At 39.9% G+C, this 113,734-nt stretch overlaps 1 protein-coding gene and 1 long non-coding RNA gene across 4 annotated transcripts; both read left to right on the forward strand.

The window, feature by feature from the left end:
* Nucleotides 1–1,612: 1,612 nt before the first annotated feature.
* LOC100423131 (lymphotactin) lies at nt 1,613–6,359 on the forward strand. 2 transcript variants are annotated; one of them, XM_077999490.1, is made up of 4 exons: nt 1,613–1,721; nt 1,841–1,990; nt 5,070–5,184; nt 6,058–6,359. In XM_077999490.1, the coding sequence occupies exons 2-4, from the start codon at nt 1,930–1,932 to the stop codon at nt 6,224–6,226; spliced, it is 345 nt and encodes a 114-aa protein (XP_077855616.1). In that variant the 5' UTR covers nt 1,613–1,721; nt 1,841–1,929; the 3' UTR covers nt 6,227–6,359. The 2 variants fall into 2 exon arrangements, with proteins under 2 accessions (XP_077855616.1, XP_028705966.1); XM_028850133.2 differs by lacking the exon at nt 1,613–1,721 and having other exon boundaries at nt 1,776–1,990.
* A 32,662-nt stretch (nt 6,360–39,021) lies between these two features.
* Nucleotides 39,022–110,744, forward strand: LOC144340296 (uncharacterized). 2 transcript variants are annotated; one of them, XR_013416235.1, is made up of 3 exons: nt 39,022–39,174; nt 107,882–108,045; nt 109,838–110,744. It is a non-coding gene; the product is annotated as an uncharacterized LOC144340296 (long non-coding RNA). The 2 variants fall into 2 exon arrangements; XR_013416234.1 differs by lacking the exon at nt 39,022–39,174 and adding an exon at nt 92,010–92,298.
* The last annotated feature ends 2,990 nt before the right edge of the window (nt 110,745–113,734 follow it).

Here is a 113,734-nt window from a genome sequence, read left to right on the forward strand (position 1 = left end):
GTTGGCTGCACATGTATGTATTTGTTAAGGTTTGGGAGTGTGTGAGTGAATGGTGGAAAAAAAAGCAGTACTGAAAGGAAAAGCAGTACTAGATCTTGAGCATTCTTATATATGACAATGAAAGATTTGCAATTAATCCTGTAGGCAATGGAAGTTGGCAAAGAGGTTCTCAGTAGGGAAATGGCATGATTAGATTAGATCACTCTGGCAAAGCTGCAGAGAACAGATTGAGAGGAGGCCCTAGACTGGGAAACCACTTAGTCCACTGCAATTGGCCTAACATTTGAGCAGTGTGGGAAGAAAGGAGGAGACATGTCAAAGAACTACTCAAAAGGTATACTTAGTCCAGTTTGGTTGAGAATGAATGACACGTGGGTAGATAGCAATGAATCTAAGATGCTCCCTATATATCAGTATTTGGAAATTAGATGGAAGAGAACACATTGCTCTATGCTAAGGACTAATAGGAGGAGAAGCAGTTTGAAAAGAAGATGTGTCCAGTGTTCAAGGAGTGATTGTGTAGTAAGGTAGAGATCATTAAAGAGCCAATTGGAAGTTTAGAATGAAGTCTGGGTGAAAAATCAAACGTGATTAGTGGAAAGTCTCTTAGAGGTTAACCTATAATTTTTATGAAAACATAGGAATTTATTTTCATATTCCTAATAGCAAATGCAAAACCTTTAACTACACATATATTTAATAAATACATTTTATAGGTATCTATGTAAAATAAAGAGCAACCACCATACAACAAACTCAGTGGCAGAAAAGTTCCAGTGGAATCAGTATATTTAAATTCTACTGGGAGCATTGCAAATTAAAATTACATCTGGGGAGATTATATGGCAATATATAATAAGAGCTATAAAAATGATCATATCATTTTACCCAGTAATCCTACCTCTGGTTATTAAAGGGAAGTAATTCAGTATATATTAATGAAACTGATCTTACAGTTCTGATCTTTATAATAAGTTACAAGAAAATGGTTTAATATGTATGTGTGTATATTTACTTGAAGTTGAAATATGAAGGCTAAAAAAACAGGAAGATATTTAAATTGGTGTTAAAACAGCATTTAAAGTGACTACAATTATGAGAACACATGTATGCCAATACAGATTCACTGGAAAAATATTAAAAATGGAAACTGTCAGATGGTAAGATTATAGATCATTTTATTTCCTTTTTATTTGAAATAAGTTGGTACAGCACAACTTTTCAAAAGCTTCTATAAAAGTGTATGTCAAGTTGTAATAAAGCAAACATATGCATATAGACATGCTTAAACAGTTATTCTTTCTTAGGTACCTGGGGAGATTGGGATGAAGAAAGGAGGGCAACTTGAATGAAGGTGGAGGAGAAAAATGACAGAAAAGAAAGCAAAGGATCGCAAAGCTCAGTGTGGCAGCAGCCTCTCTTCCCCTCCTGAGAGAGTCAAAGGGTGGCACCAGGGACTCATGATCCATGGCTGTGGAAGCCTCATGTCACACTGGATGTCACATGAGGTGGGATGGAACACAGTGACCACTCCACCTCATTTCCTTTACAGTTTCCGCGCTGGACCATGGCAGTGAACAGCCTTCAGGCATGTCTACAGCGGAAGATCTGAATTCAGGCTGGTGGCAAGAGACAACACAACCACATTTTCTTCTATGCATACATTTGGTTTCATTGACACATTAACCACAGACAAAGGGTTAAAGGCCACAAGGCGTTAGGTTAGTATGAACAGGGAAAAGGGACTTTTTTTTTTTTTTTTAAAGAAAATAAAAAGCATCAGTATTGCAAAGACTTTCCATGATCCCACACCCACCTCAAAAGCCCCCTCTCACCACAGGAAGTGCGCTGACCATTGGAGGCATAAAAGAGGTCCTGAAAGAGCCTGATCCTCACTCTCTCCCTGCACAGCTCAGCAGGACCTCAGCCATGAGACTTCTCACCCTGGCCCTCCTTGGCATCTGCTGTCTCACCGCATACATTGTGGAAGGTAAGTCAAGAAGCTGTCTGTGAGATAAAGAACAGGGAGGCAAGGCAGGTGGGCACACATTTTGGGTTTGACTCAGGTTTTAACTGGAGTAAACTGCTTTCCTCAGGGGAGCCTTAAACTTCCCATGTGCAAAAAAGGAATGATGATTTTGATTGTAGGGGGCTTCGTAAACTCCCAGAACAGGGAGAATTTGGTTAGTATCTGGGCTCCTACTTTTCCTAATTGGGTAATTTTGGGCACATTTCTTAACCACTCAGGGCCTATGCTTATTTATGTGTAAACTGAATAGGATAACAGACATGATCACCTGAGATTAAGATTAAATAAATATTATGGTTTATTTATTTAATAACATCAGATTTCCTTGCAAATAGTAATTTTTTGATCAATGTTAGCTATGGATTAGAGGTGATGGTTATAAATGCATTTGTAGCTTTTGCCCATTTAATATATTGTTTGATAAATTATCAAAATCTTTGAGCGTTCAGTTACAATGTGGGGATGCATCAGAGGATATATGCTCTGGAGCAAATCAATGTTTTCAATACAAAACCAAGCCCCAAATGACTGGAAGTTCAGACCTTCATGTCCAGAAAATCAATATTACCTTCAAGTACGTGGGGGACTCTGTTAGTAATGCCATAAATATTACTATTTATGAGAAATTTTCTCTATTTGTAAGAGACTATACAATAATAACTACTAACAAATAGGTCAGCAACTTACACACAGTTCAATAAACCTGCAAGACACATCCAGGTAAGATTCAGCTATACTGAGCCCTTACCTGAGCATTCAGTAGATATTTCTTGAAGGATTACTTTTTCCTATGACTGGAGTGAATTTGTCTACTTATTTGTGTTCTAATTGGTAGACTTATTACTTAGACTATGATATCATAACTTAATAATGGGTCCCGAAGGGGTTCCATGAATAAAGGTTGCTGTCTGGAAGTCCTTGAAATTGTGTACAAAACAAAAAAATATTGATGAAACAAAAAAGTTTGATTACTACATTAGGCCACATGTTGCTACCTGGCTGGCATTTTGCTGAGACAATGGGCATACCATCTGAGGGAGATTCAGATCTGGAGTAGGGGAAAGGAGGTCTGTTAGAGGCTGAGAAGAACTGCAGACACTGGTCTCAAATTCCCGTTTTCTAGCTGAAGGAGCTCTATAAGTCCCACTGGTGCTTAGCTTCTTACTTACAAAAATGAGGCAAACAGTCTCTGCTTTGATTCAACTCTGCAACCTGAGTGAAGGTGATATTTTAAAGAATAACACAGACACACAAACATTGCTGAGAATAAGGAAAAGGCTTTGTGGTTTCAAGTATAACAGGATTCCCTGAGTCTTGGGAGTCCATTTCAGATACTTCACAGAGAGAAATCTTGTTTCTTAAATATGAGAGAAACAGAGAAAAAGTCCAGATTTTTCCTCTTTCATTGGTTGCAGAAACAATTCAGCATTAAAAATATATTGGCAAAGGTAGAGGGTAGGAATGTGCAGACTGGCACTGAGAGTGGAGGAGAGGAGAAGGAATGATGAAGAAAAGCACACTGTGAACACTCTTTGTTTAGTTCCATGCTTTAAAAAATGCCTTCTGATATTAGCAACACTACAGACCAAACTTGATCATTATCAGTGGTTACTTTAGATGTTTTTAGCTGCCTATTTCTCTGGGAAGCAAAGACCAGTGTCTACAGTTAAGGAGAAAATCAGCACTTAGAAACTTTGATTAGATTTTACCCAACCCTTAACAGTATTAATTCTCCCAAGTTATTTTTCCTTTTGCAATGTTAGATGTTCTCTAAACTCAATAGTTTAATTCCCTTGGGCCATTACTATTGGGGATGAATATTTTAAGGCTGACTTCCACGTACATATATCTTACCTTTTACCATTTATTAATTTTTTTGAAGTGTTTATTATTTTTATGTACAGAAAATAATTTTTATGTACAGAAAACTCAACAGTGTACATTTAACCCAGTTTAGTGGCAAGTTCCTCAGCCTTTCCTATTTCCAGCTTGGCAATGCAAGCCACAGATTTTGGACTCAGGACATTGCAGATCTCATCATATCCATCATTGTAATTGGTCCTGATAGCTTCCACCAGCTTAGCCAAAGCTCCTTTGTTTTCCTGGTTAACCTGTGTGAAGGCGACAGTGTGCTTCCTGTGGACTGGATGTCCCAGTCTTGCCTTACTTCCCCTTGATAATGCAGTAAGGGACCCCTTTTAGGACACAGGACAGGCAGAAAGATAACCAGCTTGATGGGGTCCACACCAGGTGCAATCACTACCAGCTGAGCCTTCTTGTTTTCCAGCAAGGTGGTGATGGTGTTAACCCCTGCTCTAAGAACAGGTGATTTCCTAGTGGGGACACCCCCTTTGCCAGCAGCTTTCTTCTCAGCCTGGGCCAACAGTATCTGCTTCTTCTCTTGCTTTGTCTCTTGCTTTGTCTCTGTTTGGGGGTCTAAGGACTGGGTGAACTGGTTAATGGCAGAAGGTACTTTCAGCAGCTTGTGGAGGATAGCCTTCCCCCACTGAATGTTACCTTGCCTACAGTACTCTTCACACATTACTCTGTAATCTCACTTATAGTACTGTAACATGTTGCACTATTTGAAATGATCTTTTCTGTTTACCTGTCTGTTGCCTGGCTCCCTCATTAGAAGAAATGCTCTATGAAAACAGGGACAAAACGTCTGTCTTAATAAAACATGTGGGACACAACAGGCACTGTTGTATAAATGAATGAATGAGTGTCACTGGGACATTTACTAGCCGTCCCAAATGTCTAAGTGAAAATATACATAGAGATGGGAAAACATCTTGTTTTTGTCTCAGCATGAAATTCCTGAAACAATTCTATTGATTGAGGTTTTAAATTAGTCAAATATTTACTAAGAATCTATGATGGGCAAGAGATTCAGGATGCCTGTCAGTCATCTCTTCCCCCAAAAAGCAAATGGTCTTATATTCTCACAACATTCTTAGAGTAATTTAACAGGTGATTGTTCCTATGATTTTGATAATAGCTTAATTTTTCATTGTATGTTTTTTTTTTTTCTCACCAGGTGTAGGGAGTGAAGTCTCAGATAAGAGTACCTGTGTGAGCCTCACTACCCAGCGACTGCCAGTTAACAGAATCAAGACCTACACCATCAAGGAAGGCTCCTTGAAAGCAGTAATGTGAGTTTGTCTCCACAGAAGCTGGGCTGGGTGGATATCTAGAGGTATAGAAGTAGAGTATACAGAATTGCTGCCTTCCTCAGGAAAAGTAGGTCAACATGGAGGAACAGCTCAGCTTAACTGACGAGCTCTTTATTTTTCCTTGTCAATCACGTCTTTATGCAGCCCAACTGAATGGGGATTATTGCAAAAATTTGGCTGCCAAATAAAGAATAGAAGTCCTCCTCTATTTAGCTTAGTGGAAGAGTCTGTTGAATACTGTGCATAGCTCTGAGGTCTGGGTTTAAAGATGGCTGACCCATGTCAGGGTTTCCCTGCAAGCCTCACTGGAGTTGGGGGTTCTTAGGGTTGAGTTAGGCAGAGTCCCTTGATTATCAGTTGCCATATTTCAACGAAATGAGTCAATGCACAAACTACATGGTCCCCTTCTTCTACCAGAATCTCATTTTTAGAAGTAATAACTCTTCCCAACACATAATTGCAAGCTTTACTCTAAAAAATGAAAACGTAAATATCAGCTTTTATTAAAAATATAAGATGAGTACTTTTAAATTTGAAAAGGAAGAGTGTATGTAATAATGGAACTAGATGGCCTCAGATGTCTTTTTGTTACAACATTTGGTGACATGGATGAGAAAAGGAACCTGTGAATTGTGGTGAACAAAGGGGCTGGATACTACTTGCAGATATTTCTCCTTTATGTTAAAATAGATGACAGAAGACGGGTGCCCATTTTTGATCTCATGGCTCTGAAAGACTATTTCTTGCAGTAATTTCTGCACAAGATCTCTTCAAGTCTGCTCTGATCTTAACTCTTGACCCCAGGGCTTTGAGAATGTGGCTAAATTCGTCTGTGTTTTCCTTGCATTACAGTTTTATTACCAAACGTGGCCTAAAAGTCTGTGCTGATCCACAAGCCAGGTGGGTGAAAGACGTGGTCAAGAGCATGGACAGGAAATCCAACACCAGAAATAACATGATCCAGACCAAGCCAACAGGAACCCAGCAATCGACCAATACAGCTGTGACCCTGACTGGGTAGTAGCCTCTGGCACCCTGTCCCTCTCCAGCCAGCAAGCTCATTTCACTTCACACACGCATGGACTGAGTTTATACTCACCTTTTATGAAAGTATTGCATGAATAAAATTATTCCTTTGTATTTTTACTTTTAAATGTCTTCTGTATTCACTTATATGTTCTAATTAATAAATTATTTATTATTAAGAATAGTTCCCTAGTCTATTCATTGTATGTAGGGAAAGGTAGTATATCATTTGTGTTTGATTTCTGTCCTACTTGTACCTCTCTTTGATGGTAACCGTAATGGAAGAGATTCTGGCTAGTGTTTATCAGAGGTGAAAGCTATATTGATCACTCTTAGAGTCCAGCTTATAATGGTTCTTTACACATGAGTCACAAGTTACAGCTGTGACAATGGCAACAATTCGAGATTATTGTAACTTGTCTCTATAATAGAATTCTATTTATAGAATATGGGAGAAAATAATCCAGTCTTCACTGGGTTCCCATTCTGAAGGTTCACTACTCAAAAATTTGCTTCACTCAATTGTTTTTTCACCTCTTTGTGTTTTATTTTGGTTTCCTATTAAAGGAATAAAATGACACAACTTGTCCCTTTTTTTGTCCTATTAGCAAAAATTAGAATTTTGGTATAAAGAAACTTTATTCAAGTAAAAATAAACACCTTTTGAATTGGAGAATAATCTCCCTACCTTATTAGGATTTCTGTACTTGCCATTACTGTAGTTATCATACATGTTATACTTTACTGTGAATAAGCTTTTAATGCTCCAAATGCTGACCTATGCAACATTTCTTCATGTGATCACAATTTGCACTAAACTTTTAATTAAATGTTCATCTGGTCACTCAACACCCCAGATTCATGCTCTCTTGTATGCTAATTAAATTGCTGATTTGTTTCATGCTTAGGGTTTTACTAACCAAGTAGGTGATGATGTATACATTCTGTTCTGTCAGACTCTAAATAGGAAGACCTGACCTTGTCTTGATAGTTTTAAGTGAAAAGTATTGGCTGTTGTTTAGTCCTATGGGGACATTTAGCAATATCAAGAATTCCCAGAGGGTAGACAAAGGCAAGTTGCTCAAATTTTCTTACTTGTAGTCATACAACTAGTGAATCAGAGTGGAAACTACTAAAAAGTTGCCTCCTAGCAAATGATGTGGTCACCTATCCATATTCATTGCTGTTTGTCTAAAATAAACTTCAGACACGGTCTTAGAGAAAGCAATCCCTTAATAAGAACAGATAACCTGCTTTATGAGGGCTGAAAAATAACAAAGTCACAAAAGATGAATGGAATGGTTTGTCTCCCAAATGTCTCCCAGGCCCTAAGGATTTATTTGGGATAATAATAATAGGATGTGTGGAAGAATATGGGCAGTGCTTGACTTTTCATTTTATAAGACTGTTCTTTTTTTAAAAAATAATAAATAGTTGTTAAAATATATAACCATAGCTATTTTCTTGATTACAAATATTAGCTCACTTAATCACACAACAGACCTCGATTAAAGACAAAACAACTGAGGCATAAAAAGGTTAGTTAACTTTCTGAAGGTCCTTTGGTCTGTGAGGGGTAGAGTTTAGATCTGAACTCATGGAAGCTTCCGGGTGTTGACAACTGTGTCATGCTGTCTTCTTCACTTCAGAAGACAATTCCCTTAGGATGAAACCATATGTAAAGAGATGATTCAGGGGTTATCCTTATTTAATCTACAGATTTCATTCATTCAATAAATGTTTACTGAGGGTTTATTATATGCCGGAAACTGAAGACACAGCAGAGTGAACAGGACAAAGTCCCTGCTTTCTCAGACCTCACATTCTGGGAAAATCTTTCTTGTTTCCCTTCCTCAGGAACTCACTCCACCAATACATGCCTAGTGCATTGCATGCCTAATGCATTCCAGATGCTTGATTGGGCACTGGAATGCAATGGGGAAACCTTCAGGTGTTTACCCTCTGGGAGTTTACATTGGGGGGACACACAAGTAAGCAAACAATTTCAATGCAGTGTAATATGTGGGATGATGGAGAAAGCAGAGGGTGTGAGTTTTGAACACACAGGAGCAAACCTATCCAGATCTTAGCATGAAGGGAGGGTAGGGATGAGCTTCCCTTTGAAAATAGCCTCTATCTTGAGACCAGAAGGATGATTTAGAGTTATGCTGAAGGTTTCAGTGAATTCTAGGCAAAAAAAACAAGCAGCTCAGGCAAAGGCCTGCAGGTAAGAGAAATCCTGATGAATTAAGGAAATGTGAGTAGTTTAATATGACCAACGGACTGTGCGGGGGTTAGGAAGTGGGTACAAAAGGTGATATCAGGGAGGCAGAGCAGATATTATGAAGGGCCTTGTCTGCCAGACCAAAGAGCATGTACTTCATTTTAAAGGCTGTGGGAAATGACATGAGCTACCAGGTGGAAGATGGAACGTAGAGAACAAGATAGGAGTCAGGAAGCCAATTGAGAGGGGTCTCTGGAACTTGTGACTTCTGAACTTGGCCTGGCATGGTGCAACACCTTTTACCTTTACTTCATGAGCCTTTACTGCTTAGCCAGGGAGCACATTAGTTGTGCATGACTGTGTGACTCACAGTGTGGGTCAGCTGTGCATGCCAAACACCTTGGGCCAGTGACTCCTTTCACCAGTTTCCTTGGCTGTAGAGAGCCAGGACTTGGATAGGAGAAAATAGCATTCTTGGAAATCACTTTGTTACTTTCATTATTCATTGGCTAAGCTAAGGTTGGATCTGTGAGAACACAATTGGAGCCAACCATCCAGAGGAAGAACGAGGCTGGGTTGTATCACTGGAGTTTCAGAGATCCACAGACCAAACCTTTTCTAATGTGTTCAATGTCCTGAATATCTGTTGAGCACCCGCAGAGCACATGGGCACAGGATCTAGCCTGCTGTCCTGAAACTTGTGACAGTCATCAAAGCCATTCCCATTTGGATGTTCCAAATGGCCCAGCTCACGGTGTGACTTCTCTTGGAGACCTTCCTGATGTCACCAGCCTAGATGAGCTCCGTCACCCCTATGTGCCTGCTCAGCCCATGGGCTCATCTCTATTACTACCTATATCACCCTGAAATACCATTTTATTTGACTTTATTTTCTGTCTTACTTAGAAGTAGGTTAAGGACTATGAATTTGATGTCTGTGTACTTGTGCCTGGGACATCATAGCCTTCCAATACATTTTTGTGATCCATACTATCTTATACATATCTCTTCTCTAACAGTTATCATAAAAAGCTATAGGAATACAGTCTTCTGTGTATTTAAGTCCACTCTGGGGAAGTTAGGAAAAGCTTTGCCAAAGAGGTGTCTTTGAACCTGAGAAAGAGCTTGCCAGGAAAAGGCAAGGGTAGGCACTCCTGCCAGAAAGGCTAAATGAACGAAAGCACAGAGGCATGGAAATTGAGGCATGTGTGGGGAAGCTGCTTGTTTCCAAGATGGGTGAGTTACAGAGCTCAGGTTTATAGAGGTTTATAGAGGAAAGGTAGTTTGAAGCCAGACTAAGAAGTCCTGAGTTCCATGACAAAGGATAGGATCTAGACAGAGGGACCCAGGTTGCAGCATGCTCATATGAGGGACAGAGAATAATAATTTGGAGGAAAATGGTTGAGGGCAGTGGGGGCCATTAGGCAATCACTGCCTTGGTGCAGGTTGGAGGAGATGCTGGCCTGAGTCAGGTCGTGGCAGTGGAAATAGAGGTGAGGATCCCAAGATAGTGCTGGACCCCCTGGTTACCCACTGGTCAATGGGCATGAACCTAATAGAGGCCTGGAACCAGCTCTGAGGGTTCTAGCATGGGTGACTGGTTCAGAAACAGCACAACTACTTGGCAAGACTAAAGTCTAACTTCTGGTGAGGCTACTAATAAATCCTGAAGGAAATAACAAGCACAAGGGAGAGGGAAGTGAGGAGAAGAAAAAACCTGGAAAAGTGAAAACCTGGTTATCAGCCTTAATAGTCATGTTATTCCGACAAAAGCCCAAACTATATTTTCATTCCTTTCTGACAGACAATTCTTCTACAAGACCTAGGTAAAAATAAGCCTGAATTTCTGTGAAACTCTTTATGCCCCTTGGGGAATAGAAAAGGTACATATAAATGGAATACAGTATCCGCCGGGTGAGTCACCAGAGCTATTTTAAAAGGGATTTGTCACATGGCAGTGGGAGGCAGAGAGCAGCAGAGATGAATCTGTAATGAGAGAAAAAGAGAAATGAGGTGAAAGAGGTTTAGAGTGGAGATCAGGGGCACCTAAGCATGACTGAAAGGTGGAGTTTGATGAGGGAGGGTGAGGAAGAAGCCAAAGGGACATTTTTTTTTTTTTCCTATTTAGGGGAAGAAGTAGTGAAAATTTGGACAGACTGCTGAGGGTGGAAGAAGGCTAGAGGAATAACCTGGAGATATTATTCTGGAGGCTAGGAAGGAAATTTAGAGGAATCTCAGCTAAGAGAAAGTTCTTCCTCATCAAAATAAATTTCAAACAAATACAAGAGATGTATGTTGACTTTCTGTCACACTGTGCTGCCTAGGGTAATTGTTAAAAGACTGAATTTGTAATCTGCTTCTTTCCAAAACTTGTGATTTCTTTCATCAAGGTGGAATTACTGAACGAGATATTTGGAAAGAAGTTTCACCATCTAGAATAAGGAAACAAAAGACCACATGGCCAGACAGAGGTTATCTTAATTGGAGTCACCAGGTGTTGTGTGAAGGAAGAGTCACTTCCCTTCCTCTGAAGACTGGATGGAAGGTTGAAGGTTGGGTGGATGGGGAGGTAGATGAGAGAGTAGGGTACTGGAGAACTAAACCTATCATAGGCAGTGGATGAAAGAGAGAGGGGCATCATCTAATCTCTCTCTCTTTCTCTCTCTGGGAAAGAAACTTGTGTGGTTGCTAGGAGCCTTAGCTCTGCCTAGATTGTACACTGGCTCCACCACATACCATGCAGGTGACTGTGGGGAAATTCCTTAATTTCTCAGTGCCTCAGGTTGCCTCATTTATATAATTTGAATAGTAATAATACTGTGAGGGTTACAGCACTTAAAATAGCCTGGCATATAGTACAGGCTCAGTAAATATCAACTTTTGTTAATCTTAGTCAATGGAGTAGGATGCGGTAAAATGGAAGGTGGATGGAAAAGGCAATAGATATATCAAGCATCTTCAAGAGTTTCTGGTAGCTGACAATTTACTGGTTGAGATCTCTCTTCATCATTTAGGCAAAGCTTTTTAAAAATATTTTCTATAATTGCATATAACACATAAATGATAGAGTGGTCTTGTAATATTTATTCCATGAGAGCCTCCATTAAAAAAAAAGACTCTATGGTCAAATGTGTTTAGTAAATGTTCAAAACATCCCACTCCTCTTTGACATAGCATGTCAAAATCTTTAAGAAGTACTGTGAAATATATACCCATTAAATCTCACCTATCTCAGTGTTTCCTAAAGTTAATCTGAGCACAGAACCCCTTTCCATGTACTATTTATTAATATCCTGGGATCACCTTTTGAATGTACATTTTTAAAGCATTGTTAGAGACCAAAAATGTGCTTAGATCCATTATACTGAAAGAGTAATGCTACAATTCATCAAGAGCATCAACACAATCAAAGAAAGGAATTTCCTAGGTCCCCTCACTTCTGGTGTCTCTGTAAGCTGCTAGAGACTGGAGTCCCATTTTTGGAAATGTCTGTTGTTCTGGAGTTTGCATGTGTGCCTGTGTGTGTGAATATGGGGTGCTCACAGACTCTTTGGTCCCTGTAGATTGTTAATTAACCAGTGCCGCCTAAAGTATCTACCTACCAGCACTCATTGAGTACTGTATTAGTCCATTCTCATGCTGCTAATAAAGACATACCCGAGAATGGGTAATTTATAAAGGAAAGAGGTTTAATTGACTCACAGTTCAGCATGGCTGGGGAAGCCTCAGGACATTTACAATCATGGCAGAAGAGGAAGCAAACACGTCCTTCTTCACATGGCTGCAGCAAGGAGAAGTGCTGAGCAAAAGGGGGAAAAGCCCTTTATAAAATCATCAGATCTCGTGAGAACTCACTCACTATCACAAGAACAGCACTAGAGTAACCTCCCCCATGATTACGTTACCTCCCACTGGGTCTCTCCTCTGACATGTGGGGATTATGGGAACTACAATTCAAGATGAGATTTGGGTGAGGACACAGCCAAACCATATCAAGTACCTACTCTGAATAAGATGCCATACTAAGTATTCTTGGGACCAAACCAGAATACTTGATGGATCCTAACTTTCCTCTTCCAGTGGCTTTGCTTAGGCTCTTCTTTGCACCTGGAAGCAACACTCTGCCTCCTCTTTCGTCCTTCTGCCATCATCAGCATCCATTTCAGACGCTACCTTCTCCAAGAAACCTTCCTTGTCCTTTGAACCAGATCTAATTTTGTGGCTTTTCTAAACCTTGAGCCCTTTCTTCTGGCATTCATTTTATTCTTCCCTGAATTGTAGATACTTGTAAACTTATCATACCTCAAAAAAAAAAAAAAAAAAAAAAAAGATCAGGAGTTCTTGGCAGCAGGAACTGTGTCTTATTAATATCTATACTTCCTGTAGCATCTACAAGAGTGCTTTCCCATGGTCTGTGCTCAACACACAGTTGCTGAATTAGAACTAGTGAAAGGAACATAAGACCCAGTCCCTGCAACTTATGTATTACATTGTAGTTGTGGAGATAACAGCTATGCATGAGGATATGATGACAGTGAAATTCAGAGGTCACTGGTAACTGCCTAGTAAATGGAATGGACTGAGGATGACAGTACATTTCTTTCATAATATCAGCTCTAATTGATTGGTAGTGGCTGTGGACTTTCTGTGTTGAGTGAGACCTTGACGTTACTTCCTGGCTTGACAGGGAGTGCTGTGATCAGTTATTGATGTCCGCATTGTGCTGTAAGCTGGCTCATGCAGGCCTTCCCTTAGATCGTTCAGTGACTCTGGTATGGTCCATAGCATATGGGACTCAGAGAAGGGGAAGTGACCTGTGGGCTGACTGGGTTGGTCAGTGAAGGTTTGTGTCATGGATAAAGAGATTTTGACTGGGTCATGGAGGGTGAATAGAATTTAAAAGCCAAAGCAAATGGGAGAGGTAACGCAGGCAAAAAAGTGTGAAGGTGGAAAAGACCGAAGTATTTTTGTTAATTATTTGATCAATTAGCCATTTCTATTAGACTGTAAGCTCCGTGAAAGCAAGGTTCACTTTTGCTCTATTCATGGCTGTATGCTGACACCGGGAATAAGGCAAACACTCAGCAAATATGCACCAAATGAGCAGGGAGTATGACCAGGAGAGTTAAGATGACAACCAGGTCCAAACAAGAATGGAGGAGTGGCGAAAGATGAATGAAAAGGTGACTTAGGAAAGGGTGTTTGAGGCTGAGGAATTAACTTTCTCTTGTAGGCATTTTGAAGAGTTAAATTTTTTTAGGAGAAAACTTGAGTTCCATTGAGGTGTAAGTAGTATTTGAGTAATTTGTCTCATAGCTGAATTAATCTAGTTCATTTAGAATCATTTTCTGTGGTTGGCCTCATCACAGAATCACATACCTGTGCCCACACCAGTAGGAAAAGCAAATCACGACAAATCATGGACATCCAGACAAATTGCTGGAGCTGCTCAGCTGAGGTTGAGCATCCTGGGTGCCTCAGGGGATCCATGTCACAGACAAGCAGGCCTTTTGCCAGTGAGCTGCAGGCCCAAGACACATAGTCATGAGCGGAGGAACCCAGAGCAAATGGTCTTCCTTATCCTTAATGACACCACCAGGGCAGCTTATACTTTGGGAAGAAGGTTCATTTTGTACCTCACGGCACCTTTAGGAAAGAGCTGTACTGTCAGGCCTTGAAACACGTCCACATTAAATGAGTTGAGAGGGAAAAGTGGTTATTTATAAATCCACACCATTAACTTTAACCTGGGCTGAATGAATACAGGCCCTAGTGTATATTTTTTATTAGCAACAGAATAGGCAAACTGATTATTAGTGTAGTGTAAAGATTGTTTTCATCATTTTTGTAATTATTTTTCTCCCTTGACTGGAATTCCGTGACTTATTCATTCATTACGTCATTCAGATGTTGTGGCATGTTTGTAAGAAGTTGTCTTGGGTCTTGAGGAATGAGAATTATTTGAGTATTTCAGTTGACAACAGCAGAGGAATCTAATGATTAGATGGGCTACACCTCGTTGAGATCAACAGTCCTTTGATATGTGTCAAAGGAACTGTGCTTTGTGTGCTTGAATTAGAACTTATATTTCCATAATTGAATGTGAATATACTAAGAAGTTTACATTCCATCTACTAGATTTGTAACATTTAGTAAAAAAGACATTGGAGAGGAACATTAAATTCACAAGTGAGTTGCTTACTGCAGTTGAGATTTTGTTTCTTGATCTGGGTGCTGCTTATATAGGCCTGTTCAGTTCATGAAAATTCATCTATTTGTTAAATTATAATATGCGTACTTTTTTGATTTATGTGTTATATGTCAATAAAAAGTTGAAAGGAATTCATTGCTTAGTTTCCTCTCTTAATCATGATGGATCATGTTTAAGACTGGAATTCATTAAGAACACAGGAGAGTTAAATTTGACAAAATTGAGAGAGCTGAATTTTAAAGGTAGAAGATTTAGGTTGGCTAGAAATGGAGGAAGATGGCCAATTTCTAGCCACATTCATTTTGAAAAATTAATTTTGTGGAGTGGATATAATATTAATCATGATCACCTGTGTGATTCCAAGAATAAAAAGCATTATGGCTGATGATGAAAGATTAAGTGCTTGAAAGTTCTTTTTCCTTCTAACCAATGAAATGTTCCTCCATCTATCTTGTCAAATGCTAAGAAGCAACGTCAACAAACATAGAAATGTTGCATGAGTACATGTGCATAAGGTGCAGGTTTGTTACATATGTATACTTGTGCCATGTTGGTGTACTGCACCCATCAACTCGTCATTTACATCAGGTATAACTCCCAATGCAATCCCTCCCCCCTCCCCCCTCCCCCCTCCCCGTGATAGGACCCGGTGTGTGATGTTCCCCTTCCTGAGTCCAAGTGATCTCATTGTTCAGTTCCCACCTATGAGTGAGAACATGCAGTGTTTGGTTTTCTGTTCTCGTGATAGTTTGCTAAGAATGATGGTTTCCAGCTGCATCCATGTCCCTACAAAGGACACAAACTCATCCTTTTTTATGGCTGCATAGTATTCCATGGTGTATATGTGCCACATTTTCTTAATCCAATGTGTCACTGATGGACATTTGGGTTGATTCCAAGTCTTTGCTATTGTGAATAGTGCTGCAATAAACATACGTGTGCATGTGTCTTTATAGCAGCATAATTTATAATCCTTTGGGTATATACCCAGTAATGGGATGGCTGGGTCATATGGTACATCTAGTTCTAGATCCTTGAGGAATCGCCATACTGTTTTCCATAATGGTTGAACTAGTTTACAATCCCACCAACAGTGTAAAAGCGTTCCTTTCCAGCACCTGTTTGCTGATTTTTTAATGATTGCCATTCTAACTGGTGTGAGGTGGTATCTCATTGTGGTTTTGATTTGCATTTGTCTGATGGCCAGTGATGATGAGCATTTTTTCATGTGTCTGTTGGCTGTATGAATGTCTTCTTTTGAGAAGTGTCTGTTCATATCCTTTGCCCACTTTTTGATGGGGTTGTTTGGTTTTTTCTTGTAAATTTGATTGAGTTCTTTGTAGGTTCTGGATATTAGCCCTTTGTCAGATGAGTAGATTGCAAAAATTTTCTCCCATTCTGTAGGTTGCCTGTTCACTCTGATGGTAGTTTCTTTTGCTGTGCAGAAGCTCTTTAGTTTAATTAGATCCCATTTATCAGTTTTGGCTTTTGTTGCTATTGCTTTTGGTGTTTTAGACATGAAGTCTTTGCCCATGCCTATGTCCTGAATGGTATTACCTAGGTTTTCTTCTAGGGTTTTTATGGTTTTATGTCTAACATTTAAGTCTCTAATCCATCTTGAATTAATTTTCATATAAGGAGTAAGGAAAGGATCCAGTTTCAGTTTTCTACTTATGGCTAGCCAATTTTCTCAGCACCATTTATTAAATAGGGAATCCTTTCCCCATTTCTTGTTTTTGCCAGGGTTGTCAAAGATCAGATGGCTATAGATGTGTGGTATTATTTCTGAGGGCTCTGTTCTGTTCCATTGGTCTATCACTCTGTTTTGGTACCAGTACCATGCTGTTTTGGTTACTGCAGCCTTGTAGTATAGTTTGAAGTCGGGTAGCATGATGCCTCCAGCTTTGTTCTTTTGGCTTAGGATTGTCTTGGCAATGCGGGGTCTTTTTGGTTCCATATGAATTTTAAAGTAATTTTTTTCTAATTCTGTGAAGAAAGTCATTGGTAGCTTAATGGGGATGGCATTGAATCTATAAATTACCTTGGGCAGTATGGCCATTTTTACGATATTGATTCTTTCTATTCATGAGCAAGGTATGTTCTTCCATTTATTTGTGTCCTCTTTTATTTCACTGAGCAGTGGTTTGTAGTTCTCCTTGAAGAGGTCCTTTACAGCCCTTGTAAGTTGGATTCCTAGGTATTTTATTCTGTTTGAAGCTCTTGTGAATGGGAGTTCATTCATGATTTGGCTCTCTGTTTGTCTGTTACTGGTGTATAAGAATGCTTGTGATTTTTGCACATTAATTTTGTATCCTGAGACTTTGCTGAAGTTGTTTATCAGCTTAAGGAGATTTTGGGCTGAGACAATGGGGTTTTCTAAATATACAATCATGTCATCTGCAAACAGGGACAATTTGACTTCTTCTTTTCCTAACTGAATACCTTTATTTCTTTCTCTTGCCTGATTGCCCTAGCCAGAACTTCCGACACTATGTTGAATAGGAGTGGTGAGAGAGGGCATCCCTGTCTTGTGCCAGTTTTCAAAGGGGATGCTTCCAGTTTTTGCCCATTCAGTATGATATTGGCTGTGGGTTTGTCATAAATAGCTCTTATTAATTTGAGACACGTTCCATCAATACCGAATTTATTGAGAGTTTTTAGCATGAAGGGATGTTGAATTTTGTCAAAGGTCTTTTCTGCATCTATTGAGATAATCATGTGGTTTTTGTCTTTGGTTCTTTTTATATGCTGGATTACGTTTATTGATTTGCATATGTTGAACCAGCCTTGCATCCCAGGGATGAAGCCCACTTGGTCATGGTGGATGAGCTTTTTGATGTGCTGCTGGATTCGGTTTACCAGTATTTTATTGAGGATTTTTGCATCGATGTTCATCAGGGATATTGGTCTAAAATTCTCTTTTTTTGTTGTATCTCTGCCAGGCTTTGGTATCAGGATGATGTTGGCCTCATAAAATGAGTTAGGGAAGATTCCCTCTTTTTCTATTGATTGGAATAGTTTCAGAAGGAATAGTACCAACTCCTCCTTGCACCTCTGGTAGAATTCGGCTGTGAATCTGTCTGGTCCTGGACTTTTTTTGGTTGGTAGGCTATTAATTATTGCCTCAATTTCAGAGCCTGCTATTGGTCTATTCAGGGATTCAACTTCTTCCTCATTTGGTCTTGGGAGAGTGTAAGTGTCCAGGAAATTATCCATTTCTTCTAGATTTTCTAGTTTATTCGTTTAGAGGTGTTTATAGTATTCTCTGATGGTAGTTTGCATTTCTGTGGGGTCGGTGGTGATATACCCTTTATCGTTTGTTATGGTGTCTATTTGATTCTTCTCTCTTTTCTTTTTTATTAGTCTTGCTAGCAGTCTATCGATTTTGTTGATCTTTTCAAAAAACCAGCTCCTGGATTCATTGATTTTTTGGAGGGTTTTTTGTGTCTCTATCTCCTTCAGTTCTGCTCTGATCTTAGTTATTTCTTGCCTTCTGCTAGCTTTTGAATGTGTTTGCTCTTGCTTCTCTAGTTCTTTTAATTGTGATGTTAGGGTGTTAATTTTAGATCTTTCCTGCTTTCTCTTGTGGGCATTTAATGCTATAAATTTCCCTCCACACACTGCTTTAAATGTATCCCAGAGATTCTGGTATGTTGTATCTTTGTTCTCATTGGTTTCAAAGAACAATTTTATTTCTACCTTCATTTTGTTATGTACCCAGTAGTCATTCACGAGCAGGTTGTTCAGTTTCCATGTAGTTGAGCAATTTTGATTGAGTTTCTCAGTCCTGAGTTCTAGTTTGATTGCACTGTGGTCTGAGAGACAGTTTGTTATAATTTCTGTTCTTTTACATTTGCTGAGGAGTGCTTTATTTCCAACTATGTGGTCAATTTTGGAATAAGTGTGATGTGGTGCTGAGAAGAGTGTATATTCTGTTGCTTTGGGGTGGAGAGTTCTGTAGATGTCTATTAGGTCCACTTGGTGCAGAGTTGAGTTCAATTTCTGGATATCCTTGTTAACTTTCTGTCTCGTTGATCTGTCTAATGTTGACAGTGGGGTGTTAAAGTCTCCCATTATTATTGTATGGGAGTCTAAGTCTCTTTGTAAGTCTCTAAGGACATGCTTTATGAATCTGGGTGCTCCTGTATTGGGTGCATATATATTTAGGATAGTTAGCTCTTTCTGATGAATTGATCCCTTTACCATTACATAATGGCCTTCTTTGTCTCTTTTGATCTTTGATGGTTTAAAGTCTGCTTTATCAGAGACTAGGATTGCAACCCTTGCTTTTTTTTTTTTTTTTTTTTTTCCATTTGCTTGTTAGATCTTCCTCCATCCCTTTATTTTGAGCCTATGTGTGTCTCTGCATGTGAGATGGGTCTCCTGAATACAGCACACTGATGGGTCTTGACTCTTTATCCATTTTGCCAATCCGTGTCTTTTAATTGGACCACTTAGTCCATTTACATTTAAGATTAATATTGTTATGTGTGAACTTAATCCTGTCATTATGATATTAACTGGTTATTTTGCTCATTAGTTGATGCAGTTTCTTCCTAGCATCGATGGACTTTACATTTTGGCATGTTTTTGCAATGGCTGGTACCTGTTTTTCCTTTTTATGTTTAGTGCTTCCTTCAGGATCTCTTGTAGGGCAGGCCTGGTGGTGACAAAATCTCTAAGCATTTGCTTGTCTGTAAAGGATTTTATTTCTCCTTCGCTTATGAAACTTAGTTTGGCTGGATATGAAATTCTGGGTTTAAAATTCTTTTCTTTAAGAATGTTGAATATTGGCCCCCACTCTCTTCTGGCTTGTAGAGTTTCTGCCGAGAGATCTGCTGTTAGTCTGATGGGCTTCCCTTTGTGGGTAACCCGACCTTTCTCTCTGGCTGCCCTTAAGATTTTTTCCTTCATTTCAACTTTGGTGAATCTGACAATTATGTGTCTTGGAGTTCTTCTTCTCAAGGAGTATCTTTGTGGTATTCTCTGTATTTCCTGAATTTCAATGTTGGCCTGCCTTACTAGGTTGGGGAAGTTCTCCTAGATGATATCCTGCAGAGTGTTTTCCAATTTGGTTCCATTTTCCCCATCACTTTCAGGCACACCAATCAGACATAGATTTGGTCTTTTCACATAATCCCATATTTCTTGGAGGCTTTGTTCATTTCTTTTTACTCTTTTTTCTCTACACTTCTCTTCTCGCTTCATTTCATTCATTTGATCTTCAATCGCTGATACTCTTTCTTCCAGTTGATCGTTACTGAAGCTTGTGCATTTGTCACGTAGTTCTAATGTTACGGCTTTCATTTCTGTCAGTTCTTTTAAGGACTTCTCTACATTGGTTATTCTAGTTAGCCATTCATCAAATCTTTTTTCAAGGTTTTTAGTTTCTTTACACTGGTTACATAGTTCCACCTTTAGCTCTGAGAAGTTTGATCGACCAAAGTCTTCTTCTCTCAACTTGTCAAAGTCATTCTCTGTCCATCTTTGTTCCCTTGCTGGCGATGAGCTGCGTTCCTTTGGAGGGGGAGATGCACTCTGATTTTTTGAATTTCCAGTTTTTCTGCACTGCTTTTTCCCCATCTTTATGGTTTTATCTGCCTTTGGTCTTTGATGATGGTAACGTACTGATGGGTGTTTTGGTGTGGGTGTCCTTTCTGTTTGTTAGTTTTCCTTCTAACAGTCAGGAACCTCACCTGCCGGTCTGTTGGAGTTTGCTTGAGGTCCACTCCAGACCCTGTTTGCCTGGGTATCAGCAGCAGAGGCTGCAGAAGATAGAACATTGCTGAACAGCGAGTGTTGCTGTCTGATTCTGGCTCTGGAAGCTTCGTCTCAAGGGCATAACCAGCCGTGTGAGGTGTGAGGTGTTGGTCTTCACCTAGTGGGGGATGTCTCCCAGTTAGGCTACTCAGGGGTCAGGGACCCACTTGAGCAGGCAGTCTGGCCGTTCTCAGATCTCAACCTCTGTGCTGGGAGATCCACTGCTCTCTTCAAAGCTGTCAGACAGAGACGTTGACCTCTGCCGAGGTTCCTGCTGCTTTTTGTTTAGCTATGCCCTTTGTTTAGGTGGAGTCCACAGAGGCAGGCAGGCCTCCTTGAGCTGTGGTGAGCTCCACCCAATTTGAGCTTCCCAGCAGCTTTGTTTACCTACTTAAGCCTCAGCAATGGCATATGCCCCTCCCCCAGCCTCACTGCCACCTTGCAGTTAGATCTCAGACTGCTGTGCTAGCAATGAGGGAGGCTTCATGGGCATGGGACCCTCTGGGCCAGGTGTGGGATATAATCTCCTGGTGTGCTGTTTGCTAAGAACTTGGTAAAGTGCAGTATTAGGGTGGGAGTTACCTGATTTTCCAGGTGTTGTGTGTCTCAATATCCTTTGGCTAGGAAAAGGAATTCCCTTCCCCCTTGCGATTCCCAGGTGATGCCTTGCCCTGCTTCAGCTCTCACTGGTCGGCGTGCACCTGCAGACCAGCATCAACTGTCCAACATGCCCCAGTGAGATGAACCTGGTATCTCAGTTGAAAATGCAGATATCACCCGTCTTCTGTGTTGCTCACGCTGGCAGCTGGAGGCTGGAACTGTTCCTATTCGGCCATCTTGGGTGTGCCCCACCTAACTTTTTAATGATTGTCATTCTAACTGGCATGAGATGGTATTTCATTGTGGTTTTGATTTGCATTTCTCTAATGACCAGTGATGATGAGCTTTTTTAAATATGTTTATTGGCTGCATAAATGTGTTCTTTTGAGAAGTGTCTGTTCACATCCTTTGCCCACTTTTTGATGGAGTTGTTTGTTTTTTTCTTGTAAATTTGTTTATGTTCCTTGTAGATTCTGAATATTAGACCTTTTTCAGATGGATACATTGCAAAAATTTTCTCCCATTCTGTAGGTTGCCTGTTCACTCTGATGAGTTTTCCCAACACCATTTATTAAATAGGAATGCTTTCCCCATTGCTGGTCTGTGCCAGGATTCTTAAAGATCAGATGGTTGTAGATGTGTGGCATTATTTCTGAGGCCTCTGTTGTGTTCCATTGGTCTATATATCTGTTTTGGTACCAGTACCATGCTGTTTTGGTTACTGTAGCCTTGTGGTATAGTTTGAAGTCAGTATGATGTCTCCAGCTTTGTTATTTTTGCTTAGGATTAGTTCCATATGAAATTTAAAGTAGATTTTCTAATTCTGTGAAGAAAGTCAATGCTAGCTTGATGGGAATAGCATTGAATCTATAAATTACCTCAGGCGGTATGGCCATTTTCATGATATTGATTCTTCCTATCCATGAGCATGGAATGTTTTTCCATTTGTTTGTGTCCTCTCTTATTTCCTTGAGCAGTGGTTTGTAGTTCTTCTTGAAGAGGTCCTTTGCAACCCTTGTAAGTTGTATTCCTAGGTATTTTATTCTCTTTGTAGTAATTGTGAATGGGAGTTTACTCATGATTTGGCCCTCTTTGTCTATTATTGGTGTAGAGGAATGCTTGTGATGTTTGCACATTGATTGTGTATCCTGAGACTTTGCTGAAATTACTTATCAGCTTAAGGAGATTTTGGGCTGAGATGATGGGGCTTTCTAAATATACAATCATGTCATCTGCAAACGGAGACAATTTGAATTCTCCATTTTCTGGTGTTATGTTCCCTAGTGTCCCAGATATCATCAGCTTTTAGTTATGATATTGTCCTAGCAGTGTTAATGCTGGGACTGCCAGGAATTAATGCCTCACCTGAACCTCTTGCTAAGCCCCTTTCCCCAGGTATTTCTGCAACTTCTCCAGTGATCTTTTACGCCTACCCTTGAAAGTCCTGCTTATATCTCCCTGTGGCTTCTGTTGCTGTGGGAACCAGCTGCCCCCATTATTAGTGGAACCTCTATTCCTCCATATTCTGTGAGGTATGTGCCAAGCTGAGTGCTGCTTTTCTCCTGCTTGAATCCATCTCATGGCGTAGATCCTTGGCAATTGACGTGGGCTCCTGATGCTCTTTGGATATAAGAAAGAGAAAGTGCATTCCTTCTAGTTGTTAGAAATCGGGAAGGTCCCACAAGAGAATTGCTTGAGCCCTGACATGTTAAAGAGAGGATCATTTTTCAGTAAATTCCACAGTCCCTTTTCTCCTAGCCTCATGTGTGTATATCAGGGCAGCTGAGTTAAGGCAATTTCCGAACAGCTTTGTCATAAAGAATGTAGAAACTGTGACTCCCCTCCTGCTTTGAGACTTTGTTGCTGAGTGTATTCATCATAATGGAGTTACTTTTAAAAATGTCAGATTCTGTCCCATGGCCCTACAGTCTCTCACTGCCACCTGACTTCAGTGACAGTCTTTTCCCCACAGCCCCTAAAGCAAAGGGAGTCCTTTAGCAATTTCTGCATATATCTCGGTGCCAATTGTGGATCCCATATAAGTTTTTTCTTCTTTCTCTCAATTTTTCTAATTTCACCCCACTCTCAGCCTCACTGGCACTGTTGTGGATCAGGGGATGGAAGTAGATGCTTAGTGGGAGGGGTGTTGCCACCTCCACCTCACCATGAGATGAGACCACTGCCGACATCTCATTATAACGTTGTTCCATCAGATCAGATGATAGAATCTCATCTAGGCATAAGCTGAGGCAAAAATTCATATTATGAGCATAGGGACCTTCACGGAGAATGTGTAGAACCTAGACCTACGCACATTCCATTTCCTATCATTTTTGACTCAACTGGGTTAGACCCAAGTTACTCAGTCTGATGAAAACCACAGATTCCTTTCAGTCTTAGTTCTCATTGATCATACTTCCAGTCGGTCCCAGGTATCCCAGTAGGCCACAGTTATTAAAGAGTATACGGTTTTAAAGCATTTTTTCTCACCAGTACTTACAAATTTCTCCTCCTCAAAACATAAAAGGTAAAATTATGATAATAGTAAACCTAGAGAACACACAATGGTAAAAAAAAAAAAAAAAAAAATCAATGGTCTTATCATCGACAGATTTCCTGGAGTTGAAAATAGAAAAAAAATTCTCTTTTGCTTTCCCTTCATGCCTCTGTGATTTCTTAAAAGTTGAATTGGGATCATATGTAATTTCATACTTTCCTCTAAAAATATTAAGGGTTATAAAACCAGAGATTTAAGATTCTATTATTGATTAATTTGACTGAAGAAGTAAAAAGACAAAACAAAATTGTATTATAGCTAATATAAAACATCTCCATTACTGATTTTCTTCGAAGCAATCCTGGAAACTTTTTTCAGAGGCTGACCCCTTCCTCATCTATGACTTCATCTACCACCACAAGAAAAAGAAAAACCAATGAAATAAAAAATGTGAGGTGACATTTTCAATTTTGTCCTGCCTCAATGTAATGGAAACCCTTTACCTTCACTTCCAGTGAGTAAGTGGCCAGTTGCTATGATTGGTAGGTTCCATTGCACCCCTGAGATGCTGGGAAAGGGACAAATCATAAATGCTACTCAATAATTCTGATTTTAGTGAGATTTTTCTCTCCACCCAGGAGATGCCTACAAAATGATTCATGGGTGCTTTGAACAGGATTGGCCAACTCTTATTTCAAGAGAATTGAGAAAAGGAGATTTATGATGACACAGTCTGCCTGTTTTCCAGGCTGATGTTTGCAATATGTTTTAGAGAGCAGGTCAGTTCTGCTGCTATTTCATTCTCCTGGCAGGCCTTTGCCTTCTACACGGCAGGGTCCCCTCATGTGGGAAATTAGCTAACAAACTTGAGATTGGCAAGAAAGACAGGCATGTAAATTCAATGTAATAAAGAATGCATTAAGGCAAACTTTCATAAAAACTAAAAAATATGCACTTATTTTTGACAATGCATGATTATATACCCAGTGACAATGGGTTACATGAATAAAGGGTTCATACGTGCTGATTTCTGGAATGCCTGCCGTCCCACTATCTTTTTTCATTTTACCCGCTCTAACACCTCCTCTTTCATGCTTAGATTGGGAAAAGAAATGTAAAATGAAGCACGACAGGAAAGATCATTCATCGGGTTCAGGAGGAGCTGAGGCAAATTGTAAGTTAACAGTCTGACAGGTAAAGCTGCTGCTCTTCTGAAATTTACTGTCCAATTTTGCAGCCCAAATTGGATTGGGTAAAGTGTATCCAGGGGACTTTTACAAAAGGAAAGTATTCAGGCTGATCTTGCTCTGTGACTTGAAGCCTACTGCCCTGCCCTCTCTTGCAAGGCAAACTACGCAGATAAGTCCCATACATGGCAGTACTGACAATAGACCATGGAGCTAAGGCCCTCTCTTATTCCTTTTGCAAGCCAGCAGTACTCACAGCTGGTGAATTTGCCATTTTCTGAGATCGTCAGAGAGTCATATATAGCAAATATATATTTCAGTCGACAAGCAAAAGTGTGCAAGAAACAACTTTCTTTGTTTTCCAAATCTCTATTTAATGTTATTTTCAAGCCCATTTCACTAGGATTGAACAACATAGTCTCACTCAATTTGGAGTCTCCTCTTCCTCCTGCCATTCTAGCCCTAGACTTGAGTCTAAGTCTCAGATGATGTGAATAAAGCTGACACTTCCTAACAAGAGCTCATTCCGACTTTGGTGCTTACAGGTACCCATTGTTCCACACTGGTCGTCACTGGGACATCCCTAAATCATGTCCACATGACTCTTTCCTCTATTTCTGAACCATGAAGTTATCCTACTGCTTTTATGCCCCATTAGGGGTTCCAGAATTTCCGCTAGGGGCCTAAAACTCTAGCAGAAATTGCTATCCATCTGCATAGTGTGGTCCTGGCCCAGAGAGCAATCCTCTTGCTCATTTCATTATCCAAAACTTATTTCATGACTCACGTACCCATGACTCCTCTCCTTTTAACTCAGAAGACCATTTTCTCTCTTTTCCCTTTAAGATTCTGTAGCACAGGGCCAGGCTCATGCCTGTAATCAAAGCACTTTGGGAGGCCGAGGAGGGTGGATCTCCTGAGGTCAGGAGTTTGAGACCAGCCTGGCCAACATGGTGAAACCCCATCTCTACTAAAAACACAAAAATTAGCCAGGACTGGTGGCACACATCTGTAATCCCAGCTACTCAGGAGGCTGAGGCAAGAGAATCGCTTGAACCTGGGAGGCAGAGGTTGCAGTGAGCCGAGATCGTGCCACTTCACTCTAGCCTGCACAAAAGAGCAAAACTCTGTCTCAATAAATAAATAAATAAATAAACAAACAAACAAACAAATAAATAAGATCCTGTAGCACTCATCTAGCACTTGATAAAAGGAACTGTCTTGTTGTTGAGCTTTCCATGAATGCTTGCAGGACATTTTAGGGATGGGCTCCTTTCCCTTTACAGTCTAACGAGCATCCATATGCCTTCCTCATATAAATTATCTTGAAGCTAAAAAGTCCACATGCTCACGTAGAGAGGCAAAGAAAGGAAGCACAGGTAATGGGAGAAGAATGAAGGTTCATGTTATGGGCTATAAAGATCATGCATCAACAAGTAAAAATCATGCCACACACATATTTTCTCTTCTGCACTGCATTAATAAGCTCAAAGGTAATATCTCTGTGTTAACCATCTTTTGTTTATTTCAGTCCAATGACTCATTTGATGGATGATAGTTGTGCTGTAGGCTGACCTGATTACAAGTGCAATGAAATCACAAGGAGGAAATTAAAAAATAAAACTTCCCACCAGAACATTTATTCTCAAGATAAATCGGGAAACAATATCTGTGAATATGATTAATGGATAAACCCAAAGATGATTCCTCTGTCATCTCTTTTTTGGTAACTCACAGCAAGTTTGGTTCAATTCAGTTCACGTTTGTTGACTTTCTACATATTGCTGCTGTATGAGTCTCTGGTGATACAGAGAAGAGACAGACATGATTGTGGAGTTACAGTGCTTGGAATTTCTTAGCAGGCAGGCATGCTACATAGATATAAATATGAATACAGATATTCAAGAAACTATTATTTTCTTAAATAAAATACTCATTTTTGAGGACAGTACCCCAAGAGGTATTTTAGTTGGAGAAAAAAATATATATATGTACACACACACACATATATATATATATAAAATGTATGGTGCTTTCAGGTGGGCTGGAAGTGGGCTGCAACTTCACAAGCCAGGAAACTCATCCAAAAACGAAATAGATGCTGTTTAGGGGTAGTTAACTAAGGAGCAATTTTATGCTAAGGAGCAATTTTATGCTAAGGCGCAATTTTATGCTGTATACAGACCTTTATTTAAAATCCAAAGGTTCGCTGTTATTTGGGCAAGTCTTGAATTGGGTACACATACATATGCATAATTATCTAAACCCAGACATTTTCAAAAGCAAAAGGGGGCGCTATTAATAATGATGCTGTGAGAAAAGGAGGCATAAACCTGAAAGTATGGCTTTCCATGTCTTGCGGAACTGACTGTCAGAGTTAATGAAAATAATATAAGGGCTAACTAAAACAAACAATGACACCTCTGAAACAAACTTCTCCTGAATGGAATATCACAGCTGCCACAGAAGTAGTCATTTCGTATTTGTGGTAAGAATGAAGCAGTCTCCCCAGAATAATTCCACAAACATACTTCCTCCCTCCAGAATTCACTGGTTGCAAATTCCCTGACCTGGGGGTTTACTGTTCCCAGATCTGAGGCTACCACAATATTTACTTGGTCTTGGGCTGATAGGAAAAAAACTTTAGAAAGATGATGAGTATTAGATACCAAGGAAACAGTATTATTTGAGTGTGTTTCTTTGCATGAGGCATTGAATTTGTGAGTGATGCTGAGGTTTGAATGTATATTTATGTAACTTCACTGTAGGCTATTTTAGTAGCATTACATATTATTCCTTTTATAAAATAGTATATAATACTTCTTGTAGATCATTTAAAAAATATAAAAAAATACAGAAGAAAATAGAATCATATGTAAACCCTAGAGAGAGAACATTTTGGTATCTTTCCATTGGTATATTTCATGTAGTTGAGATTATACTGTACATGAATTTTTTTTCTTCCCTTTCCATCTACTATTATACTACTTTAATGCAATTATTATGCAATATTCAATAATGGTGATATCTAATATTTATGGGTGCTAATTTATATGATATAATTTAACCCATGTGACAGTCCTACAAGGTAGGCATGTTCATGAACCCATTTTGCAGATGAAGAAACTGGGCAAAGTTTGGTGAGGGAATTTGTTCAAGGTTTCACTACACTTAAAACAGATCTTGGGATTGAACCAAGTCTGAATGATACCAGAGTTCAGGTGCTTAACCAACAGGCTGTGCTGGATCAGTTAAGTTTTGGTTGTGAAAATAGAAGCCACTCTAAGTTTTTTCACTATAAAGGAATTTGACATAGGGAATAAGGCTTATACAACCTTTATATATGCCTCCCATTGGAAGGAAGCAATGGTCAGGAAGGCTCTAGATCTAGAAACACAAATATTGCAGTGATAACACTACTACTGAGCTTAGCTGCTTGCAGAACCTGGGAGCTGCTGGCAAACCCCCACATCAGCCATTCGCTGACACCCAGACACATGCCTAGATCTTCTACTAGAAGCAAAGCAATGGCCTGCTTTTTCTTCTGCTTTGCAAACTTCACAAAGTGCTACGCCAGTGATATTCAAACAGGCCCTTGAGAAACGTGGTTCCCATGCTTTCAGCCTCTGTCGTACAAGGGGAAAGTTTAGAAGGACAGAAAGAATACGGAACATCCACAGATAATATCAGGCTCACAGGTTATAAGACAAACCATAATTTACCTAATTTTTCTATCATTGTGCATCTAGGTTGTTTCCTAGCCTGTGGCTACACATTTCACTGGCTCATATGCCCACCTGCATATATCTTAGCCACACACCCTGTTTCAGTTCTTCCAGGGAGAACTGAATATGCAGGTGGGCATGTGACCCAGGGAGAACTGAAATTGGAGTGTGTGGTTAAGATATACCCCAGGTGAACTCACAAATGTTCTGCTCTTCCACTGCAGGCCACCTGCTGATGCTTACTGTTCAAACAGCCGCTTGAGGGCAGCACCTCCCCACTACCACAGACGCTGGCACCCGACATGGTGATGCTGGCTTGTCTCCCTAGGCTAGGCCTCCCCATCTTCCTAAAGCTGCAGACTCTCAGGTTGCCAAGGCACATCTTCATCCATCTGTGCTGAACCCAACCAAGGTTCTTCGCCAAGTGAAGAACGCTCTGCAATAAGTCTTCTAACTTCTTCCCTGAGTACTAAACAGAGTTTTCAGGCCTCTCTGTCTCATTTATAGAAACAGTTACTTTAGTGTCTGAAGGTGATTCTCTCTCCCTTGTGGCTAGACTGACCTATGGGCCTGGTCGGAGGCACATGTCTCATTGTCTACCATCTGTTCATCTCTATTGCTTGATGTCCAACCTCTGAGAAACTCTTTCCTTGATGAAAATCAACTCATGGAAAAAACAAAAACAAAACCAAAAAAACTCCAGTTAGCTGCCAGCTCTGACACTTCACAACACATGCATTTATTGTTGGAACCCTTAGGTTCAGAAACTTTCTGTATATCTACTGCTACAATGAAAATTTTGGCCATGACTCTTTGTTCACATTCTCTCCTTAGAGAAGGCTGTGATACATATTGGCAAATTTCTTCCAAAAGATCACAGCAATTCATGCTTCCACCATCCAGTGACAGTGCCTATATTTGTACCCTGGTCACTGCACTGCCACTGAATGGTATTTTATCTGTCTATGGAGACATTATATTTATGTGTGAGTGTGTGCATGCATATATATATACACACACACACATATATGTGTGTGTATATGTATATATGGGTGTGTATTTCCCTCAGGATGTTCTGTTCACCATATTAAAATAAATCATGCCTCAATTCTCTCTGCTATCTCCTTGACACTCCAAAACACTGAGCCTTCCAAAAATGTGAGAATGGCAACAGCCCCAACATATCTGTTTACTCCATTGTAAATGTGATAATTGCAGCTGTTGATTGATTGCAAGGTATTCTTCCAGAGGTTGAAGGGGTATATTGCTAAGGAGTAGGTTTAACTGCAAGTGACCAAAAAGCCAAAATAATAGTGGCTTAAACTAGACAGATTTTTTTTTTTTTTATCTGTCATCTAGGGACAAAATCAGTAGTTAACCAGGCCAAGGCTGGTATGAGATTCCTGGAACCCAGGTTCTCTTCATTTTTAATTCTCAAGTTTGCATCCACTTTCCATCCAGCAAGAAGAAGAAAAGGGAAGAAAAAGATGTGTTTCCTCCTTCAAAAGACATTTTCTAGAAGCTGCATGCATAACCCCAAGAATATAGGTAAGTTCAGCTGCAAGAAAGTATGGGAAATTCAGTCTATTCTATGTAATTGTTTTCCAACTAAAAATAAGAGAAGTTAAATAAAGAACAGATATAAAAAGACAAATAGAAGTCTCTCACCTGTAGGTATATAAGGTATGAATATCTGTTCTTAAATTACTCACAATTTACTTATTTCCTGGAAATCCTGGGTTCCTCCTTTACATGGTAAACACAATGTTGTGGATAATGGCCTACTTCTTTCTTTTTTTTAAATTATAGTCTGATTTTCCTTTGACATAGATTATAGTTTCAGAGATGCTTCAAATTCATTTTGGACTTCAAGTGGCTGAAGTTTCTCATACTTTACTTTCTTTCCTAGCCAGTCTCTCTGGACATTGATTGATCTGAGAAGAAACACTCAAATGCAGCTGGTAAGTTGTGAGCCTGGAGGTTTGTTTCATATCTTTTCCTTGACAAAAGAAAGATGAAAGTGTACTAAAACATGAGGAAGCAGAGAAATTGAGAAAGAGGGAAATGAAGACAATGAATATAACCTCGATTATTCAAATTAAAAAACCTAGTTTGGCCATTCCAGGGAACTTTAATGGAGATATACGTAAGTGGGCTCAGGGCAGTTTACACAGGCAGGATTTCACCATGGTATGTATGTCGTACATCTCATAAAATGCACAACAGCAAAAAATTTAGGTAATATAATTTAGTAAGTTATTGGTGAGATGAGTAAAGATGGTGATATAAGCTTTATTGACTAGCAACCATAAATAAATAACAGGTATATCTCAGGCAATGAATCTCAGAAGTGTTTCTTATCACTCATAACCACTTGGCAAGTGGTCTTTCTACTGTCCAATTGGTTGGGAAAAGTTTCCCTATTTAATTTTACATCCATCTTTATTTCCAGCTTTCTCATCTTTTGCTTGAACCATGCATATAAGCAGTGTGCCTTACTCAAGAAGCATTTTCTACATGAAGCAATTTGTGTATAGTTGATACCCAATTCAGATACATACATTGATTGAGGGCTTTTGTCTGAGGATTGTATTACTAGAATGTGCCTTAAAAAAAATCTATATACCACATCTGCTAGGATGACTATAAAAAAACAAAACCAGAAAACAACAAGCATTGGTGGGGATGTGGAAAACTAGAATTCTCATACATTGCTGGTGGGAGTGTAAAATGATGCAGTCCTCATAGAGAATATTATAGTTTGGTGGTTCCTCAAAGAGCTAACCACAGAATTATAGTATGACCAAGAAATTCCACTCTGAAAAAGAATTGAAAACAAGAACTCAAACACATACTTGTATGTCAATATTCATTGCAGCATTATTCTCAATAGCCAGAGGTGGAAACAACCCAATGATCTGGCAACAGATGAATCAATAAACAAATGTGGTACATATGTACAATAAAGTATTAGTCAACCATGAAAAGAATGAAGTTTTGATATATGCTACAATATGGAGGGAACCTAAATACATTATACATAATGAAATAAGTCAGACACAATAGGACAAATATTGTATAATTTCACTTATATAAAATATCTAGAATAGGCAAACTTACAAAAAGAACATAGATTAGAGATTACCAGTGGCCTAGGGGAGGGGGAATAGGGAGTTATAGTTTAATGGGTACAGAGTTTCTGTTAGGTGTGATTAAATAGCTGTGGAGAAAGATTGTGAAGATGATTGCATAATATGATGAATGTAAAATTAATGCCACTAAATTATTCACCAAAAATGGTTAAACTTACAAATTTTATTATATGTATTTTACCATAATAAAAAAAAAAACATTTACTTTAATCTTTCACATTGAAATGCGGCTATGGTTTGAGTTGGTCCCCTTCAAATCTCAATTGAAATTTCACCCCCAAGGTGCCGGTGTTGGCAGTGGGTCCTAGTGGGAGGTGTTTGGGTCATGGGGGAAAATCCCTCATGAATGGCTTGGTGCTGTTCTCATGGTAGTGAGTGACTCTCCCTCTGTCCAGACTGGATTAGTTCTCATGGGCATGTTCCCACAGGAGTGGGTTTTTATAAAGCCAGGATGCCCCTTGAGTTTTGTCTGTTTGCACATGTCTGCTTCCCCTTTGACCTTCTCCATCATGTTATGATGCAGCTCTAAAGCTCTTTCCAGAAGCCGAGCAGATGCTGGCACTATGCTTCTTGAACAGCCTGTAGAACTGTGAGTTAATAAACTTCATTTCCCTATAAATTACTCAAACTCATGTATTCTGTTATAGCAACACTAAATGGACTACGACACATAGTATTCCATTTTATAGTTTACAAAGGTTTGCCACATCTGATTTAATTCTCATATCCCCACAAAGTGGACAGAATATCTAGTATTCCCTGAATGCACTTGACCCCTACTTGCCCTGACCCTGCTTTAATGATGATAAAGCTGAAGTTTAGAGAACTTAGTGAGTTGCAGAGCCACATTGGTACGCAAGTCCTTAGACTCCCTGCTCAGAGTTCAAATGTTGATGCTCTTAGGAATTCAAGCGTTGGAAATTGTTCTGAGGTCACTGATCTGCGGGTGCCCTTATGTAAGCTGTCACTATAGACTTTTAGCCTCTGGTTAAGATTGGCCTCCACCTCACCTCCACTTTAGGCATCTGAATATCTGACTGAATGATTGTTTGGGGTGTCAAAACAGGCCTGGAAAGAGATTTAACTTCAGAGTTCAAGGTGCTCTATTCAATAAGATGAAGATGAACAGGAGAAGATACCCAAAATATTAAGTATTTATCTAGAGTAGATCCAATGACTCCCAATACTGGGGCACAATATGAATCAGCATGGGAAACTAGGACTTAAGACATCCTGGGAATTGTTGTTCAGGGTCTAAGACTTTAAGAGTCATTGGAAGCCCATTCTACCTATTTAATCCTCACAACAATGAGGGGAGGGAGAGGAGCAGGAACTGTTTTCCACATTTTATAGCTTAGGGAAGGTTAGCGCTTGTCTAAGGTCATACAATCAGAGGGTACCAAGATGAAAATAGAACTCAGGTGTCCAGACTTCTAGATCAGGGCTCTTTCCGTTAGGTTGCAGCTGACTACTTCTAGAAGACCAAGTCCAATGCCCAGTAAATGCCATGTAGAAGGCGGCTGTTACTATTCTAAGTTTCAGGCGGGGGATGGGGACGGCCAGGAGTGGAGTGTGGGGATGCCATCCAGGATATGGAGTCATTTTTCATGACTTATGCCACTCTAACTGGCATAAACAAGACATAGCTGAAGATTAAATGTCCTGAACATTATTAGTCCATTAGATTTCTTGACACCTTTTCCCGTAATGCTGTCTTGTTTACATTCCCAATCAGGTTTTGCTTATCAAGTTTCTAAAGTGTCCATGAGGAGTTGTCCTCTTCCTTACCAATACCCAAGGAGCAAATACTGGCTTGTATACTTTGGGAAGAAAAAAGATTTCTTTTTAATTGAAAGCTCAAGTTGCCAAGAAGAAATTGCTTTACCACCTCTACCCTTTCTTTGCGGTACCAACTTGTCCCAGTCTGCCCCACAACTTTCCTGGCTGAAAGTCTGTGTCCTCCCCTTAATCTAGGGAAAATTGGGGTGGTTGATCACCCTACGATGGACCTAATTTTCTTCACTCATTCCCCTCTCTGAATCCATACTCCTTCTGTTCCTATATTTAAGACTAGTTTTTGAGAACTGGATCCTGCTGGGGATGGGAGCATGGTCACAGCAAATAGGAATCTTAGGAGTTAGTCCTGGGCAGAGGGTGATGTGGTTTTTTTGGCTGTCCCAGTCTAGGCATGTTGTGTTGATTGTAAGCAGTTCCTTCTTCCTGCCTCTGCAGGTGATGAACCCTACTCTATAAAATGCTTTGTCCTCACTAGAAAGACATTCTGTGGCTCAATTCCATCTAACAAGGGCAGATGGATTGGTGAACTGGGCTTGATGATCTTTGCTCTGTAAGACGAGGAGAATCCACATGAAGCTGAAGTGCAGATATTTTAGGGCCTGAGCTTCCTGGGGTGAGACTTGAAAGGCTCCCAGGGAAGCAACAGAGTGGCTGTGGCTGGTCAGAGGCAAAACGATGACATCTTGGCGCCGTGCACTCTCGCCAGCAGGAAACTGGGACTAGCCCATGGCCCCAGGGAAAATTCTTAATATTGTCACTGTAGAACATTCTAGTAAAGCCAGACGGGAAACAATTACTGACAAGGTCAGTCTATGAAGTGAGGTAATTGAGAAGATTCAGCACAAACCAGTTTGTCCTTCATTTCTCTTGGCAAGGTAGATTTGATGATTTTGGCCGGCTTTACCCGGCTGGCGATTGTCGCAGCAGGTTGGGTGAGGCGCTGTGCTAGCAGAGAGGTCAAAGCACTGACTCACAGGCCTCCTTCTCAAGTGTCCCTATTTCCTTAGGAAGAAGAGTTCGCTGTCCATGGTTAGATCAGGCTGTCTTTCTGACCTGTCACAGGGTATTTGTTGTGCTGGATTTGTCGTTTCAGGGCGTGACTATTTGACAGTTTCGGAGGGGAGGACCACCTAGTAGCATTTCAGCTTTCACTGTCTCGCCAGGGGTTTTAATGATAGAGATGAATTCACTGCATGTGTGCACGGGGCTTATGTAAGCTGTAAGCAGTAGCGCAGAGTGGAGAATGGGAAGACATGCGGGGGCGGCACCGCAGTGCAGATCAGAGCTTGGAGAGCTGGGCTGAGTTCGCAGCACATGGAGGTGCAGCGACTGCAGGCTGCAATGCAGAGCCAGTCAGAGAGCCTGCAGCAGGGGCGGAGGGGGCAGCTTAGGAGCTTCTAGGGGTGGCACTGGGGCATAAAGCCCTAATTTGGCCCTGTTCAGAGGGGGAGGGCTGGGAATGGTGGGGAAAACTGCCCTACTGGGGCTTGTTTGTGACAATGGGTGGGGTATGAAGTGTGGGAGGTTGCTGAGGAGACAGAGGGGAGAGAGAAAGGCCAGAGACCCTGGAGCTGCGGTGGAGGAGTGCGGTATTAAAGCAGCAGTCCCCTGTAACTGATTAGCTGAACAATTTCACTTTATGGGCTTCTCCTTTTTTGTCTGCTCAATCTACTTCCTCCCCACCGTTCCTGCTGCTCCCCCGCCGCCCTCCGAATTCTTTCTTCTTTATAATCCCTGCCAGACTCCTCCCCATCTTGGACTTTCCTAAACCATGGCATACAGCTGCCCACCCCAGCACCTAGCACATAACACTTTTCCTTGATGTCTCAGTGGGGTGATGGGCAGATATTTCTGCTGGAGTCATCATGTTTGAGGATGCCCAGGATCTCAGCTGAGTGGCCACCTCCATGTAACACCAGTCTACCCCAATCCCACTATCTTTATTTGAGCTTATTCTGCGTAAGGAACTGGGCTAGGTCCTTCAGGGAATGTTGCTGCCCTCTCGGGCTTGCAGGATAATGGTAAGAAATAGGACAAGAGCTCAGATAAATAAAGCATCCAGCCGAACATGGTACCTGAACACCTTGAGAAAGATGCAAAGTACGTGTGTGTGTGTGTGTGTGTGTGTGTTTTCTATAGGTTCAAATACCTAACATCTCTTTCTTTCCAGCTGATTTACTGCTTTGCAGGAACAGTATATGGATTACTTTTTTTTCTAATCTCTAAATCCGATGGGGTTTTCAATAGGGCAAAGGCTGGAGGTATATCTGTTTCTGTCCAACTTCAATATATTTACTCTCTTTTTGATGTAGCAGAGAAAGCTTGCCTTTAAAATCAGACAGACCTGGCTGTAAATCTTGGCACTGCCACTTACATGCTTTGTGATGTGGGGCAAGTAACCCCACTTGCCATCTGTTTTTGCATCTGTAAAACAGGGATTAAATAAAAAGTGGTTAAGGAGCACAGGCTCTGGGGTTAAACTGTCTGGGCTTGCATCCAGAATCCACCAAATACTGTATGATCTTGGACAAGTTGCTTAACTTCCTGGTGCGTCAGTTTCTTCATCTCAAATATGGGAATAATAGTAGCACCTATCTCATAAGGTTACTGTAATAATGCAGTATGTCAATACATGCAGAGAGCTTAAAATAGTGGCTGGTATAGAGTAAGTGTCTTCTAATAATGATGGACTCAATATCAGTTATATCACAAGGATGCTGTGAGATATAAGTTAAATAACATACATAAAAATATCTGGAAAATACATATGAATATCTCTCAATATCTTCTTCCCTTATTTATCATGAGTTGGAAACCACATAAAAACCTCCTGTTCTAACATTCTGTAGCACATAATTTAGTCTAATATGAACAGATTTTTTTCTTTTTTGCCACTTTTCTTTAAAAAAAATGGAAACTTAAGTTGACATAGTGAGTGATTACTAATATGATATAATAACTGTTAACATTAAGTCAGAAAGTTATGCTAAAGTGCAATTTTCCAAAAGGTAAAATCATGACTCACGTGTAAATGTAACGTGAATAAATGTCAAAAATTTTACTTAACCCATTAATTAATTAGGGAATGAGTAAGATGCTAAAATGAGTTCAAGGAGAATTTGAAGAATAACACACACACACACATACACACACACACACACTCAGGAGTGCTGAAATGAATTTGCTAAAAAGATAAATGACGAGTTAATGGGTGCAGCACACCAACATGGCATATGTATATATATGTAACAAACCTGCACGTTGTGCACATGTACCCTAGAACTTAAACTATAATAATAATAAAAAAACCCAAAAATGATAGAAAACTGATTAATAGCCTGCAATGCAATAAAGTCAAATGTTTGGCGTTAACTTGTTTTACAGGATGAAAATCAATCAAATTCTACCAATCTACCTGCATTTCTTTAGATAAGAATAATTTACTTTTCTCTCAATTTTCTAAAACTTAAATTCTATTCCTTCAGGGTTGTAACATTAGCTAGTGAATGAAAACAGTCAAAGGTGCACACCCTGTGGAATCAGATGACCCCCGAGAGTCTGCTAGCCAGTGCTCATCCCCTCACTGAAAGGGCCCCCAGAGCCTCATAATTCAAGGCAAATCAAAGAGAAAATACCTTTGGAGTTAGAGATAGGGGAGTTTAATTTGTGAAAAGTATACTTGTCAGTTGATTCTATAACATAAGGAGAATCTGCATTTGTGTTGTTACCTTGTCACACACCTTGGATTCCTAGGTTCAAGACTACCATCCCTAAGATGTGAGATATCTGTAGAGGCCACTGAAGTGACGGCTGGTGCCAGAGGCTGCTTTTTGCTGACTGACTTATCAGAGAGACTGCATGGCCTGATAACTCCTCTTCCAGTGGCATTGCAGGCTTGAGAGAGAAATCAGGCCACAAGTCTCCAGGGCCTGCAATAGGAAACCCAAGAGGGGTGGGGAGATCCAGACCCCAGGTAGCAGGTTGATGGATGCTAATCTGCTGGGCCACAGTTCAGGGTATCTCTCTCTTCTGACTTCTTTCTGGGGCTCCCAGGAGTGCCCATCACAACTCCTTGAGCCATATTCATATTAACATGTTCAGTCTCTATCATAAAGTAGCAGAAAATCTCTCTGACTTTTTAAACCACTGTGGGTGTAATCATGGGCTAGTGGAGATGCCTAGAATGAGCATGATTAGGACTCCCTGGAAAGTTTTCTCCAAGAACTCAGGCTGAGTGTGTCCTTACTTTCCAGAAGGGAGTCAGCTATGTTCCTCAAAGCACGGCCTGAGAGCCCCCTAACTGTCAATCACTTTGAATGTTACCTCCAAACTCATGCGGATGAGGACACTTAAATAATCAGTGGGCCACATGCTCTCTTTTCTCCTTTTTTTGGAGCTCACATCAGCCAGTTTCTCAGTCACCAATGGGAGGAGGAAGGGTGAGGGAGAGACGGCAGACACAGAGGCTCTTGGTTTGAGATACTGGGTGATATGGTAAACTGACCACAGAGCTCCTCTATTCCTTTTGAGTTTAGGGGAACCAGGGAGAAGTGAGGGAAAACACAGTAGAGTAAATCAAGTATGATTTATTCATGGACTGGCAAGGAGCTCTCTCTTCTTTGCTTGGGCCACATAATTAAGTCTAATTAATGGAAAGTGATTGTAGAGGGAGTTCAGAGCCTATTTCCAGTTGTCATTACCCAAAGACAGCAATCAAAATGTAGATGAGCTTTCTCTATGTTACCCTGGGAGGGAAACACAGCTTCTTGATAATGAAGGGGAAATGGCAAATGGATGCTGCTTGTGGCTTCCCTATCCACAGTGGCTGCCAGGGTGATGGTGTGGGATGGAGGACCAGCAGGCCCACTTTGTGTTCTGAAATGATGCCACCCTGTCTCCTCTGTCTGCTTTCTGCCAGGACAGCCTGAGTGCTGCACTACTGCTCTCTTCTCACACTGCTGGGAGACAGGGAAGAGGCGAAGGAGTCTTGTTTCTTCCTCCCTTCACCCCAGCCTCAACAAAGATGAGCCGCTAAGTAGCTTTCCCCCAAAGTACACCAGACAATCGGGATTTTTAACCAGAAAGGGCACTTTGGAGCATTGCAGTTTGGCAGCATTAGAGATCCACTCTCATTATGACCTTCAATCTCGATAATTAGAGCCTTCTCATCTAACTAAACAAAGAAGATCTGGGGCAGCATGGGACGGAATTAGAAATAACCACCAGGAGATCCGAGCCCAGCCTGAGGAGGACAGCCCGGTGCTATAACCCAAATGGGAGAAAACGGATCGGATGGAGGCAGACATCTTCCCTATCTGCATTTGTTTTTATTATTTTTGAAAAACAGAAAAATGACTCCCAACAAACCCCTCTGAAAACAAATCAGCCTGGGATGAAATTTCCAGTGCACCTCCTCCCCTGACAGGATCATAAATTAACCCTGGGCGGCAGCAGCTGCTGGGGCATCACTCTGGCCGCTTCCAGCCTGTCCCAGGAGAGCCCCCTACAGCCCCTCCCTCCCCACCTATGTCAGCGCCGCTAAATTTAGCTCTTCCAGCATGTGCACAGTTTATATTTAGTGCCTAAAAGTCAGAGTTCAATGTACAATTCATCAAGTCATCAATCATCCCTCTATCCAAGCGACACATTATAGAAAAATCCTTTCAAAAGACTCGCTTGCTCTCCACAAGGGGTAGAAGCCATTCTAAGAAGGAATTCACTGGGCCAGAGGGGTTTTCTCCTCACCGTGGTGTGTGAGGAGTGCCTGAGAATGCCAAGCCTGGAGTGGGGGTGAGTGGATGGGGAAAGAAGAGAGGGAGGGGGAGGACTCAGAGAGTGGACAGCAAGCCCCACTACACTCAGTCTGTCCCTGCTGAAATTCAGGCTGCTGGCTGTGGGTCTTAAGGCCCCTGCTTAGATGTCCCTTCCTGTTGGCAGCTTGCCTTGAGACCCTGCAAACAAATTAGGAGCCACCCGCTGCACACAGTGTTTTCTCTGCCACTCTCAATAGCAGCAAACAAATCTCCGAGGATGTTGCTGAAATGCAGGTTCCCATTTGGTATGTTCCTGCCTGCACTTCTAACAAGCTCCCATGAGATTCCCAGGCTGCAGGCAAAGTCCACAGTTGAGAGGCAAGGGCTCTGCTATAATCGCCTGGCAATGTGCTATCTTCTGTCACAGACCGTAAACTCCCTGAGGACATTGACCTCACATGCCCCTGATACAAAGTCAGTGCTCAATAAATATTTTTCATGTATGAAAACAGGGATCTGACTCCTCAGGAAGGTCTTCTAAAGCCGTCTCCTATTTTGGTTCACTAGCAACAGGAGCAGCTAAAACGTATAGGACTTTATCATTTAGAAAGCATTTTGAAATTTACTTTAATCCTTATGGTCACCTCATGAAATATTATTGTTGTTGTTGTTATCTTAAAGTAATTTTCTAATAGAAAAAAACCTGAGAGAAAGTAAACGATTTAGCAAAAATCACACAGCTTCAAAGCACAGAGTCAAGAATCAAATTCTGGTCTTCCGGCTCAAAAGCCCAGTCAGGGAGCCCAGTGGTGCTGTGGATGTGCCCTTGGCCAGGGATGGGAGAATGTGCCTCCTCCAGAGCATGGCCCGAGAGTGAGGCAGCTTTGAGTCTTCTTTGGGGTCCTCCAGAGACTCTGGAAAGGAGCTTAGGCCTGAAGCAATGTCCATGGAAGGGGGCCAGAGCTCTTGCTGATCTCAAGGAGTAAAAGGCTTGGGTAGGGCAGTGGAGGGGCTGCTCTGGGGCAGAGCTGATGCCAGGCTGACCAGCTGCAGCAAGCTCAGATGTTCCCTCAGGGGCTAAGCGTGTATGTTCATGGCTGAAGGAGGATGTTAGGTAAGGAGAAAGCTGGCAGGTCTTCATTTATACCACGCCCCACAGCTACCACCATGATTGCAGGGCAATGGAACTGTACCCAAGTGAGGGAGAGATCCCAGTACATGGACAAGAAGGCTTGTGTTCATGGATTTCAGTTCAGGCCCTGAGCTGCTCATGCTCTCTCACCCAGAGATCTCCCTTTCAACAGAATCAACAATGAGTACCACAGCTGGGGGTGTGGCATCAAAGCACAACTGGGGCTGGTGTGGAGAGGCTGTATTTTCCTGCTTTTAAGGGGCAACCCAAGAGACAGGTGGTTGACTGAATCCATGTAGGGTTCAGGGTAACAGTGAACTGACAACAGAGAGTGGTGAAAGAAAATGCACCATAAAATTAAGGAGATGTTTTAATTGAGGCTATTGAAATAGGAAGAATGTTCATTAATAAGCAATGTCTCAGAGAAAAGAAAGGAAAACCCAGGGTTTTGTAAAGGCAGATAAATGAAAGCATCATAAGAAAGGGTTTTATCTTGGAATATTCAGGATATCGCAGGGCAGGGGTGTCCTTTGCAGTTAGCTATTTTGGAAACACGAAAGGGTAGAGGTTTCAGAGAATATAAAGAGGGGAATATTCTGAATCTTTGCTGTTTTCCAGGACCACAGGGATCAGATGAGTTTCAACACTATCAGAGTATAAGGCAATCATTGTTAGGTGTGGGGTGGGAATGGCTGTGGGACAGGTGCAGGCCAGGAGTGTATCAAGAACTTAGATAATTGGGAGGCCTCTGTGGACCAGTGTCTCCTGGAAACAGTAGGATGGTGGAGCTGGCATGAGCCCACTCTCAAGAATTGATTGTTAAATATACAACAATATTGTGACAAAGATTATTTGCTTGGCCACACTTTAGTCAGGCTTCTGAAGCTTCTCCTAGGCCTATTCGTGTATTTCCCTTGTAAAATCCAGTCTTGGCAAAGAGCCCTGCTAAGCTAGTTTAGCAACAATCTACCACCCCACATGTCTGATCAAATTCCTCTTTCTTCACCATCCCTGAGGTAATGCCGGATCACCCTAGCCTATCTTCAGGAAACATTTTGTTAGGTAGGCTTAGCCAGAATCCCCCTTACCCCTGATGTTTCCTCTCAATAATTTTTCATTTAATAGCTCTGATCTTGATCGCATTTGCCCAGGCTATATTCCGAGTTAAGCCTCATCTCCCCTCTTCACTGTAAGACCCTGTTGCAGTGGTCCCTACTACCTACAGTGAAGGTCTTGAATAAAATCGTTCTTGCTGTGATAAAGAGTATCATTGAACACTTTTTTCTTTAGCAATTGTGAAGTGGCTGTTAAACCACTGGCAGTTTGAAATTGGATGGTGAGAGTATTTATACCATGAAAATTGGCAAACACTGTAAATCAGGTTTCCTCTATTGTCCACACACCCAAATTGCTGGTCACACATTTATCAGTATACCACCACCCAGAAATCCCGGTGGAGGAGGCAAAATTTGAAATCAACTGGAAAGTTGGATTAAAAAAAAGTATCTTGTATTTCTCCTCCACAAGCCAGTGCCAGGAAACAGAGGGTTAAACTTGCAATTCTTAAACTCCAAAACTAAGTACCCTGAATTGAAATAGAAATAAATTAAAAGTTGCTATAAGTAAGGACAGATAGATATAGTCTGAACAAGGATTTTTATTTTCTTTTTTGAAATAGGACAGAAGAATTGCCCCAGAAAATTTGTAACACATAGATACAGTACCCATGCATCATTCTATCATACAGGGAATTCTGTTTAACATGTTTTCTGAGTATCGACAATCTGGTGATTATGAGATTTATAGTGACTTCTGAATTTTCAAATAAAAAATAAGCTTCTTATTGTTTGACTCTTGTATATTTTGTGGTATTATTATTTTCTAAAAGTGTGTATAGTAACATCTACTTTTTTTAAAAAAAAACAAATTTTGGTTAACTCGTATGTTGAATTACTCAAGCAATCAAGAATGGATAAAAACATAGCTTAGTACAGGCCTGAAGAAAAATCCATGTTATGTTATATTAGAGTAGGATACTCAGTTCTTCTAGTGCATATCCTTCTTTAAGGTGATTCTATAATTTAACCTCTAGCCTTATCATCCTTTTACCCTGACAAATTCTTTGCATCATAGTTCTGTCTTCCAAGATGCATTTAATTGTCTCCCCGCCCCCGCCTCTTTTTCTTTTCCTTTTTTGAGACAGAGTCTCACTCTGTCACCTAGGCTGGAGTACAGTGGCACAATCTCGGCTCACTGCAACCTCTGCCTCCCAGGCTTATGAGATCCTCCTGCCTCAGACTGCTGAGTAGCTGGCATTACAGGCATGTGCCATCACACTCAGCTAATTTTTTTGGTATTTTTGTTAGAGACAGTGTTTCACTATGTTGCCTAGGCTGGCTTCAAACTCTTGAGCTCAAGGAATCCACCCACCCTGGCCTCCCAAAGTGCTGGGATTACAGGTGTGAGCCACTGCACCCAGCCCAGTTCTCCAGTTTTTTCATAAGAACTGTTGAATTGAGGGTGATCAGAGAGAAGAGTAGAATTATATTTGGGCAAACCTACTTCTCCTACTGACACAAAAGTGAAAAGAAACCCCTCAAAGTGTATATCAAATTCAGAATTATGCTTTGCAGAATAAATAGAAGTTAGCTAGACAAGGGAGGAGAAAGGGATTCCAGTAAAGGAAATAGCATTTGGTTATGTCCTTGTACTATAAGGCATTCACTGTTGTCTTGATTGAAATATGAATAGGTTTGAGATGGGACAAAGATGCAGTAAAATGAGGAGGAAGAAGAGCAGTTAGGCAGTGATCACATCATTCAGAGCCTTGTGGGTTAATCTTACTTGTGAACTTGAGCTTTATTCTGAAAGCTCTGGGGAGTTCTCCAAGAACTGGAATCAGGGCAAGGGGAGTGGTATGTTTTCAGATTGTTGGAGGATGACCCAGGAAGCTGTATATTAGGGAGGGATGGCAGAAAGTGCTGAGGACCTGAACTAAGATTAGCAGAGGGTCAGGGATTCTCAAGAGATTCTAAGGAGGAAGTATCTACAGGTCTTGGTGAAATGACTGATTGGTTGACTGGTCATGGGAATTGAGAGAGAATAAGGAATAAAAAGATTCAAAGGTTTCTGCATCTAAAGACTGAATGGGTAGCATAACATTAGCCAAGACCGGGACTACAAGAGGATTTTTGAGTAGATGCATTCAACCTGTATCTGGTGAAGAACATCCTTGGGCAAAACTGCCAACTTCTTATAATTTTTTATTCTCTTTATTAACTTGTTATATTTCAATAGTAACATGGCTTAAGCTGCCTGTCTTCATGATGGCTAATTATGGGCATATGTTAATTAAGGGTATAAAGCAAATATTATATGACTAAGAATGAATCAGGGTAAGTCTGTATAATAGTGAAAGCCTCCATTGCAGCTAGCCTTGTTCAGCTGAGTGATGAACTGACTAAGTCATCAGCCCACTCATCTGATTTTCACTGACTGCTGTATAATCTTTTTGAGAATCACTTAGGCATTCTTAAGCTTCTATTTGTAATTAAATAATTTTAAATAATTATTTTATTGATTAACTTTTTAAAATAGCAATGCAAACAAATGGCATTACTGTTTTTAATAAAATGAACTCACTGGAACTCATTTTTGAGCTCCAAAACATTGATATTCCTTAATATAATAGAGCCCTGATATTAAGTTAGAATATGTGCTCCATAGCCATAATATGGAATATTATTTTTTAGGAAGAAAATCCATTAAGAATTGAATTCTGTTTTAATGTAATAATATTTGTTTACTAAGAATTTGATATTGATTTAAAAATGCATTAACTTAGTCAATGAAAGTGAAAATTTTGAAAGTGGAACTTTCTAATCTGCTGAGTCTGCACATCATCATTGGCTTTTACCCCCACTACCTGCAAGCTTATCTGCATCAGTCTTTTCCTCCTTTTCTGCCTCATTAGAATGCACACACCACCTCCTGTCTGAAGCTGTCCTTTTCAACTGAGCCTCCAAGTTCTTATCTCCTTCTGCTTCCTCTGAGGCCATTCGATATCTCTCTCTACTGTATCTTCAATCTCTCTTTCTAGTAACTACCTTTAACATGAAAGTATGCTCACCTTTGTTCCATCTTATGGGAAAAATCTCTGGCAGGTCTAAGCCACCTTCATCTACTGTCCTGTTTTTCCCTTCTGTTCACAGCCACATTTCTCAAAATAGTAGTTTGTCCTCATTGTCCCCACTTTATCATCTCTAATTAACTCTTCAACCAATAAGATTTTCATTCCCAGTAATGCTCTGAAACTACCCTTATTATCTGGGCAGCCATTGGAGGGTTATAAACATAGAGATGACATGATGTGGCTTATGTTTTGTCAGGACTACCCTGAAAGGTGCAAGTAGGAAAGCATGGAGACCTACTAGATTGTTATTAAAATAGTGCTTATAAGATGCAATGGTGTCTTGGACTAAGATGGTAGCAATGAGGATAATGAGAAGTGGTCAGATATGGGGGATGTTTTGAAGGTAGAGTTGACAGAACTTCAGATGAAGTAGAGATTGAGTTTGAGACAAAGGGACGAGACAAGGGTGATTCCAAGGTTTTTACCTGAACAAAGAAAAATGGGAAAATGCCAGTCAATGCTATTCTGTTATGTTGGGCTGTCATACAGATTATCTTAATGCCCCACTGCAGATGGTAAGGACATTGGATTTTACTCTGAGTGACATAAGAAGTATAGAGATTTTTGAGAAGGAGAGTGACATGATTTGACTAACATTAAAAAAAATTACTTTGGTTTCTGATTACAGAATAGGCTATAAGTGAACAAAGATGGAAGAAAGGTGATTAATGAGGCAGCTTTGCAGTAATGCAGGAAAAAGATGATGGTGGCTGGAGCCAAGGTGGTAGCAGTCCAAGTAGTGAGATGTGGTCATATTCTGGTGATAATTTCAGAGAAGAACTGACATAGTATGTTGTTATGGGGGTTAACAGGAGAAGAAGAATCAAGGATTACTTTAAGGTTTTGGCCTGAGGAACTAAAAGTTTCAGGACAGGAAGGGAAGTTAAAGAGCTCATTTTTTGGAATGATAAATTTGAAATGCTTATTAAAAATCCAAGTGGAGATATTGACTGGCAATTGTATTTATAAGGCTGGTGTTCAGAGGAGGGATTAAGCTAGACATATGAATTAGGGAATCATCATCATAGACATGGTATCTAAATCTACAAGACCGGGGGAAGATCACCAAGAAAGTGAGTATAGACGCTGAGCATCTGAAGAATGTGTGGTCCTGGTCCTGTACACATTTAGATGGCAGGCATATAAGTAGGAACTGATAAAGAAAATTGAGAAGGAGCAGCAAATGAAGTAGGTAGAAGGCCAAGAAAGAATGATATTCCAGGAAAAAAGTACTTCAGGAAGGAAATCATGATCCTCAGAGTCAAATGCTGCAGTTGAGTGCAATGGAATATGGTAATTAAGCCCTGAATTTGACTATCTGTATGTGTCGTAGGTGGTGAGGAGAGAGCATGAAGACTTTTGCAAGAGAAGTTTTAAAGGTGTACTGGGAGGGAAAGTTTGATTGGAATGGGTTCAAGAGAGAATGGAAAGAACAGAAGGGAAGACACCAAGTATAGACAACTTCTGATGATTGTTGAGAAACAGGGCAACAGTCGGAGGCAAAAGTGGGTTTGAGAGATGGGGTTTAAAATGAGATAAACAGCAGTGTGTTTGTATGCAGATAGGATAATTCATTATGTAGTAAAGAGATGAAACATTGGAGGGAACAAAATCCTTGAGAAGGTATGAGGGAATGGAGCTCAGAGCACAAATATCGGAGTTGACTTCAGCTAGGAGCACGGAGTTCATGCATTGTAACAAGAGTTAAGAGAGTGCATGTAGGTAGACTGGTAGATGGGAGCACATGGATGTTCTGTTATCAGCTGTGAATATAAGATGAGGAATTGTATGTTTGAAGTGGGAGGAAAAGGTGTGAAATTCTTGTCTAGAAGAGAGGGAGATTGAATGAATTAGAGATATATAATAGGACGAGAGGGTACCACAAAAGGACTCAGGGAGGTTAGTGGCTGTGCATTGAAAGTGACAACAGTTAGCCTGGCTGTGTGTTTTCTCTAGCTGGGGTGGAAGTTCAGAGAGGAAAGGGTGCACCAACATCTCTCTTCTTTTCCTTATTTTTTCTTGCAGCACACAAAACTCTTGAAACTCTTGGCTGTTTGCTGCAAGCTTTGAGTTCAATCCTGGATGAGAGCTGGGGGTTGAAGACAGACAGCACTTTCTTTGGAATGTCTGCTCTTCCTGCCAGTCAGCATTCATCTGGCAGGCTGGCCTTTGACTGCACTGGTATTTTAAGCATTTGAATGTGTTCTAAGCCAGTCTGGCAGAAATTCTATGCAAGTCAAGCCACTGCCCTTTACACCAGAAGGAACTTAGGGACCCTGGAAATCCTTAGTCAACAGAGTCTGGTTTGAACTGCAATGAAATCCATTTGCCCAGGGACACTAATAGACACAATTCAGAGGTAAACAGATTTGGAGCTTTCATTTAAGAAAAAAAGAATGTCAAGGAAGGAAGCATCTGGGAAAGGAATAAAGTTTGGCTATGACAAACAAAATAGGCTTCAGATAAAATGGTCTCCCCTGACCCAAAAATAAAGCACATAAAGTAGATAGGATAGGTGGTCAACCTATAACCTGTCACCTATATATGTACTGATGTCCTCATCTCTGTGAGCTGGGAGTTATAATAGAAATTACATTATAGGGTAGTTTTCTATTAATACCTGAAAAGTACTTAGAACATTATTTGACAGAATAAAGCTCAGTAAATGCTAAAAAACATAATAGTACTGATAAATAATTGTTATTATTTTATTATTGTGCCTTGGCTAGTGCTGAGCTGCTTCTTGTTTCTGTGCCTTATTTAGGCTGTGAAGAAAATCTTATCTAAATAAACAACAAAAATTAATAGATTCATTAATATGGCTCCTGTACAAGGATGACATCCACATCTGTAGAGGACATCACAAATGTGATGTGGAGATAATGTCAGGTAGTAAGAAGGTTCATGGTTTTGAGCCAAAGACCCCCTCAGTCAGCCCAGGCATTTAGCCAAGTTGCTTAACCTTCAAGAACCTTACTTCTTTGATGGAGAAGATGATATTAATTTTTGAGATTTTTATCAGAGTTAAATAAATCAATATATATAGAATGTACCTTGAACAGTGTCAGGTACATAGGATGCATTCAACAACGTTAGGTATGATTATTAATAATTCTGGTGAATCCTCAGTGGGAAAAATCCTTCCTGTTCTTCTTTAGGTACAGAAATCCTCTCCACCTTTTCAGGACCAGCCTCTGAAAGAATCCTGTCCAGATTCCTCTAGTTTCTTCCGTTGGACTTCTGTTACACTTTGTTCATGCTTTTGTTGCATCATTTTTCCCCTCGGTTAATTTTGAAAGTCTTTTTCCTTGTATGTCTCTTGAGCTAGAGTTAATATTTTTTTTTTAATACACCTATAGGCTTCTTACAACTCAGCAGAGAGGCTAGGATGTAGTAAGCATCCAACAAATATTTATAGAATTAATTGAGAGTTCTCTCTAATCTTCAAAGCAGGGAAACTGATCTACATTTAGAAGAAACTCCCTCCCCCTCTTTCTTCAAATTTTTCCTATCAGAATTATGGGAACAATATAGAGTAGTGACTGAACATATGGTCTCTGAAGTCAGTAGACCTCTTCTGAAATTCCATTTCAGCAACTGGCATAGCATTGCAAGGAAGGAGGGATATACAAAATGCAACCAGAGCATAGTAGAAAGCTAGCATTTACTAGTCTCACTTGATGTTGGAGCACAAGTATGTCATACCTGGCTCCAGTCAAGAAAAGATCACTGTCCAGGCATGACAAAAGAAACAAACTGTTCCTAGGTTGTCTCCGTTACTTCCTGCACCAGCTGATCAAAGTTATGAGAGCAGGTGAGTGTTCAGTAAAGACGCAAAAAAATGGATCCTACTTCCTTGCCAGGGATAAGATAGCATGTTACGAAAGTATCACTTAAAACTCTGAGGACAGGCATGAGTCATCAGCTCTCTAGTTACTGAAAGCATCTCAGACTTGGTGTAGGAAAGTGGCCGCGAAAGGGAAGGTCGGCCAGAGGAGGGCCTCTTAGTCACTCAAGCTGCTGCTGGGCTCTTCTCTGCCACTGGCTGCACTCATTTGATCGGCATCCAAGAAGAAAGGAACCGAAGCTATAACACACATGTCAGTGCAGTGTAATGGAAAGAAAAGTAGATTCAAATCCTGGGCTTATCACTTACTAACTATGTGGCTTCTTTAAGTTACTTAATCTCTGTGAATATCATTTTCCCAAGGATGGTTGAGAGAATTAGAGATGATGTAATATACCTACTATGTACATGCTAACTGGTAACTTCATCATTACCGTGCACCTGATTCTTTCAAATTAGAGATGCGTAATCAAATCTAACTGAGCATAAACAAAACCAATTTCAGTTGAAAGATTCTGGCTATTCCTAGTTTGGGGTGTGGCCCTCCTGAGACTGTGCCTAGATCAAAATCTCATGAGACCATAAAGTTGGTTTCTTTCTATTCTGGGTCTACTTGCTGTACCCCAAATCTCAGCTTAGAATAGTCTTGAGATTGTTTTTAGGGGTATGAGCTGAGGCGTGGGAAGATAGCAATACCCACTTGCTCCTTCTGTGGAGAAAATTGCTCAAGGGCACACGTCCCACTGATGGTGGATTAGTGATGTCATCTTCCTTCAAGAAGGACAACGCTATTAATATTGCAATGATTCAAACTGTAACTCCAGGCCTACAGGCATTTGACAAAGGGAAAGGGTAGGAATAAATGTAAAAGAATATGGAGTGTGGTAGAGAAGGACTAAGACTTAGATGGATTTTTGCTGTTGTTGTTTTATTTTATTTATTTATTTTTTTGAGACAGGCTGTAGTGTAGAGGCACAATCTCAGCTCACTGCAACCTTCGCCTCTGCCTCCCGGCTTCAAGTGATTCTCCTGCCTCAGCCTCTAGAGTAGCTGGGACTACAGGCATGTGCCACCACGCCCAGCTAATTTTTGCATTTTTTAATAGAGACGGGCTTTCACCATGTGGGCCAGGATGGTCTCAATCTGTAGACCTTGTGATCTGCCCGCCTCGGCCTCCCAAAATGCTGGGATTAAAGGCGTGAGCCACTGTGCCTGACCCAGATGGAATATTTTAAATGGGCAGTGGCACCTTCTTTAGCTTTGAGAGAAGAGAAACATGGAGGTCACTGGTGGGCTTAACTAAGGATAGGAGAGAGAGGGAAATTAGAGAGGGAGTTAGAAAAGGAACAAGAAGAAAAAGAAGTAAAGGGATCAATAAAGAAGGAAGGACACATTAAAAGAGAAAGAAAAAAAGTGGCTTGAGGAGGAGGCAAGAAAAGGGTGACATTATTTGGAATTGAAACTCAAGTTATGGGGATGACCAATGAAAGACAATTTAATTTGTAAAATATATTCAGAGGTCAAAGGGGTCCCAGAAAAAAGGTGTTTAGGAATATCTAACTCAGTGGTGAGATGTTTTGGTGAATTTGATGAAATTCATGGACAAAAAAATGCATGTAAATTACAACTTCTCTGTGCAATTTTATGGAGTTTATAGATTTCCTAAAGCCAATGCCTGGATCCCCTCTTAGGAGATCTTGTTTTATGTGTTTTTATACATCGTTCTGAGACAGCAACAAATGTAATTTCCTCAGGAAGATCTGGAAGTCAAAACAAAGAGTTTACTAATATTTTCTTGGTGTCTTCTCCATGGCATGAATATCACTTTTCAAATCTAGCTGTGAGCATATTTAAATATTTAGTCAATTTTTTTTTTTTTAGAAAGTTACTATTAGTAAATGCTCCAAGGGCTCTGGGCCCAACAAAAGAAGACCGTGACTTGGAAGAACAAAATTTACCTTTGGAGTGTTAGACTTTTTCAGGCTGGAAGGCAGAGGTCCATTGGTGTCTCCTCAAGTGACAAGGTTTGTTTTACATATATACAATAAATTGAGGAGAATAGATGTTTCATTGCATAGTGTCATGAAGGAAAGGAAAGATGGTTGTTTAGGAACTGGGCCATCTAGGTTAGTGTAGGTTGAATATCCTGGTTTTCTAGTCCCTCCATCAGCAGGTGTCTGTTGATTTCCCTTCTCGTGCTTCCCTGTGGTGGTGCCTTTGACATTGTCTGTCGTTCCCCCTTCTGCCACCTTCTTTCTCTTTAATAGATTCTGCCTGCTCAGCCTTTTGCCTTGCTGTTTTCTCCCTCCAAGTATTTTGTTTTCTTTTCCCCATTTTTAAGTGCTGACCTCTTTGAATGTATTCCAGATTGCCCACGAGAGCCACTGGTGGATCCTTATTCACCGTCACTTGTGATGGAGACTTTCATGGTCATTCCACAGCAGTGGCTCCTGAGGCCTGTGTCCAGCCTCGGCCAGTCTCTGTGACCAGTGTCACCATCATGTAGTCAGTGTCCTTCATAGCATAACAGTTTCTTCTACAGTGTAATAGCTGTTGCACTTTGTAGGTTTACAAAGCACTATTCTCACATCCTGTGCATTGTCTGATCCTCACAATAATCTTACAAGGATTATTATCACGCCCACTTTGCACACAAGGAAATGGAGAGTCAATTAAGTTGGAGGGGGAAGATTCCAGGTCACTCAGTTATCAAATGGGAGAGCAAACTCAAATCCGGGTCTTCTGATGCCAAAGTCTTCATGGATACCAGTCAAGAGAAGAGAAGTTGGGGGCAAGGCAGGAGAGATGTGAAAACTGATATGGAGATAAAATGACTATTTCAGAGGGTGAAAACATTGGTGTGCATGTGTGTGTGAGCTACCATTTTGTTTGGACCCGCTCTGGGGGGTGCTCTAGGGAAAGAGAAAGGGTAACAGAGAGGCAGATGCAGCAAGTTATCTAGGCACTGGGCACAGGTGCCAAGGCACGTGTTCTTTCACCTGTGTGTTCTTGATCTAGAGATCAGCAACATCAGAGGAAAAGGATAATGGCCTCAGCAATATATGCAGAAGGACCTGCAAAGGGTCCTCTGAACTGCAAAGCTTCCCTTCTCCCCAGTGCCATTTAGGAATGTGCTGTGTGTTGAGAGTCACTTCTTGCCTGGCCTGGTAGTGAGTGAGATCTCTTGACTTCCTCAATGCCTTTTGGAGGGCTTGAATGCTGTGTGTCCCTTTTCCTAACTTCTTTATTTTCTGCTGTGGGCTTATTATCATAATGTCTCTGACTGACTCAGGCACTGATGGTGAAACACTCTAAGTTGCCTTCCACTCTTCAGTCAAAAAAGGGGCAGCATGGGACTTCTGTATGGTGATTAATCTCACGATCTGATGTAAGTGGTTCTCAATGCTTAATAGGTATAAGAGTCATTCAGGGAGTTTGTTAAATTATAGGTTTTCAGTCCTGTCTGTCAGATATTCTGAATCAGAAGTTTGAAATAGGGCTTGGGAAGATATGCATTCAATAAAGTATCTCAGGATATATTTATGCAAATGATTTTTGGATTATGCAAGAGAAACCTTGTAATTTGGATGAGTCTTGGTTTATTTTCACTAAGCAGAATAATAAGATTTACTTCATCAGACTACAAACAAATTCCTTGAGTGCAGAAACCACGTGTGTATCTTCTACCTTAATTCTTAGCACATTGCCTGGCACACAGTAGGTTAAATTCAGTTAGTCACAACTCTCGGTACCTCTTTGTTAGTCTGAGCTGGGGGACTACAGAAGACTTGGTTCTCAGTCTCTGGGGCTGAAGAAGAGAAGAGACTGGGGTACACAGCATGGGGCATGTGCTGAGGAGGTGATGTTAGTTTTCAGCACATCAAATTCTGCCTATGCTGTTACATTTTTAAATGAACCTTTAATGTCTTTTCTCTGGAAGCAATTTAAGTCTTAATGTTTTGTGTCTTCTACAATGCCTTACTTTGAGTAGGCTCTCAAAGACTTTTACTTCATTTTCCAATGTTCTTAGCAATCCTATCTAGTGAATTCTCATTCTTTATGGTTTATACCACACCTCAGTGTTTTATATATCATGTGGGGTGAAAAGCTGAACATTCTGGCAAAAGCATTAGCTAATTTCATGATGTGTGCTGAGCAGACTCAATGATTGGTGGAAAAGTGCATTTGAGTGCATCTGACCCCCATGGAGAAATGCCATACAGTGGCAGGTAGAGAATCTGACCTTTGGGAGTAATGCCAATCTAGTGTCAATAGCCAGGACCTGTCTGAACATCATGGAAAATCTAACTCTTTGACAAACAAATCAGGAGTCATCCATAGCTTCTTGAATTACACCCAGGAAGGAGAGATTGAATGATCCACACACCATTTTCCGAGATGTTCCAGAGGAAATCAAGCAATTTTAGCCAAGTTTCCAGGCAACCCCAGAGGTTTATCACTCCATAGGGCCAGAAGCAGGGATTCGGGTGGATAGATTTTATAGATCTTTTCTTTCAGAAGAAAACAGACTAAATCTGCAAACCATTGGTCCAAAATAAAATTTCGTCTATGACAGAGTGTCCCATTTATCTGGCATCACATAAAATGTTTTAATATGAATCCCTGAGAAGCAATTGTTCTTTTTTTAACCAAAGCAAATAAAGAAGTTAACATTGGAGTCCCTCATATTGGGAAGGATTTGCTGAACATCTGCTGAGAGGAAGTTCTGTTGAGATTCATTCCTCTTTTAACTCCTTACCTATTAAGTGCCTTTACAAAGAAGTGGGATGCTTACTGCTTGAAATATCAGCTGCACCTGCTATACCTTAATTTTCTCAATTAAAGAATGTAGACTCTGACCCACTGTAGGAAGAACCATCTGGTTAAGTGGTGTTTTTGTTGGTTTCCAGGTTGTCCCATGCGACAGTACATGGGAAGTGGGGGATTCTTTAAGCTTCTTTAGATTTTATCCTCACAGATAAAAATACGTGGTTTGAGGAGGAATAATATGGTTCTTAATTGTCCTAAGTAGCTTGTTCTGATAGCTGACGTCTTCATGGTTGGTGAAATGATCTTTCAACTGAGTATAAGTATATAATTTATGTATCATTTGACTGATCAAATCTTGGTTAATGGACAGACACATTCAAGGGTTCAATCCTATCACTGTTCTTTCCCAAGTTGCAGCCTCTCCTCTCCTTTCATCATTTATAACTTCCCTGAGCAAATGTATCTCACCTTCCCCAAGAAGTCTTTCTGACATCCTGCATGCCTCAGGTTTTTGTTTTAGCTGTTATGAGTAGTGGCTTAAACATCTATTCCCTTTACTTGTCCAAATGTTTTTTTCTACCTGTTGATTGTCATTCTAGCTGAAGCTTATCAGATGGCCATGTGGAGATGTAGGAGGGGCAGGTGGAGTCTCTGAATTCAAGGGGGAGGTCTGGGCTGGCAATATTCATTACAAAAAGAAGTGACTAAGTAGTCACTTAGTCACTACTAGATGACAAAGTAGATGAGGTGGTATTACCACTCCCTTCTTGAAGTGCTCTCCTTATTTGGCTTCTGTGACACCATTCTTCCTTATGTCTTCTCTTGCACCTTCTTTCCATTTTTCTTGGCAGACTCCTCTTCCCCCATCGGCCCCTTTAATGTTATATTCCATAGGGTCTTCTGTATTTATCTCACTCTACTCACTCTCATTTGGGATCTCATCCATGTTTATGCTTTTCACTAGCATTTAATGCACCATCACATAATGCTGTAATTATTTGTTTACTTGTCTCTTTCCCCCACTCAACTGTGAGCTGCTTAAGGATAAGGGCTATATCTAGTTCCTTAGCACCTAACATGGCACCTAACTATGGTAGGAGTTTTATAAATATTTGATGAATAAATAAGTGCATTTATTCATTTATTCCTTTGTTCCTCAAAAACAATTAAAACCCCTCTATGCCTGCTATTGGAGGAACCAGGAGAAACGGTAGTGATGAACAAGAGAAGGAGGGTATCTTCCCATGACCTATTATTATAAATGACGACTAGGTAGTTATTCAGACCAGTTCACGAGGTCTATGTTACTCAAAAGAGGGCACTAATTGCATTGTTTCAATTCCCTCTCATGATGTACATAACATGGTGACCATGCAAAAATGTACTTAGAGTTCTAAGCAACCAACTTAGACACCTTTGCTAAAGAAGTTTTTATTAATTAGTAGTCTGTCTATTACTAGTCCTGTTCTTGGTGCTTGTTGATTAACTACATTGCCATTCTTTGATTTGTGTCCTTTATCCCTAATCCACATAAAATGACAGGCCATGGGTCAAATGTAGAAGACAGTGTGACAAAACGTAGAAGGGGGACACCATGACGAAAAGCACAAGATCTAATGCTCAGTTGCCCAAAAGAAACCTGAACAGAAGCACTGAAGAGGGGGAAGAGCATGGGAAGGAGGGGAGTAGAGGAGGAAGTATTTGCTGAAAACAGATTCGTACCCCCTCTAAACCGATTTACAGAAAAACAACAGAGATGGTCAAAGTGAGTGTTGGAGAAGTAGATTAAAAATTATGATAAATGTGGGTGGAGACATGAACGTTTTCTTGATTATGTGGAATTGCCTGTTTTATGGGTTTTGAAGACTTCTTACATGAAGCAACTTTAAGAAAGGTCATTTAACTGTAATAGTTTCTTAGCTAAATTAAGTATACTTTCTTCTTAGCTGGACTCAGAAAACTGGGCCAAGGTGGGAACCTATTCTCTCTTGGGGAAGCCCCACTTGCTTTTGTTGGAAGCTCTGAAAAGCTTTCAGATCAATTGTTCCCTCTGGGTGTCAGGTATCTTCCAGGGAAACTGACTCCTTTTCTGAGTGTTTTCTGGGTCCAGTTGCTGGGTGCCCTCAGAGATGGAGCATGTTCATTGCCTGCTCTTCAAAGTATTAGGATAGTGTGTGTGTGCAGGGAATGGGTGGGTGGATGTTTTTATCCCCCTCGACAACCAAGTGCAAGAGGGACAAGAGAAATCTACTTCTAAATTTGAAAGGTGAGTATTAAATTTTATTCCAATTATCTGTTTATAATAATCTAAGGCAGCTTCTGTCTGGGTTAGCTCTGCACAGTGCCACAGAAAAGGTCAAACCATTTCATTTTCTATTTTCTAAGTACATAGAGGTGGCTTTTCTTATGTTGTTTGACCAAGGTGCCTTCCTTTCTCCTCATCTCACAGAAGGAGGTTCAGATGTGTTGCTTGTCAGATGCGGGAAGGCCCTTTCTACCTCAGACTGATGCCCCCATGTTGAGTTGCCCCAGGATAGGGGAGGTGATTGAGACGCTGAAAGTTAAAAGACCAGTCACATAAGATTAATTAGAAGAAAAAGATAAAGAGACTTCATGACAACACATTGTGGCAGGCCTAATAGTCATATCCACACATCTGAAGGATTGTGATGAAGAAGAGCAGGAGTCGAGTTATTTTATATTGCTCCAAAGAACAGGACTGTGGAAGTTGCAGAGGACAGATATTGGCACAGTACGAGAAACCGTCCTATCAGGAGAATTGCCAAGAATCCAGCAGGCTTCCTGAAGTAGCAAACTTTTGTCTCCATGTGTGTTTAAGCAGGGAGAGGACAAGCGCCTGCAGGATGGAGTTGGTAGAACTCTACTTTGGGAGAGAAGTCTCAAGGATTCTAAGCATCCTTCCTTTTGTCTTGCTTTCTTTACATTTCTTTCTGGTGCATTGGGAATAATTGCTTTCGTCTACTTTGTAGGAGCTAGGAAGGAGTCAGGGAAAGCTTTCTACGTGCTTTGAACTCTGTTGGTTAAAATTGCTTTGCGAACTAGAGTGCTACAACTTGGGGGTGCTCTTCTGGGGCTTCTTGTTGTCAATTTTAGCAAGTATTATTTCTGAATCATTGTGTGCTCTCATAGCATCTGTCCTCTAAGGATGCTACTTTTCAGTTATCTCTGAAGGTGGCCTGAGGGGACACACTCTTTTTTGTTTGTTTGTTTCTGTGTTGTCTTTTTTCTTGGGTACCCCTTTCCTGTTTCCTCGGGATGCTGAGAATGTATTGGACAAGTGCAAGTAAATGAAGCAGAGTCAGCTTAGAAATAAACATTCTTTCCCTGTCAGGAAAAAAACCACTTGCCTAGTCTGTCTAGATTTTAAAGTGTGATTCTTAGTGGCATCCTGCCATCCTCTGTGTGCTGGTGTGGGGTGTACCATGCCCCCCGCCCTGCAGCACAAACTGTTCTTCCTGGAAGGCTGAGCACCGGCAGAGATTGTAGTGGCTACTTGCATACCAAGGACCAGGAAACACCTCTTCTCAAACATTGCCTGCTCTCCTCTGGAGTTCAGGTAAGTCCACTCGCCTCTCCTGAGCTCACCCTACTCAGTGCTTAGTAGTGAGAGTTATAATTCCTTCTAACAGTTCCAGAGTTTTCTATAATGTGGAAAGACTCCCATTTGCCACTTAGATCTTTCAATTAGTGGGGGTCAATATAGATCTTTGAACCTGGGTGAGATGGTTCTGGTTCCCATGTAATTTAACATCTTTCAGCTGGCCCACTTACTCTGTACTGCGGATGCCTGGTCCCTAGCTGAGGCCAAAGAACAGATAGCCAACGAACAGACAGGTTTAGCCAGTCATCACGTCTATCCCATCCTGCTGCTTTGAGTTCCAACCCTACTGTAAGCAGACATAGAAAGAGTTGAGTCACTGATGTAGCCCTCAAGAAAGAGATGATCCAAGCGTCCACTCTAGTTATAGGGCACTGATGATGTAAGTGCCTTCCCTTATTATTTTTATTATCTTCCTCTTTCTCTCATACATACTCAGATGCACACACAAAAAAACACACCCACATATAGAGCAGGCTGTACCCTCACTCAACTCCCCTAGTCTTTGTTTCTCCCTTTCCCAGTTTTCTTTCATTCCTAGAAAACAATGGCATTAATGAGGAAAGCCACTAACTTCACATAGCCTGATTGTAAAGAACTATGGCTGACATACCTCAATGAACTGTTGGCTTGATATTTCTCTTTGACATTTACGGAGCCAGGTCCCATGGTAATGGTATGAGAGGCAGGTTGGGTAAGATGCAGAAGACATTGGGGAATGAAAAACATTTGCTGGTGAAGATCAAGGGCTTACTTTCTGGAAAGGAGGTTTGTTGGTGAAGAGAGATGGTTGTATCAAGGGAAGGGTCAGCTAAGTAGCTTTATTTCAGAGTAGAAAGTGATACAAAGTTATACCAGGGGGAGCCAAGACTAAGAGTTATTACTAATTTTCTAATTCCTACCTCTAGAAAAGTTTTCATTATTTCTTTACTTTTGTTTATTTTTCCCAGATTTCATTCTACCCCAAAACAACACCAAAGAAGTTCTATAAGTTTTAACCATCTAAATAATGACACGATAACAATAACATTTATTGGTCCCTTATTATGTGACAGGAAATGTACCATACACATCTATTATCTCATTGAAATAATCTATATATATGATGTATATAATTGTCACCCACAAATTACAGATGAAAACAAAGAGAGATTTGGAGATGTTAAATGACTTTTCCAAGGTCACACTCCTAGTTAGTGGCAGAACAGAATTGCACACTTTGACCTTTTAAATTTCAGGCCAGTGCTTCTTCCATTACCTTTTGGCTGTTCTCAATCTTTCTAGGTACAGAGGAAATGGTGGTGGCATTGAAAAGTTCTCTAATGTAAGAAGGAACTGTAGAAGACTGATCAATCAGAATTCCTCAATGGCAAAGGAGAGATTTAATGCACAACAAATACTATCATGACAAAAATAACACCTTAGACTAATAAATTCATTTATTTAACAATAGTTATTGAAAATATATTATGTAAAGGGCATTATTCAAGGAGCTAGAGATACATTGAGAAAAAAGAGACAATAGGTAATTCCTCTGCCCTCATGAAGTTTATATTCTACTCAGATAAGATAGATAATAAAGAATGAAAACATTGTTAAGTGCTGTGCAGATAATTAAAATCAGCCAATGGGATAGAATCTTAACATTATCAGATCTTAACGTCATCATTATCTTAACATTATGAGATTTCAAGATCATTTATGGAGTCAGGTCCCATGGTAATATGTATATAATGTGTATATACACACATATGAAAGATGTACATCAAATGAACATAGAGAGTCCAGGTATAGACCCACATATATATGGCCAAGTGATTTTTTGTATCTTTTTTAGATTATTTACAATGCACACAGTCATTGCTTCCTAAGTTGACCAATGTACTTTCATCTGTGGTTCTGTGATTAGTTCTATGACAGCAATAGTGTCACTAAACTTTTTCCCTTTTCATACAATGCTTGGAAGGATTTGCACTTTTACAATAGCCTTTGTGTAGAAGAGGATATAAGTAAATATGAGTGTTGTAGTGTAAGCATATAAAAATGATGGCATTGAAACATTTCTTTTTTTTAATATTAGAAAAATATAAGACCAAAATGTGTTTATTTTAAACATCAGACATAAAGGAAATTAAATTCTGAGCAATAATAATGCTATAAACAAAAGTTGATGATTGCTCATCAATTGATTCTTGATAAAAGTGCCAAAGCAATTCAATGGAGAAAGGATAATCTTTATAACAAATGGTGTGAAAACAATTTATATCCATGTGCAGAAAAGACCTCAAATCTTACCTCATACCATATATAAAAATTAACTTGATATGGATCATCATAAACATAAACATAAGAGTGAAAACTAAAACTTTTAGAAGAAAAACTAGAAAAAAATCTCAGTGACCTTGGGTTAGGCCAAGGAGGCTGGAACCCAGTCAGTGAAGGAGTGAGGAACCAGTTGTGATGGAGAAGTGGACAGGGCTGATCATGCTCAGGTTTAATTCATTTGTCAAGAATGTTTTATAAAGTCGTTGAATACCTCTAGAAAGAGGTACATGGTGTTTGACTATCTCTTGATTTATGTTTTAAAATGGTCATCTTGGCTGTCATTTGGAGAATAGTTCCTAGTGAGGGCCAAGTGTAAAGAGGGGGTTAGGTAAGGAGGATTGACACTGTTAGACGGCTGGGATGAGAGCTACTGGGGCCTTGTATCAGTGTGGTATCAGTAGAGATGGAAAGAAGTGAACAGATGGAGGATATTTGCCTATCACTTTATGATTTGCAAAAGACTTTCAGATACTTTATCTCTTTTGGTTTTACAACAATCTTTGTGAGGTAGTAAAGATATAATTCCCATTTTGCAGATAAGGGAATTAGCCTCTGAAAATGTAGATTTGTTTCTATCCATACAGCTGGTAAATGGAAGGGCTGTGTGGGGAAACTCAGTCTTCTTGATACAGTAGAGATGTTGCTTATTTCCCTACCAAATTCCCTCCCCTGGAGCCAGAAGAAATCCCACACATGAGCATCATCGCCATAGCTAAATACAGTCACCCTTTTTGGCTCTTTTCTGCTATAGCTCTATTTTGGGTTAATTTACCTCGTACTGACTCTCAAACAGTTTAACAGCTATTTCAGACATCTATTTCTGCTCAAAGATGCACTGCTCCTATTTTTGTAAGCCAGATGATGCAGAGAATAGGTAATGTGATAGGAAAACTTTTGCCCCTCATAAATCACTGACTCACGTCATAACCAGATTACCAGGGATCCAAATATGTACTGTCTAATGACATCTGTAAAGATGACAGCACACGATTATATTCCTCTTTGATGTTTTAATAGTATTTACACAAAATAAAGACTATTTATAAAAAAGATACAATATTAGATATTTTACAGATATTATCTCCACTATTTTTTGCCATAATGCTGATAGGCTCAAGGAGGTAAGTTATCCCAAATACTTAGAAAGTGCTTTGTTTCAATGTTTGAATGCAAGTCTCTAAGGCCAAAGGCCAAGTTCTTTCCACCATGATACTATTTATCCCAGAAGAAAGGTAAAACAATTATGTACTTTCCTTCTTGGCATTTAGTATTTCCATCCCAGCCAGCACCAGCAGTGGGAAGCAGGCACGATTCCCCATAATTGAATACTTTAGTAAAGAATGTATAACTCACAAGCACTACAAAGTACAGTTCTTAGACTTTCTTCTAGATCATGCCTACAGTAAGAATCATTGATCTTCTGCAGGCGTGACACCTGTTTATTATTTTATTTTACATGACACCAGCACTCCTTCTCCCTACAAGTACTACATGAACAACTCTGCTATTCAGTGTAAGTGAATTAAAATTAAATTTTCCCATTTGTTCTTTTTAGGGATTTTGGCAAATGCTCTGGAAATTTGCAAGACCAGTGATTTGTGGACATCAGATCTATAGCCGGTAGCATTGTCAGCTGACAGCTTGCCAAAGAAGATAGGAAGTAATCAGTGCAAACTTTGTGGAAATTTGATTAATAAAAACCGAGAGCAACATTTAATCTACATTCAACAAGAAAGATCTAAGTATTAATATTTATATTGAGAAACAGGTTTGGAATGTTGATAACATAAGTTGAATATAAGTTGTTACCAAACATAAACCTCTTTGGGGGATTTTGCTTATTTTCATTATCAAATAATGGCAATCAGTTTAGTTTTGCTGGTCAGTGACTAACCCTAAACCTCTCAACCTAGCTGGGAATAGGATGTCAAGCTTTGGTAGTGAGAGCTAGATGGCACTATGGTGTAATTCTGTGGGGTGCCCAATTATGAAGAGTTTGTCTGATTGTGATGATAGAGGTTTCTGGAATAAGAAATTCAGCTCTGTTTTGCTTGTGTCTTCTCTAAGTGCAATATAGTACAACATAAAACAGAGCATTCTCTTCTGTCTTGCTCATTCACTCCTGCTCTTGATTTCTTTCTGTTAAGCTCATGTGTGTGACATGCACAGATACACACACACACACAAACACAAACACACACACCCTTGTTGAGATTTTTTCTTTAAAAATCAACAATTAGGAGTATTTCAGACAAAAGGTGATATACACTTCTTCTAACCCATGTCCCTGATTCAGCAGTTTTTCCCTCTAGTGACACAGGTGCTATTTATAGGTCACACACGGGCTGAGACCAGAGCCTACTATGTGAACAGCTTGTCATGTGGCAAGAAGGACAATGATTGTGAAATGCCCTAATCATATGAATTGGGGCATTCTTGTTATACCCTCCTAAAACAGGGTGGAGAAGCCAGGGGGAGAAAGCATTCCAAGCACCTGACATTGCTCTAAGAATGTAATTCTCTGCAAGCCTAGTTGCTGAAATTTCCTGCTGTAACCTGATTTGTCTAAGGGCTGCGGAAACAACCCCTTGTGTTTTACCTACTGCCTTCAGTCACCAACCAAATCCTGCCAACTCTCCCAGACCTTACTAGTGCCTGTGAGCTTTTTCAAAGGACAATATGTAACTTTTCCTTTATTAAAAAATAAAACCCCTAACCTCTTTGTTACTGGGACATACTAAAGACAGTCTGCATGTATGGCCTGAATTACCATTGTTTCCTCCCCACAAAATGGCTTAATTTCAGAGATTCATCCCTATACTTTATTTCACTTTGACAGTACTTTAGAATTGGAAGAAGACGTTAGCAGTTTCTCAGTTCAACTTCCCACTACCGGATGTTTGAAGGTAATCTCCTTAATTTTGACAGATACTTTATTTCCTGATATTTGAGTCTATCTGCAGAAGTTTAGGTAGGCTAGGAAGAAGTTTCTGGTGTAGAAAGGCTGAAGATGGTGGCCATGACTGTGCGTTCTCCTATCATAGAGCAAGACAGGATGAAACTGAAGGGCCAGGAGATTAACAAAATGGTACCTTCCAAGTGTGTGCTGCTATGTTACCTGGCATCCTGTAGGGGGAGCTAAGCCATTCAACAGCTTTAGCTGTAACATTTAAGGCAATGAGATCTTTTGCGTCTCACAACTACTCTTTCTTTACCCTCCCTCTGTAGCTACCCAGCAGCCAGAAATGTTCTAAATACGTCATCCGCCCTTGATACAAGAGGAACAGACTATTCACAGCACAGAAAAGAGAAAGACCATGATGGAAGAGGTGATTGTGTGAGGGCCTCCAGGAAAATTTCCCTTCCCTCATATTTCCCCTTCAACCTGTCTCAGAATCATAGACACCCATTCTCAGAGATACAGTCTATTTCTGAATTGAGGCTAGTTTTACTCCACAGGAATTTGTCAAAATGCACGTCTTTGGTCACATAGTATGACCAGGTTTCCTGCAAGCAATTTAAAAGACAATGAGAAAAGTAAAAAGAGGTAAGCTCTTGGAGTGCTGAGAATAGTGCTCTAAAAAAATAAGTGGGATGCTAGGTAATTTTGGATAGGAGGAGAAGTAATGACTGGAAGATGTAAGGGAGGTCTGGCTGCAGGAGTAGAGGTCTAAATGAGACATCTTGGGAGTCCTGGGTAACTAGAGGTTAGCTTGAAGGTGAAACATTGGGAGGGGGATTGGTATTTGTGAGGGAGGAGAGGGTCATCTGTGAGGGAGGTGATGAGGAAGTGTCAAAAATTACTTTACTTGGATCCAAGTTCTCTTGAGAACTTGTCCTGGCTCCTAAGGTTCTATCCTTATCATAAATGCACAATTTTTTGGTATTTGGAAAATCCATTCCATGTAGAATTACTGTTGAGTGTCTCTTTAACATTCTTTTCTTCCACTCTTACTTCCTGACAGACTTGGTTTTGTTAGTATAAACAACCACCTCTGGAGAGCCATGTGTCTAGGGAAGGCTGGAGGTTGAGGGAGTTGACACTGATTCTCCAAGCCCATCAAAGTGGTTCTACTCACTTTAGGTGTCTTTGGTTCAGTGAAAATGATAGTTCTGGCCACTGAACCATGAAGAAAAGTCTGTTGGGGGCTGCTAGGAAAAGTTAACTTGCTTTAACAAAGATACAGACAGAAAATGGTTTCTTCTTCCTCTAAAAATTTTCATGTCTGGATGATGTCACATCTGGAATTACTGTAGAGTATTGAAACCAGGAGATAAACTAGTCTGAGGGCAAAATGACCCATCCAAAATGGCAGAACAGAGAGAGAGAGACAAAGGAACTGGATCCTAATGCTGTTAAATCAACTGACTCTGCAGTCACCCTATCTCGAGAGTTCTTGCTTTGTGGCATAATGAACTTTCTTTTTGCCCCAGCTTCCTTGAGGCATACTTAACATAAAATTGTATATATTTAAGGTATATAACTTGATGTTTTGATAAATGTATACATTGTGATACAATCACCACATTCAAGCTAAGCTAATTAACATATCCATCACACACATAGTTTCTCTCTCTCTTTTTTTTTTTTTTTTTTTTTTGAGATGAAGCTTCGCTCTTGTTGCCCATGCTGGAGTGCAATGGCACGATCTCAGCTCACCGCAACCTCTGCCTCCTGGATTCAAGCAATTCTCCTCCCTCAGCCTCCTGAGTAGCTGGGATTACAGGCATGTGCCACCACGCCTGGCTACTTTTTGTATTTTCAATAGAGATGGGGTTTCTCCATACTGGTCAGGCTGGTCTCGAACTCCTGACCTCAGGTGATCCTCCCGCCTTGGCCTCCCAAAGTGCTGGGATTACAGGTGTGAGCCACTGCACCCAGCTAGTTTGTTTGTTTGTTTGTTTCTTTCTTTCTTTCTTTCTTTTCTTTCTTTCTTTCTTTTTCTCTTTCTTTCTTTCTTTTTCTCTTTCTTTCTTTCTTTCTTTCTTTCTTTCTTTCTTTCTTTCTTTCTTTCTTTCTTTCTTTCTTTCTCTCTCTCTCTCTCTCTCTCTCTCTCTCCTTTCTTTCCTTTTCTTTCCCTCCCTTCCTTCCTTCCTTTCTTCCTTCCTTCCTTGAGAATTTACAATGCACCTCTTAGCAAATTTCAAGTATGCAATACAGTATTAGCTATTTTTAAGTTTATTGAGGTAAATTTACATATACGAAAATACATTTTTTTTGCATATAAGTCTGTGAGTTTAAAGAAAAACATTGGAGTTTTTTATCTGTTATGCATTGTTAAAGTGTCTTTTCTGAATAAGTCATTTTATTCAGAAAATATTTATTTTGCATTAACTGTGCCAACCAGGTTCTATATAGAATTTACAATGAGACATGACATGGTCCTTTGCTTCAAGAAAATAATTGTTTCCTAACAAAATATGCAAGTGAGGCCGGGCGCGGTGGCTCAAGCCTGTAATCCCAGCACTTTGGGAGGCCGAGACGGGCGGATCACGAGGCCAGGAGATCGAGAGACGATCCCGGCTAACACGGTGAAACCCCGTCTCTACTAAAAAATACAAAAAAACTAGCCGGGCGAGGTGGCGGGCGCCTGTAGTCCCAGCTACTCGGGAGGCTGAGGCAGGAGAACGGCGTAAACCCGGGAGGCGGAGCTTGCAGTGAGCTGAGATCCGGCCACTGCACTCCAGCCTGGGTGACAGAGCAAGACTCCGTCTCAAAAAAAAAAAAAAAAAAAAAAAAAAAAAAAAAATATGCAAGTGAAAGAGATTCTATAGCAGCACTATTTTGAAAACTAAATCGCAGAGTCTTTAGTTTCATTTGTTCAACCATTGACTCTTTTATTATACATTTGTTGAAAGCCTATGATGTCTGTCTCTGCAGATATATAAAAGATAAAATCCATTCTTCAAACGGAGACAGAATTGTAAATTCAGAGTTATAATACAATAAAATGTGTTCCACTAGGAGTTTGTATAACTTTTTATCAGCGCATTAGTTATGGCACATATACATTTCTTTGTAATCTTGTCAATCTATGCCTGTTTTTGCTAGTCTCTTAGTTTATAAGACCCTTGAGGGCTTTAATAACTCATGTCTGACTCATCTTTGTATCCCCAGAACAACTAGCATATTGTCTTGTCTAGTAAATGCTCAAAATAAATATTTGTAGAATAAATTAAATATTTGTTGAGTAAACGAGACAAGTTTAGTAGGCCTTGAAGGAAGTGTCACGTTTGTCTCTAACACCTAGATCCTTTGACTAATGTAAGTGACTAAAGAAAAGTCAAAGGCACAACTATTTATGATAAAAAAATTTTTAAACAAAAAGTTGTCATCACCACTATCTTTAGTTTGGCCTTCCTAACCAACATTTAAGATAAATCAAGTGGTCAATCTTTAACTTTGACAAAGACAAATTGAGTGTTCTATCTCATTGACATTTGACCAAATAATGATGTAATGATGTTCCATTGACCTTTATCTAGGCATAGTTTGTCATATCAGCTGAATCTAGCCTTTTCAAACACTGATATATAATTTTCCATAATTCAGCATGTTTTTAGAACTCTTCTCTTTCATGCTATTCATAATTTCCAACATTATGCCCTGTAAATCTACTTGGCTTTAACACCTGGTTTTTGAGGGCGTATAATGTACTAGAACATATATAATCTGATTTAGTTCTCACAACAGCCTTATAAAATTTTCAATACCCACAAATACCTATTACAAATGCTAATAATGTAAACACCATATCCCTTTTTAAACGTTACATGTACTCTTGTGTGGGCTGCATTTTTACATAGATATTTGGAGGAAAACCAAGAGATGTGGTTCAGTTAAATAAGCAGTTAATTTAAACTCCCTTGTTCTTACAGTGCGTGTTGTGTTTTGTTTGCATATGAAGAATGGGACATCACAAAGCCTGGCAGACACAAGTGAGCACTGCATGAAGGGAGAGGGCAGGTAAACTGGAGATGGAGGAATAGGCCCTAGCACTGCACTACCAGCAATTATTTAGGGAATTTTTCTCCAAATGTATACATTCAGAAGCTATATAGAGAAATATGATCTCATGCACAAAAGCATTTGAGAAATGCCCTATATTGTATCATAATGTAAAGGTTCAAAGCAGTCCTGCAGCAAAGGAATTTTGCTCAACCAAGCTTTTTCCAAACTTTACCAAAGAAACGTTGGTAGATGTATTTATATGTGCAACATTCATCCATTTCTTTATTCATACAATAGGTGTTTCTGAGCACTTACTTTGTGCCAGATCTGGACACTGGAGATTCCAGCCAATAAGTCTTCATCCTCATGGCTCTTGCTAGGGACAAATCAAGAAACAGATTTTGGGAAACATCGGTCAAGGAGTTCTTGCGACCACTGCTATAAGAAGGAAAAATTCAAGGATATATGATTTTTTCTTTATATGTGTAAATATGCAGGGCAATTATTCACCATCAGAGCAGTGGGCTCTCATCCTGCTTTGGCTCTTACAAATATTCTCTAGGGGCAAAGTTACAAGAACCACAGGACTTGAGGGCTTAGAGAAATGTTTTTCTCCTAAATCTATAAGCTAATTTGATGCCCCAACACACAAATACTTGTTGACCGTGAGTATTGTTTGCAGCCAGCTGGGCATACAGACACCTTCTCTGGAACCTTCCTTGTTTCTTCCCGACCTGTGTTTGCTCTCGTTCCCATCTTTACTTATGTCAGAATATTTGTTTACATATCCCCAACCTCAATCCCACCTTTCACTCATCTAGCCTTTATATTTATACCAGTTTTTCTCAGTAATTTCCTACAGAATGAGGAAAAATTGACTTTTGTAGTTATGTCATAGAATCTTTGAGAGAAAAGTTTCAGGATAATAACAGAATCTAAGGTGAAATTGAAAAGAAGTGAGTGGTGAGTAGAATTGGAAGTGAAGAAAGTTAGTGATGGACTTGAGAATTTGGGGTAAAAGGAAGGCAAGATAAAGAAAGTTTACTTAACTAGTTTAGCAGAAAAGTTTTAATGAGCATTTACTGCCATAGAGAATATTTAGGTATATCTTTAGGGTGAAGTAAAGAATCCTGAGAAAGGAGATTCATTTCCTAGGTGAAGGAGTCAGGTTGGCAGGAGGATTAACTATGAAAACAAAAAGGAGTTTATTTTATACTTGATTCAGATGGGAATGAAGAAAGGCTGGATATAGGAATATAAAAACTTTGAAATGGACATAAGCTGTTTCATCGAGACCTGTATCATTCAGAGCCACATGCCTTGTCTACTATTCCTTTATGGAATATGTCACTAGACGTTGAGTCAGCTTTTCCTGTAGTTCCTAAAGGGGAGGTAAAGCCCAAAGATGAAGACAAAAGGCTGTAAATGCCCAACATTCTAAGTTAAAAGACCTACCAGATCCCTTCCTAAATGGGCTTATTAGAGAGGCTCTCCTACCAATCCCTGTTCCTTCCTTTGCCAATATAACAGGCCCAGAGAAGTGGAGGTCACCTTAGGATGCAGAATGAATTAAGAGAAACCCTGTCCCTCCTGCCCATGGGAGAGGCTTCCCTCCCTGTAGCCCAGGCAAGTGAAGAAGGCTATCCAAGGATTGTAAAGGATTTGGGCATGAAGGGAAATTATTGGCATTTCATTCTTCAGCTAGTTTCTGCTTTTGAAGCTGACTCTGTGACCTGTGCTGTACCACATGAATAAGGAAAACAGAATTGGGAAAAAAATGGTATGTGGGACAGTGTGCCCAAGAAGGATGCCAAGATGGGCTCTTTAAGTTCTCAGTTCCAAGGAAGCATGGAGATATGTACTACACATGCTCATACTCCTGGCCATCACTGTGGCAGACAGATGAGATTGGGGAACCTAAATATGTTGATAGGTTTTGGGGTGTGTATTAGTCCATTTTCATGCTGCTTATAAAGACATACCCAAGACCGGAAAGAAAAATAGGTTCAATGAACTTATAGTTCCACATGGCTGGGGAGGCCTCACAATCATGGTGGAAGGCAAAAGCCACTTCTTACATGGTGGCAGCAAGGCAGAATGACAGAGAAGCAAAAGTGGAAACCCCTTATAAAACCTTCAGATCTTGTGAGACTTATTCACTACCATGAGAACAGTATGGGGGAAAATGTCCTCATGATTCAATTATCTCCCACTGGGTCCCTCTCACAACATGTGGGAATTATGGGAGCTACAAGATGAGATTTGAGTGGGGACACAGAGCCAAACCATATCAAGGTGGGACGGAGGCAAAGATGTATGCCCATCAGAAGGTTGGGTCATAAAGGTGGAGGTCAGATTGATAAGGAGGCCAAGTCTCATGGCAGATCACTAACGCTTAGGAGATCTGTGCATGAGCAAGACTTGTCAGTGAGGTCAGTTGCATGACGTGGCCTGTAGATAACGAGCTAGTGCAGTTAACCCACAAGTGGGCAGCAACCTCACCCTGTTAGGGAAGATGTCTGGCCAACCCACTAGAGCCACAGGTATTTCCAGCCAGCATTGAGGTTTGTGAAGGGAAGAGATAATCTTTAAATTGAATTCCAAGAAAAGATTTATAAATAAACAGGATTAAACTTTAAATACTAAATGGAGGCAGTTCTTAAAACCACAATATTTAGAAAAATTAAGAAATTAAGCCATGTTGTGGTTAAGGGATGCCTAACTGAGTTAGATAGGAACAACATAGCACAGTTGGTGACCATCATTGGAAGAAACAAAAGTTTCAAGTTTATATTCCCAATGAATTGACACTCACTCCTCAACCAACCAGGGAGAAATAAATCAGACTTGGATTCAAAGCCCATATGCTGTAATGTGAGCTTCTTGAGAGCAAGGGCCACGTTTCTGTTAATACTTTCTCTATAATCCCTTACACTTAGATCACTGTCCAATACCTAATCGATGATAAATACCTGTTGATACAAGTTAACTAATCAAATTGCTTTACCCCAGAGGTTGGTAGAATAAGTTTTACCTCTGTAGGCATATGTGGAATGGCAGAGAGCCTGATAACCCTGTTGAATTGGTGGATACCATATTAAAGGTTGTTAAAACAAGGGAACATCATGGGAATGTGTGATTGGGTCACATTCAAGGCCTATCCTTACATTCTGTCCTCAGGGCCTCACTCAGACTTCCATTTGTCCCTGATTTATATTGTTCACTCCTTTTCCTATTACTACTCAAGGCCTCTTTTGAAAAGAGACTCCTCTTCTGGCAATGTGGTTTCATTCACTTATTAAACAAATATTTTTGAGTGTGTCCTATGTATCAGGCACTGTGCCAGGGAATCAGGAATAAGTAAACCAGTCTGTTGTTATGGTTTAGTGGGAAACACTGGATTAATGACAGAATCTCACAAACAAAGGCATAAACACAAAGTGAGGCGAGTGTTATGGTGGAAAAGAGCCTTACCCCATGAAAGCACACATGGAGGATACCACCTAGCCTGGGCTGAGGACATCTTGGGCTGAGAATTGGTAGATGGATAGCAGTTAGCTGGTAATGGGAAGTTTGGATGGGATTTGTAGGAGAGCATTGCTTCTAGCACAGGGAACCTCATGTGTAAATATCCTTGGAAGAGAACACAGCATCTTTGAGGAGCTTATCACTTAGTTCAGGAATAAATTAGAAGCAAATTAATTCTTACCTAATTTGACTGTAATGGGGAAAGTACTTGTCCTTTTATTTCCCCCTCTTTCATTTTCTTGTACACAGAATGGAAAGTGAGTTTTACCTATCTTCTCCCTGAAAACTGGCATTAGTCAGGGTTCTTCAGAGTATCAGAACAAATAGGGCAGATAAATAGACAGGCTTATAGATATATAGATGGGCAGGTTAATAGATAGGTAGGTAGGTAGATAACAGGAGAATGCCTATTTATTATGGGTATTGGCTTATGGCAATATGGAGCTGAGAAGTCCTATAATGTGATCTGCAAGCTGTAGAACCAGGAAAGTTGGTGGTGTGATTTAGCCTGAGTCCAAAGACCTGAGAACCAGGAGAATGGATGCCATAAGTCCCAGTCTGAGGCTGAAGGTCAGAGAATGGGGAGAGGGAGGGGTGCTGATGTATCCTGAAGTCTGAAGGCCTGAGAACAAATACCTCTGATGTCTGAGGGCAGGAGAGGGTGGATGTCCTAGATCAAGAGGGTGGGGGGGAGGGGATATTCACTCTTCTTCTACTTTTTTGTTTTTTCTGGGCCCTCAAGAGACTGGACAATGCCCACCCACATTGGTGATGCTGGGGTGTCTTTACTCAGTCGAATCCAAATGCTAATCTCTTCCACAAACACCCTCACAGACATCCCCCAAAATGTTTCATCAGCTATCTGGGTATTCCATAGTCCAGTTAAAATGACCCATAAAATTAACCATCACAGAACCTCTCACAGGTATCTGAAGACATGGTTAAAGGGCCTGAACAATGTCGGCAAAACCATGCCAATTGACTTCAGCTGGACGGGAGATCAGGGAGGGAGGGGGCAGGAAGAATGGAGGAGAAACACCATCCTTGGCCATGTTATGCCTATTTATGGGCTACAAATACATCTGATTTTGAAGTTAATTGCCAGCATCTGTATCATGAGTGAGGGAAGTGTTTTGTAGCACATTTTTCCAGAAACCAATGCTAAAATGGCCTTTTAATCCTGGTCTAGGTTCCTGAGATGCATTGAGAACTAAGGAGCTAAGGAGGCATAACTGTCCAGAAAGAGCAAGGAGGGGATCTGGTTCTTGACTGAAGCAAAGCAGAGTTTCCTTTATTAAACACTCAGGGAGGAGAAGGAGAAGCAGGATGAGAGGAAAATCAATAGAGCACGTACAGGCATTATCTCCCCGCCAGAACATCTCAAACTGATTCATCACGTCCTGCTCCATGGAACCTGGCTATTGAGAGTGCTGTCTCTACAGAGTATAGCTAATTTCCATGTGAAACAGAGAATGAACTTTACCCAAGAGAAATACTGTAATTAAAGGGCAATGGTGGTTTTGTTGCAAAACAAAATAGAAGATCATATGAAGCTTCAAAAGGGTCATTTACAAGACTGGAATTAAAGCTTGTGGATTTAGCCTTTGTAGGATCCTAAGTTGCTCCCACCGCTGAAGCCACATTAGATGCTGTGCTTTTGGCTTTCCTCACTCGAGGTCTCTTGCCTTTCCCTTGCATTTATCTCATCAAAAGATTCATCGGGCCAGACAGACCTGCAGGCAAACCTTGGACAGTTCTTAACTACTCTGCACTTCAGTTTCTTTGTAAAGTGAAATAATGTGATAGTCCACATCATAGGGCTATGGTGAGGGTTAATTAATTAATATCTCTAAAGTGCCTAGTATCTGGTGCTCAAATGTAAGCTCTATGACTATGGGCATTTTTGGTCACTGGTGCCTCCTCAGCCCCTGGAACAGTGCCAGGCACAAAGTAGGTGCTCAATAAATATCTGAAAGTGAATGAATGGCACACAGTTCTCAACAAGCATTACCAGTTGTTGCATCCCATCTTTAGATTCCAATTCCTTTGATAGAAATGTCTTCTCTTTTACCTGTGCCTTTATAAAATATCTAAAGCAGACCATGGTTTCCCACATCCACTCTTACCCTCCTCCAAGCATAAATCTGACCTTGTCCCTAAAGCCTTTAGATGTTTTCCCTACATCACTATAAAGTTCGATACCATTCAGTTGGTTCACATGTACATCATGACTTGGTCCTTCACTACCTCTCATTCTTTGTCTGTGGTTCCCTAATAGCAAGTCCCTCCTCACCCAACTGCCCATAATAAAGCAGTTCTGTGCTCCAGTTTTGTTGGGCCAGATATTTTTTCCAATGGGCTACATCTTTTCGCTTAAGCCTTCAAACATGCTATCACTTCCCCTCCAATATTCCTGTATTCTCCTTCATCTGGTTATCTCTTACTCATTCTTCTGACTTCAAATTAAATGCTTCTTTCACATTTTCATTGATTCCCCAAACTAGGTTAGATACCCATGTTATAAGTTTCCATAACACTCCACACACCCCTTTTATATCCTTTAACATACAGATATATTTTTCCGATTAGTATTCCTACTTGATCAAATAATCCATGAAAGCTAGGACTCTGTTTTGCACATGATGATGTCCCTACAGCCCAGCCAAGTATGTGGCACACAGCAGGTGCTCACAATGTTAGTAAATAAATGCCAAATGAAGAACATATAAAGAGCAAAGACTTTAGACTCAGGCAGACCTGGGTACTGATTCTACCTTCACTACCTGTCAGTTCTGCGATCTTGGCCAAAATGCTTATCTTCACTGAGTCCTATTTTTTACCTGTGTAAATAGGAATAATATGACCAATCTCATAAGGTTTTTGTAAAAGTTAAATTAGATACAGAATGTATAATACATCAAATAGTAGCTGGATCAGAAGACATGCTTAGTAAAATTAGTGATAATCATTATACTTGTTAACATTGATAATTTGACTAAAGCTGGCCTTGAAGATAAGCTACTCATCTACCTATCCAGAACAAATAATACTCAACAAGTAATTAAGAAACCTCTTTCCTTTACCATGTTCCTTAGTTAATCGCCAACGTTAGGGTGGGCTAAAGGTATTAGCTTAAGCTTGGAAAATGGAAAAAAGAGGAAAATTATACACAGAAACAATACAATCATAACAGAAATGGTGGATAAAGGCAGCAAAAATGTTCCATGGTTGTTTGTAGACATTCAAAAGTGGGTTTGCAGAAAGAAAGCATTTGAAAGACCTAGAGCTCCATCTTCCTTGCTCTCCCCCTCTCCCTTAACTACAGATGCTTCTAAAATGTACTTGCCATGTTCTTCTGCAAGGAGGCCTTCACCTTTGACTGTGCTATTTCCATGCTAGGTGTTCCAGTGTAGTGTTGATCCATGAATGGCTGACTATCTCTGTCTTGATGTTGCCTGTGATCACACATCAAGACCCAATGTTTATTTTTATTGGTAAGTTTTTAGAAAGCCCTAAAGGTGAGCAAACACTTTGAACTGGATAATAGGCAGTCAATATTTAACCAGCTTTTTGTTATTACTAGCAACCTGACATTTATTTGAACAACTATTTTTTAAGAGAAGTAATTCAGACAAATTGTTCCTTCATGAATGAGTGGAAGTGAGTCTGTTGTTGAAAGTTCTCAACATTGAGGCCGGTTGAGGTGGCTCATGCCTGTTATCCAGCACTTTAGGGAGGCTGAGGTCACGTAACTGACAGAGAGGTAGAAAAGTCCATTTGCAACTGATATTTAGTCCATAAAATGCCAAAAATGTTGTCTGTTTAAAATGACTGATATCAACCAGAATATTAACACCGCATGGCACCTGAGACAAAGGAGAGAAATGTTGAATATAATTTAAAGACAAGAAATAACCTGAGTGGTTTCCATGGGAGAAAATGTAGAAAGAAGGTGTAGTGGATGCAGCAGTGTTTCACCCAAATTAATTCCTCCTTTCCCTGCTTAAGGACTGAAGCCCTTGTTTCCCCAACTGTTGGGAGGCTTGGGAGCCAGCCACTCTCACCTGAGTCTGTCTCTAGGCCTTGTCTCCAGCTGGAGAAGGCCCCCTTGCCCAAGGTAACAGTTCCTTTGCCAGGTCAGCCTGCATTCAGTGAATGGTAGATATGGAAGAATAAAAGCTTGACCTAGCCCCAAATTGGGGCAGCACTGCAAGGTCATCCAGCTCCAGAGCTCTTGTAAGAAAAACTGAATGAGTGTGTCACCCTCACTGTCATGAGAGGAGCCCATGGACCCACCACCAGCAATGGTAATGCTGTATGGCGTCTGGGGCCAGTTCAGATTTTATTGCGTCCTCCCTATTATGAACTCAGATGAGGTTGGCATAGGCAGCCCATACTCTGAAACAAAGACAGTTATTTTAGGATGTAGCTCATTCGATGCTTTATATGGCATGCCTGCCTGTTTTTACTTCTATTCAGTATATGTACAGTTAGAAATTAATCAGGAGGAACAGTTAAGCTCCTTTTGAAAGAAAGAGCATAGAGAAACAAAGAGAGTTCTCTCAACTAGAAATTAATTCTACCACTCATCAGCGGTCTCCAGCTGAATTAAAACAATCATCTGAGCAGATTTGGAATACCAGTTCTGGTGCAAAAATCTTTAACTTTCCCTGCAGTGCTTATGCCTCAATGAACATTTTCCTACCCCACATATTTAGGGAGAGTTCATGCCTAAATGGGAACCAAAGTTTGGAAACCTCCTTTCTGGCTCCAGAGATGGGTGTTAAGTCCACACATTTTGAATTTGGAGGTTATCAGGAGCTGTTCCAACTCACTCTGGATAAGGTGGGAAAATCACCTGTAAAAACCACAACCTTGGAGACATCTGCAAAAGACAGGTCCATTTCCTGCCTGTTTCTCAAACTCCAGATCCTCACTTGGGATCTCTGGCTGACCATTACTTTCTATGCTAGTGACACTCCCACTCCAGGCTCTGGTATCTCCCTCCAAATCTTCTCTCATCCCATTTGAACTCAAACCTTCTTGAAGAACACTCTCTTTTGGGCTCTCCTGCCTCCAGAGCAGAAGAGGCAGTTGTTATGCTGCCCACAATAAATTATGGCAAAGTGGAAGCGAATACAATTTCTTAGTTCCTCCTATGAGCTGGCATGGGGCCACATGTTTTTACACATAGTTTCTCATTTTATCTTTTCGACAAATCCCTATGGTAGGAATTATTAATCTTCCCTCTACAGGCTCGGTATCCAAACTCAGAGTTAAATAACTTCTCCAAGGTCATTCAGCTAAGAAACGGCAGAAGCAGGATTTAGAACTGGGTCTAACCCCAAAGCCTGCACTCCTTATTAAATCTCCTTGCCCTACTCTCCATTGTGGAAACCTGAAGTCCATTATTACATTTATTCATTTTGTGAAATGTAAACATGACCCAGATCGGTAACACATTAAAAACTACAAAAATCTTTTTCTGTTCAGAAGACAAAACAACTCGTATCTTGTATGGGATCTGCATGACACAGACCATTTACACAAAGACAATGTGTTTTTAGCAACAGCTAAGATTTGACAGCATTTTTGAGCTTAATTACAGAGCCCTTTCATGTATAGAGCTATATTAATCCTTACAGCAAATTGTGGAGTCATTTTATCCTTATCCCCATTTACAAATAATGAAATGGAGAGTGAGAGAGGTTTAATAATTTCTAAGGTCACCATCTAGTCAATGGTCAATCAGGTTTCAGCCTCAGCTTTTCTGACTCTAAATCCTACTCTGGGCATCACGCTGCATTGATTTTGAGTAATCTTCAATAGTTCATAGGACAGAGAAAACAAAAGAAGAGCCGTTTCTTTGACTTGTCCCAGTGTTTGACCTTGTCTAAATTAGAAGCACTTCTTCTTGTTCTTGTTCTTGTTCTTGTTCTTCTTCTTCTTCTTATTATTATTATTATTTTGAGATGAACTCGCTCTGTTGCCAGGCTGGAGGGTAGTGGTGAGATCTCGGCTCACTGCAACCTCTGCTTCCTGAATTCAAGCGATTCTCCTGCCTCAGCCTCCTGAGTAGCTGGGATTACAGGTGTGCGCCACCATGCCTGACTAATTTTGTATTTTTAGTAGAGACAGGGTTTCTCCATGTTGTCATGGTGAAATGTGCCATTTCTAAACCCATGCAAACCTATGCAAATCCAGTGCTGACATTTTTAATCACCTTTGTGCATTACAGTAATAATAATGATGAACAAAAAGTATCCTACCATTGATGCTCTTATTCCCATTTTATGGATGCTTAAACTTGTATGTTCTAAACTCTAACTAAACCTGAACTACTTTCTGGCACAGAGTAGACACATTACAATATTATTATTATTTTAATTTAAACTTTTATTTTAGATATACGGGGTGCATGTGCAGTTTTGTTACATGGTTATATTGCACCCAGGTGGTGAACATGGTACCCAAAAGGTAGTTCAACCCCCAGTCCCCCTCTTCCTCCCCTCACAGTAGCCCACAGTGTCTACACATTATAATATTGTTATTGTAATTTCACTCCAATCACTCAGGACAACTCCATTCCTGAAGTACCCAGATGGCCTGCATCCTATATTCCTCAGTGTGGCTGCTGAAACCTGCTGGAAAAAAAGTTTACAATTTTATAGATTTGGAGACTACAAATTTAGAGTTTTAAATTTCTACCTGGCAACTTTTTTATGTATCTCGGGTGAACTCCCTGGGACAAGTGAACAAACTCATTGTGGGGTGGGGATGGGGGTTGGTTATGACTTGTTTCTCCAAATGACTTTTTAAACATTTATGACTCTCCTTGAACATCCAGCTCATACCCCTTCTCCGCCAAAAACCTCAATCCTCACATTGTGCAGTGCACTGTGGTCCTCAGGCCGGGACACTCCAACTGTGGGCAATCTCAGCCCCAATAGGCCCAGGTTATCTTATCTTTTGCTTCTGCCTCCCTCCTGCCCACCCACTGCAGTGGAACAATGTTCCTTTTCCTGTTAGATGTATTGAATTCTGACTCCTTTAGGGCCCTCTCTCCATTAATTACAATAAGAACAAAAAACACAATAACTGTCAGACAAAAAGAAAAAAAAAGGTACCAGCTACATCGTCTATTTCCACATATACCTTTATCTCCTTTTTATTCCTCATCCTTTTTTAGCCAAACTACTTGAAATGGTCATTTAAACACCCTCTCCATTGACATTCATCATCAATGCTGTTCTCAATCTTTGGCAATATTGGCTACGGGATACTGAGAGCTTAGATATTCCTGGCATTACAGAAAGTTTATTATACTTATTATTGTCTTTAAATCCTGAAAGCACTGTGAAGGAGTTATTATTATCTTCATATTGGAAATAAAGAAACTGAGACTGAGAGAATGTAATTTGCCCATTGTCACTCCTAGCATGTGGAGGAGCTTCACTTCCTCTGAGTGGCTTTCATGCTGCCCCTCAGCAAACCAAGGTTCATCTGCTGACTTAATCAAGTAATAATTTTGAAATTTGAATCCAAATTTCAAATTTGAAAAGACAAATTTTCATTTGTCTTTTGATTCTATGGTATTGTTTGCTTGTTTATTTGTTTTTACTGTATCAAGCTGCATTTTCTTTTTCCTATCTAGAGTGGGTGTGTGTAGAATTTAGAATTTTGTCTTTTTAAGAAAACAAGTCTTTTGGAGGCAGTTCTTTATTTTTGTGTAGACACTCATGCTTTCCCTTAATACTAATCTCTGTTCTGTTTTCCAACAGAGCAGACAGACATATCTGAAATAATAGATTAATGATTCACACTTCAGCCAAGTTCCTCTGGGAAGTAACAGATAAATATACACTTATTTATAATGCAGCTTACAAATATCTGCAAAGTAGAGAACACTCTATCAATATTCTCTAGTCATACATGTGAGAATACCCAGTCCCTGTCTACCTAATACCTATTGGGCCAGAGAAACATAGTCTGGGGCATGGATGTGTGCATCCAAGTGCATCTGTCCGAGTGTCTCAGTCCTGAGACATTCAAGTTCATGAGTTGAATGCAGAGTCCCAGACATTAGAGCCAGGAATAACTTTTAAGGCTCTTAGTTTACCGTTTCACAGGTAAGAAGATTGAGAGGTTCAAAGTGGCCTCTAAATCCATTTTAGAACAGCCAGGACTTAAGCCAGGTGCTCTGAAAGCAACTGCAGTACTCTTTCATCTTCAGACAGTCACTTGGTGTAGCTGAGTCCTGTGTAAAGGGACACATGGCAATTTGGGCGTTCAGAGATTCAAGCAGTTCCTTCATTGACATGCACCATGTTACTCTTGAGCCAAGCTGATAATTTCCTATTTTCTCAGACTCCCCTGGGGATAGGAAGGTCTGAATTCCAGTAAAAGGCTCCTATTTGATTCTGGGTTTTTAATGGAATGTATGCTACCATGCTTGTGAATTGGAAAGAACAAGGGTAACTTTCCGCACAGTTTATGAGTTGATGCAGATTACCTTGATAGGAGTGTGCTCAGTGAGTCTTGGATCCACAAACCATAATTCTTAGCCACATTCATCATTTTGGTCAATTAATTAAGCCTCAGCTTAAAAGGGCCATTAATATCTATAGATGTTGCTTGCCAAACTCCAGAGTCTTTCTTCACTTGAAAATTATGCTGATCCACCTACAAACTTGGAGCAGAAAAAAGAAAAGACCCAGAAAGCTGGCTCATTCTGCAGTCTTGGCCAGCAATGCTCACTGCTATGAGTTGACTCATGTTCTTGGCTGGGGAGGTGGATGCCAGTTCAGTGCCCTAGAAACCCTGCTCTCCTACTGTGAAATTGGGGTCCTGAAAGCCACCAAATGTTTATGTCAGAAAGCCACGAAACACTGGAATAAATTTTTCTAATATGCTCATCTTCTAGCCCCTCGAATCCCCATTTCTACCTCTAGCCCTTGAATATCTAATAAAAATCCCTGCAGTATAAATGTTGTAGTGAAAAGAGGCCTGCAAAAAGAGGCATTTTAATTTTCTTTCTACTCTTTATTATCTGTGAGTCCTTAGTCACATCACATAACCTCCTTGGACTTTGTATTTATTTTTTTATGGCTGCTATAAGAAATCACCACAAATTTAGTAGCTTAAAACAATGTAAATTTATTATCTCATAGTTCTCGAGGACACAAGTATGAAAGTAGCATCACAGTGCTGAAATAAAGATGTTGGCAGGGTTGTGCTGTCTTTGGAGACTCTAGGGTGATTCTGTTCTTTGCTTCTTCCAACTTCTGGTGGTTGCCGGCATTCCTTAGCTGTGGCTGCATCCTTCAAATATTTAAGATCAGTATCTTCAAGTCTCTCTCTGCTTCATCTTCACGTCACATCATTCTCTGTGTATCTGTGTGAAAAATCTCCCTCTGCCTCTCTCTTATAGGAAGACATGTGATTTTATTTGGGAGTCCACTTGGCTGATCCAAGATCACCTTCCAATCTCAAGATTTTTAATTTAATCACACTGACAAAGGTAGCATTTGGCAATTCCAGGGATTGGGAAATATTAATAGTATCTTTTCTGGGGAGGCATTTTTTAGCATACCATAGGCTTCAAATGACTCATTAATTGAATAACAATAACACTGTAACCACTGGAACTATTTTACTTTGAGTTCCCTTCCATCTATGAGATTGAAGATGCTATGAATCACATATCAATTGCAAAGTATCCCACATTTCAACATGGCCTAAAATAAAGCTAATGTGATAGCCTTGGATGTTACCTGTAGCCATAAAGATATTCCTGGCTTAATGGACAATTGATAGATGTTCATCTTTGAGACCAGTTTTTCACTTTGGGTCATTACCTTTGCCTCAGTGTTGTCCCGTCCATCGTGTCCAAAGCCTGGCCATTATTCTCCTGTGTAGACGTGTATCACTGACCGATACAACTAGCTATCTACCAATAATTTGGACTTCCTTCTTCATAGCAAACAGTCTTTGCTGGGAAGCAGCTACTCAACCAGGGGGTTTTATTTCCCAGCCCCTTTAAATCTGGGTGTGGCTATGTGTCTAATGGAAGGTGGGTGGAAGCAAAGTCTGTCATTTGTAGGCCTGGCCTCCCCGAAGCTTCCATGTAATCCTTCATACTGTCTTTCCTTGATGGTCCATTCCCTGGACGTATGCTCTTGGAGCAACCTTAGAAACCATATTTTGAAGATGGAAGAGGTTCCATCAACACCAGTTCCTGAGTGGATGTGTTGAGTAAGGCCACAATCCGTTCTCCTATTGATGATTGGACTTTGGTGCTTTAGAAATAAATTAATGTTGTGTCAAACCATGGGTACTTTGGAGTTTATCTATTATAAGCATTTGCCAACAATTTTCAATACCATGACTGCCAATTTATTCCCATTAGCATGAATGGTTAAGATGGCAGCAGAAAGGAGCTTGCAACCTTCCTCAAGTCATGATAGCTAGACTACCTGCTTAAGAATCCCTTGGGTTTTTGCAAATCCCTATATCTCATTCTAAATAGACGAAATTATGATTGTGGGAGGGGTGATTGTGTGAGTTTTGATGGTAGTAGTGATGGTGTAGGCTATATTCGCATTTTAAATCATCTTTCTAGGTAATTCTTAAGCATCCTAAATTTTGAGGAAACCAGTTTATAGTGCTACCCATCACACTGTAAAAAAGTCCACATTATGTCTCAGGAGCCAGCAATCCTGGAGCAGAGAGAAATGACAGGAGGTTATCTATATGCTTTGCTTCTTTTTAAGAATGGATCTTGTTTTGAGATTGCATGGGATAACTCATGAGTGGTTTACTAGGAATATAAATAGATAATCACTTTTCACATTAATATTGTCCTGCATGGTTCCAACCTTCATTGGATATTGGAGGTTTGGTTATATCAAAGTGAAAATATATGTAAATTGTAGCTATTCCAGGACTAGGGCTAGGGTGAGGTGAGTGAGACACTTGCCTTGGGTGCAAAAGTTAAGGGAACACCAAAAACCTCAGTAATTGAGATAAGTAAAATTGTAATGCTATATTTTTAAAAATTAAGATTAATGCAAAAATCTATAATGAAAAATGTCAAAATTTTAAATAAAGATAGACACAGTGATTACCAACTGAAGATGGAAAAACTCGAATTAGTGCTTGTATTTTTATAGAGTCGAATTTTGCACAGTTACTTCGATTCTCTGCCCCAAACTAAAAGGTTAGTCAAAAGGATGAATTTGATGAAGAACATGTCAGTAAAGGCCAATGACTTTATTGGCAATTAATGAATATTTACTAAACACACCTTTCATTACAGGTGCTGAGAATACAACAATGAAAAACACAGATTAAGCCTCTACTTTTGTGGAGTGCCCTACAGTTAAATGACAGATGTCACTTTTGCTCTCAACGCATTTGCTAGCACTATTTAAATGGCTCATTTCAACTATAAGGGAGAAAAGAAATGAAATCCTGCCATGTACCTGGAGATTGGAGCACAAGAAATACTTGGTAAACAGCACAAATGACCATCATTACAGTGCACCCTTCCCACCACCAAACATTTGACCCATTCTCTCTCTCACAGGCAAGGTACTTTCCCATGGGAGACACAGCAAACATTCTACTTAGACATGTCAGGAAGCTGAAATTCTAGAGGCTCTGAATGATGCCAGGCATCATTCAGGTAGGCTCTATATCAGATGGCGTTTATATCAAGTCTGGATGTGACTTATCTTCATGCAAAGCTCTATGAAATAAAAAAGTAACTTTTATGCCCTGTATGGATTTCCCAGGGCTGACATAACAAATAATCACAGATTTGGAGGGTTGAAACAACAGAAATTTATTTTCTCATGGTTCTGAAGATCGGATGTTTGATAATGAGGGATCATCAAGGATGCGCTTCCTCCAGAGGCTCTAGGGGAAAATCCTTTCTTGCCTTTTCCAGCCTAGGTACCTCCAAGTGTTCCTTGACTTGTGGCTGCATAACTTCAATATCTGCTTCCATATCCACATATCCTTCTCCCCTGTTGCCTGTGTCTGTATCCTTCTGCGTTTCTTTTTAAAGATTACTTGCCTTTGGATTAAGGAGCCACACAGATAATTCAGGATGATCTCATTTAAAGATACATAATTAATTTCATCTGCAAAGATGTTTTTTCCATAATAAGGTCGCAATCACAGGTTCAGGTTCAGGGATAAAGATGTGTGCTGACCCTGTGCTTAAATGGGGAGTGTGATGACCTAGTTCTATGGGGATTGAGATGACCCTGTGTGCTGATGTGGGGAGTGTGATGACCTAGGGTCTGTAACATTTTATGTCATAGCCAAGGAATAATTTTCCACTCTTCCTTCCAGGTTTATACAATATCACAGCAGTCAGTGACATTAATACTATTATTTAGAGATGAATTGAGTGACTCATAACTTATTATAGATTTCAAAAGCTTTAGCTGACTTCTCTCTTGAGAATTTGCATTTATCCAATCTCTGTTTCCAAACAGTGGATGCTAACATCATGAAAAACAATGGCCGTGCTTCATAAATGAAGTTAACCATGCTGGTTCACTATGCATGGCACATGCATCATGCGTCATGGGGAAAAACCATGCCCTGCATATTTATTTTCTTAAAACTAAGATGAAAATACTGGCCCAGTATCAAAAGAATATATTCCTTGAATATAGTTTTCTAGTTTGTGAATAACTTCCCTGAACTGAGCTATTTATTATTGCTTATTATCTTTTGATACATACATTTCAGAAAGAGTTGCCTCTGGTGAGGGATAACGAGTGTTCTAAAAGAACAGAGTAAAGTCCTCTGGCTCTTGGAGGGACCTCAGGCTGTCACATGCTTGAACGGAGAAATTTCAGTGTCTTCTTATCTTTACCATATTTTATTGCCCTCCACAAAGAAGGGCCCAAATATGAATTTTTTAAAATACATATTTCATAAAAGCATTTTGGCAGTTATGAGATTAAAATATAATAAATATTCTTTAAAAATACAAGTGAAGGTGATATTTACTTACAGTAAGGGTTGGTCTCTTGAAGCAAATCACATGTCATGACTGTCAACAAAATGCAATTCAAACCACAGTGAGATATCACCTCACCCCAGTTAGAGTCCCTATTATCAAAATGACAAAAAATAACAAATTCTGGGGAAGATGTGGAGAAAGGGGAACTCTTAAACACTGGTGTTGGTCATGTAAATTAGTGCTGCCATTATGAAAAAAGTGTGAAGTTTCCTCAAAAAATTGAAAATAGAACTATCGTGTGGTCTAGCAATCCCACTGCAGAGTGTATATCCAAAGACAAAGAAGTTAGTACAGGCATACTTCATTTTATTGTGCTTCACTCTATTGTACTTCAAATATACTGTGTGTTTTTATTTTATTTATTTATTTAGTTTTAGTTTTGGTTTCATTTCTGTCACCCAGACTGGAGTGCAGTGGCGTGATATCGGCTCACTGCAACCTCCACCTCCCCAAGTGAGTCTCCTGCCTCACCCTCCTGAGTAGCTGGGATTACAGGCACCCACCACCATACCCTGCTAATTTTTGTATTTTTAGTAGAGATGGGATTTCACCATGTTGGCCAAGCTGGTCTTGACCTCAGGTGATCCACCTGCCTTGGCCTCCCAGAGTGCTGGGGTTACAGGCGTGAGCCACCGTACCTGGCCAGATACTTTGTTTTTTCCAATTTGAAGGTCCCTGGCAATCCTGTATCAAGCAAGTCTATCAGGGCCATTTTTACAACAGCATGTGCTCACTCTATGTCTCTGAGTCACATTTTCATAATATTTCATAATATTTCTAACTTTTTCATTATTATTTTATCTGTTATGGAGATCTGTGATCAGTGATCTTTGATGTTACATGGCAATTGTTTTGGGGTGCCATGATCTACCTCCGTAGAAGATGGTGAAATTAATCCTTAATTGTTGTGTGTATTATGACTGCTCCATTGACTAGTTCCTCCCCGCCTGTCCAACACTCCTCAGGCCTCATCCCCTGAGACACAACAATATTAAAATTAGGCCAATTATTAACCTTACAATGATCTCTAAGTGTTCAAATGAAAGGAAGAGTCTTGTGTCTTTCATTTTAAATTGACGGCTAGAAATGATTAAGCTTAGTGAAGAATGATTATCGAAAGCTGAGATAGGCCAGAAGCTACGCCTCTTGCTTCAAACAGTTAGCCAAGTTGTGAATAAACAGGTAAAGTTCTTGAAGAAAATTAACAGTGCTACTCCAGTGAACATATGAATAATAAAAAAGCAAAACAATCTTATTGCTAATGTGGAGAAAGTTTTAGAGGATAGAAGATTAGAAGGATAGAATATTAATCAGTTACAACATTCCCTTCAGCCAAAGCCTAATCAAGAGCAAGGTCCTAACTTTCTTCAATTCTATGAAGCCAGAGAGAGGTGAGAAAGTTGCAGAAGAAAAGTCTGAACCTAGCAGAGATTGATTCATGAGGTTTAAGGAAAGCAGCCATCTCTATAGCATAAAAGCACAAAATGAAGCAGCAAGTACTGATGTAGAAGCTGCAGCAAGTTATCCAGAAGATCTAGCTAAGATCACTGATGTAGGTGGTTACACCAAACAGCACAATTTCAATGTAGATGAAATGCTGGATCCTTATTTTACAAGAAGATGCCATCTAAGACTTTCATAGCAAGAGAGACAAAGTCAATGCCTGGCTTGAAAGCGTTGAAGGACAGAAGGGCACTCTTGTTAGGGGCTAATGCTACTTGTGACTTTAAGTTGAAGTCAGTGCTCATTTATCATTCTGAAAATTCCAGGGTCCTTAAGAATTATGGTAAATGTGCTCTGTCTGTGCTCTATAACTGGAATATCAAAGCTTGGATGACAACATATTGTGTATTCAGCATGTTTTACTGAATATTCGAAGCCCACTGTTGAGACCTACTGCTCAGAAAAAAAGATTTTTTTCTATATACTATTGCTCATAGACAATGCAATTAGTCAAGAGCTCTGATGGAGATGTACAAAAATATTAATGTCATTTTTATGTTTGCTAATATAATACCCATTCTGCAGCTGATGGATGAAGGAGTAATTTCAACTCTCATGTCTTATTTTATTTAAGAAATACATTTTGTAAGGCTACAGCTGCCATCAATAGTGATTCCTCTGATGGAATTGGGCAAAGAAAATTGAAAACTTTCTGGAAAGCATTCACTGTTCTAGATGCCATTATGAGCATTCGTGATGAATGAGAGGAGGTCAAAAGATCAACTTTAACAGGAGTTTAGAAGAAGTTGATTCCCCCCCGGGATGACTTTGATGAGTTCAGGACCTCAGTGGAGGAAGTCACTGCAGATGTGGTGGAAATAGAGAATTAGAGCTAGAAGTGGAGCCTGAAGATGTGACTGAATTGCTGCAATGTCATTATAAGACTTGAACAGATTAGGAGTTTCTTCTTATGGAGGAGCAAATTAAGTAGTTTCTTGAGACGGAGGCTACTCCTGGTGAAGATGCTGTGTACATTGTTGAAATGACTACATAAAATTTAGAATAGTCCATAAACGTAGTTGATAAAACAGTGACAGAGTTTGAGAGGATTGCATCCAATTTTGAAAGAAGTTCTACTGGTGGGTAAAATGCTATCAAACAGCATCACATGTTATATAGAAATCTGTTTGAAAGGAAGAGTCAACTGATGAGGCAAAGTTAATTGTTTTATTTTAAGAAACTACCACAGTCATTTCAACCTTCAGCAATCACCACCCTGATCAGTCAGCAGCCATCAGCATCAAGGCAAGATGCTTCACCAGCAAAAAGATGACAACTTGCTGAAGGCTCAGATGACTGTTTGCATTTTTTAGTAATAAAGTATTTCTCAATTGGGTATATACATTTTTAAAAGACAATGCAATCTCACAATTAGACTACATTATAGTATAAACATAACTTTTATATGCACTGGGAATTTAAAAATCCATGTGACTCAATTTATTGTGACATTTGTTTTATTGTAGCAGTTGGGAACTGAATTCATACTCTCTCTGAGGTATGCCTATATGTCAAAGAGACACCTGAACTTCCATGTTAATTGCAGCACTATTTGCAACAGCCAACACATGAAATTGAGCTAAGTGTTCATCAGTGTATAAGTGGAAAAAGAAAACGTGGTATATTTACACAGTTGAATGATATTTAGCCATTAAAACAAATGAAATCCTATCATTTGCAGCAATATGGATTAGCCTGGAGAACATTGTGTTAAGTGAAATAAGCCAGGTGCAAAAAGACAAATACTGCATAATCTCACCTGCATGTGAAATCTTAAAATGTTGATCTCATAAAACTAAAGAGTGGAATAGTGGTTACCAGAGGTTGAGGAGGAAGAGGGAGTGGGGAGGATGAAGAGAGGTTGTTCAACAGGTACAAAGTACAGTTAGGTAAGAGGAATTAGTTCTGGCATTCTGTTGCACAGTAGAGTGGCAATCGTTAATAATAGTACGTTGTATATTCCAAAGTAGCTACAAGAGGATTTTGAATGTTTCCACCATAAAGAAATAGAAATATCTAAGGTGATAGATATGCTAGTTACTCTAATTTGATCATTACCCATGGTATACATGTATGGAAACATCACTTTTTGCACGATAAATATGTACAATAATTATGTGTCAATTAAGTTTTTTAAAAATAAGACAACTGAAGATCAATAGAGAACTAAATGGCCACTCTTTGAATCATTTGTCAACTAACTATATTTTAGTGTCTATCTCACTTAGGTATATGCCAGATTGACTTCACAATGATGAGCAAGAATGATAAGATACAGTTTCTACCCTAAGAAACACAGAATCTTCTTTACAGAGAAATATATCAGGTATTTCTATTTACATCAGGTAGGGGAATGAGTTTAAAGGGAAATAAGGCATAAGAATTATCAAAATAAATTATTTATGTTTCAGTTATAGTTCCCTTTAGGTATTGTTAAACTTCAATCTTAAGATTTTTATGAAAATCTCCTTTACTTTTTCTTTCTTTTTTTCTTTTTTAGAGACAGGGTCTCCCTATCTTGCCCAGACTGGTCTTGAACTCCTGGGCTCAAGCAATCCACCTGTCTCGGCCTCCCAGGGGCTGAGATTACAGGCGTGAGCCACCACAGTGCTCAGATTACAGGCGTAAGCCACCACGCCTGGCCTCCGAAAATCTTTTCCATTTCATTTCTCATCTAGACTTTGATATAACGCTTTAGTTCTGTTTCTTCTCCCTTTTTGACATTAGGACTTTCTCTAACTTTCTATAAACTCTCTTATTTCTGTACTATTAAAGCCATCTTCTTAAAAGGCTCATTATGTCACTTCCTGCTTCATAATATTTAATCGTTACCTGTTAGAAGCAATGTAAATTAGAGATCATGAAATTTGGAAAATGCCAGAGTTAGTTTCAAGTATTCTGAAATATCTAGTAAGTTACTTAGTGCTTCTAATCCTCAAGGCCCTTATTTGTAAAATAGAGACCCTAAACTTACTTCTCTCATAGGATTTTGGCGAGGACACATTTCCTGATTTATAATAAGTACTCAATAAATTATAGCCATCGCGGTGATTAAATATTGTGTATAAGACCCCATTCCTTTAACATATTTCTTGCCAGGGATACCATGGAACAGATTTCCCTTTGGCTAAGAGACTAGTCCAGATAATTGTAAAATTGCCTTGTAAGATTTTCTGGATCCTTGGCCCATTCATGACTATATTTGTATTATAGTCATGAAACAACAGTGTTCAGTATATAAATCCCTTGTAAAGGTTTAAATAACTCTCAACACATCTCTTAAAGACCATAAGAAGGTAATAGGACAAAGGAGGGGATGTGCCTCTTGCATGCTGCCGATATTGGCTAGATGCTAACTAGAGACACTGAGGGGAAGGACTTGGTAACGTGATGACAACATTCTCAATGCCTTAAGCTGAGTAGTCCTCTCTTCTGCAGTGACTGATTGCTATTTATAGCCTTAATTTTTGGAGCTTCTAAGTAAGTGTCCTTAAAGGAACTTATCAAAGAAAAGCAGGAAGCTAGAAGAAGCAGCCAGTTTCCTTTACATAATTGTGATTTTGAATACAATCACATTGAAAATTATGTATTGAAGATAATGTATATCTTGATTATATTTATGACTTATGAATTTCCAGTCCCTAAAAATGAAATATAACGTGTCTATGGTACCTACAGGTCTCAAGTACTTTTTCCAAAATGTCTGCATATCCTCCATTTGTATGTTCTTGAAAGTGATTCAATCCCAGCAAGTTAGAGTCTTTGACATGGGACGTTCCCTTCAAAGTGTCTTCACCATTCTCTTTTCTCCCACAAAAAGAGACAGAAGAGAACAAGATGGTATTGCTGAACTTACAGCAGAGGAAGAGGAAGGGAAAAAGAGATTCAAGTTATCTTTCTTATCTCCACACACATAGAGTTTTCCTTCATCGGAAGGTGAATCTTGATATGGATCAGATGTGGGATACCTTCTATAATGTTAGAGGGCCTGGATTGATGGTCAAGCCTGAGGGCTAAAGGGGAAGGAGAACTATGTCATGTACAAAATAGGAGGAACTAATGTAAACACTTTATAGAGTCCTCTAACGACAACAACAACAACAACAACAAGACAAACAAAATACTTATTGGGTACAATACCAATCCTTCCTTAGTTCTTTGATAGAAGAATATGATAAACAAAGCTCTGCCTGAAATTTTCAAATTATTTAGCAATAATTATTAGATGGAAGTGTTTGAAGTAATGGCAGCTTTTTTTGTGTGTGGCAGTTCAGGGTATATATACACAGCTAGGGTTAACTGGGTAAGTATCTTTTAGCTTAATAAACTTGAAGCTTCATTCTACATATATAGAATTTATTTATTTATGACTTCACAGATCATTGTTTTTGGAGACAAGCAACAGTAAAGTGTTTGCCAAAAACTTAGAAAAATTAAATAAAATTGCTGTGAGACATACCTAAATATCACAAGTAAAATATGCAATGCCATTTTACTAGTTAGGATGGGCAAAGTTTCATTATCGTGAAAATCAACTACAAAATCTCCATGGATTACTCATCATGGTTTGTTTCTTGTTTATGTAGTATGTGTCCTTCACGTACTATAGTAAATATCTTATCTAGAGCCCTGTGTTCCATATTTTCCTTCCTTTGGGACCCAGAGCAGGCCTCAAGTAACCTCTTAAAAGTTTGGTTTCCTTGAGGCTCTTCTACAAAAAAAGAGAGGAATGGTCAGGAGGATGCCAGCATCTATTTCACTTAGTGTAGTTCTATTTTAAATTAACGCATCAATATCCTGGTTTTATAAGTTGATATTTTGTAAGCTTAGTTGGCTTGAATTGGCTTCCTCATTCAAAGAGGTTTACTACATACTTTTTGTTTTTTTGTTTTGTTTTGTTTTGTTTTTGAGACAGAGTCTCGCTCTGTCACCCAGGCTGGAGTGCAGTGGCGCCATCTCGGCTCACTGCAACCTCCGCCTCCCGGGTTCATGCCATTCGCCTGTCTCAGCCTCCAGAGTAGCTGGGACTACAGGCGCCTGCCACCACGCCTGGCTAATTTTTTATATTTTTAGTAGAGATTGGGTTTCACCATGTTAGCCAGGATGGTTTCGATCTCCTGACCTCGTGATCTGCCCGCCTCGGCCTCCCAAAGTGCTGGGATTACAGGCGTGAGCCACTGCACCTGGTCTACTACATACTTTTATAAACAAAATCATAAATTGTGCACTTAATGCATGATTCAATGTAAGTATTTTTTTCTATTAGATATGACAGTCAAAGAAATAAATTTTGTGAGCCAGTGTCTTTATGTTGTCATATAGATGACTGTACAAGATGTTGCAGAAGAGATTAGTACTTGAATCAGTAGACTAAGTGAAGAAGATTGCTTTCACCAATATGGGTGAACATCATCCTCTTTTTTGAGGACCTGAATAGAACAAAAAGGTGAAAGAAGAGTAAATTTTCTCTCTCTGCTTGAGCTGCAATATCCATTTTCACCTGCCCTTGGACATTGGCACACCTAGTTCTTGGGCTTTTGGACTTAGACTAGGGCTTACGCATCATCCCCCTGCCAATTCTCAGGCTTTCAGACTTGAGCTGAATGACACCACTGACTTTCCTAGTTCTCCAGCTTGTAGACAGCAGATTATGGAACGTCTCAGTCTCTATAACTGCATAAGCAAATCCCTGTAATAAATGTTCTCTTATATATCTTTATATATCCTATTAGTTTGGTTTCTTTGGAGAACACTGATACATAATGGTACCAAGTTATTTAGCTAAATACGTAATGGTACCAAGTTATTTAGCTAAATATTAATATAACTGTTTTTATGAAGGCATTTTGAGGATGTGGTTAATATCTACAATCAGTTGTCTTTCGGTAAAGATAACCCTTGGCCAGGGATGGTGGCTCACATCTATTATCCCAGCACTTTGGGAGGCCGAGGAAGGTGGAACACTTGAGACCAGGAGTTTGAGACCAGCCTGGTCAACATGGCAAAACCCAGTTTCTATCAAAAATACAAATATTAGCTGGGCATGGTGGCGCATGCCTGTAATCCCAGCTATTCGAGATGCTGAGGCACGAGAATTGCTTGAGCTCGGGAGGTGGAGATTGCATTGAGCTGAAATCATGCCATTCCACTCCAGCGTGGGTGACAGAGGGAAACTCTGTTTCAAAAAAATTAAAGATTGTCCTTGGTAATCCAGGTGGGTCTCATTCAATTAAGTTAAAGGCCTTTAAAAGAAAAACTAAGATTTCCCTGAAGTAGAGTAAACTCTTCCTGTGGATTTCCTACCTGCTGGGCTGCCCTACAGATTTTGAACCAGCCAGTCTCTATGACTACATAAGCCAATTTCTTGTATAAATCTCTCTCTCTGTCTCTTCAATATATCCAGTATAATATCTGCATTTTTTTTTTTTTGGTAGATCCCTGATTGGGTTCTGCAAAGAAAAGCAAGCAGCACCTCACTTCGCAGTACAAAAATAAATCTGTACCCATCACGCACTGGGAAGTGAGGTGCTGCTGTAACAAATGTGTACACACAAGAAAGTGGCTTTGGAACTGGGTAATGGGTAAAGGTTGACTTTTGAGAAGCATGAAAGAAAAAGCCTAGATTGCTTTGAAGAGACTATTGGTAGAAATATAAAGGCATTTCTAAGGAGGCGTCAGAAAAAAAACAGAAATATTATTTGGAGCTAAAGAATTTTTTTTTTTTTACAAACTGGCAGAAAACTTGCCTGAATTGTGTTCTATTATAGATTGGAAAGCAGAACTTGTAAACAATGAAGTTGGATGTTTAGCTTGTTTTTCTTTACTGTTTATAGTAAGATGAAACAGAAAAGATATAAACTGAGGGAGAAATTGTTAAGCAATTGAAAAACTTATTGGAAAATGAGAAAAAAAGAAAATGTTAAGCAAAAATAATAAGCATTTGATGGTTTGGGAAGTTCTCAATCTATCCAGATTACAAAGGATGCTAAAATTAGAGAATTCACTGTTGAGAAAATGTGCTCTGGAGAGAAGGCCAAGGGTATAGCTGGACAACGTTTTATTGAAGAGATTAGCCATGTCACTCATGGATCCAATCAACCATCTCAGAAGAAGCCAGGCATAAAGATGAACTTATCCAAGAAGAATCAGTGGAGAACTCTATTGTCTAATGCAGTGAATACTCTTGACATACATGGGAGACCCATGATGTTTTTGGAAATGTTGCATCAGTAGAAACACTGCCAGCTTGGACCGAAAGGGACAAAGACTAGACTAAATAAAAAACATTGATTAGATTCCCAAAATTCTATAGGCAAGAAATGAACTGATATAGCTACTCAACTTCAAATATGTACTACCATTCAAGGAAAAGAAAGAATGATGCAGAGGGTGAACTGTGGACCCAGAAGCTGATGATGGTGGAGCAGCTGCTAAGGAAATAGGAAAAGGGGCTGTTCCTAAAAGCACAGGCTCAGGGGTGATGGAGCTGTGGGCCCAGAGGGTACAACTGTGAGCCACAAAGGACTATTCTTAGGCCTTAAAGCCATAAGCCAAGGAGTGCCAAGAGCCACTAGACGCTGGAAAAATCAATGAAGGATGCTCGCTTAGGGTCTTTGGAGTAAACATGGCCCTGTTGACACGTTGATTTCAGACCTACAGAACTGTGAAAAATGAATTTCTATGGTTTTAAGTCACTAAGTTTGTGGTAATTTGTTAGGGCAGCCCTAAGAAGCCAAAGCATAACCTTATATTGCTTATTTATACACATTTGTATTTAATTTTGTATTCATAAATAAAATAATAAACACTTATTATGTGCCTGCTCTTTGTGAAAGGCACTGGCCTAGATGCTGAGAAAATAGCAATGAATAAAATACATTCTCAAAATATACCAGGCAAGCAAAACAAAATACTTGCCACACCGTGACATAAGTTCTATGATAAGAATAACCCAAGAAGCTATGGGAATGCAGAGCAGCACACCCAACCCAGTCTAGGTTGCTTAGGGAAGGCCTCTTTGAATGTTAGGAGTTAGCTGGGGAAGGGGATAGTGAAGAGAAGTGCAGGTGCAAAACCCCAGATCCAAGAAAAGATGGAGAATTCATTCAAGGGACTGTAAATAGTTCTATATGGCTAGAGTCTTGGACATGATGGAGGTATCAGATAGTAAGGAAGTGGAAGGGGCTTAGCTTGGTGATTGTTTGTGCACAGGATGGCAGAAAGAGAGAATGACAACAAGACTTCAGACACGGTAAGTGATGGGGCCATTCCTGAGATAGAAACAAGAGAAATACCAGATTTGTGAAGGAGAATGATTTCAGTTTTTAATATTTTGAGTGTGAGGTAGATGCAGGGCATCCAATAGAGGATGGACAATAGGCCATTGGAGTTAAGTTTATGGAGTTTGGGCAAGACTAAACTGATTTCTCTCAAATAAAGGTGGTATGGATTTTGTAATTGGAAGTTGAGGAAATGGAGATAATTATTTTTAAAAGTTCAACTTTGAAGAGGAAGAGATACAGTAGAGAAGTCACTAGAGGGAAATATCAGTTGGGAATCGGTTTATCATGGGAAAGTTTTGAATAACCGTTCAAAGTTGTGACAATAGAAATGAGAGAAAGACACTAATTCAAGACAGAAGGAATAACTAATCGGTAGGGTGAGGTCCTGGAAAAGACAGGAGGAGATGGTTCGGAGCACTGGTGGGGTGATTAGTCTCAGACAAGTGGCACATATGTTATGTGTGGCAAGAGGGAAGAGGGAAAGGATGGGCTACAAGTGCCAGCAAGTGTGTGGGTTGTGGCAGGAAGACTTAGAGAAAGGCATCCATTGTATTGGTTGTTTACTGCAATGTAACCAATTACCCCACACTTAGTGGCTTAAAACAATGAACATGTACTATCACATAGTTTCTGTGGGTGCGGATTCTGGCACAACTTTAGCTGGGTGCCTCTCATTCAGAGTCTCTTACAATATAGCAGCCAAGTTGTCAGTCAAGGCTGCAGTCATTTCAGAGCTCAACTGAGGGAGGATCCACTTTCAAGCTCACTCACATGGTTGCCGGCAGTTTCTGGTCATGTGCACCTCTTTACAGTCATCTTGAGAAAGAGAGTCCTCACAACATAGCAGCCGGCTTCCTCAGAGACGGTGATTCAAGAAGGAGAAAGTCAGACAGAGCACCCAAGATGAGAGCCACACAGCCTTCTTACGACCTGATACTTCCCTGGTTCATCCTGGACTTGTGAGATTCAATCTCCAAGTCGGTACTTTCATCATAATTGCCTCTTCATCATGAGTTCTTTTCTCCAGATTGTACAGTAGCTCTGTTTTGGTTATTTACCTCTCTAGTCCAGTTGTATGTGTCCTTCCTCCTATTATTAAAATAGCACAGCCATCTAACCTCCTTTTTTGGAGATGTCCAAGTCATGCTGCTGTAGCTATTGTAATTACTTTTATTTTCCTTATGTGAACTCTTAGAAAACATGGTCACAATAGACACAATATTTAAAAAACAAAACTAGCACTATCTCAGTACAAAGCACTGTGGTTAATCCACAAGAGTAAAAAAAATGGACTGCTCACATTTCTAATTGCATTGTACTTAAATTGTACATTTAAGTCTTATCACTTGAAGCAATACAACACTGGATAATTCATTATGCATCGTGAGCTGCAAATAATGGTTGCCAACATCAGTGGTCATGGAAAAAAAAATTAACAGCAATAGCTACTAAAGAGGGTGGATAATCTGTGTCACATTCATTTGAAATAAAAAGTAGTGTTACTTGCAGCCCTATTTATTTTTGGAGGCACAGTATGGGTTTTGCACTTTTACCCTAATCTCTCATACCCATTGCCATTGGGACTTTCTGAATCCCAGGGAAAGGTTCTAGAGAGAGAAAACTTTCATTGCTAACACTGGGATAATCCCTGGCATACTGGGGTGGTTGGTCTTCTTATGTTATAAAGAGGTCCCAAAAAGATTGATGCCACTACCTGGTAGATGAATTCACATTGTGGGATATCCCTTACTTCTGTTTTTAAATTTGGCATGACCGTCTCTGCTCACCAATATTCTGCAATGGGTTTCCCAAGGAATATCTTTCCTTCTCCACTTTTTCCCTCCTCCCTCATCACATACCTCTCACAGCACACTTTAAGCTGGCCCTTCGTTTTAGAGGCAAAAGTGAAAAGCACTGATAGAACTTCACAAGAGAAAGGAATAATGGAGGTAATTATCTGCACAACCTAGACAAAGAGGCTTATTATTTTTGCTAATTTGAAACAAGGCAGAAGTGAGTGTGGGCTGTGATAGTGATCTGATCCTTGGATAAAAAGGAAATAGCTTGTCCTTCTGAGCCAGAGCCCTCTATAAAGTGCTCCATTTGAGGCCAACAGGAAGACAGAAAGGTTCTGAAAAACCAGCTCTCTCCCTCTGAAGTGCCACTGAGAGTAAGAGGCTCTGGCCAGATCTCTAAAAATCATCTTTGTTCTTTAATTTCCCTGTGCCTTTTAAGGAATTCTTTATTTCTCAGGGGTTTGTCTATAGCAAGACCTCTTCACCACTTGTCTTTAGAAATGAACTTCCTTTTATTTTGTTACTGATGAGTTCCAAATCCCCTCCCTCCACTCAGGGGCCAGTGTCAGAACAGAGTGTGGTTTGCGACCAACTGGGTCAGCTATTTTAACTTGGAGCACAGTTGTACACATTTACCATCTTTTAAAAAATCTTTTTTCTTCTCCATTTTTGCTTATTTTTACTTGTGATGATTACTCACCCTTGTCCACTAGTCTCCTCCCTTACTGCAGGTACATAATCTACAAAAGGTGTTGGAGCACTAAATCCTTCTATCTAGTTGAGTGAGGGGCTAAATTTTGCCTAATAGGCCCATTTTCTCAGGGCTGCCTCTGACTGAAAGGCCTTACAGAAAAACAAAGGAAAATCCTAAATGAGGACTTGTGAGGAATCTAACTTTCTTTTAGGATTTAAAAAATTCACTTTTCTCCACTGATTTTGTTTTGGGGGAAGAAGACTTTGCCTTAATGACCTGTTGTCTGAATTTCCCCAATTTTCTGTGTTGTTCATTTATAAGGTGCTTACTAGCAAAATCAAAAAGTTTCTGCAAAGTTTTAAACACTTTTACAAAAACAAAAAACAACAAAAAACTGCATGTATTTTCTCAATAATATTTTAGCCATACTGAATTGTGCCATGGCCTACGAACACATGCCTGAGTACCTCCAGGGATGAGAAGTGGAGTCTGGGTCAAATTGTCTACAAAGCCTCATGCATTCCAGCCTCCCTCATCTCCATTGCAGAGCTGCTCAAGCTAATGGAGCCTGTATATGACTTTCGGGAAGAAGAGGCTGCAGTGGGAGGGCTGGATGGTTTTCCTTTGTCATGGAAAGATTTTCAGTTTGGTGGTGGGAACAGAGGGAAAAATATCCAGAGCGACCAGCTGGAATTTAGGGTAATGTTTTTAAAAAGATGGGATTGTTAAAACCATATTTCACCCAGCTGTCTTTAATGGTGACTGCATCTTACAAAGCCCAGCAGTCCTTTGCTTGGTGCTGTCTGGGATCCCAGCCCTTGGCATTGTAGAAATGCTAGAGAGAGTCAATTCATTTGCTGCCAGAAGTGTTCTCAGTGCCAGGCAAGCATCTTTGCTTTTGTGTTTTTCCAAGTTTTTCATTTGCTTAGCAGTGGTCTTCAAACCAACCTCCTAGAGAGCATATTCCACACTCTAAAACTAAAATGTTTACTGTGTTCCACCACTAGAGTAGAATAATGGAGGCTACATCCCAATTCACAGAGAAAACAAAATTACAGAATTGATTGATATCTGATTTTAGCTGTTACTCCCATAAATATTGGCAGTGCTTCAACACCTGAGTGAACAATTAGCTCATAAAACTAGAAAAATAAGAAGTATTTATTAAAGTGATTGAACTTGGAATCTTAACTCTGCCACTTATATAGGCAAGTTTATCCACTGCTCTCTAGCTTCAGTTTTATCATCTGTAAAATGGGCATATAAAAATCCTTAGTTCATTTGGTGGCTGTATTAAATTATACCTTAGTAGAATAACTTGAATGTCTTACACACTCAAACAAATGCTCATTTTAAAAAAGATACTGATACTGGAAAACATGAAATTAATCCTTTAGTAAGATATTTTTTCCTGATTTGTCTTGTCTTAGCATTACATGCATGAGTGTTTCATTGTATTTGGTGTCACTCCAAGGGCCCAGCTCTTCTCTTCACCAAGCTTGTCAATCAGAGCATGTTATAGTTTTTTATTTATCCTTGAGGTTAATTAACTTCAGTGAAAACTATTTCCTTATATATTTGCCAACATTTCCAACTTCTTCTAGGAAGATAGGGATCCTTGTGCTAAGACCTACATTTTGGATTCTGCTTTTTTGTTCCTCTTCAATTGTGGTATCATTCTTTTCTGGCCTCAGTTCAGGAGTGGCTCAATTACGGGATGAGCTTTCCCTTGGCTATGTCTCTCTGAATGCCCACATCATGCCCAAGCTCCTGTGCCTGTTTCACAAAGTCTTGCCCTCTTACTATACCAGACCTCAGCACTCTCTGTCATTCACCTTTGTTATGTGTGAATCCATACAGCAGTGATCTCACCTCATTAGCCTTAAATTGACATTGTCTTGATTTTTTTCAGTATTTGTTTCTTTTGTGTCTGTATTATCTCCATGACTAGACTATGAGATATTTAAGGTCAGGACCATCATATGGTATACATGTTTTTATTTATCGTTAACCCTTGTAGCTCCTAGCAGAGTGTGGCACTCACATCCGGTGCTCAGTGAGTACTAGCTTCCAAACTCCTTCCGAATTCAAAGTTGAAGGAATTGAGGGAGCTGAAAAGAAGGATTTACTCAGGCAACCTAAAATGGCAAGTAAGAATGTAGAATTAATACTAATAATGAATCAGCATATGATGTTCGGAGTACGTTTTATCCTGTCTCAATGGATGCTCACAAGAATGCAGTATGGTATGGAGGAATTATTATAGTTATCTTCATTTTACAGACAAAAACTCTGCCTTGTGAGACTGAGTCACTTGCTCAAAGCTGTGAAGATTGAACGTTGTAGAGGGGAAGAGAGGCAGGTCATCTGACTTTGTATCCCATATCCCCCAGCTCTGCTGTGCTGCTGCTTTCCTAACCTGGTTGGCGAAATACTTTCCTACAATACTTCCTCTATACACACCTGGTCCAAGGCATGAGGTTTCACACTTAGCCCCTAGAAGCCAGAGCTTTCATCATAAAGAAATTTCTATCCTGATTTTTTTGATGAATGAAATTTACTGAAGGCTTGTGATCTTGGTTAGAAGCAGATTATTTGCAATTTAAATTAAAATGTTGTCTTTCAGAAAAAAAAATTGCTTAGGGATTTAGCAATTACACCAGGTGCACAGATATGGAAGTCAGGTCAGTGCAGAAGGCAGCTGGCACATGCGGGGTGGAGCCAGCACGTGGTCTTAGGGCAAAGCTGAGGCTAAAACCCCTGGCCTGTGATTAGGAGTTCTCTCTTGTTGAGATCCTTCAAAGCTATTCCTACTGAAGATACTTTGAGGAAGCAAGCCACAGTCCCTGGCTTCTCAGGATTCACCTTGGGGAAAAGGAATGAACATATGGGAGTTGGATGAAAGCTGAAAATTTGCCTCAAACATCTCCAAAGGGCTCTTCAAATATTCTCTTTTTTTCTCATTAAAAATTTCTTTCTTTTTTTTTTTTTTAAACTGTAAGTTCTGGGATACATGCATAGAATGTGCAGGTTTGTTACATAGGTATATGTGTGCCATGGTGGTGTGCTGCATCTATCAACCAGTCATCTAGGTTTTAGCCCCATACGCATTAGCTATTTGTCCCAGTGCTCTCCCTTCCCTCTCCCTCAACCCCCTGACAGGCCCCAGTATGTGTTGTTCCCCTTCCTGTGTCCATGTGTTCTCATTGTTCAACTTCCACTTATGAGTGAGAACATTCACTGTTTGGTTTTCTGTTCCTGTGTTAGTTTGCTGGGAATGATGGCTTCCAGCTTCATCCATGTCCCTGCAAAGGACATGATCTCATTCTTTTTATGGCTGCATAGTATTCCATGGTGTATATGTACCACATTTTCTTTATCCAGTCTATCACTGATGGGCATTTGGGTTGGTTCCATCTCTTTGCTATTGTAAGTAGTGCTGCAATAAACATACCTGTGTGTGTCTTTATAGTAGAATGATTTATATTCCTTTGAGTATACACTCAGTAATGAGATTGCTGGGTCAAACGATATTTCTGGTTCTAGATCTTTGAGGAATTGCCACACTGTCTTCCACAATGATTGAACTAATTTACATTCCTTCCAACAGTGTAAAAGCATTCCTATTTCTCCACAGCCTCACCAGCATCTATTGGTTCTTGACTTTTTAATAACTGCCATTCTTACTGGCATGAGATGGTATCTTACTGTGGTTTTGATTTGCATTTCTCTGATGATGAGTGATGTTGAACTTTTTTCATATGTTTGTTGGCCACGTAAATGCCTTCTTTGGAGAAGTGTCTGTTCATGCACTTTGCCCACTTTTGGATGGGGTTGTTTGTTTTTTCTTGTAAATTTGTTTAAGTTCCTTGTGGATTCTGGATATTAGACCTTTGTCAGATGGTAGATTGCAGAAACTTTATCCCATTCTGCAGGTTGCCTGTTCATTCTGATGATAGTTTCTTTTGCTATGCAGATGCTCTTTAATTTAATTTGATCCCTTTTGTCAATTTTGGCTTTTGTCGACATTGCTTTTGGCGTTTTTGTCTATGCCTATGTCCTGAGTGGTATTGCCTAGGTTTTCTTCTAGGGTTTTCATAATTTTGGGTTTCACATTGAAGTCTTTAATTCATCTTGAGTTAATTTTTGTATAAGGCATAAGGAAAGGGTCCAGTTTCAGTTTTCTGCATATGGCTAGTCAGTTTTCCCAGCACCATTTATTAAATAGGGAATCTTTTCCCAATTGCTTATTTTTGTCAGGTTTGTCAAAGATCAGATTACTGTAGATGTGTAGTGTTATTTCTGAGGCCTCTGTTCTGTTCCATTGGTCTATATGTCTGTTTTGGTATGAGTACCATGCTGTTTTGGTTACTGTAGCCTTGTAGTATAATTTGAAGTCAGGTAGCATGATGCCTCAAGCTTTGTTCCTTTTACTTAGGATTGTTTTTGCTATATGGGCTCTTTCTTGGTTCCATATGAAATTTAAAGTATTTTTTTTCTAATTCAGTAAAGCATGCCAGTAGTATTTTGATGGGAATAGCATTTAACCTATAAATTACTTTTGGCAGTGTGGCCATTTTCATGATATTGATTCTTCCTATCCATGAGGATGAAATTTTTTCCATTTGTTTGTGTCCTTTCTTATTTCCTTGAGTGGTGGTTTGTAGTTCTCCTTGAAGAGATCCTTCGTGTCCCTTGTTAGATGTGTCCCTAGGTATTTTATTCTCTTTGTAGCAATTGTGAATGGGAGTTCATTCATGATTTGGCTCTCTGCTTGTCTCTTGTTGGCATATAGAAATGCTCATAATTTTTGCACATTGATTTTGTATCCTGAGACTTTCCTAAAGTTGCTTATCAGCTTAAGGAATTGTTGGACTGAGAAGATGGGGTTTTCTAAATATAGAATCATGTCATCTGCAAACAGAGACAATTTGACTTTCTCTCTTCCTATTTGAATACGCTTTATTTCTTTCTCTTGCCTGATTGCCCCAGCCAGAACTTCCAATACTATGCTGAATAGGAGTGATTAGAGAGGGCACCCTTGTCTTGTCCAGTTTTCAAAGGGAATGCTTCTGGCTTTTGCCCATTCTGTGGGTTTGTCATAAATACCTTTTATTATTTGGGGACATGTTCCATCAATACCTAGTTTATTGAGAGTTTTTAACATGAAGGGGTGTTGAATGTTATTGAAGGTCTTTTCTCCATCTATTGAGATAATTTTGTGGTTTTTGTCTTTGGTTCTGTTTATGTAATGGATTATGTTGATTGATTTGCCTATGTTGAACCAGCCTTGCATCTCAGGGATGAAGCTGACTTGATCATGGTGGGTAAGCTTTTTGATATACTGCTGCATTCAGCTTTCTGGTATTTTATTGGGTATTTTTGCGTCGATGTTCATCGGGGATATTCACCTGAGGTTTTCTTTCCTTTTCGTATATCTGCCAGGTTTTGGTATCAGGATGATGCTGGCCTCATAAAATGAGTTAGGAAGGAGTCCCTCCTTTTCGTGGTGTGGAATAGTTTCAGAAGGAGTGTACCAGCTCCTCTTTGTACCTCTGTTAGAACTTCACTGTGAGTCCATCTTGTCCTGGGCTTTTTTTTGGTTGGTAGGCTATTAACTACTGCCTCAATTTCAGAACTTGTTATTGGTCTATTCAGGGATTCGACTTCTTCCTGGTTTAGTCTTGAGAGAGTGTATGTTTCCAGGAATTTATCCATTTCTTGTAGATTTTCTAGTTTATTTGCATAGAAGTATTTATAGTATTCTCTGATGGTAGTTTGTATTTCTGTGGGGTCAGTGGTGATATCCCCTTGATCATTTTTTATTGTGTCTACTTGATTTTTCTCTCTTTTCTTCTTTATTAGTGTAGCTAATGGTCTATTTTCTTTTTTTCAAAAAACCAACTTCTGGATTCATTGATTTTTTTTGAAGGGTTTTTCATGTCTCTATCCCCTTCATTTCTGCTCTCATCTTAGTTATTTCTTGCCTACTGCTAGCTTTCGGATTTGTTTGCTCTTGTTTCTCTAGTTCCTTTAATTGTGATGTTATGGTGTCAATTTGAGATCTTTCTCACTTTCTGATGTGGACATTTAGTGCTGTAGATTTCCCTCTAAGCACTGCTTTAGCTGTGTCCCAGAGATTCTGGTATGTTACCACTTTATTCTCATTGGTTTCAAAGAACTTCTTGATTTCTGCCTTAATTTCATTGTTTACCCAGGAGTCATTCAGGAGCAGGTCCTTCAATTTCTACATAGTTGTGTGGTTTTGAGTGAGTTTCTTAACCCTGAATTCTAATTTGATTGCACTGTGGTCTGAGAGACTGTTGTTATGATTTCAGCTTTTTTTGCATTTGCTGAGGAGTGTTCCACTTCCAATTATGTGGTTGCTTTTAGAATAAGTGCCATGTGGCACTGAGAAAAATGTGCATTCTGTTGATTTGTGGTGGAGAGTTCTGTAGATGTTTATTAGGTCCACTTGATCCAGAGCTGAGTTAAAGTTCTGAATATCCTTGTTAATTTTCTGTCTCATCGATCTGTCTAATATTGGCAGTGCAGTGTTAAACTCTTACTATTATTATGTGGATATATAATATAATATATAAGTCTCCTTGTAGGTCTATAAGAATTTGTCTTATGAATCTGGGTGTTCCTGTATTGAGTGCATATATAGCTAGAATAGTTAATCTTGTTGTATCGATCCCTTTGCCATTATGTAATGCCCTTCATTGTGTTTTTTGATCTTTGTTGGTTTAAAGTCTGTTTTGTCAGAAACTAGGATTGCAACCCCTGCTTTTTCTTGTTTTCCATTTGCTTGGTAAATTTTCCTCCATCCTTTTATTTTGAACCTATGTGTGTCTTTGCATATGAGATGGGTCTCCTGAATACAACACACCAATGGGTCTTGACTCTTTATCCAGTTTGCAGGTCTGTGTTTTTTAATTGAGGTATTTAGTCCTTTTATATTTAAGGTTAATTTTATTATGTGTGATTTTGATCCTGTCATCATGATGCTGTCTGGTTATTTTGCACAGTAGTTGATGCAGTTTCTTCATCGTGTCTTTGGTCTTTATACTTTGGTGTATTTTTGCAGTGGCTGGTACCAGGTGTTTTTTTTTTTTTTTTTTTCTTTTTTTTCCCTATATTTAGTGCTTCTTTCAGGAGCTCTTGCAAAGCAGGCCTGGTGGTGATGAAATCTCTCAGTATTTGCTTGTCTGAGAAGGATTTTATTTCTCTTTTGCTTATGAAGCTTTGTTTTGCTGGATATGAAAGTCTGGGTTAAAGATTATTGTTTTTAAGAATGTTGAATATCAGTCCCCAGTCTCTTCTGGCATGTATGGTTTCTGCTGAGAGATTCACTGTTAATCTGATGGGCTTCGCTTTGTAGGTGACCTGGCCTTTCTCTCTCTCTGCCCTTGACATTTTTTCCTTCATTTCAACCTTGGAGAATCTGATGATTATGTTTCTTGAGGTTGATCTTCTCTTGGAGTATCTTAGTGGTGTTCTCTGTTATTTCCTGAATTTGAATGCTGACCTGTCTTGCTATGTTGGGGAAGTTTTCCTGCATAATATCCTGAAGTGTATTTTTCAGCTTGGTTCCATTCTCCCCATCTCTTTCAGGTACTCAAATCAATCATAGGTTTGGTCATTTTACATAGTCTCATGTTTCTGAGAGGTTTTGTTCTTTCCCTTTCATTCCTTTTTCTCTAATCTTGTCTGCCTGCCTTATTCCAGCAAGATGGTCTTCAAACTCCCATATTCTTTCTTCTGTTTGATTGATTTGCCTATTGATACTTGTGTATGCTTCACAAAGTTCTCACTGTGTTTTTCAGCTCCATCTGGTCATTTACATTCCTCTCTAAACTGGTTATTCCACTTAGCAGCTCCTCTAACTTTTTATCAAGGTTCTTAGCTTCTTTGCATTGGGTTGGAACATGCTCCTTTAGTTCAGCAGAATTTGTTATTATCCACCTTCTGAAGCCTACTTCTGTCAATTCGTCCATCTCATCCTCCATCCAGTTCTGTGCCCTTGCTGGAGAGGTGTTGTGAACATTTGGAGAAGACGCACTCTGCCCTTTTGCGTTTTCAGCATTTTTTCATTGATTCTTTCCCGCCTTCATGAGTTTGTCTAGTTTCAATCTTTGAGGCTGCTGACCCTTGGGTGAGGTTTTGTGAAGACTTTTTTGGTTTATTTTCCTTTTGCTTTCTGTTTGTTTGTTTTCTTTTAATGGTCAGGTTCCTCTTCTGCAGGGCTGCTGCACTTTGCTAGGGGTTCACTTCAGGCCCTATTCATCTGGTTTGCTCCTGCGCCTGGAGCTGTCACTCAAGGAGGTTGGAGAACAGCAAAGATGGGTGCCTGCTCCTTCCTCTTGCATCTCTGACCTTGAAGGGCACCAACCTGATACCAGTAGGAATGCATCTGTATACGGCATCTGACAACCCCTGTTGGAGGGTCTCACTCAGTTGGGTGGCATGGGGAGCAGGACTCATTTAAGAAAGCACTTTGGCTATCCCTCGGTGGAGCGAGTGTGCCATGCTGGGGGAAACCTACTTGTCTGGGCTGCCCAGATTCCTCAGAACTAGCAGGAGGAAAGGCTATGTCTGATGGTCTATGGAGACAATGGCCACCCCTCCTCTTAGGGTTTCAAGCCCAGGGAGATCAGAATTCTGTCCCTGAGCCCCTGGCTGGAGTTGTTGGAGTTCCTACAGAGAGACCCCACCCAGTGAGGGATGGGTCAGGGTCAGGCCTGAAGAGGCACTCTGGCTGCAGTCTGCCATAGCCAGTGTGTTGGGCTGTGGGGACTAGTCTTGGGACAAAGCCCTCCAGCCTCCCTGGCTCCAGCAGGGGAAAGGTGCAGCCTGGAGCTATAGAGATGGCTGTTGCCCTTCCTCTGCCTTGGGAGCTTAGTGTATTAGGCAGCTAGCAGTCCCAGTGTTGGCTGCCACCCCTCCCCTAACAGCTCAGACAGCTTAGACAACAGACAGCTGCCCCTCCCCCCAGGAACTCGGCAGGCTTAAGCAGATTCTAGCTGAGTGGCTGTTGAGAATCTACACGGCTCCCTGGTTGGTACTGTAGGCCCCAGTGGTGTGGGCTCACTAGTGGGGCCTTCCGATCTGATCCCTGGGTTGCACAGTTCCATGGAAAAAAGCACAGTTTCACAGGCTGGGTAGCATGCTCACTTACCATCTCCTTTGGCTGGGGGTTGGGGGCTCCCATGCCCCATGTGGCTCTCAGGTGAGCCACTGTACCACGCTGTTCTTCCTTTCTCTCTGTGAGTTATGCCAGCTGCCTAGTCAGTCCTGATGACAGAACTTGGATACCTCGATTGCTGCTGCTGGATTCACATACTATTTTGGTTCTTTTCAATGGGAGCCTCCAATCACCACTGCTTCTAGTGGTCATCTTGGCCCCGCTCCCCTGCTCCCTCCCAAGATTCTCTTTGAATAGTGATTCAGATTAATAGTTCAAGACACATTTATGGTGTCATAGGAAAGTGGATAATTCTGTGAACATTTAATGTATGTGATGCTTAAATAATAGCAGTGACAACAAACTCAGTAACTTAATAAAAATTTTAAAAACAAACAATAGAGTATTATGTAAGAGTACAGAGATATGAAGGAAGCCAGAAGAGACTAATAAATGTTTGTCATCCAAATAAATTTTATTAAAAACCCTAATAGCCAAAATGCAATTTCTATGAGGGGGTGGAGCCATTTATAAACAGAGATTCAGTGTGTTAAATATAACACTGAAGGAATGAGGTAATATTAAGCTTGGCTAAGACTGGTTATTTTTCCACTCTTGAGCAGTTTAACCATTGTGCTTAAGTTGTTCAGTTAAATAAGTCAGATATACTGTTTGTTTCTTCATTGCCCTGATTGGTTGCCTGATGAAACAGCTCGGTCATAATGGCTGAGTTATGGCTGAATTGATGGTGCCCATAAATACAGACTAGAGAGGATTATGTACTTTTCAAATTGCAAGACACATTATAGATTGCCTAGTTCAATACATGTAACCAAATCTGCCTTAACAGAGCTTGTCTATAAAATCTCGTTTTGGAGGGAACTTGGAAGGACGAAGGATACTTTTTTGGAAAATCTGACATGTGCCTCTTGCATGGTACTGGAAGGAGCTTGGAATGGGGAGTCAGAAGACTTGAGTTTAAGTCTTAGTTCTGTTTCATATAGCAATGTAAACTTGGGCAGGTCACAAGGTTTGGATGTCTACCCACCCTCTCAATTGTAAGGTGGGGCAGTAGTACCACTACACAGGCCTGTGGAAGAACTGTACACTTGTTTATTTTGTTTGTGTTTGTTGGTAATAATCATGTGTAGAACACATTTGACTGGAGGCAGTTTTGTATTTATAAGTTATCTCTTATTCCTCATAGGTGTCCCTTTATTTTCACTAAATAAGTTGTGAATTTCTTGAGTGTCAGAAACCTGTTATTTTATTATTCCTTATTGCAACAAATACGGTGCTGTCCCCACAAGATGATTTTAGTTAGTACTGTTGACCAATTGACTGAATATTTGCCTAATCATAGGGACATCAAGTGGTGGCTACCAATGAGAGAGAACATGTAATGGAATGTCATTAGCTGCTGTGTATTCTGCCAGTAAATGCACTCATGTTAATGTTATGTATCATTAGTTTTGAAAATGTGTACTAGAAACTTTTTGCTTTATGAAATTAGCTGAATTTATGAAGATAATTTGCATTTTTATTTTCAACATACCTTTTATGATATCATAAGATTTTGATTTGAACCAAAGAATATTCATAAAATATTGTTCTCTGTTGAAGAATTTTAATGAGAAATGTAAGTCCTGTATCATTCTGGCATACGTTTAGTTTATAGTCTGCTGGAAGACCTGATCTTTGTCCAAAAGTTTGCTTTCCTTTGCAATGCGTTGTGGTATTTTTCATTCCAACTCATTGCTCTGCCTATCATTAGATACTATTAATTCAATATCCATAAATGAGCACCTACTATGGGTCAGAAATTGTGCTATCTGCTGGGGATTTAGAGAGAAATATAATACAATCCTTGTCTTCAAGGAATTTACTGTCTGGCCATGGGAACATAAAGCATTATGGCAAAGGCAATGATGGTGTTCTGTACACAGTATTGTAGGATTCCTGTATTTCCTCCCTGGCTCCTAACCAGCCAGGGAGGGATCAAGGAAGGCAGGGAGTGAGGAGATGAGAGGCAGAGGACACTACTCCATGGAGGACATTAACGCCTTTTCAAGAAGTTGATTTTAAACCCATGTACTATTAGGAACATGGCAATTGTAAGCACTGGAGTCAAATATTTTAATGTTAGATCACTCTGGCAGTCGTATGTAAGTGGAATTTGAAGGGGACAGCAAGAACAAAGACAGATACATTAGGTAGAAAGCCGTTGCAGTAGACTGGAATAGAGATAATGAGTTCTACTTGTGGTTATTTTCCATGGAACTGTAGACTCCCAGGTGTCAGAAGACTCTCCTTTCATTCTTTAAATATTTATATAGTTAATAGTTAATGAACACCTACCATATGCTGGGCACTGGGTATGAAGAGACAATGAGAACATTTAGTTACTGTCAAAATAGAAAAAAATGCAGAAGTGTGACAAACGCTATGACGTAGGTATAATCAGGTATATGGCAGCACCAGTGAGGAACTATTAACTCGCCTTGGAAACCAGGAAAAACACCACTGAAAGTCCCCCAGGGAAAGAAGGTACAGGTACAGAGGCATCCAAGCATGGGAAATTGTATGTGAACAGGCACGGAGGCATAGGGACACATGGTCTCTTCAGGGAAACATGACTAATTCTGCATGTCTGCAGCACAGGAACCTGGCAGTGTGTGTGTGAAGGGTGCTATGGCACTGAAAGAATATGTGTTTTGCTTGGAAAGTGATTAGGAAAAATTTTAAGTGGGGATACAACCTATTGGATTTATGTTTCGGAAAAATCTCCCTCTGGCAATTAAATGGACTTCATAAAGAAAAGCCTAGACCAAAGGAGACAGGAAAGCAAGGATAAGGATCTGAATAAAAGAGATAGTTGGAGAATAGATGAAAGGGTTCAAATTCAATAATTACTTAGGAGGTGAAACTTATTCTAGAGATTCCACAGGACTCAGAGCCTATGTGAATGCATGACCCTCACTCAAGAGCACTGCAGGGAAAGCCAGGGTTCAGTTAAGGTAGGGAGGTCAGGCACAGGTCTGTGAAAAAATTGAATATGTGTGGTCATATTTTTTCATGTTTTTAGAGCCATGGGGTAGAAGTTCTAAGGTCACAGATAGTGTAAATGTTTGGGGATATGGGAATGAAAACAACAGTGAAAGAATATTGATTGAAAGACTATGAATGAAGAGTCTGGGGAACAACAGGTAAATGAAGGGACTGCCACTTAATCAATTAAGTCATTCATTCACTCAGAACATTTTCACTTAGTGAGTTTATTCTGTTTATATGTTGTATATATGTTTATATTTTATTTATTTATTTATTATGTATTGGGTTTATTAATTTATTTATAACACACATATATTTGTGACTGAGCATCAACAATGTACTAAGTACTCTGTAAGGTCCTGGGGATACAGTCATGAACGATGTGTACCAGGAAAGGACCTACTAGCTTCAATGTCTGAAGTGAGCTTTGGTGTTAAGTTGATGTGGTACTCATGCTGGCTGAGCCCTAGGTGGTGAGAGAAAATACACCATGAGTAGTTGTTACTCCTATAGGAGGCAGCATGGCACAGTCTATATTGGAGTCTCAGGACAGCACAGAATATCCTGGAATGCACAGGCTCTGGTCTCATCCAGGCCTGAGTCTGAGTTCTGCTTCAATGTGTACAGTTATGTCCCTGAGAAAGGAACTCATTCCCTCTGTCTCAGTCTTACCCTTTGTAAAGTAAGGATAGTGATAGCCACTTTGGAAATCTACTTGAGTATTCAAATGAAGTGCATATAAAGGTTAAGTATAGAGCCTGGCTCAGAGTATGCACAAAAATAATTAATTGTTGTCATCATTATTATTTGGTACATATATTTAGATATTTAGAGCCACAGGAGAATCAAAGACTTGGATCTTCAGGAGATAGAGACCTGCTCTGAAGGTACCGAAGCCAGCGTGGACTGAAGCTGCACATAACATCAAAGACAGCTCTGTTGGTGGCCATAGAGATTGGCTTCCTGTTGAAGGACTTCAAGGTTGCAGGTACTGGAAATTTGCTTACCTTTCTACACTTTTTTTTTAAAATAAGTGAGAGCTTTACAGTGTCTAATAGAGCTGAACCACATCATTTCACTTCCTTAGATTAAGTGTCCAAATTCCTTTACAGGCAATTAAAGCTAATGAAAAATAATTTATGTGCCTAGAATCTATTATAACTATCAGAGTCCAGTGATCAATTTGGTTTATGATGCAGATAACCTGCACAGTCTAAGATAACATTAAAAAAGAGCAACATGAGGTGAGGTGATCAGAACTGTGATATTAGCCCAACACATTTCTGCTAACAGACTGAGTCGCTGGAGTTTAATCAACTGAAGAGAATAGTGGCGCTTATTGAGTGTGCTAATTCTCTAGGCAGAAAGCTTCCCAGAGCACACACAGCAAAGATAAACAAGGCCATGACTTGGTATGGAGAACCTATACAATTGTGGAGGCTGAAGGATCAAACAAAGACAATTATGATCTCAGTTGTCACAGCAATTCTGCTTATTTAGGTTAGATTGAGTTTATGGAGGGTTTGTTATTTAGGAGTCATTTTAGAAGGCAGACAAGAGTTATTGTTACTATAAGAGATGTTGAACTTGTGGCTGATTTTATTATAATGGGTAATGTTTACATTAATATAAAACAGTCGAGTAGCAACATTATTATTTTCAGACAACTCATCTGGCTTTCTAGACTTCCAACAACATCCTCCTGACCACCTTACAATGCCATCTCTCCCTCCAGAGGCAATGTTTAAAATACTGGAATAAATCTTTGAATCGTTTTTTCATATTGGACAATATTCAACTATTTCATATTGAACATGATTTAAAAAGCAGAGTTTAAAGCAGTTATCTCTCCTTACTCCCGGTGGAAACCCTTGACTCCAAGTTGACCTAGCTGAGAGGACTGGGCTTTATAAACAGCTAGACTTCAGTTCAACATCCACTTCCACTAGCTGTGTGACCTTAGGCAAGTCACCTACTGTTTCGGGGCCTTTGAACCTATCTATAAATGGCAGTAACTATGCCCATCTAGGGTATCTGCAAGTAGTAAATGGGAAAGCCTGTTTGAGCATAGATTGCAAGAACCTGCAATGCATGTTCCCTCCCACTCCCTTCACCTCACTAAACCCCTCAGTGGACAGGGACCTGACAGAGGATATCACCAAGCTCAGATTCCAGAGACTTGAATTCTAAGTGTCTCCGTCATTTACTCATAGGGTGTCCTTGGACAATTCATTTGCCTCACTGGCCTCTAGCCTGAGAATTGGCTTCAGGAGACCCAAAGTATTTCTTGGCTTCTTGAGGAGCCTCCTCACTTCCATAGGTTTGCTCAGGCAGTCTCTTCTGCTGGCATAAATCTTCGTCTTCTACCTGTCCTAATGCCTTCTATTTCTCCTGCCCACAGTGATCCTCTGCTCTCTGCAATAGTGTAAGATTTTCTGTGTGTATTACTCACTGGGTGTGTGATTGTAAGCAGCCTTCTTTTATTCATTAAACTTTCCAGTTTTTTGTTCTTGTCTCCCTCTCTAGAACAAAAAATCTCTCTGAGGAAAGTCATGTGTTTCATGCTTCTTGGCTTTCTTCAGTTTGTACCAGGAGCAAGGAAGGTGATTAACGGCACCTTGTTGAAGTAGCAGTCAACATTATGTGTACAAAAGCATAGCCATGTGTTATTATCCATTTAGAACAAGCCAAAGGGCCATTCTGGAAAGCACTGAGTGTTGCCATCCTGCCCAACACAATCCACTTGTCCACCTCTTTCCATTTTTTCTCCTCCTCTGCAGGGACCTGGGAATTTTCTCGAGGCTTACCTACACATGGAGAGAACTAAGAGCCTTCCTTCACTCTGTGAATTCCTGTGGACTGAAGTCCTTCTCCAAGTTGAGCTGTGCGGTTTCATACCATGAGAGATTTTCCATTTCTTCCTCCCAGAAACCTATTGGCAGAAGCAGTCTGCATGCTACACTGTTGTGGTAGGCAGCAGATACATGTGACTCAGAGCATGTTTGACTTCCCAGAACAGATTTCCAAGAGGGTAATGGCTAGTGAGCTCACCTTTGAGTCTGCCAACAAAAGAGGCTCACAGAGACACCCAGGTCAGCTGAAATCTACCAGACACAGAGAAGAAAGATTCCAGACACCAGCAGGGTCTACGAATGCCTGCTAGACAGCTGCATAAAAAGAAAGTTACCTAATTCTGAGAAACCAGCTTCACTGCATTGGTCCATCTAATCATGAAGTAATCCCATAGGTAAACTTTCAGTGGGAGTAACAAGAAAAAGAAAGGGCTATAAGGTCTATGTTAATGAAGTCATAATCTGCATTAGGGTCTGTCTTAGGGCTCCACTTTTATTTTTTCATTAAATATTTGTTGAATTCTTACCATGGGTCAGTCCCTATTCTAGGTGCAGGGGATATATCAGAGACAAAAATCCCTGTGCACCCCACCCCTAGAACTCATATGCTTATATGAGACTTAAAAACAGCATCCAAATTTTCACAGGTTAACACTATTTTACCAACCTGAGCGCCTTTGCCTCTTGGTCCCCTAGTCTCCCAAGGAGTTATTCAGTGAGACTTCCTCTCATTTCTGCTAGGTGCTCACATGTTGATTTTGACACAGTTCACAGTTCATAAAAACGCCAAAATTGTTATGTTACCCAGGATGGTAAAATACACTTTCTGAATGTGTAAGTGATCATTGTGATTGTCTGTTGTACTTTCCAACTCACTTATCACTAGTGAATAGCTTTTAAAGAGGTTAAATGAATAATTACCTAATGATGATGAATAAAGAGAGTAAGAGTGTTACTAACCCCCATCAGAACCACAGTACCATCATAATACCTTGCCTCTTACTAGAACTTCGTAATTTTCAAAGTGTTTTTTCAGTTTTTGGTTGCTTAGAGTGTTGATCGATCTACTGAAACAAACCAGAAATCCAGATTAGTTTAAAAATACATGTCTTGGATGCCTATTATGTGTAAAACACTTAGCTAGGCATGGGAAATCTACCAATGAACAAAGAGAAATGAGACTCTTGTCCTCAGGGAAATGAAGATAAAGACACAGAACGCTGAGGGAGGGAGTGAAGAGCCCCAGTCTTGGAAGGCTCAGGGAAGTTTCCTGGGGAAATTGAATTTATACTTGGCCCTGAAGTAGGACTTCCACGAGTGGAAGACGTGGGGAGAAGATTTCCAGCTATTGCGGTAAATGTTAGTTTCACATTGGCCATATGACAGGCTGCACATCTGTTCCATTGTCTCTGGGGATGGTTAGAGACCTTGGAAAGAGCAGGTAATTTTGCATATTAAATTATAACCCATTAGGCGGCCGGTTAGATGAAAGGGCCTGGCTTCATAATCTCTTCCTTTCCATGAAGTAACCATATGGTCACCTTTCAGCTGAAACATTGTCCTAGGATTGAACTGCCTGGCAGCCAGTGACTTTTTTTGTTTTATAAGATTAAAATTACTTTTCTTTTTTGATTATAAATATAATCAATGATAATTGTTTTTATAAGTTGGGGAAGGCAGAAAAGTATATGGAAGAACAAAGGAATCAACAATGCTACAATGCAAATTCATAATTTGCATTTTGCAATATTTCTATTGAGCATTTTTCACTGATACAGTCATTCATTCACATTTATAACTGGGCTCCTTATGGATAAATAGGCCTGCATTAGTGTGAGAAGAAGAGGAAGGCCACACAATGACAGATTCAAGTGCTTAGCAAGACACAGTGGCATCTAATGAATAGGTTCTAAAATTAATAGGGAGTTTTGGTTGGTTTTCAGTTTTTAGAAATATTTCATTCTATGAAAAGTTGAGATATGTGTGGGATATGAAAATCTGAGATATGCATGAATATGTTATTATTTCTTACCATAAATTTTAAAGTAGATATGTTTTTTAATTCTTGCTTTATAAAGGAATACATTTAATAACAGAGATTCAACAAGTTAATAGGAAAGGGATGCTACACCCTAGTGCATCCAGGCAACATTTTGTCAAGGGTTCTGCCTATCCAGTCTCACCAATTCTGGATCTCAGGATGGGAACCAGGTTCAGATAGCGCTCCTTAATAATGTGGTTTGATTAAACAGAAGTGGCTTAATTAAAACTGATTGAGACTTTAAAAGGAGAGTGGATGCTCTCCTTTTTGTGTCTCCTTTTATGTGATCTCTGTTCTGTTGGCCACCGTGATGTGCACAACTGTTTGGTCATGGACTATATTGAGAAACATTTTCTCCGATTAAAAAGAGAAGAGCCAAGTAGGCTTGGAGCTAGCTGGGGGACCAACTAGAGAGATGGAAATCTTTGATTTCCTGGTGAACAAGAACATTTTTAAAGACAGAAATATGTGGAATCTGTTGTTCCTGTTTTTGAGTTTGTGGGGACTGAATCCCAGATCTGTTTAAGCATTTGTGAGCACTAATGCTTTTGTGAGAATGAATTTTTCTGAAGGAACTTACAAAAGTGTTGAGTTTTATGTTTGGGTTAAAGCAATCAAGCATGAAGACATATATATGGATGAAGGGCCGGGATGGAGAGAGAACTTCTCTAGGCCATCTGAGTTCCAGATAGATAGAATAAATTACAACTAACATGCACAAAGAGTGGAATGCCTTATGGTACTGATGTGAACAACCTATCTCTATTTAGAGCACTGTGACTGCATGTTGGACCTCCCAGGCCCCTTGGTAAGGCTAGTATTTCCTGAAGAACCTTTCTCAAACCCATACTTTGTTTTATGCCTTCCATAATATCATTTCCATTTCCTTAAATGCTACCATCCCCTTTCCTGTCCTGACCTCTCACTGCCTTCTATTGAAATACTGCCTGCCCTTGACTTATCAAACTGTACTGTCATGGTTTGTTTGCTTGACTAACTCCTTTAGTTTATAATTCTCCAGAATGCAGGAACTGTGCCTAGTAAAATGGTTGGTATATAGCAAACACTTGATAATTTATTGATTCGTTACTGAGGAAATGCAAGTGGGACTTAAGTTTGCTTAATAAATGTTTCCTATTATTGACGTCTACTAAAATCCAGCTTACCTAAGGAATTTTATTTCTAATATATACTAACACTGTTTTCCTTCTCTGACTACATTTATTGGGTACTTATTATGTGCAAGATACTATGTGATCTCATTTATGTTGTAAGCACTATAATTATTTCTACAGGTAAGGAAATAGAGTCTCAGGAAAGGTAGGTGACGTGGCCAAGGTCATGAGAAGTGACAGGACCACGATTTGTGGCCAGGAAGTCTGACGCCAGAGCCTACAGTCTCTTCTACTCACCTCAGAAGTCCTACTTGTCCTTCAGGGCCAAGCATAGACTCAGCTTCCTCAGGAAACTTTCTTGCAGTTACTGTCATCGTCTATCTTCTCATCTCACCATTAGGCTGAAGGCCTTGTGAGGCAGGAATCATGGGTCTCCTCTTTCTATCATCTCCTTGTATGTGGCCAGCATCTTGTAAAGTTGTTTGGAAAGGGATTCCTACCTGTACTGGGCAGATGAGGGGAAGGGGGCTTGGGGATTTCTCTAGTCTTACACAGCCACCCTCTGTCAGAGCCAGCAGTAGGTCTTAGGTGATCATCTCTAGTTCCAGGCTCCTTTCCTGGAAGAAAATGCCTTAGAAAATCCCTTTATAAACAATTCAGGAGGGGATA

Source organism: Macaca mulatta, chromosome 1 (assembly GCF_049350105.2).
Source record: "Macaca mulatta isolate MMU2019108-1 chromosome 1, T2T-MMU8v2.0, whole genome shotgun sequence".
NCBI lineage: Eukaryota > Metazoa > Chordata > Mammalia > Primates > Cercopithecidae > Macaca > Macaca mulatta.

What these genes read in the sequence shown, in the direction of transcription:
- LOC100423131 (XM_028850133.2), top strand. Translation starts at nt 1,801, where the DNA reads ATGATCCCACACCCACCTCAAAAGCCCCCTCTCACCACAGGAAGTGCG. An exon ending in CACCGCATACATTGTGGAAG is followed by an intron (nt 1,991 to 5,069) that starts GTAAGTCAAGAA and finishes TTTTCTCACCAG; the next exon opens with GTGTAGGGAGTGAAGTCTCA. An exon ending in GGCTCCTTGAAAGCAGTAAT is followed by an intron (nt 5,185 to 6,057) that starts GTGAGTTTGTCT and finishes CTTGCATTACAG; the next exon opens with TTTTATTACCAAACGTGGCC.